Raw genomic sequence first — 144179 nt, forward strand, 5'->3', positions numbered from 1 at the left:
GGTTGTGGTCAAGACCTGCGACGCAGTGGAGAGTGCTAAGAATCTCTGGGTCTAGATAGCCCGCCATTGGAATCTGAACTTGACTACCTTCAACGCTAGAACGATATCAAGAGAGGCTAGTCTAACTGTGCTATTCGAGGAATTCGATGGTGTTAAATGTGCTGTAATAGGGCTCAGCCCTATTACATCACATTTCGGGTTCGGTTCTCTCTGCTGCCAGTTTCAGAGACAAAAAAATTTGGAGGTCCCACGTACAGTGGAAATTGATGATGTGCGAAGGACGGATGAGAATGGTTGATATGTGACTTTAAAATCAGCATAACATTACGAGGTGGAGGTAAATGACGCCGTACATGACTTCCATGTCATGATTATCATGTTTGAATGTGCCGTTTACCTTCGTAATCTATTCACGTCACGTGAGGCCGAATTTTGTATATATGGAGCTAGCGAAATGGCTGCGAGCACGCTATGAGTGTGGGGTCTTGTCATGCTCTTCCATGTCACGATTATAATGCTTGCGCACGCCATATACTTTGGTCATTCATTGACGTCACGTAACACCAAATTTGGTATATGTGGAGCTAGCAAAACGGCCCCGAGCGCATCATGAAGGGCCCAATATGCTCCAATGTAGCGTTCCCGCGCGCGCACGCGGGGCACAGCGACGCTACGTTAGCAAAACGCGAGCACTCCATAGTCTGTCGCATGACGCGATCAGCGTCCGTCGGCGCGGCCCGACGGCAAGCGGCGTGAAACGCGACATGTTGCATTTTGCGCCCATGCGTTACCCAGACCAACGCCTCCTCTAGACAGATGCCTGGGGAATGGCTGCGCGCTCCCAGCGGAGTTGGCCTGCCTTCAGTTTTAAAAAAGCTCCGCGCAGTAGCGCTCGCGACCGCCACTATCATCACTGCTACGGGCGATGATACCACCTAAGTGTTTTTCATCTGCGGCCTATAGGGGCGCGTTAGTCGGGAGTTGTTGGAGACCTGCAACTGTGCACCACTGTTTCGGAGGCTATGCAAATTGTTGCGTTGTTGCACCGTTCGCCACAAATGACGCTAGCGACCGAGAACATTTTTAAATTGAAGGAGGGAAAGAACGTGGCAGCTGTTCTTTTTTTCTCATGCGGCAGGCATCTTCGTAGAGGAGGCGTTGCCCAGACACACCGTGCCCAGGCAACACTGCGTCTCCCTCTTTTCGTGACGGAGGGAAGCCGGACGCGATGAAACGCGCATGCGTCAAAGCAACGCAGCGCGGCGCACCCCTGCGACTATATACAGGACCGGCGCCTGGCGCGGCAAAGCCGGCGTGACGCGATGAAATGAACGCCGGCGAGCACACGCACCGCGTCACGTCGAAATGTATTGGCGCCTTGACTGTGGCATGTACTCATGTTCTCACATGACACGCACCTCATGATTATCGTGTTTGCACCAGTCACACACCTTCGTCATCCATTGACGTCACGTAATACCCAGTTTGCTGCATGTGAAGCTAGCGAAACGGCCGCCAGCGCATCATGAGCGTAGTCATGTAATCACACGACATGACACGCATGTCGTGATTATCATGTTTATATTTGTCATTTACCCATGTCGTCCGTTCGTGTCACGTAATGCTGAGTTTGGTACATGTGAAGCCATCGAAACGGCCGCGAGCACATCATGAGCGTAGCATGTAGTCATGTTGCTACATGACACGCATCTCATGCTTATCATGTTTGCACCAGTATCATACCTTTGTCATCCATTCACGTACCGTAATACAAAATTTGGTATAAGTGAAACTAGCGAAACGGCCGCCAGTGCATCATGAGCGTGGCATGTAGTCATGTTGTTACATGACACGAATCTCATGATTATCATGTTTGCACCCGTCACATACCTTCGTCATCCATTCACGTACCATTACATCAAAGTTGGTATATGAGACGCTAGCGAAACGCCCGCGAGCGCATCATGAGCTTGGCATGTAGTCATGTTGTTATATGACACGCATGTCATGATTTTCATGTTAGGGTCCGTCGCTTGTGTTCGCCACGCAATCACGTCACACCATACCAGTTTTGCAACATGCCATGTGAACGAAACCATCGCAAGAGCTGCAGGACCATGAAATGTAAAACATGACATTCATAACATCCATGTCATGATTCTTGTGTTATGACTAGTCAAATATGTTCTCCATGCAGTCATGTTATGCCATACCAAGTTTGGTATTGATACTATAATCGAAACGGCCAGGAGAGCTAAACGTCGTAAGCAGCTAGGTAGATAGATACGCGCAAAATCGCCGAAGTTCGCTAAAAAATGCTTCGCATTTAAAAGCGCATCATCTGGTTCCCGGCACACGTTTGACCAACTCGTACATGGCGCACTCCCGGGTGCGAGATCTAACATATTCCACGTCAGTGAAAACCACGGAGAGGCTGAGGACGCGCTTCGGTATTACCGAGATTCCCTCTTAACCTTTCGTGAAATTTTCAAGCACTATCAATTGGAACGGCGAGGGTTCTCATCCCGCATCCAACCCTAAAATGAGCTCACTTTATTACGTTACGCCAACTACATACAGACTTAGGCATACGCTTCTCCCTTTAAATGCTCTAAAAAATGCTGTCCTCGCTGTGGTAACCCACGTTGCACTCTAAAACACATGCTGTGCATGCATGTCTTCCTCAACGCAGGGGGACTTCACAAGCAACGAGAAGGAAGACATCTACGAGCTAGAGAGCCCATGACATGGCCGAGGAGATGCATCTCCCCGTTCCGTCATGGGTGTGGCCCCTTGATGTTAACCCTCAAAAAGGAAAGTGAGCGTCGTCCCCGGATCAAAATAAAGTATTTTGTCTGGATGCCTGTCTACGAAGACGTAGAGTCAGCAGTTAACAAAGTAACGACAGAGTACACTGACCAATTGCTCCAGGACAAACATCCCCGCAGGTGGTCTCATGACAAAGGATCGCTGTGTCTGCATGTTTTTACATTTACAATAATTGTTCAAGTCTACGTCACACATAGGCGTGCACACGAGGAAGGCAGGGGGGAGGGAGGCGCCGCAATCAACCTTCGCCCCCCCCCCTCCCCCCCCGAAGGCGAACACCGTGCGCACGCTTAATGGCGCCACGTTATTATCAGGGGATACCCTTTTCCGAACACATATCTACCTTCCAAGGAAGACCCCCACCCCAAACAAAAAAGTTGTTTGATCCGCCCTTTCCCTACGCCTCAGACAAGCACTCATCCATATCCCCTCCCATTTGTCCTTTCATTTTCTTTCTTTCTTTCTTTCTTTCTTTCTTTCTTTTCTTTCTTTCTTTCTTTCTTTCTTTCTTTCTTTTCGTTTTGTTTGCCATGCACTTCAATTCAGGAGTGCATTCTTTGTGATGTGTCTCCGTCCCGACTCGGACGCATGTCAACACGTGTTGGCGTGTCACGATGTAGGTGCTGTCAACTTGACGCATATGACGGCATATGACGCGAAGTGCACGCAAGTCAGCCCCACGTCAACAGGTGTTCGGCGACGTCAAGGGGTATTTGAACTCCTTCACGCTTTATGCCAGAATACCTACACTTTTTTATTTCGGTCCCATACTAACCTCTTGAGTCTTGGCACTCTGCAACTCTCTCTCCCCCGCCGTGGTGGTCTAGTAGCTACTTGCGTGCTGACCCGCGGGTCGCGTGATCGAATCCCGGTTGCGGCGGCTGAATTTCCGATGGACGCGGAAATGTTGTAGGCCCATGGGCTCAGATTTGGGTGCACGTTAAAGAAACCCTAGGGGGTTGAAATTTCCGGAGCCCTCCATTACGGCGTCTCTCATAATCAAACGGTGGTTTTATGACGTTAAACCCCACATATCAATCAATCAACAACTCTCTCTCCTTTTCGAATTTTTTGTTTCCCTGCAGTACACGTCACGGGGAAACGCTAGGCACGGAACGTTTCCCTAGCTAGGTAGAATCTGTTCAGTGAGTCTGGCAACGCTGCGCCAGCCGAAATTGTGCGGTTTTCTCTCGGCTCCCGTGGTCGTCGCATCGTATGTGTGTGTTGTGGTGGTGGTGTTGTGACATGCCGTAGAAACAGCCGCTACACGGGTGACTCGCATTTCGCGGTACCGTATCGTACACCGTTCGCGGCCCGTGCCCAGTCTGCTTTTTTCCGATACACGAACTGTGCGAAACGCTTGTGCTGACACTTTGTGTGATGCCAGCCGTACTCTTGCTCCGGGATTGCTCGCCGTGAGGCATCCGCCGATCGTCCGGTAAACGGCAGCACTTGCACGATAACGAGGGCAGCTCCGATCAACAGCGTTCGACGCGAAGCTGGCTGACATGGAGAACTGCAACGCAGAAGGTGAGATACGACGGAGCATGCTCGTGGAGCTTCCCGATGTGTCGTCCGGACTTGTCGCGCCCGCATGACAGCCCGCATGGTCCGCATTCATAGCGCGTCCTGCGTCGTTTCGAAGCTCGTGTTTCCGCGCTTTCTGGGCGTCTCCGTATGTGAGGTCTCGCGCATCCTCGCGGCTTCTCTGTATTCGTTATTTTGGAGATCACAAAAGGGCAGCAAGGTCTAGTCTCTTCGATCGTCCAACGTTCGAATGCGGAAATAGAGCTGCCCGCGCGAGCGGTATTTTCGCGCCCGTTGACATTTCCAGTTTCCTTGAGATCTCGCGATACGCGGTGCTTTATGGAGGCACCAGTTAAAGGTAGGTTTTGCTTTCGCGATTCGAGCATTGCAGCGGTTGCAGTAAACTATGCGGTGATGGTCCTATGAAACGTGCACGTTTTAATATCGTGGTTTTTTTACGTTGCTGGTTGTTTGTTCGAAGGCGTGTCGCTCTGCTCCCGATTTGAAGGCGCGTTTGCTTTTGGCGCAGTGCTCCAGAGCAAGTTGCGAGCGCTATAATCACTAACAAGTTTTTTGCTTCAATACCATTGTAAAGTTGTGTTTAGCCTGCTCCCTCAGGGTTGCATCGTTGCTGCAGGTAAATGTAGTCTTTTCTTTTTATGACATATAGTTCGGCCAGTTAGGCTGCGATGTTGAGAAATCGGTAACGGACACTTCGTTCGCGATATGCTAGTTCCGACATCGGTACATGGCCTGACAGCCCTCGTCACTTAGGAAACCGTCAGCGGTCTTAATAAGGTTGTTTACTACTACTACAGCGCCATACGATTGCCTGTACACTTTTTTTATATATTTCACGGTATTCTTGTGCAGACGTTCGCTTACAAAAACTTTTTTTTTTTGTGGACGCAGCCATTTCACACCATTTTATCGTCGAATTGTCCTGTGTACATGTTTGGGACACGTAGTTCATAAGCAAGGAACTATACTTTATACAAATTCGTCGTTGATGATCATGTATTGTCCCAGTGGCAATTTATGGTCTCGGTATTTGTATACGACGTACTCATATCTCAGTGTCTCCATCCCAGCCCATGCAGGACTGTTTTGAGAATGTTGTCATTAGTCATTAAAGGCTTGATCATTTGTACATACACTAAAAAAAAAAAAGGCGCGCTGAAATACCTTGTTCTTTTTCCTGGCTATCTCAACCTGCCAGAAATAGGTGATGGAGTAGGTAGAGTGCCTAAACAGCAAAAAAAAAAAATGGTATAAAGATCGATCAAATGGTATAAACTGGAGTATTTGTGCAGCCGATGCCCATCTGTGTGAAAGCGCGGACTTTTTGCAAGCGTGCGATGCTTTCGGCAATAAAAGGGGTGTGGTCTGATTCACTGCTCCGACGAAAAGGCTTGCTCTTTCCTCTAAATACGTTTCTCTCATGCATAAAATTGTATATTCCTTAATACTTCATTGACGCGCGAAAAAAAAAAAAAATGTCTTGGCTTAGCGACCGCTGGCCGGCAACGAGGCGGCGCACGCGGCGGCTCGAGCACTAACGAACCGAGCCGTTGCGAACGCCGACGCCGCCTCGGACGAAGTTCCACGCGGGGGGGAGTGGGAGTGGGGGGACCGCATGACTAGTTACCACGAAATAACGCAGCACTATAAGCTAGAAAGGCGAAAGTACCCTCCGCCACACAACAGGTTAAATAAAAAACAGGCAGTTGCGTGGCGACAACTGCAAACATATACTTATCCGAATCCAGTTCTCTTTAGTCTCTGTTACCCTGATCTGTATTTAACAGAAAAATGCAAGGTTTGCGATGAAAGGGCGACACTTTCACATATACTATGGGAATGCTCGAGTTTAGATGAAAGCAACGATGAAAACCACGAAGAGGCAGTTTCGGACCGCAGGACACGCTGGGAGGGGGCTCTGCTCAGCTCCTCATTCGAACAACAACTGTGGGCCGTCCAGCGAGCCGAGGAAGCCGCCCGAGCCCAAGGGCTCGTGGCCGACGCCTAGGCCCGCCCCAAATCAACTTCGCTGGACTTCATAAATAAAGTTATTCTTCTTCTTCTTGGCTTAGCGAATTATTGTGCCCGCAGAGTATCTGTAAATCGCGGTTTTCTTTTTATCAACGATGAATTTCAGCTCCTCTTACGAAGTGTGGAACGTGCTATATTGATTTAGTTTATTCGTTTTCATTTCTGTACGTTACACTGAAATTTTGTTTCTTTCATGCGATTTGACTTGCAAAGAATACAAAACCTCTGAGATTTGGTAGCAGCGCAGAAGGTATGATCGTTTCTATGAAAATCAATAAAAAAAAAAAAAAAACGTGTCCCGTATTTTTTTTTCGCAGGTGAAACCTTAAGATGTGCTGATTTGGAAAATACTTATTTAATAATAAAATTGCGGAGGCGTGCGAAATGCCATTTCTCTTTCTCCCGCATCAATTACACGAGCAGTTTTACGAGAGGTCCGCAACGCGGTGTCACACGGCACATCTGCTTCCCAACTTTTTTCTCCTAACTTTGTATAAGTCTTGTCGGTGTCGCCGACGTTTCGTATTATATATAACTACGGAGTCATCACGCTCTTACAACACCGTGTCTGCTCCAGACGTATTGCGCCATCGAACCATACTCGCGCCGAGCTGCTCTAGAATGCAAGCTGTGTTGCGGCGCTTGAAGAGAGGTTTACACAACGCGTCCCCGTGTTTACGGCTGTTGAGCATCTCGCAGGATCGGCGAAAGCGCATTCAACTTTTTCGGGCTTGGCGCCAGGGCCGAAGGTTCAGACATGGACGCGAGCGATGGTGGCTGGGGCCAGGCATAGAGTTTCTCACAATACTTACTAGAGGGAACTCTGGCGCTAGCGTCTATGGAAGCTGCAACACACGGCGCTTCAGCGAGCATGGGAATGATGGGTAGTGCACACATTTGTCTAATTTTCGTACTTCTGACCTGCTTCTGGCTCCGTGTGTGTTCGTGTGGCTTGAAGCTGTTTTTTTTTTCATGAAAACATAAATGAGCAAATGTTCACCGTTTGCGCTTCACAACCTTATTCTTTTAGGCTTCCCATTCTGAATCAAGTCGCTAAGTTCAAAAGGGTTCATTCTTTCAAAACAAAACCGCAACCAGCAATGAACGAAGCCGCAAGTACGATTCGCCGCCCCCAAGTACGAAGACTAGGCAAATGTGTGTACTACCCATCATTCCCATGGTCGCTGAACGATCGCCGCGCCAGAGTGCCCTCTAGTTAATTTTGGGAAACTCTATGGGGCCAGGGACCGATGCGTGAAGTCCGCGCTTTGAGCGGGAAATGCGGCAGAACGCCTCTATAACGAAACTACCTGTATATGACGAAGAATTGCGGCTACACTCGGCCAGCTAGGTTGCATTGCAAGCGTTATACGGCGCGCGAGACATTTATAGCGAAGTATTTTGGAGGTCACGAGCACTTTCGCACTGTACGAGAAACGGATCTGGTGCCGTAGCCAATGAAACAAAAATGTGGCGTTACAAACACCTCCAATCGTCTTTCAATTTCTTTCGGTCTCTTATCTTTCGGCCACTTGGCAACCAACCATTTTTTTTTCGAGTTCCTAAAGTTATACTTCCTGCATAACAGTATTGGTGCATTGCTGTTCATTGCGAAGAGTCGATACAAATATTTTGATTGTATAATTACTTAATGCCGCAGTGTCGTCGATTGCGCCCGCCTAAATAAACCCAGCCACTGTCAGCGTATTTGGCGTACAGCTGTAGAATTCTGCTGCGCTTGTCGTCTGTCATATATTCGGAGTTGATGGAGACCATGCGGCGCGGCCTATGCGGAGCTCCGTGTGTGTGGCCCGTGTTGCCTTAGTAAATGCACCCTGCTTCCACGATCACTGATGATTTCTAATGGCATCATCATTTGGTAGGTCTTTGGCAGCCGCCGTCATAATGCGTAAGAGAGAGGCAGGTTTATTTGCAGAAAGGTCGGCCTGATCGATAGTCTGCTACTGTACACCCGGGGAAGGGAAAAGGGAGGAAAAAGAGTAATGGATGATGATGGGGAGATAGAGAGTTGGGTATATACAGTCCTTTCCAGCTGAGAAAAATGTTTAAGCCGTGCATACAGTCCAGTTGTTTTTAACAAGGCTATAACCGCTCTTATGGCCACAGTTGCACTGCTGGTGTCAGGCCAAGGGCCCAACGCGGCCTCATCAGTTAATGAGTGACTGCGAAATCGTTTAGTAGAAGAAATAAGGGTTGTCGTTCACGTGCGTATGCTGGACAATCACATAATGTGTGATCAAGTGTTTCTGGCTCATCACAGCGTTCACAATTGGGACTGGTGTCACTGCGGCCGATGTTGTGTACGCCACGCCAAGACGAATGTGGTGGATCGTACTCGCGATGTGCCGCTTCAATTTGGGGGGACATGCGGAACCTCATTTCCGGGTCCCATTTGTGAATTCGCCGGTGTCGCCGTTCCGGTTTGGTCCAGTGCTCAAGTGTATGGCTGAGCGTCACGCAGCGAAGCAGGGCGTTCTTGTCACCTCGTGAAAACGCAACGCGTCTTATACTTCAGGGACACTGTTTGAGGCATTTTTTAGCAGCAGCGTCTGCCTCTTCGTTTTCAATCACGCCGCAGTGTGCGGGAATCCACTGGAAAGTGATAAGATGGCTATTTATTAAAGCAACCTGATAAGTTCTGCAATTTACATAGCCAAGATGTAATACGGACCTTGCCTCATGGTGCAATTAAAAACGTTTCACAAAGCGGGTTTGGCACCACAGAAAATCATCCAGACTCGAGGTTGCTCTTCAGAAATAAATCTCATTGCCTCCCGCATAGCGACAAGCTCTGCGGCAGTTGATGTGATTTTATGGTCTACCGTGAATAGTTGAGCGATATCCATGTCTGGGATGACAAAGGCTGCCGTGGAGGTGTGCAGTGTAGTATACCCGTCGGTGTACGCGTGCAGAGAATCGCCGTACGTTGTATAAATGTGATGCACAGGCTTAGTTGTCCGAGGCCAATAGAAGAAACGAGGGACTTCGTAATTCTAGGAATCGTAAAACTGAACAGGTGGTTTAGGCAGGACCCATGGAGGCACTGCAGGAACACTCGGCGGGGAAAACCTTGCTGGTAGAATATTCTCATGCCGCGACATCGTTCTTGAGAGACTGCTGTCTGCGTGTGTGGCGGATAGTGCTGATATAGTGAGTGCTGCTTCTGCCTGTGTCGGCTCAGCAGTCGAAGGTGAACTCGTAAGTGGCTTGCAGGGCGTGCATGCACCGATGGGACAAGCCGCGAGCTTCCACGATGGTTCTATTTGTTGAAGTAGAGTGCAGTAGATCTAAGCATTTTCGCAAGCCCTGAGCTTTAACACTCTTTAGCGTCTTCACACAACTAGGTCTTAAATTGGAGAGCACCATGCTGTATTGTAGGTATCCTGCAGATAGGGCATTATACAATTGAAGTAGCGACTATTCTGATGGGCTCCATCTTGCTTCTGCCGCGTGGCGGAGTACAAAGCTATTCAATTTAGATTTGAGTATTGCGACGTGTCTCGTCCACAATAGATATCTGTCTATGACTGCCCCAAGAAATTTCTGGTGCGTTACAGCAGCTATCGCTGTTCCATTAATAAATATCGGGTATTGCGACATACGCTTGCGCGTGAACGCCAGCACTGCGCATTTGTCGATTGAAAGAGTGGACCCATGACGACGTAGATATTTGGCTGTGATCGTCACTGCACACTGTAGTCGAGCTCGCAGTTGCGGACGAGTAGTTCCGGATGCCCATATGCATATATCACGCACTGATCTCCACCGTGCTGGGAAGTTCTGCTGCTAGGCCGATCATTGTGACGTTGAGTAGAATCCAGGGAGCCTACGTGACCGCGGGCTAGGAACTCCCTCTTGGGGCACACCACGATAAACTTTATATAGATTGGTGTCTCCGTTACTTGTCGTCATGTAGATGGTGCGGTCGCTAAGGTAACCAAAGATCCAATCATGTATACAGTCGTCCACCGATGTCTAAATCTTCCAGTGCCTCAAGGATCGCATAATGTAGCACATTATCGTAGGTGCCCTTTATGTCTGTGGGAAGACCGCCGCCACTAGTCTGCGTCGACTTCTTTCCTCGTCAACGCTGGCGATCAAGTCGACCACACCGTCAATGGCAGATCGGTCTCTTCTGAAGCCGTTCATAAATGCAGGAAATGAGTTGTTGCTTTATATAGCAGCCACTCTAATCTTGACAGTACCATTCTTTCCATTACTTTCCCGATGCACCTGGCTGAGGCGATTGGTCTGTAGGAGGAAAGTTCATATAGAGGACACTTCCCCGGTTTGAGCAACGCAATGATGCGACTGCATTTCCAATTAGCTGGGACTTCTCCTGACTCTCACGAGGTGTTATAGTGAGACAACAGGATATGTCGTGCTTCTGTACCAAGATGGTGGAGTGCAACATACGTGATTCCGTCAGGTGCCGATGAGCGTCGTGAGGCATGGAATCGCAGCGTCAAGCCCATGCGTTGTGAAACGCACATCCAGGCGCCCGTCAGGCGACGGAGGCGCAATGGTAGTGAGATGCTCATTGGTGGTGTCCACGATGAGGCTACAGTGTAGTCACCGGCTACTTCAACTTCTGTCCGACGTTGATTTGATTGATATTTGGGGTTTAACGTCCCAAAACCACTATATGATTATGAGAGACGCCGTAGTGGAGGGCTCCGGAAATTTAGACCACCTGGGGTTCTTTAACGTGTACCCAAATTTGAGCACATGGTCTGTCCGACGTTGATGTAGAGCTTGAAACGGTAGTTGTCTGCAGACTTCGTACCCTCTGCCAGATCTTAGCTGTAATAGTAGGAACAAAGTTGGATCTGTGTTTATGTACGCGAATAACACCTTAATTAAGCGCGCACGCACACACACACACACACACATATATATATATATATATATATATATATATATATATATATATATATATATATATATATATATATATATTTATATATATATATATATATATATATATATCGACCTTCCAATTTGGATGATTCGAAGGTCGATAGTTAAGTATATCCCCATTCCGTTGCACATGGATTCTCGCTTGCAGCTGGCACTTAGTGTCGCTGATTTAAAAAAGAGAGAGAGAAGTCAGTGTATGATAGTTGTTGTACGTGAGTGAGTCAAATGGTGTACCTGTTCTGTAGTGGACTTCGCTTGCGTAGTTGATTGCGCGCTCGCGTGTAGAGCGTCCATCGCGCTCTGGACATTGTCCCTTATACTATGATCTTGTCTTTCTTATCTTTCGGCTTCATTGTCATGGAGTGTTCACGAAGGAAGGAAGGAAAGGACGAATACAAAAGTGAGAAGGCAAGGAGGTTAACCAGACAGTGGTCCGGAAGCGCTCATGAGTCGTAAATGAACGAACCAGCATCACTCTCACTTAATTAAAAAGATCTGGAGTTTTACACAGACAGAAATAACACGATCTCATCACGAAGTGCGCCCCGGTAGGTGGGGGAAGGGGGGGGGGGGTGAGGCTCCTGGTTTGTGTTGACCAGCTTGGTTTTTTGTGATAACGTTCTTGCAACTGCATTGACATATGCGGTTATTCAGCCCACGAAATCGCGCTTATCAGTGCAACGTGCCAGTATACATATACTTTGTTGTTGCTTTATACTCAGAAATGATGGAATTCCTCCCGAGGTTATTTGTCCCTGAACCTTTCAACACGACTAAAGAGGAGTAATATATTGACTTATTAAGAGTGGTATAGGTTAATTAGTACTTCCTGTTTTCTTCATTCCAGCTTTGCTCTCTATGTATACGCGAAAGTTACCTTAATCAATCATGAAGCCAACAGATATCTTCATTGCATGTTGGATTGATGTGATTGAGAAAATCAGAAGATCGAGGCCTCGGCTAAGTATTGATAGTGCTAATGGACAAGTTTTTATTGACGTAATCAATCTCGTCGTATGTTTCTATCATATCAATTCTTTTTTCTTCAGCACGAGTTCGCGAGTTAGGATAATGGTAATGGCGAGGTAGGAGTTGTAACTCGACACTTCATAGCTGTCCGTTAGACGTTACAGACTGTTTCTTATACTGAACTGTATACATAAATATGTCCTAGAGGTCGTAGAGATAATCGGTGACCAGTCGTGGGTTCATAGGTATACAGCATTTTTCAATTTATCCTCGTTTTCGGTTTTTCGTTCTTTTCTTTTTCACCGTTGATCGTTTCTGAATAGATGAAGTCATCCTCCGATCGCAGCATACAGGATCGACCTGTTTTGAAATCCGGTTTCGTACATACAGCAATCCAGAGTGACTTCGTAAGTTGTATAGGATATATGATCTTTGCGTACGGACTCCAAGCGTGCATCGAAAAAAAAAATTTGCATATGGCAAATCAATTAATCAATATGATATATAACAGTGCGCACACGCTGTCACTATTTCTTACCGCGTACACTGCTCTTTTTTTTTTTTACTCTGTGGAACTGCATCTCACTGACCGGCCTTTCGAAGTAGTGCATGGACAGAGCGCCGCGTTGTAAAGATAAAAAACCTAGATAAATATCTGCCGCAACCCTTAGGTGCCCAGACGACGGCGCCTGTTTTTAACGGAGTACATGAGGGCGTTCCATATACACGATGCCGACTCGGTGATAAAAATCTGCGCCCTGCGGAAAGCGCCCCGCGGGGGGGTAGATAAGGCGTGGTTTAACTGGAGCGAACTTGGAGCTTAGCAGCTGGCTTAGCGCGGTCGATGTATAGTATATGCGAAACGTCGAGGAGTAAAAGCTCCGTTGCACGTGAAGGCGGAAACGGTCTCCGAGCTATATGGGACTGTAATATCATCCGGCCGACGAGCGCTCCTCGGTGGCAAATAATTACACGCCTGTCTATTATACGTTAAGCCGTGAAAACATAGAACGACGCGACGCTTGATTTGCATGGGTGATCGACGCGCGGCATCAATCGTGTAGTCTCTTATAGCTGCCGGGTTGCAGTAGGAAAACTTGGTCGCCGTTCGCTGTTTCCGAGTCTTCGGACCGCGACGTTAGCTGCGTCACGAGGACGTATAGATTACGTGTAACGAGCTAATTGTAAAGGGGAAAAAAAAAACTGCGATGCATCGGCGTTTGTCGTGTTTACGTCTGCGTGCGAGTATAAACCTCCCCTCATCGGAGGTATAATTTGCGCAGAGAAGTATCCGCGATTAGCCCAGAACACCGCGACATTTCTCGATGATTCGGGCATGCACACAGATCGAAATCTGCATGCGCGACTTCCTATATGCCCCAGTCTACGCGTAGACGCGGACAATCAGCGAGAACATTTAGCTGTCGTATTCGTCTTCACCAGAAGCAACCCGTCTACATGGAAGTCCATATATGTAGCTATACCCTCTTGGGTATAGATATCTATATTTTCACCCACGCACCCTTCTAAAAAAAAAGCAGCAGGAAACAAACGTAAACATAACTGCAGTGCATTCGTTCGAGGCTATTTTTATTGATTGCAGGGTGGTCCGCTGCGCTGGATCACTGGCTGTGGTGCTCGGCTGCTGAATTGAAGGTCGTGGGTTTGATTCTAGCTGCGGCGGTCTTATTTCGAAACGCTAGGGGCCTGTTTACTCTGTGATGTCATTGACGTTAAATAGCACCAAATGGTCAAAATTTCCCGAGCCCTCCACTATATATGGTGTTTGTCTTAATTACATGTGGTGTTGGGACGTTACACCTTATATATTATAATATTATTAGTGGGTTCTTAGCGACAAGAAAAGCCGCAGCGAGCTAGTCCGTATGATGAAATGGATAAATCCGCCGGAAGAAAATGGAACCAGCTCGCCCGGGATCGGGTATAAATTGAAGATCGTTGGGAGATGCCTTCGTCATACAGGGTACACATACCGAGCCGATGATCATGACGGCCCTTAATTTACCTCTGGTTAGTGCCGGGCTGGCATAGCAGGTGTTGCCGACGATTGCAGTTTCATCGGAAATCAGTGGGTTCAATTAAACACAGGCCGTGTAACTTCGAACTTCACATCTTTATTCTCTCTCTGCCGAAATCTTTTTGTCCCCTTCCCCATCCCCATACGGAGTAGCATGCCAGCGATATATAGACGTGGGCAAAGAACTGTTTTCCTAATGAAGAATCTATCTATCTATCTATCTATCTATCTATCTATCTATCTATCTATCCATCCATCCATCCATCCATCCATCCATCCATCCATCCATCCATCCATCCATCCATCCATCCATCCATCCATCCATCCATCCATCCATCCATCCATCCATCCATCCATCCATCCATCCATCCATCCATCCATCCATCCATCCATCCATCCATCCATCCATCCATCCATCCATCCATCCATCCATCCATCCATCCATCCATCCATCCATCCATCCATCCATCCATCCATCCATCCATCCATCCATCCATCCATCCATCCATCCATCCATCCATCCATCCATCCATCCATCCATCCATCCATCCATCCATCCATCCATCCATCCATCCATCCATCCATCCATCCATCCATCCATCCATCCATCCATCCATCCATCCATCCATCCATCCATCCATCCATCCATCCATCCATCCATCCATCCATCCATCCATCCATCCATCCATCCATCCATCCATCCATCCATCCATCCATCCATCCATCCATCCATCCATCCATCCATCCATCCATCCATCCATCCATCCATCCATCCATCCATCCATCCATCCATCCATCCATCCATCCATCCATCCATCCATCCATCCATCCATCCATCCATCCATCCATCCATCCATCCATCCATCCATCCATCCATCCATCCATCCATCCATCCATCCATCCATCCATCCATCCATCCATCCATCCATCCATCCATCCATCCATCCATCCATCCATCCATCCATCCATCCATCCATCCATCCATCCATCCATCCATCCATCCATCCATCCATCCATCCATCCATCCATCCATCCATCCATCCATCCATCCATCCATCCATCCATCCATCCATCCATCCATCCATCCATCCATCCATCCATCCATCCATCCATCCATCCATCCATCCATCCATCTATCTATCTATCTATCTATCTATCTATCTATCTATCTATCTATCTATCTATCTATCTATCTATCTATCTATCTATCTATCAGTGAACTCGGCTCATTAGTGACACGTGTATATACATACACATGCTTTAAATGGAGCACGAATACGGGCTCCGTGCAAGGCTCAATGTGCACGCAACCATCCTCGATGCCTACGATAAATCTATCATTGTGATCGATAAGAGCACTAAAGTGGCGGGTGACAGGCCGAACGCGGTTCACACTCTTCTATGTATCAACGTCGTACCGCTCTCTCCTTTCGAAGCCGACACAATCTCGGCACGAGCCAACCGGCTTCGGCACGATATATTGCAATTCTGTTGTCCGTTGCTCGTCGCGTGCTTGTTGTATACGAGGCAACGCCGCCATGTGCGAGATCAATGGCGCGGTGAGGGGAGCTCCAGAATCACTTTCACAATCCAGTTTCTTCGTCACTAGCGCGCTTGCACTCGACCTCCGCGAGTGCCTTCCCTTTCACTGTCTTGGACAATATCTTCAAAGAGCAGCTCTCAACTCGAGGCTATATGGCGAATTAAGCCATTGTTTCTCGGCCCGGATGTGCAGCTGTTCTCTTCTATATATGCGGCCGCGTTGTCCTTGCTGCAATCAGGCGCCCTTTCGGAGGCGATTCGCTCGTTGTATAAAGCGAACCACATGTGCCGCCGTCGGCACGCGTCGCTGTATAATAATAATAAGCAAGGAAACGAGCTTATTATTTGCGCTGCTCCGGTGAATGTCGCGTGGCTGTGCTTGGCGTGACTTTGGCCGCGGCTTCGTCTTGAGTCTGGTAGATGGTTGGCATGGCTTGTGGGGGCTTTATAACGTCCGGGTGACTTAATCGGCTACCTGGGGTTCCTTATCGCGCTGTGACTCGACGAAGTACACTGGCGCGGGACGTATTTCTGTGGGGCAAGAGACGCGTTTCGCGGCTGCATGGAATCGAACCCGCGTCCTTTGGTTCAGCAATCGACCACCGTCGGGGAAGGGGGGTGTACACAGCACGTTCAGTTGAATTAAAACCACTGATGCATACAGCACATTTGTCGATAATATACCTATTAGGAGGAATAACTTCGAAGGCATAGCGATGGAAAGTCCAGAAACGATCGCTTGTTGAGAGTCTAATGCGCTGTTTTTAGTGCAGGGCTGGCTGCTGGGGCTTGTTGATCTTTCATTGTCACAATGTTGATTTCAAAGCTGTTGAGTGCAAACTTGGCGAACACAGGAAAAAAAAAAAAACAACGCACTCGCGCCTCGTGTCTTATTCTGCCAATATTTTGTTGTGTTCTTTTACTCTGCTTCAAATCAACGTAGTAATTGTACCTTTCCTCCACTCGTATACGTTTCGTTAATGTGGAGCACTGTTTGGCCTAATTGCGGTACTAGTTAAATAACTCAGGAAGCAAAAGGTACGATTGATTGTTGACGCTATCAGTTATACGCTTTCTCGACTGCAGCCGTGAATGTATACTGTGCGTGCAGGTGTGTCTACTCATAAACTATATATACATGTACTTGAAGTTAAACATTACACAGAAGTCTAATGTTTGTAACAGCAACTCTAATGTCTGATGTTAACTCGCACCCTACACATTGGTTGGCGTGGGATAACTGTTAGTTGTTACATTAGCTTCATTCAGTCTCAGTCCTCCGATTGCCAGTGCTACCCAATTTCTTTTAATGATTGCAAACACACTTAAGTGCATCATACACTATTTTGAATGGATGGGTTTCATTGCCGCCGTGTTGAGCTGTTACAACCTTGGGCGTTTCGTATCTTCAACAACTAAACAAACTCGGTGTTTAGCACGCGCACGGAAACGGTCAGGTTGGCGCACTTCATGACCTGACTCATTCTCGTCGCGATATAACAACGTAAGAAGCACAACGTGGAGGAGGCGCCCGTAGGACGGCGCGGTGGTAAGTGCGTGTTTACCGCTGCTGCTGCTGCGGCCATCTCCTTCACTTCTCTGTGCGCGACTTCAGAATCACAGGGCACTAATCGATAGTGCGCGAGGAGCGTTCACTTCTTGGCCTTCAGCACGCCGGAGATGTGTCGCCAAGTGAGCACCCACCCCAAATAACGCGGCGCGTGACGTAGAAGAAAAATGCGGGCAGATAGCGACGATTGCCTCATCGTCGGAAAATGTTCGCCGAATGCGTTCGCGTCAACGTGTGCGAGGCTTGCTGCAGTCATCTAAACGCAGTGTGCGTAGTTTCGCGAGTGAAAAAAAAAAGTAAGACAGAAAAAGGGGTCCCCGGTCAAGTGCTTGCTGAAACAACGAGCTGGTATGCGAAAAAAAAAAAAACCTTTGTTCGGGGCAAGAAAGCAAAGAGGGATTCAACAGTTGATTGGGTGGTGCCCTTGGTGTAGGCCTCCCTTGCTTTCGCCGCTCGGAGCTCCTGATCCAGGAGCTCGAATATCGCTTGCGTATATGCAAGCTCACGCGGATACGATAGCATATAGGTCACGTCGATGTGAAATTGGTCTCGGGTATACGGTAAGTTTGCGACTGCAGTAGTTAGACAAGGTCAGTAACTTCAGTACAGCGCGTTTGGTTTCAAAACTTAATCAAATAGTGCTGTGGTCAATCCAATATTAGAAACATCAGTCCTGTAGTATTCAGCGCAGGGGTGTGATGTTTAGTACAAAATCCCGAGGTTTGCATTGCGTACTATAGTATTCAAAACATTTTTTTGACACATTGAATGCTTGAACGGCCATATGCTGAAGTCTTTTTTTTTTGATGAAGAGGTGTGTAAATATCAAAAGCGCATCTAGTCTCCGGAATTTGCTATCAATAGTTACTCGTACTGAGCACTCACGGGATTTAATTTTACGATTGCAATATATTCAGCTAACGATGGTGGGTACTTTTGCTGAAATAAGCAAGTTTGTTGCTGGCTGTCGCACTTTTTTTTTCTCCCAACGAACGTGCAAAAGCAGTACACTATCTACGTGTTGTCGCACGGGCTTGCATGCGGCCGCATAGGTCGCGGAGTGAGGTGTTAATTGGTGAAAACTTCATTGAATGCCCTGCAGTTGGATGGCGGTATTTTGAAGTCCTGTTAAAAGTCAATACATTGTATACAACGATAAAAGAAGGCCACCTTTTTTTAAACTCTCTTAGCATAAATAAAGGTAATCTTTTGATAAAAAAATGCATTTACATTCCACTCAGATAAATCATATCTCAACTACAAAAACATTCCATATCGTTGTGTTTTTTTTTATGTTCTCATTTAATTTTTTTTCGTAACTTGACAGATGGAGCGCATTCGTTCCTATACTTTTTGGCGTCTTCTTACGAAACCGCTTGTTTGTAGATACGGGCTCTACATTCGATAATAGAAGGCGCTGCCCTCGCTATTCCATCCCTCACCAATCCCGGGGTCGCCCGTCAACTTCGGGCGACGCGTGATCCGTAAAACTGCGATTCGGTGACGCGACCACCGCTGGGCTTCCGCGTGGCCGTGCCATGTTGGCTTGGCTTGTCTCGACTGGTGGTGGCACCGTAACGTTGGTGGCACCCACATCTGTCATCTGCAAGTCGCGTGCTCATGCCTCATCGGGTCCGTTTGGAGCCCTGCCGCGGTTGACGGGGCGGGGCAGTTCGATCCAGCGCTCTAGTCCGAAAAGCAAAACCCGCGTAGATGCGGTTCTAGGGTCGTAACTTGGGGCCGTGTGTGACGTCTACTTTTCCTGGGCGAGGGGCATGTAACTGGAGCCAGGGGCACGCTGCATTTGTCCCCGACGATCCCCCCCCCCCCACCTTTCCCGCTTAATGTACCGTTAGGTGAGCGATTTCCTTCCGTGCTGATGCCGACCGAGCGAGAAAGTTGAGAAATTGGTGGCAGATTATGCTAATTATTTATAGGCCGCCTATCGTATATTATAGGTATACATATAGTGCTTGAGAATATTTTTCTATTTTATTCTTTCAATCGTTCTAGCACGGTCTTGCACGAGCAATAGAGTACTCTGATTATATAGTATTCCTTGTCTTTGTGTGTTCCTTCAGCTCAGCTATCGTGTTCACGGTACAGCCGGCTCTAATATACCCAGTCTTCCCACGTTTTCTTTTTTTTTATGTATCAATAAGAACATTAAAAAAAATGACGAGGTGAAAGGGGGCATGTTTAGGTCGACGGGTCGTGTGTTTCGATTTCACTTATTTGCGTAAGTGTTCACCTTGTCGGAAAGCCGCGCCTTTGTCGACCGTTACAACAATTTTACAGAGCGCCTCCGTCGAGCCGTCAGTTTTACGTGCCTCGCTTGAAAATTATGCGAGAGGAAGTAGGGATCGATTTCGAATTATTTTCCGCTCTAGAGGCACAATATTCTGACGACAAACTGGGTTTTTGCTCCTTTTTTTGTTTTATTAAAAAAAGAACGTGGATTCTCTCGCGAGTGGCGCACTGTAAAGAAATAAAAGACGAAAGAAACAAACAAACAGAGACTCCTGACTTTTCGTGTATTTTGCAACATCGTTTCTTCCTGTTCCCTTTCTCTTACAAGAGCGCGCACGAAAAAATAAGTAAAATAATAAAATAAAAAAGAAGAAATACAAATAAAAAAATGCTTGTTCATTCTGGCGAGCTATTTGTGTACTGCTGCCCCCTCCACACCCCGTTTTTTTTTTAATCTGAGGCGTCTTCGACGCATATTTATACCCGTGCCACACGGGCACAAGAAATTACATGCAATAGTTAAGGTATTGCATTCCTAAATTATATTTGTTTTGGCGGAGCTGTATAGATAGCAGTGGCATTTGAAATGAGCAATTTTATACAACCCTAACCTGCAGCGTTAAAGATGGTGAAATTTAGAAGCAAGCATACCATGGTTGTACCATTATAGTGTCAGTTTGTCCGTGTATTTTACGATGTTTTACCCGACAGCAACTTCGGCCATTGCGCGCTAAATACGAACACTAGAATCCGACATGGCGCCTGTACTGTCGAAAGCGTTGCTATTTTTCTGAAGTGAATTTCGCTATTGTTCGACTTGGAAACAAAATGCCTTTCGCTGAAAGCTGTGCGTGAAACATTTTTGACTCGAGAGATTCCAAGTCAAATGCTTTATGTGCACCGCTCCGAAAAAGCTTTGTTCTCGAGGGTATATCCATTTCTAAGTCTAATGAGTCGTTATGTGACGAATGGCATCGAAGCGAATGCCATCGGAATCGCGCGTGTGGCACCATGCAGGCATGCAAGTGTAGGTAAACCTTTATGTTAATGTAAGTTCATGTGCCCGTGTGGCACGGGCATTGTCCTCACAGATGTCAAATATCGGTTCCTTGCGTCCATAACGCGCATGCTGCCCCTATAGAGATCGATGCGTATGTTCAGTTCCAGTGACGTCGAAAGTATGCCTGAAATTGTTTGTATGTACCCACATTTTTGCTACCTAAAGTCGATTCTCGCATTGCAATCGAATGCGGTAATACTTAATAATGCGGTAATACTAATAATCTTTACTATTTTTTCATCCTGGACGTAATGAGAGGTCACGCCTCGCGTTATAACCGTGGTTACGTTACAGTCGAGTAAATACGGTACATAACAGCAGCAAGAGGTGGAGCTACACGTTCAGCCAAAGCAGTGTCGCGTTATATGCATAAGTACATGTTATGGTGCATTCAGATGACGGACCGAATCCGGATTTGTCGTGGACGCGGACAGCTAATCCGCGGATGGTCCGCCTGCAGGCGCATCCACACGACGGACGGTGTCCTAGGGGAAAACAGCCGGATTACCCTCGACAGCAGATTCGGCGCTCACCTGCGCCCGCTGGCAGCAGACCGGTTTGAGAGTATTCAACATGGATGCCCGCAAGAAGCGAAGCTTGGCTGCGATGTCTGTCGTGTTGTGACAAATGAACGAGTAGTGTTATTCTTTCAGGAGAAAAGAGAGTTGCTAGCAGGATATTCTTTCAACTACATTATTCCCCACTTGTAGAACTTCTAAACGTGTCTCCCGCCTTTTTTTTTCTTTTTTTTTAGAAGCGGCACGTCGCCGGTTGCAGAAGTTGGAATATTTCACCACCATGACAGCTAAGAATCTCGCGTGTTAAGCGACGGCGGCGACATCTCCCGAACCACCAAAAGTTATTTCTGCATATTTAATCACCTGAGAACAAAGTCTCCGGAAACTAAGTAAACAATGCCCAAGCGTAGATGATGCCGACCAGTCATGCAGCTGTCCGCGAGCCATGGAGGACATGCCGCGAGCAGACGAAAAGTGTACTGGTTGCCACCGACCCCAAGCTATTCCGCTGAAGTACCGGCTCTCCCCCGCCAGAATCCCGATGTGAGAAACAGGTTGGGTTCATCCGTCCGCGAGCCGCGTGGACGAGTCGTGGACGAGGGGAATCGCTGATGTGAGGTCACGTGACGCGCCGTCCGTCCCGCCACATCGGGATTCGATCCGTCGTCTGAATGCACCATTAACAGAGTTACGTTACCGTCAAGGAGGCTCCGCAACACTTCTTCAAGTAGCCATGGAATGTATTTACTAAAAGAGCTCATTGCTTCACGAATTTACCGCCGAAAAAAAATTTCAGAATCCGTCCTGTACGAGCGGAGTTGCAAAGATTTTTTTCCCACGCTGCAATCGCATTCACTCTTCTCTCGTCCCGATGAAAGCACTGGAAGCTAAGCAGGAAGGGATGACACGGGCAAAGAAAATACGTCACGCGCACCTGGTGGCCTGCAGAACTCATGTTTTTTTGTTTTTTTTTCGAATACGTGGATATTTCAGGGCGATCGCGTGCGCACGCGTGCACAAGTCGCGGCCTCCAGCGGCGATCCCTGTAACGACAGAACGCGCCATGCTCAAATCAGGCAATGGCTGATAGAACGGCTGCGACGAGTGATTTTTGAGCTTCTCCCGTCATCTGTCCAGAGAAGAGAAAGCAGTTTTAGCTGACTTTGAGAATTTATTGCGAATTCCTTGCCGCGCGCTGCGCTAATAATAGTTGGCTCGCGTGTTCTCGGGAGCCTTTACAACCCATCGGCAGCGTCTTCTGACCTTGCTCAAAAAGTTTGGCAGGGCCCCCTATACAGTGGGCATATTATTGGCATATAGTATTATGTGTAAAGACAAGCGTATGTGGTAACTCTAGACCTAACCTTTCCGACCCCGATATTATTTCGGCGTGGGCGGGCCCTCGCGTCGTCCTGATTCGCTTGGCGAACTCGACTTTCGACCGTTATGGTGGCGCATAACTCGGTGTACACCGAGGGATCTATCGAGCGTGGCGGGAGGAACGCCTTCTCGTTATCGCGCAGGTGCGTTTGTATGTATAGCATACCTAATTGAGGCGGACATACTAATTAAGGCGGACATACTTTATACCTGCAGTGCTCAGCATCCAGCCCACGATGACGATTTAATTAGATTTAGGCGAGCAAACATACAAAACACGTTATTAATGACCTATGCCACTGTTAGTATGTTTATCCCGGCAAAATGAAATAGTGCATTCGACCATTACAGTGAATAAAGGTATCCCGTGCGCGCTATATGGTTTAACTGATGCATCGTCACGTGATGTTGCCGGAAGCACTGCCCTTCGTGTTTACGCGTCTTCTTACATGCCTTCGTGCATCTATACAATCTGGCCACTATACATCAACGCCAGCATTTCTCTTTTAAGCTTTCTTTTCTTTTACCGGATACAACCAACTTTGTACAGTAGCGGCTGCTGGCAAGCTCCCTAGCAAGTTTGCATTGTTTTTAGTTTGTATTAATGTAGTAAACATTTGTAATCATTAACAGCAAGTGTTCCAAGTGCTCGGCTGCTTACCCAAAGGTCGCGGGTTGGATCGCGACGGTCGCGTTTCGGTGCATGGTGCGATGTCATAGTGCGCGTTGAAGAGTACCAGGTGGTCGAAATTTTCGGAGCTGTTCCTTATACGGCGACCATCGTAATGATATCGTGGTTATTATTATTATTATTATTAATATTATTATTATTATTATTATTATTATATTTTTCAGCATGGTTAGGAAATAATGTTCGTCACAAGGTATGTGGGACAAAATTGAAGCACCGCTTTCTGTGAGGTGTTTCCCCTTCTTCCTTTCTCGTGCTGTTTTTTTTTTCTCGGAATAAAGATTGAAAGCATGTGCTGCTGTTTACAGACATTAATAAGCACTCGAAGCCGGTGTGGTTTCGCTGCTCAATTGCGAGGTAATATTTCGTTCCCAATTTTTAACCTTCATATCTGATCATGTTACTCCCGTTCTTTGTGCACTATATAACAGATGGTGCTTGTATGTAGTCCATTCCCCATAGTGACGCTTCACTGCGTACATTCCCCGTTTAATGATTATAATCGCCCAACCAACGCTTTCTTATCTTTTCTCTTCATCGCCATAATAATACATAATGGGGTTTGACTACGCTGTTATCTCATTTGATCATAAGTTAATGCGAGAGCGGCCAGTTGAGCACACACACACACACACACACACACACACACACACATATATATATATATATATATATATATATATATATATATATATATATATATATATATGCGCATTTCTAATGCGTATATATATATATATATGCAAAATAGATGCTGCGGCCGTTATGGGAACTGCCGTGTGTCCTCGTGATGCACGGTTTCTCGTCAAATGGTGGCACATGCACACCTGTCTTTCTTGTTTTTCCTTCTTTGAGCTCACTTTCAACATCACTTTTTTTTTTGCCTTCATTGAGTGTATAGACCCAATGCAAGCGTATACAGTTTGTTGGGCTATCGTTACCTGGGCAACACGCCACTGATTGATAGTCGCTTTTTGGCGATTTTTGTAGAAGCATAGCAGCAGTTGATGTCAACACAATTTCAGCTTTTGATTGTACTTATTATAGTCATTTTCGTTTATTTATCTGTTATTCTTTATTGCAGATAAGACAGGCAGAGCATTAAATGAGTGTGAGACAAGATATCAGCGTATACAAAGATCGTAACTTAAGTGGGACTAACCCCCGTATTCTAGAACCTCCCCTTCACTCAACGCTTCGTCTTCACTTGAGAAAGCCGACGGGAGCGCCATCTCTAGGTACGGCAAGTCACTGAATATCAGCGATAGTCTGTTGAGATTCCTGACTAGCGCAGCGTCATTTTCAGCCGAGTGGTGGCGCAGTGTTCAACTCTGTCAAGTGAAGGGTGAAAGTCGAGTCGAGGAGCATTTGTGAATGCGGGGGTAAGGCATGCATGGTCCTGTTGAACATGCGCCGTCTGTGTTCATATATATACGTTTAAACTGCGGCGAAACTGTAGCCGCTCCTTTAATACAGCGCTCGTGTGCATAGGTGCGACGCCGTGCATCAGTGTTATGATTACACGTATATATGTCAGTGTGTGGTCGTAATTTTTTAGTCTATGCGCAAATTTATCAAATTTACACGCAGCTCTGAAACGTGCGCTGCGGTATCGGGATTTGGAAGCCCTTTCTTGAGCGCATAAAGGAATGTTTATCAATTCTTTCTGGAAGACCCGAGCAGTTATACTCGTGCTAACCTTCATAAATGGAGCTATAGCTGTATAGATGAATAACCACAAGCAGGACACCTTTCGCGCGTCACTCATCGCACCTCTACGTGTGCGTATATAGTGGGCCATGAGCAATAAAAAAAAAAAATAAGGGCACCGAACAGGCTTTATGTCAGGCCGAGGCCTGCGCAGGCCGACTTACCTGACGTCATCAAACTAGCTGCGCTGTTGGCTTTCTCCGCATATTAAGTCCAATATGTAGGTCATTTCAGTTTCGGTCTTCGAACGAAGTCGTCCTTGACTATATGTTGCGAGCGCATTTGCTTTTTGCTGTTGCGTTCCCCCTCTCCTTCCCCCATTTTTTTCTTGATGTTTTCTTACAGCAAGTAAGCGCGGCTTTGCGGCAGCCATATTGGTCCTTGAAAGTATAGAGTCCGCAATCATAGGCCGCGTGCACAACACTTCAACGTGTATGAGCACTTCAAAATTGGATATATATACGACGCAAAGGCGCCGGCGTTGTCAACAACCATGGTTGGGTTTTCTTTGAACGTTCACATCGTACATGGGCGCACGCGCAAGTTGTTTACGTATACGTACGTACACTCGGTCGGAACATGCAGCTGTTGCGTGATCTTTTTTCTTTTTTGCACTACGGCCCGTCGATCGTCACACATGTGTGTCGAAGGCGATAGACGCGTCTTTGCTGCGACTTGCGTGTGACGGATTGCCGCCAAATCCCCGGCCCTGTCTATACGCTTTCGTCGTCAGCGTCTTCGACGGGGCGCGTCGCCTCGAAAACGTCCACGAAGGTCGGCCAGACGCGGAAGCGCTGTGGACTTCGTTCCTGTAACGAAGGGACCGCAATTTTAGAGAGAAGCGACCCGTCCTCGTCGTCGACAACGTCGACGTTCGCCGCCACAGTTGCGTTGTTTTCTTCTTGTGATGGGTGTGCCAGCGCGGTTATTATAAAAGTCTGAGTGTGTTTGAGGGACAAATGCGTGTTTTGAAATGTTGTGGGATTTGCTCGTTACAGTCTACATAACTGTGAGTGTTCTCGAGGAGATTGACTGCAATAGTTTCATTAGATACGCGACTCGATTATCCCGCGAGGAACCGTCCGTTCTTTCAAGGACTTCCCAGCTGTGTTTTGTTGTTTTTCGTCAGTTGTTTGACGAGAAAGGTATACGAAGAGCTAGTAATAGGGTAGGGAAAGGGGGCCATTTCATACCCCCTCCCACCCAAAACAAAAAACGTAATAGTATGTATGTGTATATTATTTAGGTTCGTTGCATTAGCGGATGCATATATTAACTTCAGTTTTATCTGATAAGTTTTCGTGTTGATACCTCGTGGGTATTGTTCGACGTCGATGCGTTTAGGATATACGAATGATGGACCTGATAAGTTGGTTTTCATGGAGCGTGGAAGGAAGTGATGGACGGACAGAACTTCATAAAGAGCTCCCCCAAAACAGCGCTTGTGTTGTCCCGTTTACACCGTCTCAGTGTGAGTGTGCGATATTTCACTTACGTTACGTTAGTGAAAAACAAACGTAGCATACCAAGGCTTTGGCCCGGTCGCTAATTTTTCCGTGCGTGATGCAAGCTTCCAAAAACGATTACGTAAAAGCCCGCGACATTTACCGCGTCGATGCACCTTTGCGGGGACATTTAAATCTGCTTGGTGATGATAATGATGAAAACGTTATTCAGGTCCAAAGAACACACACGGGAGGCTTATTCTAAATATTCCTAAACGGATGGCGTACATTGGCGTCCGCTGTGAGACCACAAAGATTGTGCACACCCTGTATAGCAGAAACAATACACAGTAAACAGCACTGGAAACGTTCGTGCAAAATATAAGGAACTTCCATTTTTCAGCGGAGTGACTAAGCAGGAGGCTACGGACTAAGTATATATTGATTTCCCGCCAGGAGGGGACTCATTAGTCTTGCGTGGTATATATATATATTCACGCGTTAATTTTTTTATCGAGTGTTCCCTTTCGTGACTGTCCTCACCTCGCGGGCGCTCATGTGATATACCATGCGTAGCCGCATTCGTCTAATGGCCGTGACGCAGCGGTGGTGGCACGCGGCCCTAGCTCCTGGCCCGCCCCCTCGGCTTCTGTGTCCGTGGCTGACAAGCACATTGCCGGGAGGGGGGATTGTCTGGTGGGGTTCGCGGAAGGAGGAGAGAGGTGACAGGGGGGGCATCATTGCTCTCGGTGGGAGCCCCGTCTATTTGTGGCTCTGTCGGCAGGGTCGGTCGACGACCCGTTGTTGCCCTTATATGGAGTTCAAGAAGAGAAGAGGAGGGGATAAAGAATGGGAGGAAATTGAAGACCCCGACGCGAGGCGTTTCCCCCTACGTCAGGTCTCCCCCCCCCCCCCCCCGTCCCCTAACGACCGAACCTTGTGTCCAGCCAGTAACGTGGGAGTCCGGCTTATGTCTGCTGACGCTGAACTTAGAAGACATGTGTTCTGTGCTTCCCGTGTGTGCCTCTTGCATCCACACGAGAGTCAACACCGTGCAGGCCACATCAGACTCTAAATAATGGGTTTCCAAAAAAAGGCTGCCATCGGGGCCGCTCCGGTGTGCCTTAGGACGCGCGTTATTCGGGGATAAATGGTCGCTGTTTTTGTGGGCAAAACCAGGAAAGTCCCATCAAAAGCGAGCCTATACGAGCGCACTGCACCGAGCAACTTTCCGTAACGCGAGACGCCGAGCGTGCACAACGTCCTTGACCCGATAAAGCAGCGCGGCGAAGTGGACTGGATCGGGCTGTTCTGGGAAGCGAGAGTTCTGTCGTCAATTAACCGAGTTGTCGACGGACACGCGAGAGCAGCGACTCACTCGAAAAAGGTTAGCGTACGCCGCGAAGTCTTCACGCTCTTGAAATTCAAGCAGTAACCTTTTTGGTACGAACATATATGCTTGTACTTGCGCATACTATACTTGTAGTTTCCGTACAGCCTCCACCCTCCCCCATTTTCGCTCTTATCGAACACAGAGCACAGTACAGAGAAGAGAGATATTCATTACAGGGCTTTTATTTTATATTAATCTCGTCTCTGACGGAATGAAATCACGTTTTTGGGGGGCAGAGGTTGGGTTGCGTGACACAGTCTCAGGACCGCTGCCAGTAACTTTTTTTTTCTTTCGGAAAGGGGCGGGGGGGGGGGGGGGTGGCCAATAGTTGAAGAGTTTGAATTACTTATAAAAAACACTTATTTTCATTATTCTCAGTAAAGACCCCCCCCCCCAATCAATATTGCGGAAGAGAGAGGGGAAGGGGGAGGACACCCGTTTTTCCTGACTATGGGCTCGCGCAGGCTTAATTGGTATACTGCATTTCAGTACGGGTATACGCCGTCCTGAAGAGCGCTAATGGTTATACCATCCTCGCCTTCGTTTTCCAAATGTCTATTTCGTGTCGTACTCAACTAACGAAGCTCGAGATTGTTTCGTTTTCATCAGATCTCTATTTCGTGTCGTACTCAACTAACGAAGCTTGAGATTGTTTGGTTTTCATCAGATTGTGTATCATACGAAAAACGAGCCCCTACCACGGCCCCTGGATAAAACAAAAAAAAAACAAGTTTTTTTTTATTCAGCGGCCGTGCCCCTACTTTAAAAAAGTGCATTTTGGAACTCATGAAGCCGTCTCGTTTGTGACCTCTTTTAGGGGCGAAGCGCCTCATGCATCTCAGTTTGCCGGCGTGTCACGTCGTCGTCACGGTCTATCACAAACGAGCTGTGCTCCACCAGAAAAATGGATAGATCCCACTACTCGCTACCCAGTCGATACTATGCATATTGTGGGCATTCATGCACACGTATACAACATTGTGAGGTAAAGGGTTCGTCGTTACTGCCTAAAACATCCTGTTTGACTGAACAGCGGTGTCAGATTTATACCGAGGCGCTCGTGTTTCTCATTTAAAACAGGAGACGCAAGCGTGTATCTCTGCGGTGAAGTCATCTATTTGTAACGCCATCTCTTGAAGCATGTATAATGGTGTTATACGAGGGCAACACTGACAAAGTGCGAAGTGCACCTCCTGATCCAGTTGCTGGTGCTAGTGCTTACCACGTTGTGAACTCGTTCAAGTCATAATTTTGTCAATTCGGCCTCATCAAGTGCGGGGACGGCTTTATGCTTTCCCGTAGTATAAGTACCCAGTACTCTAAATAGTTAACCACTCTTTCTAAACACACAGTCTAACAAGTATAGCTGACCCGTTTTCAGACTTGCAATCTCGCTCGAAACGACGTGGAGAATCACCTCAGCGAGGACTCTCTGGTTCTGTATCTCACGGCCCACCGGAAGCGACGTTGCTGTGGCAGACACCGTAGTACACTATTCTTCGCCACTCCCCTGTTTACTATATGACAGCGCCAAGAAATCCTCGACTTTTTGTCCCTCGTTTCTATAGTGATTTCCGCGTATTGTTCCCATGCATGTATTGCGATTACACTCGGCGACAACTTTTCTGGGTATACTTAAGGGAAAGCTATGGAGAGCTAGCATCTGCACGTGTAGCACTACGTGAAGCATCTGCACGTGTAGCACTATACGTGAAGTATATATCTGATTCGGCGCGCGTAACGCAGTGGCAAGTAACGGACGCGCGCCGTCAGCGCGTCATGTAGACGTGGACGTCGCTTAGCGGTTTTGAGGTACGCGTAAAAATGGCGGGGCTTGCCCGCGCGTTCGTAAACGTCAAGTCACAACGAATAAGTTGAAGGAAATACGAATATCTTACTGGTACGTGAGCTGTGTCCTGTCTCAAATAGCTCCACGTAGAAAGTAGAGGACGAACTTTTATATTTTACGTTGAGTATATACGGACGCTGTTGTGCAACTACATACACTGGCGGTAGGATGCACGCGATTTGGCTTTTGTAGCCTTCGCTCCAATGTCAAGAAACGTCGCCGACTATAGAAAAAAATTGTAGACGATGCACATTATTCAATGATTTCGAGTACTCAACTGTGGGAAAACAGTCAGCCGTCCATATGCGCATGACAGAGAAAACTAACCGACACCTCTGTGTTGAAAAAAAAAAAAACTGTTCAATGACTTTAAAGTGAAAAACTTATTCACAGGCAGTGGACATGAAATACCTTTGTACAGTACATTTCAACAGAACGAAACAGTTACAAAAAGACTTCTATGCATATGTGTTTAGAAAAAAAGTGGTTAACGATTTTGAGTGTATACTTGGTACTCTGCTATGGGAGAGCATAAAGCCGCCTCGTGGGCCTCACACTTGATGAGGCCGTGTCGACAAAAATCACTGCGCGAATGAGTTCACGCAGCATTGTGATTCCGGCATCACCAACTTTTCTGCACCGATGTACTAAACATTGTTTTCGGACACACACGTCTTCAGAGAAATTTATTCTCACGAACAGTTGACATCAATTATAATCCAACAGAACATCGCCCCGGAACAGAACGTAGGGTAAACGAAAAACACAAATAAAACGTAAATATGTATATGTTACGTATTTATATGGTATTTACATGGTATTTCTAGGTGTAACCTTAAGAGAGAAGAGAGCAGAGTGGATTAAGGGACAAACGGGAGTTAAGAATATCATAGTTGAAATAAAGAAGAGGAAATGGACATGGGCCGGGCATGTAGCGCGTAGACAGGATAACCGCTGGTCATTAAGGGTAACTAACTGGATTCCCAGAGAAGGGAAGCGGGTTAGGGGGAGACAGAAGGTTAGGTGGGCAGATGAGATTAAGAAGTTTGCGGGTATACATTGGCAGCAGCAAGCACAAGACCGGGTTAACTGGCGGAACATGGGAGAGGCCTTTGTCCTGCAGTGGACGTAGTCAGGCTGATGATGATGATGATGATGATGATGCCAGTACTAAACAAACAACAGCCTACCACAACCAGACAGGCTTTAAAAAAAAGCTTCACACGTCTCTTACATACGAACACAAAAGGCAGGACCAGTGTCCGAGAAAAAAAGAGTTCCTCCGACAGAACAGATAGCACCTAATGTGTACATCGCTCCAAGATCGGGAAGAGAGCATGCGATGGCGACAGCCTGCTGCAACCGCCTCGCATCCATTGCGCTAAAGACAGTGAGCACCAACGACAATGAGAAGACAGGCGAAGCGGACTCGAGAACAACGCCCAGAAGAAACGAAGGGATTTACTCCGAGGCCACGAAATGCAGCATGCACGCCCCTATAGTGCTATAGAGCGGGGGCGGTGGGCTGGTGGAACTAGCGGGAGCAGCAAAGCGGCTGTTGTGTCAACGATATGATTGTCCAACACATACCCCAGGACAAGTCGACTGGATGCGGCGTAAAATGTGACAGCTGTTGCATATAAAACGAAGGAAGTGTGTTTAGGACAAGGAGGTGTAAAAAAAAGTTGCTGGAGATTTGTGCAAGTTCTGCAATCAAAGGGTGGATCTCAATCATATACTGTGGGCTTGCCCCTCAATGACAGGGCAATATAAAGAAATACAGCAATGGAGAGCTGTGGGAGACCGCACTGCTAAGCGCAGACCCAGAAGTGCAACTCGACGTCCTTCGTCCGAGGATGCCGCCAGAGCGCAAGGACTCATGGCCGCCACCTAGGGGAAGGAGGCGATTGTTCCACATCTTGCCGTTTTTTTCTTTCTTTAATAAGGTTATTTTCTCCTGGAGTGGAAGTTATTGCCTAGGAGTGAAACCGTGCCTATGGCAAGATGGCCGCTGCAGCGGCCATCTTACTAGGGGCATGATAACGTATCACCGTTCAGCGATTAAGATCGGAGCGTTTCCCCCGCACGCCCAACGAGTTTAATGTGGAAACTTTTTTGGGTCACATAGTGCTCAAAGTGCGTCTTAGTCTTACTAGTTTTCCTTAGTAAGCCTCTAATTGGAGGCAAAGTTCATTGGAGATTCAGTCACCCATACTCGTTTCGGTGTGTTATTTCGTCGGGAACAACTATATTTTAATATAGAACTAACGTAGCATTTACATTAACATATCAAATCCACGTGATAAAAATAAACAGAAAAGAGCGTGTTTCCGACATTTTGGCAAGGCAAAAAGCTGGCTTCACTATTGCTGGCAAGGCATTGCGGGAGCTTTCACTCCAGCAATTTTTTAAAACCTCCTTGGTTTAGGAAAAGTGTTTAACGGTTTCGAGTACTTCGTATTCAACTATGGGAGAGCACTGAGCCGGCCCTTTACATGTCTATTCAATGGCTTCACGCGCTAACAATTTCAATCTTGGCATGCCGCCAAAGAAGCTACGCACACGGCCTTGCCCTTGCTGACGTACGTAATCCTCGAAAGCCCTCATCAGTGCTCAAACCAGGCTGCAGATCACCTCTGCATGTCTTCTAAAGTGTTCGGACGACATTAATATAAATAACTATGAATAAAGTCGTTCAACCTTATACTGTATGCCCTTTAATGTTGTCATCGTTGAAAGCGAAGTAAAGAAGTTTGGAGTATGCTTCGGGCTCCGTTCGCATCGCCTTGTCCATTACCTCGTTTCTGAGTGAACACCTCAACCGCGCCGTGGGAAAGCCTGCGTGCGTAAGTCGAGCGTATACGCAACAGCTTTGCGGACGCAGAGCTGCTGCTGGAAAATGTACCAGGGAAGTAGCGGCATATTTGCATGGTTGAGTGGCAAGATTCTATTGCGGGACGCCAATGTATAGTTGGCCGCTGCCCGAGCGTGCCTCACCAAGGAGTCGAGGAGGGTGGCGATTTGGGCTTGTTGGTATGGTAGCATGATAATATACGGTAGCGCAGACAAAGGACATGGACAATGAATGTGCCTTCTCTTGTCCGTGTCCTTTGTCTGCGCCACCACATGTTATCATGTCACCAAGGAGCGTTGAGCATCCAAGGTGGAGCAGCCGAGCAGGCCCTCCTCCCAAGCCTCTCTCTAGTTGGATGGGGGAAAGGGGATGAAAAAGGAAAGGGGTTGGCGGGGCACGAAGCGACCACGTTGCGGACGCCCAAACAAAATCTATTTGCCGTCGTAAAGTGCAGTTGAGTTGAGTTTATTTACCACGTACAGTTGTTCAGTAACTAATTTAACGAAGGAACGGGTTGCGGCGAGAAACAAAAATGAGAAAAAAATGTATATTTAGCGTTTTGTGCCTAAGCCGCTCGTATACAGCAGACATCGTATATGTGCGTATACCTGTACATTTCCTCTTCGGCGCTGTAGTTATGGCCGCACCGTCCGGGTCCTGGCAGTTTGACACGGACGGTTTGACGCGACCAGTGGAGCGTGACTCGGCGTTTCGTGAGAGGGCCCCGACTGCTTCGGTGCGGGTCTTTTCTTTCACAACCCGCCCGGTAGACCGATCACATCGCGCTGGAACTTGTAAAAGAAAAAAAAATACCCGACTTTGTCGTGCGTCGTCACGCTATTTTATAAACTTTTAACGGTGGAGCTGTTTAAGCATGCAGTAATTACGTGGGCGACCACCGACAACTCGGTGGGTATGTGCCACAGAAAGTTGGTTTGTGTAGCAAGTATAGTATAATGTGTAGGCATAGCATACCGTCTTAGTATGTAAAGCAGTGCAAGGGCAGAGAAAGGAAATTGAAGAAGAGGCGGAAAGGTTGAGGGGAAAGCAGCATACTACATATAGGGGAAAACATTAGGGGACTAGAGAGTTGAACGTTCTGTTTCTGGTAAGTATTTCAAACACTTAGTGCATGAAACCTTTCAGAATTTGCTATGCACCCACTACGTGGCTTCAAAAGAATAGGCTCAGTAGCACGTGCCTTTTGTAGTGGGGTACCAGCTTTAGACCACGGAGCCCTTGTGATAATCACATATTTCGACGCCCGTTGGCAATGGACGCTTGTAGCACGCGTTATTACTCCGATATTTCATGTTGCAAAGTGGTTCTAAGAGAGAAAGGAAGATAAAAGTGAGCCCCGTAACTGTCAGCATCACGGTGCGACACCTCAACAGTAGCTCACAAGGGATGAGGGTGAGGAGGGATCAAAAGAATAGGATTAAAGGTATATATATATATATATATATATATATATATATATATATATATATATATATATATATATATATATATATATATGATGCGCTAAGTCAGTAAGCGAGGACATATCGAGGGGATAGGAGATATAGGAAAGATGGAAACACGGTCACAGGAGTCCGAGGACGGGGCACCACTTGCGAGAGCTCTTGTCGGCGTCAGGAGATGGCCTAGGGCAAGTCCAGTAGATCAGAGCTACACTGTCGTCGGAGGTCGGCGTCAGGAGATGACGTAGGGCCAGCCCAGTCGGCCAGAGCTACGCTGACGTCGGAGATCGCGAGGGCACAACCGGTCGGCACGGAATCCAGTGAGTGGGCTATATTAGTATAGTAGTATAGTAGATGTTTAGTAGCAGTACAGGAAGGGATGTGCAAGATAATTGGTGGTAAGGAGGAGCGACGCGAGGTGCCAGAGCTGAGATAGCAATATAGAAAGAGATAAATTAAGAATGAAAGAAAGAACTCGGTCAGCGTTCGTCAGGTCTGCGTTCGTCGGTACGTGTCAAATGCGTGCTGTCTAAAAGGGTATTCTGAATATGCACGGTATATGCGTGCAGTCTCCACGGATGCTGACTACGACACGCTTCACAGCTGAGTTCAATGCGTTATGTGCCGCGACGAAGATCACGGTGGGCACTGTAAAAGGCTCTTCTCGAAATGAGCGCCCGTGTTGATGACCAGACTGCTTGCGCGCTTCCTCGACTCGTCTCGGGTCTCGCTCGGCTGCCGCCTCGTCGAGTCGTGTCGCTGGCAGCCACAGTGTCTCTCTCGTCGCTTGACCCTGCGCGTTCTCTGACGGCTCTCGTTCGTTTTCACGGAACACTTGTCCCCGTGGGCCGACCTTGCATGCACAGGTGGCCGCGATCATTAGAACCCACCCGAAACTCCTCTCGGCTGGCCCTTCCTGACGCGGCTGCAGTGTAGTTCGGTCGATGTCAAGCGTGCACCAGGCGTGAAGTTACTCGCGCGCCTCGGACGCGACCCTCCTTCTGCTGCTTACTCCCTCACTCTTTTATTTCTCTTGTCACGCTCGTGCAGCAGCATTCGGACACTCGCGAGACCGCTCGCCTCTTCCGTTTACTTCCTTCCTTGCTTGCTTTTTTAACGCTCGTGAGAAAGCTTTTACGGGCCGACTCGTGGGAGGGCTTCTTCGTATCACCCGACGAGCTGCTTCGTCTTCTTCGTCCACTGAATGTTTTCTTGCACGCAGGCCGTAGTGTGTCGGCTGTCACTCCGGGTGTCGAGCCCGGTAGTGCGACGCGATTGCTCGTCGAGGTGACTTGTGTTTCGGGGTTTTCCTGGAAGTAGAAGAAGACTCTTCAAAAAGACGACCGGAACGACGAAGTAGAAAAAGCAAAAGAGGGGGAGAAAGACCGAGTACTTTATTTTTCTTTTGTACGGGCACTGCAGCGTTAACTTCAAACCATGATTCCATGGTTCAGCACAGAACGGCTGCAACCGGAAGGGTTTTGTTCGCATAGCGATGTTCTCTGCAGTTCCGGCAGTTCCCCGCACACCCTCTTTGCATCTTGGGACGATCGGAACGCTGACCAGTACGCGCTCGCTGGACAGACCGCACCAAAGGGAGGCGAACAGCAGTCGGTGCCACGGATATGAAAGACGACAGTGTGTGTCCGAGGTGATTGTCGTGGAAAAAAAAAGTCCCAAACATCGACAAGAAGTGAAGCGAGCACGCGCTTGTGCACTCAGCCGTGATAGTCATCAGGCATTCCTGACACTGAGTCTAACGATAGTTATATCGCGAGAACAGAACGACGACACAGAGACAAGAAGGACACCAAGGATACAAGCGCCTCTTCGTGTCCTTCTGGTCTCTGTGTCGTCTTTCTGTTCTCGCGCTATAACTATCGTCATGTCATACCAACTAGCCCAAGCTGCCACACTACTTAGTCTCGGGGTGGTTCGCCGAATATACATAAGGCCCGTTTACATTGACCCGACGAGAGCGCGTTGAGTCAAAATAAACAGGTTTTCTGGACTCGCCCTTTCCATGTATAAGCGGACGCGTCAGGGCGGAGAGTCGTCGCGGCGAGTCCCGTCGACCCGGAGACAGGGGGTAGGTTCACCGAACTCGCCGCGCTCAGAAAGGAAATGTATAACCGGTCGCGCTGAGTTGAGGGCTCGTGACCTCTCCCGCCCGTCGCCGTCTCCGCTTCCCCTGTCCCCATCACTCCGACGTTGCTCTTTCTCTGTCGGCCGGTACGCGCGGTACGCGCGGAGGACATCGTTCTGTTATGCGGTAAATGCAGATCACTTTTACGTTTAAATCTTGCTTGGCACGTCCTACGAGAGCTTGTTGGGTATCGTTCTCACGACGGGTGATTTTGCTCTGCCCGTAGCAGGAAATCGGCTTGTGCGCCAGAAATCTCAAATACGTGCACATGAACGCTTTAATAAAGTTTCTGGTCACCTCGCCATCAGAATACATTTGCATAAATTCACATAATTTCCTACTAATGCGCAGCATTCCAACTCCGCTTGCATTTATTTTGCGTTCTTCACAGCGAGGATCGACTATGAAAAGGCAAATACTTTCGGGTATTTTATTCTTTGTAAGTTTTGTTTTGGCTTTTTTTGCAAGTGGTGTAAATTGACTTTACCACAAAAATTAAGTGCCTTTACCAATACATGTAATTTCCCCCTGAGGAAAAGCGTAGTCGAGGGTTGGTTTCGCTCTTTTTAATTCGTGTTTCATGAATCCCTGAATGGACTTAGGCATTTCGAACGTTTTTTCGAGTTTTGGAGGAGATGAGGGTCGTTCCACGCCAAATATCCCAGACAGTACGCTAGACCATATACGATTACACTCTAAAAAGTAATGGTTAGTCACTTTACTACACTATTCATTTTTGGAACCAATTTTCTAAAGAAAATTTTAATTTCTTAAATATGGTGGCAGTTGGGTTGCGACGAAACTTCGAAAAAGTGAAATATTATACGCAGCACGGTGAAACGATTCTAGTCGGTAGGAAAAGAACTGAATTTCCTTGTTAAAACGCATTCACCACTAGTGTATGTTAATGTGCTTTGCGGGGAAGCAGTGCAGTGTTCTTGACCAAAGTCAGAAATTTTTACAGCTTTTCAACTTTTTTAGAGACAACGCAGCTGCATAGCTTGCTTGCATTGTTGACGGTAAGTGGGGGAAAAACACGAGTCGCGAAGACAGTAGTTTGGAAGCGCTGGCACATGAACTTTGAAAAATTTGCAATATTGTTCATGCTCAGGCACTTATCGGTCTGTGTGGTGCTCCATATAAAAAATATACACTTTGGATCATTTCAAAGGGTGCAGAAACGATATTTATTTCTGTAAGTTTAATACGAATCTTTGCTTTACGCGAGAAAATATTATTTATATTCGGTACGGCGAATTCCTGGAGAGACCAGCCAGGGGTGAACAGGGGACGGTGCGTCAGGCTGCGGATACGCCTGCGGCGAGCGCTGTGCCGCAACAGAACCACTGCTGCCATCGCGTTGTGCAGTGTTAGCCAAGACACCAACACAACCATGAAGTACAGCTGGTGCAAACTGAGAAAAAATACCAAGACAGCCATCGCGGTGGCGGAGCGACAACTGCGTAAACAACCGCAGCCCACAGCGGCGAGAGCGCAGGCTTGGAGGAGCGGAAACCGGTACCGGAAGACGGGCTTTCGGCTCGCCTCGACACAAAGCGTCGCTGCGATCACCGCTCACCCCAACTCGTCCGTGCGTGTTCATATAAACTCGGGCGCGTCGAGGTAAGCTGAACCCGCCACTCAACTCAGCCCGCCCCCGTCGCGTCCATGTACACGGGCCTATACTCATAACAGGGTTGCAGTACAGAGACGGGGCGATCCCTGCCGCTTCTGCCGCGCCGACCCGCTGGCGTATCCGCGAATAATGGCTTGCATCACCGTCTCTGAAACCGCCATGTTAGATCACCAGCACGAGGGGACGCGAAGTTCACTGTGCCTCATTAATGTTATCCAAGCATTAGTTCTTGAGTTATAGTTCTTCGCGCACAAAGGCTTTCCTGCCACGTCGTTGCCACTCTGAAGTGGATTAACCGCAACCCGTTTGTCATCAAAGTCGCCATCGTGGAGTACCGCTACATTCGGAACCTGCGTCCATGAAGTCACGTGTGTCCCCTTCTACTATCGATCTGTGAGACCAATATGAGTCTAGATTTCTTTCTTTTTTTAAGCAGGTAAAATGTACAGCGTTGTTAATGACCGAACTATACGTGACGCGTATCCAGAATAGGCATATAGTTCAACATAAATTGTGCAATCAATTTGGGTAGTTTATTCAGTTAGACAGTCCATTTGAAACATGCGGTGCCTTGCTTGACCAGGGTATAATCATCCAAGATTTACTCTTCAATATGTTTGATGATCACTTTGACCGATCGTGTACCATACATATTTCGGTGAGCAATACGTCTATATTGTGACACGGCCGTCTTCAGACCAGCTGTTTTGTTTTGCCAGTCGCGCCAAACGATATGCGTTCCCACTTGCATATTTATTCATTTGGCGTGTTTGCCAGTCGCTGTCGTCCAAAGCACCTCGAGTCTTCGCCGCGCCCGGGCTAAAGATCAGTGTTAAGACCTCAAAGGATTAAAGTACTGACTGATCTGCGACACCACGATCCCATGACCTCGTCTTTCATGACGATAGTTATAGCGCGAGAACAGAACGACGACTAAGAGACAAGAAGAAGGACCGTGTCCTTCTTGTCTGTTTGTCGCCGTTCTGTTCTCGCGCCGTGACTGTCGTCATGTCATACAAACTAGCCCCAACTGCCACACTCGTCTTGCAGTTAGATGCGCTATCCTTCAGTCCAAGTCAGTCATGCAGTAGTATATTCTACGTTTTGTACGGCTCCTCCGAAGCGCGTGTGACGACCTTGGAGTAATAACAGCGACGTTTCGTTCCAGGTTATTGCCCAGCGGTGCGGTTTTCTTGTCGTCATTAGAGCCCATCCCCGTCTGCAGCAAAACGATAGCACCGGCGGTTGTGTGTTACCGTCGCGCAAGGACTGCATGCACGTGGTCCGGTACCTCCTGAAAGCCATGTGCGCGCGCACGGGATCTCATTACTCACTTTAGTTGCAGCTGCAACGGTCTCACATTCCTTTCGTGAAGCTCTTACAAACTTTACTCCGCATTCTATACGTCTCGACATTTTATCTGTGGATCTAATAAACTTTAGCCGTACGCAAAGTTCTCCATAGGGAAGGAGGGAGGAGGGGGAGCGGAGAAGGGCAAAGTATTCCTCCGTGCACCCTGCCGGTGGAGTTAGAAATGAAAGAAGCTTCTCAATGAACGCAAGAACGAAAGCGGTGACGTGCTTCTCGACAACGGCCTGTCATTGGTTACTTCTTTCCTGAAATGAAGTTAGGAAGTAAACAGTTTTCGGGAATGCGACATCAGGGCTCCGATGCCGTCATTTTCGTCCGGGACATGCATGGCCGTAACCCACCGGGCAACTCCAACTAAGTTTAATACCCGTGCCACACGGGCATAGAAAATGACATTTGGAGGCGAAGGCCTTCAGTTCCCGAATGACATTTGTTTCGCCGGCGCTGCTACACGTCCAAAGCGAATGACATTTGACTTGATGATGTCGATCACAGCACCTTCCAAGTGAGCATTAAGTGAATAGCAATAAAAAAATTAAGAAGCATTTACAAGCTTCATACACATCAGATAATCATCAAAAGTAGAAATAAGCGTATTACGCTGTCCTAAGTTTTAGTTTTTTGCTTTGTTTTACAACGTTGCAGCCGACCGTAGCAACCTAAGCCAACACTAGTCAGATCCACAGCGTAAATAGAAAATGGCGCCTGTCGCATCGCACCAGGCTGTCGCATCTCTCAGAAGAAGATGTTCGCACAGTTCGTTTTTTCACGGCAGCACTTGTGTGTTTCCGTGCAAAGCATCGTGCTCAAGAGCGAATAATTTTGGAGCAGAGACGAGAAAAAGCAGAGAAAGCCACGGAGAAAGTGAACTCGATGGCGATGGTGATGAAAATACCAGTGTTGCATGCTTGTTTGCCAAAGTTTCGCTAAAATTGACGAGCGTTTCATTATCAATACTTTGTTTTCTTCGTATAACGTTCAAAGCATCTATTTAAGACTTTAGTGCAAATAAAAGACGGGAAATTTTATTTTTAGCTCAATATGATTTGTTTTATATACTTTCAGGTAAATCGCACTTCGCGAGCTGTGTCTTCGAGAGTAGGCATTTCTCAGTCAACTGAGTTCTGGCGAAGGCAGTTGGTGGCGAATGGCATTCGAATGGCATTCGGATGAATGCCATTTTGTTCGCCCGTGTGGCGCCGCGCGAATGGCAATAAATCTGAAGGCATTCGGGGGTAAATGCCATTTTTTCTGCCCGTGTGGCACGGGTATAAGACGTACGGGGTGAACTTGTCCTCTCTGTGATCACGCCCGTTTACAGTCCCAACCGCTAAACGAGGCTCGACCAAGATTATTCTAGCAGCGTCGGTCTCGACTGCTTCCAATTTTTTTTTCTTTCGGCTCTGTTGTTATTGAAGGGCGTTCCATCCGAAGCAAAAAGAAGAGAAGAACGACGGTGCCAGGGCTCTTGTGTTACCGTCACGCAAAGACTGCATGCACGTGGTCCGGTGACTCCTGGAAGTCACGTGCGCGGGGTGTTGTATGGCTCTTGCAAGTGCGTCTGCAATAGTTCTCGTTTTCGCTTCCTGCTGGAGCTTCTACAAAGGGGAGCTCGCGTAGAGAAAGGCGCGGCCGTCTGTATGCCTCGTGCGCGTTCTGACATTCTATCTCTTCTCGAAGCAAAATGTAAAAGGGCGTGCGTTTTTCACGGCGCCTGGAGGCGCCGCACGAGTTGTGACGTCACGCGAGCGCTTTTGTATGGTGGTGATAGTTTAAGGTTGCGGTTGGTTTCCGCAACAAAGGACCGTCAGAAAAGGGAGGCAAGGTTGGTTGCAAGGCGCGCATGTAAGATACAATTGTTTTCATGAAAACATTGATTTAGTACTAGTAGTACAAAAATGAACCTAAAATCCGCATAACGGTAGACATGTGGACAAAACGATTCGATAGCAAGCAGACATTCCCTGATACCTTCACAGAGAGTATACACTGACGCAAGAATTGAACAGCATGCTATATATATATATATATATATATATATATATATATATATATATATATATATATATATATATATATATATATATATATATATTATTGATATATATATATATATATATATATATACAGCGAAGTTGTATTTGGCTAGGACGGTCAAAAGCCTGGTAGTCCTTGGGTCCGTGAGCGCGCAGAAATTTCGACCCCCTGGGGTTCTTTAACGTGCACCCAAATCAGTGCACACGGGCCTGCAACATTTCCGCCTTCATCGAAAATGCAGCCGCCGCAGCCGGGATTCGATCCCACGACCTTCGGGTTTGCAGTCACCACACAAGACCGTGCACCGCAGCCGGGCGCTCAAATTGAAATGGAAGAGGATACGAGTCTTCTTTCCTTGCACTATATCAGCATTGCACAATATCAGCATACATGTAGCTGTAGGAACAGTAATACCCGCCGTATAGCGTGACTCACTAGCCCATGAAATACTTCCCGTGCCCTTGATGTTATTTAGGCTGACGTCACCGAGCGCGAAATTCAAAGGAGGAGTCTCTTAAATTTGGTTATTGAGGAATCAAAAGCCACAACAGGAGACCGGTGCATCTTGAACTCGCGACGAGCACTGGGGCCGCACGTTTTGCAGCTTCACTCGTATGTGCGTACGGATCGCCGAGCTTCTGTGTATAGTTAGTAAATTCAGTTTATTAGTCGATTTGTATCTGATGCCAGTGTCTTCGTGGTTGCGATTCCCGATTGTAGGGCGCTACGCGATAACCAAAGCCTTTGTTTCGCTTTATCGTAAACACTAAGTCATCGTAGCGCGAACAATCAAGATATCTTTACAGTCCTCCTTTTTTGTTTGTCTAGCTTCTTACTAGTTTGCATCCACGAAGCCTTGTGCGCTGTTGAACGGCCGTTCGTTCGTTCGTTCGTTTTCTTTCATCCTCGTTCGTGACTTCTGATTTGTTTGCTTAACGAGCGCCGTTGTTGTTTTCTATTTTGTCACTTGTGCATTGAACGTGTACGCACATGTTTTCCTGTGAATTTGATGTTTCTGCTGCCCTGTTTTTTGTTTGTTTTTGTTTTTTTTATCCATTGGGCCTCGTGCACTTCAACCACCCGTGTATAGCTTTTCGCTCTCGAGGCCCATTTTGTGTATTTCGCAGGAAATAAACATTCATTCATTCAGTGGCGACCAGTGGAAGAGGCGTGCTGTATACCTGTAGTGGATATAAAATGACTATTGTCACTGTTTTTAGTTCTCGTTGGTGATGATAAAGAACAGTGACGTCACGTGGACGAATTGAGGACGAGGCGTTCTCCTCCGGTGCTGGTACACGTTATTTTACAACGTATTCTGTAGCGTGTCATTCATGACCGTTATTATGAACCTATTTTTATACGCACTGCACAGGCCTGTGCCACCGATCTCTAAAAGGTCCTCTTCGCCACTTAACTCCTCAGTGGCCTCCAATTCGACGTACACCATTTACGGGTTGGTTCCGCTTGTAAGGAGAAACCTCCCAAAGTCCGTTGGCGTGCGCCGTATAGCCGTGATGATGATGATGATGATGATGATCACGGACGACAACGATTGGCTTGCAAGCGCAGCAGAAGACGTCTCGGTTATGCTCTGCGATGCATTTCGTATGAATGGAAACAGCCAATAAACACCAGGGAAACGGGCACAGACCTCATCTTTGCCAACTTCATCCGATGCCACAAAGCAGTCACAATGGAGGCAAAGGCAAAACGAAACTCGCAACTCAACGCAGCATACCATTCACGACCAATAAACCTTGTATATACAACTGTACACCGGTTTGTCACTCATTTAAGTCATGGTTGATTCACGGTATAGTGCTGAACTGCTTCGCCCACACATCATCATTCAATTCGTAAGTATCCCGTTTGTTTTGTTTTTGTCCCTGTGAACCTATTAATTTCGTCACTTTTTCCAACTCTCTGCCGTCGTCGGCCGCGTTTCCCATTCCTTGGTAACCGTTTTGTTTCTCTATATAACCCAACACACGCCGATAGTTATAGCGCGAGAACAAGATAACGACACAGAGACAAGAAGGACGTTGTTTTGTTCTCGCGCTATAACTATTGTCATGTCGTACCAACTGGCCCAAGCTGCCGCACATCAACACGCGCGTTGTCTTTCGTATACGCATTACGTGGCCATCCCACGGGGTGCATTCATTTCGCTTAATGGCAACAAGAAATCAGCTGACCCTGTTTCGGTTCCGGGCTGCTGCTATTGGACGTCAATCACTTTTCGCTCTATCGCACGCTGTGTGGTCCTTCCAAGTTTGAGCACCGTATACCTTATAGCTGCAGTATGCAATGATTGTATGCTTTTCGCATTCTATAGCGCTGCGGCTGGTTGCATGTAGCTATGTGGGATGCGTTTTGATAGAATACAGTATTCTTAAGGTTCGGTCCATTTCCTCTTGATGAGCGGCGTCCTTTATTAGTAAATGACAGTTATGATTTATTTTGTACGGACTGCAAGGGTCGGATGCCAACCGGTAACTTTGCAACCTGGTCACAACAATCGAGCGCAGGGTTGAACATTAAGACCCCCCCCCCCCCCCCCGCCTTATTTACATTTATTGATTTTGGAAAAAAAAAAACAAGAGCTTCGCAGTGGATGCGAAAATTGAAATTAAGAATGAAGTGACGACGTGTTATCGACGATGGCCTGCACCCGTGGTCCCTGAATTTTTGGGGGTAGAAATGGGAAGCTCAATCGGAACACGTCATCAGTGCTCCTCGGTTGCCACTACCCCAGAAAGGCTCCATGGTCATAATCTAACTCGCACTTCAAACAGTCGCGCTACAGCTCCGTCTGAGTAAACGTTGCCGCTTTCACTGTAAAACGACTTCTATACTATTATGACGCATAGCCTGCTCCTCAGTTCGGGCCTCCTACGTACGTGCCGGTCGTTTCTGAATCTCCGCGTGTGCCTGTAGTGAAGGGAAAGCGTATATATAGCATATCACGCATACGGGGGCCCTGGCAAGTCAGCATCCGCACCCCACGCGGTAGCAGCCGAGCGTGTCGGCATGGATGACTCGCCGTCGACGTCAGCAGTAGCCGTCGAATTAAGACGGAAAGATTGGACCAAGTCGGTGCAGAGTGCTCATGCTCGCGTCTCGTTCGGCGCCCGGAAATGCGCGACCGTATTGTGTTGTATTATGCAGTTCTATACCAATTTCGAGGTGCAACCGACATGCGACCTTGTTCCGCGCTGTAAAATGAGTGCGCACGCAATCTTCGTTTCTTGGAACCCGGGTACTGCCGCTTTCAAGAGGCCCCCCTGGTTGGTCCATTATTGTATACAACGAAAAGTTGAATGCGGATACATTTCGGCACAAGAGAGAGAGAGAGAGAGAGAGAGAGAGAGAGAGAGAGAGAGAGAGAGACGGACAGGCGGATTCTTTGGGATGGAAAGAGTGGCGCCGTCTCCCCCACTTTTTTTGCGGGATCGAGCGCGGCTCAGTGCCGTGCAATCAGCGGCTCATGCAAGCTCGAGATGTTTATTTGTTGTACGCGGAAAGAGAACATATAGGGCATGAACCGGCTGCGCGCTCTTCGGTAGTTTCCTGTGTGCGAACAAGCATACAATCGGGAAGATAGGAAAGGACCCCTACTAAGAAAACAATAACAACGAGCGTTATCTACTGGATTGCTGTATGTCGTAATGTATATATTGATCAGCCTTGTTCTTGCTGTTGTTTCTCTTTAGCGTATGCGTCTTCCCTATACAGACTATGTAGCTGCTCTCTCATACAGAGGCCTCTAGAGACACACCGAATAAATAAACAAATAATCTCGAAGCTAAATCAGTGGATGATAGGCCACATACGTCTGCTTGTTTATTTTTATTTTATTCTTTTTTTCTTGGCAAGCGAAATAAACGTCGTTATTTCATCGTTATTTCAAATAAATCAATGCACGCCGAGGCCTCGGCACGCAGGAGAACGCTCTGCAGCACGACGTCATCTAATTGGAGAATCATTTTTTTCCGGTGTGGTGTGTTTTCATGTCACGAAGTGTTCGTTGGACTGTTGCGAAGGCCGCGTAACAACACCCTGACAGATGGCACCAAATGTGCCTGCTAGTCGTAATGTGTGACGCAACCTTAGTGAAAACAAGTGGCATCGAATCCCGGCGGTTCTCGGCGTCGTCAGATCCGGCCACGTCGAACGGCCATATATGTGTGTGCGTGCGTGGATCATCACAGAGCGCGGACCGGCTGACGCCATCTGTCTCCCTTTCCCCGCCAATAACGGTACACACGACGCGTCGTACCGTGTCCGTAGAGCTGCTATACCAGCACGCCTGAACCGCAAGGTGAACGCGAGAAAGTTTTCGTCACGTTGCGGTCGTGTGTCATTGCTAATCATCCTTCGCATCCTCCTGTCTCAGTCAACCAAACAATCCAATGGCATAGCAGGGAAGTAAAGTTCCGCTCCCGTCCCGTAATTCTCTAATTCTGCATATGTACACGCACATATACAAATATGAATGAAATAGACGGAGATGCATGGATAAACCACCTTTTATTGGTGTAGATTATAGATAGGAGGTTATTACCCCCTCCCCGCCATTTCATTTTAGTTATAGTACTCGACTGCTGACGCAAAGGTCGAGTGATTGAACCCTGCTGCGGCCGCATTTCTGGTGGAGGCCAAAAATGCTTGGGGTCGTTGCACTTAAGGCGGCGGTCTCACTCCGGCGGCACGAGCACATCGTTTTTGTCACTTTTCCAACTGACGTGGCGGCTGTTCTTCTTGTCTTATATAGTTGGTTTATGTGTCATTGAAAAGCTTAATTTTTGTACATTTTAAACATAGCTATTAAAAATAAGTAAGCTTTTAGCATTTGGGTAGGGAGAGCCAAGAATAAGCGCTAGTTACATGGTTTGGTCTGACTGTGTGTCAGCAGTGACCATTTTCTGAAAAATCTGCTGCAGTTACAGCACTGTTCTTTGCGCAGAACATTTAAGACATATTTATCTATTTCCTCAACGTAGCAAATTATTCTAGCACTTTTACTGTATTGCTGATTAGCTTTTGAAAAGAGCCAAATTTAGTAAATGTCGATGCGAACTATCCGGCACCTATTCGCCAGAGAAAATTCATTTTCTGGGTGTATATAGAGGATGTCATTTTCCGTTTGAGTGCTCAATTTTATTTATGTACGCCCGCTCACTTTTTAATTATATTGATCTAAATTGGGCAATATTCTCATTAGATAGACCTACCGTGGCCATTTTTGCGGAGAACTACTGAAGTTCGTTTGCTGAATTTGCACGTAGATAAACTAGAACCCCTGATCTATTTCCTCAACGTAGCGTTTTTCAATAAAGTAAGCAGAAATGCGAAACAAAGCTCGCGAATTGTCTTAATTTATCGTGCCGTAAACATCAACAAAGTCATTGTTATCTTGAAATAGCAATGAAATCTAAGCATGCATAGCCTAAACTATAACAGTTACGGTCTCCTGGTATACTTATGCACACGAATCGCACACAACAGCTGCAGGAATATTGAGAAATCTACATTATTCCTATCACTACAACGAAAATCTTTCCCTAGCGCCACCTAAACAAAAATAAGGAAAGCGCTGAATTTGAAGGTTCCCTGTCTCCCCGAACGCGGCGTGCAAAAACATTTTGCCTCAGGAGGAAACGTCTTTTCTAACTTCAAACCATGCACCGTCATCTGTAAGCCTTCCTCCCCTCAGAGTCTCATAAGGCTGCGCGGTACCGCGGGAGAGCGTGAAAACAGGTCGGCAGTATCCTCCGAGAGGGTGGGGTGAGCGTCTTCACGGGAAAAGAAAGGCCGAATTCATGGAAAGTCCCTCTTTTATGTGTGCACGTCTTTGTCGCCCTCCTCACCCCCCACGGATTAAAGCGAAAAGCGAGGGCTGTGCGACGACAGTCAGAAGAAAGCAGAAAAACGAACGACAAACGAGCGATACGAGCGAACTGAGCAGACGTGCGTGAGTAAGGTATTTGTGAATATCTTTTTTTTTTACCGTGAAATATACGGAGCTTCAGACGTGCTGCGCTTGTTCGTATGAACCCATTACAACAAACAGCACAAACACGAAACGAGGCACACCTACAGGAATGAGATGAAGTCTGTTTTGTACTTTCTGCGTGTTTATTTCATTTATTTACTTTGGGGAAAACTACGGTGCGGCAGGAGTTGAGGACGCGTGTTCGCTTTCCGCCTTTATATACGACAAGCGCACATTTCCATAGCGCCGAAATGCGCGAACACCAATGTTCTGGAGTACCCCATGACGGCGTTCCTCATAATCACTGCAAACTCGCTCTAAGGGGACGCGGGCGCTTGCAATCTCTTCTCTCGAAGTCAGCTGTGAATATCCGTCATCGGTTTCAATAAACCACAAAACCGAGCAATATTTATTCCGTTGCTCACTGCATAAACTGGCTAAAATCATGCTACTGCCTGAAAATCTTGCAGATTTTTCAGCCAGTAACAACGAAGCGAAGTGGCATGAAATTTGCTGAATGCACGGCGTGGTGTAAGAAAGTACTTCGGTGCGGGGACAGCAATGAGGCACCAGGGCTCTTGTTTTTTTCTGCTTTGAAGCACCCGCGACAAGTGAGGTCCTTCAGGGAGGCAGAAAGGCGGATAACTTTTGACTATGCTCCCACTGAGCAGGTCTGGTGGGGGAGCGGCAGTGGTGAAGCCCATCTACATTTTCTATGCACTGAAAACTTGTTGGTTTTCTTCGGTGCCAGTGTACAACACCATGCGACAAGGCACCCTGCCGACGCTTTCGCCTGAAGGAGAGAGAGAGAGAGAAAGGCAAAGGAAAGGCTTATATGATACCCTACACGGGGAGGGGGAAGGGGAGAAAAAGAATAGAGAAAAATGTCAAGGACATGCGGCACCTGCTGACAATTCGTCATTAGGAAGTCTGCTGTGCGGAGAACTGTCAATGCGTCAAGATAGCAGCTCCTTGACTCGTTAGCGTGAGTCATAAGGCTGACGAGTAGAAATAGCCGATCTTGGACTTACGCCTAGTAGCTCGAAAAGAACAGAAACGTTTCTGAAAGGGATAAGTTTATAAGAAAGTGTGGTGACATCGGTGTGCATAAAACACGTTTACATGAGTGCGAAACATGCGCTTCGCATTCATGTAAGCAATGGAAGGCGCATTGCACTAATGCGTAGGAAATGGGCAGTTTTGCGAGTGCCGGTCGATTCACGGGCCGTAAATCACGATGAGGGGAATGGTGGCCCCCCGTTGTGCGAACTTCGTGCGTCCCTCTTTCGCTATAAGGAATTTATTAATATTAGCTCAAGAAAACAAAAAACGTACGTTCGAGAAAGAAGTGGGACGAAGCAGAAATGTCGGGAGCTGAGATATTCCTGCCTCCTGCCACTCCTTTCTCAAGTCATTGTTATTTTTCTCGCGCTAATATGTACCTATTTATATAGTGGTTGATGACGCAGAAAATTGTGCGAATTTCTGTTTCCCGTGCTCGAGGCACGACTAAGCTAATGAGTTATTTTTTTTTATTTCTTTTACATAAACCAACTCGCCCAGCTACAAGTCGCTGTAATCTGATACTCGCTCGCTGTAATCAGACACCACATGGTAGCTGCGGCGTACAGAAGACGAGAGGTCCTGCAAACGGCGTCGCATCACCTTTCCGAAACGCGCTTGCAAAGTCGATGGGCTACTCTGGAATTCGTGTAAAATTGATTACAGCCTGACAGCTCGAAGCAACTGCCAGTCAGTTGGCTGCCAGCTGGGGCGACTAACTTCATTCAACAAGAAGCCGGCACGCCGTCTCCACGGTTGTTGGGAGTGGGGTCCAGTTCCTCTTTCCTCGATAACAAAGCACGTTTGCGTATAGCCGGGCGTCGACAGTTTGCCGTAAGCCGGCACGACAACTGGCGCATCACGACCATGTAAACGGGGGTAATGCGCTAGAAAGACGTATCCCACAAATGCGCCAGGCAGGTCTGGATTTCGAGGGGTAAGTCGACCCAGAGTACTTTTCACGACAAAGGAACGCCGACCACTCGTCGTGTTGGCCTTGTGTGCACTTCTCGCACACTACAAGACATCTGCGAGAACAGAAAGCAAGAGCTTCTCGGGACTAAAGTCCACTAAATTTTTCTCTTTTACCTAAGTAACGACAACTGCCTCCTCTCCCGACCCTCTCTCACACACAGCCGGTGGCTGCCACCATGTGCTTCCTAACTAGGAAGACTTCCAAAGCCACGTACGTATAAGTAAATTAGCCACGCGCCTATCAGTGAACATTGTGCGAACGCGACGCGCCTTTCCCCTCCAGCTAGTCCCCCGTCAATAGTGAGCGAGGAACGCGTTTTACCAGGTACCAAGAAGGGGTGCCCAAGGCGACACCACTAACACCTGAATAGTCTAGATGGCCTCGCACGAGGGCAGGAGATGTGGAATAACAGCCACTATGCTAGCCTGAAGGTGCGAGGCAGCATGACGAGGGGGGAGGCGGACTGAGTGAGGATAAGGACGGACATAAAAATGCGTGCTCAGCACGGAAGGCGACAGTGCTGTAGTAGCGTGAGACACTAGAGATAGAACGCATTTCTGCCGCATCCTCTGGTGTCCACTGCTCGCGTAGAGGGCTTCTTTAGAGTTTGCTTAGCGTGCGCTGCGAGTGCGTGTGGGAGTACCTGCAGCACAAGTGCCTTGCCGGGCTTCACATGAGTCATGACAAATCATAAGGATAGAGCTTCACGGAAGAGGAAGAGAGCCGCCATCGCGGCATGTCGAGCACGGGCAGCAGCTGCATTTTCACACCATTCAAGGTAAGACCATTTCGATTACTGTGGTTTCTTTTGATAATAAAAGCGCGCAGCTACAGCAGCAAAAAGAAAAAAAAAACATTATAGAAGCCTATTCTTAATACGGTGGCGAGCTCGTTTTGTACCCCAGACGCAATGTGGGCTCCGTAAAGGAAGGAAGGAAGCAGAAGGCAAATTGTCACGTTGTGGGCGACATTCTTTCTATGATCAGCTTTACGTTGCCAGCTACACTGCTATACTTTACTCTATTTTATGTTGGCATGTTAGTTTTGGCGGCTATATATGTACAAAGACAAATTCGTTAGAACTTCTGTTTTACGGCTTCAGGTGAACAAAACTGTCCAATGCTATATCCTGTACTTTGTCGCTGCAGCGCCTATAGGTGCGTGTACAGGACGCTGGACACGCAGTCACTACTAGATAATGCGCGCCCGTGAGAAGAAAGTGCTAAGATCTGCGGACGTGTGGTGTCTATAAAAAACCTTGTTTCTTTGTGTATCTGAAATGTCGCTGCCGTGTATCAAAAGGCTAAGGGTAGGTGCTTCTTAGCGCTGTGACGAGAGGTCTGGGCGAATCAGGACCTACAGCACGCTGTGTGTACGTCACAACGCTCCTGCTTGCGTGTTTATCTGCTTGGGCGCCTTTTATTTGTCGTGACCTTGTGCTCCGTCTATCTTTCTGACCTGCACTTGTCCGATCGAACAGCATATTTGCGGGCGGAACATTGAGCAGTGGTGGCAAAGCCCGGCATTTTTGTCTGATGCTGCTTTTTTCGCAAGCACGCGGCGTGCTTGAGAGCTGAGCACTGTAACTGAGAAAGTGTTCTATAAAAGCTAGACTGTGCTCAAAGTAAAAAAAAAGATGCGAGATGCACCCAATCAAATGATTCTGTACACACGAGCGCTTATCCCACAGCGCATGGACACGCGCGCACACAGCGTGTCACATGCCCTATCCGCCCAACCATCCTCTCAAAACGCTATGACGCACTTGTCAATCCGTAATGGTTCATATTTTATCCCGGCCACCCTTTTCTACCGTAAATATGCTTTTTTGGAAACAAAACTATTTAATTTATATATTGATATATTGATTGATTGATTGATTGATTAGGTTCAAGGAAGGCAGCCCAAACACCTGTATCATCTATCTTGCCTTTTATCGACATTCAAGCAACCCATAGTAGACGACTGTCGGAAGAAATTCTTTTCAGTAATTATCCCGACTGAGAAAAGGACTCGCCCTTTTATTTTGAGTTTTGCATCGGTCCCTCACCACACCAGCTTATTATTCATGCCAGCTTTGGAAGTGTAGTTGCTACGATCCCTGTGCATCTGGTGCTAGCTCACTAACCACATGATGTACTTTCCTGTAAAATTTTCAGGAAGGCGAATTCGCCGGAGAGCAACAGAGAGCAACGCCAAAGCGCCGCCTGTACGCCATGCTTGGACGACAGTGGTTTTGCCAGAGAGGATGACGCAACGTCTGAATACTGGGACAATTTCGGCATCGTCGAGGAGTCGCTGCCGGGCCTGAGTCTGGAGACAAGCGTCACAACTCAGCCAGAGGAGCCGATCATCACCGGAAGACGAGTTGTGTCGCTGGCCCATTTCGTGAACGCTGTTCGTAGTCTCGACGACCACAGCTGTCCTAAGCTGACTGGACGTTTTGCACTCGTGAAAGAACGGAGAGTGGGGCTCTGGTCGGAGCTCACTTTTACCTGCAGTGAATGTCAGGAAATCAGAAAGTTGACGACTGACCCCGTCACAGAACCAACGTCCCTCACTGACAAAGCAAACGTAGGAGTCAATGATGCTGCTGTTTGGGCATTCATGAGTATCGGATCGGGCCACTCGCAGTTCGAGGAAGCAATGGCAGTCATGGAAATTCCTGCTATGAGCAAAGGGGCTTTTCTACGCCGGGAGGAGTCCCTGGGAAAGGTAAATAAGCTGATAAATATTTATTTTCTCTTTCTGAAGACGATGAAGGATGTGCTTTATTTTTAGTAAAATTCACGTGAAGTGACAGTGGCACGTGCATGGCAAGCGTTTTGAACAGGAGTACGGCACGATGAGAATTTCTCTGCAACATTTCGTCGTATACAATGAAACGATTGATCGTGAGATGTCAGGATTACAAGTGAGCCAGTAATCGTCCTGTCTAGGAGCTCACTCCCGCATTGACGCAATTACAAAGTGCGGCATCGCTATTGTGAAAACAATTTCGACGTTGTAATCTGCTATAATTTTTGTTTTGTTGCAGTGCTGGAAAACCGTCCTTTTTGACCAAATGATAAAAGCCGGAAAAGAAGAAAAAAAACTCGCGGAAGAAGCTGGGGCTTTCTGTGAGGATGGCATAACCCCCTATATTACAGTGATTGTCGATGGTGGGTGGTCACACCGCAGTCATGGACACCGGTATTCCGCCAACTCTGGTGTCGCTGTGATTATAGGAGAACGCACGAAGAAGCTCCTCTACCTAGGAGTACGAAACAAGCTGTGCAGTACCTGTGAGCACTATTCTAGGACGGGAAAGGGCAAGAAAGACCATGTGTGCTACAAGAATTGGAACCAAAGCTCAGGGGCAATGGAGTCGGATATTATCGTTGAAGGCTTCCAGAGAAGCGTGGAAATGCATGGTGTGGAATACCGGACATTCATAGGAGACGGGGATTCGTCCGTTTTACATCAGATACTCACGAAAGTGGAGTACGGGCGCTTTGTAAAAAAGAGGGAATGTGCAAACCATGTTGTGAAATGTTACACCACTCGGCTCTATGGCATAGCCAAAGAAACAAAGGGCAGTTCAGCTTTCCTAAGTGGCCCTAGGATTAAGCGGTTAAAGAATGGTGCACGGAAGGCCATAAAGCACTACGCAAACATTCTTAGAGATGTACAGGGTACTGCACAAAAGCAGCGTGCCCAGAAAGCCGACCTTACGCGCCAGCTTGCGGGTGACCTAATAAATGGCCCAAAACATGTTTTTGGTTGCCACGACAGTTGCAAAGACTACTTCTGTGATGGCACCAAAGGTGACAACATTTATGATGCCATGCCTAAGGTGCTACAAATGAAAATAGTTACCGCTGCCAATATAATTGCCGAAAAAGCTGACCGTCTTGTGACAGATGATACAAGTAATCTTGCCGAGGCAGTCATGGCACTGGTAGCCAAACTATCTGGTGGTAAACAGATCAACAGATGTCAAAAGGGCTCTTATGAACACCGCTGTTATGGAGCTGGGCTCAGCTTTCAGCTGGGGCCACAGTGGCACTGCACCACATCCAAGGCTGTAACCTGCAAGAGCCCCGCAGCCGTCTTGAAGCGCTACGCAAGCAAGAAGACGGCTCAGAAAGCAAACAAAGAGTCTCTCAGAAGAAAACTGTTTGAAGAAAATGGCCACCAGCAGCATAAGCGCAAGGAGTCTACGGTGAACGACTCAATGATTCATTATGGTCCGAATTGCCAGCAGCCAGACATGCCACCAGAGCAATATGCCGAGAAAGAACGGGCTGTTTTAGCAAGCCTGCAGGTGAATGAGAAACAGCAGATGGAAATTGAGAAGGCTACTCGAGGACAGGCTGATAATCCTACATGGCATTTTGAAAGAAACATGCGCCTAACGGCGTCGAATTTCTATGCAGTATGCCGAAGGAGGGAGTGGACACCGTGTGACACGCTCGTGAAGACCCTGCTCTATAAAAAAAAATTTCACCAGTGCCGCTCTTGAGCATGGAAGACAACAGGAGCGTGTTGCACTCCGGTTATACGAGCAAGAAATGGAAACTGCTGTGCAACCTTGCGGATAATTTGTTTACCCAGAGCGACGGTATCGTGGAGGTGAAGTGCCCATTCACTTCGAAGGACATGGAGCCATCCGAGGCAGCTAAAAAGTACAATCAAAGGAGCCAAGTACACGAACCACCCAAATTGAGCGGCTCTCATAACTATTTCTACCAAGTGCAAGGCCAGCTGCATATCACTAAAAGAAGTTTCTGCCACTTCGTCGTCTGCACGTCGAAGGGCATCCACGTACAGCGGATCGAAAGAGATAATGACTTTTGGAAATTCAGAATGCTTCCACAACTAATCAGATTTTACAGAGACTGCATGTTACCTGAAATTGTAGATCCCCGTACTACGCGCAGCATGCCCATACGCAGACCACAGTGGAATGTGAAAGCAATTGAGTCACACCAGCAGTCTAAACGAGCTTCGATGAAGAACAAGGAGGCAAAGCAGAGTGGCGACTCGGACATTTTCCACAGCCTTGAGTCGTAGGACTGCTGGGCGCGTGCACTGTCAAGAAATTCACCAATTGTGACGATGCTATCTAATGGTGATTTTGAGCGCACTTTCGTGTTGGGGCAACGCCAAGTGCGTCTGTAGTTTCGGCCATCTGCAGTTGTAGCTATTTACATATTTCCACGCAAATTGCCAGTGCTCGAGCGTTACGCATACCACTTTGTGCATTGCAGGCGCCGCGAACCAAGCGAAATGCCGAGAGCCCCGTTACGACAAGCGAAGCCAGCCGCAGTGCACGTGCCAGCCCTGCACGCGCGCGAGCTGCTACCGGGGGGGGGGGGGGGCAGCAAGCGTGACGGAGGAAGAAGGCGAGGTTAGAGGCCAGTGGCGAGTGACATCAGCAGACTCCGCGTTCGCTCTCTTTCGTCCTTGTTCGCTCTACTGGTTACGCCGACGACGCCAACAGGCGCCGCCGCTCAACGCAGCAGTATGTGCGTAAGAGCTTCGCTCTAAAGAACTGCACATTAGGAGAACGACCTTGTATATATCGAATGGCAGATGCAGGCTCAGATTTGACAATAGCAAAGACTCTTTCTCGAACAAGCTATGAGGTAGCAATTCACTTCTTTGTGTCGGGTGTGTCATCAGCCATTCACGTGCGTTCTGCAGCAGCAATGACCGAGAGACATGACCACAGAAGCGCCAATAAACTTTTGTAAAAAGTTCGTGTGTGATATAGGATAACGGAAAATAATAATAAAACATACACCTTCATTCTCTGCTGTCACAAGTTCGCATCCGAAAATCGTGATTATATGTACTTTTGCTTTGTGCAATTTCACATTTCTCTGAATGTATGCGTTGTAGTTCTGCGGGCTTTTTTGTGTGTGTGATGTTCAGGTGTCTTCGTGGCTGTAACCAAGTGCTGCCGACGCTCGTTTCGTACTAAATAAATTGTCACAACAACGTGTATTGACTCAATCTTGCTTACTGCATGACAGCCCTTCATTGCATAGCATATACACAACACTAAGACTCGTTGCTTGAAGATATGTTAGCCGACACAGTTATTTGAATTGACCAATCATGCATCCAAAAGCCTTATCCAGTGCGACAAGACCTTTTCTTCAACTCCTTTGCAACTATTGTATTTGTGTACTCATGTTTTTGCCTTGCATGCGCTTTACGAACTCGAAATGGGTACGACATAGAAGTAATACAAGCAGCGGCTGTGTAGAAAGATGCATGGGAGATGCACTGTACCATAAGTCTTCCCCTCCCTTGTTGCACTCCTGGGAGGTTTGTGTGAATCCGCCCCAGTTTTTATCATGAGATGTTTATAGAGCTTGAGGTAACGGCCTCGAATCTACGAGCTTGCAGTCAATAACTGATTTGGGCGAAACGATCACTCTTCATGTTATTGCCACGACCTTTACAGGAAAAAAAAAAGATGTTGAAATAGCGTACGCGAATAGAGAAGTCGTTCCTTGGACAAGGGAATAACGCACCTGGACCATTCAGGCCACGCATGTGCGAGTCTCGCTCATATGACACACAAGAGGTAATTGCTTCATTTTCGTCATAAACATAGTTTGTCGACTAGTCCGATGGTTTGCGTACGGCAACGTGATAAATAAACGCTGCATCAACCAAAACATGAATTCATACTAGCCTGCTGAAGTTTCAATTCTAATGAAATAAATTACGCTACGTATAGTGGGGAAAACTAATGATTATGCAGTCGGCACGTGTTGGGCACCGTGAGTCACAGCGGCCGCACTTCTTAGCACGCGATTTGCCTAACTACCCGTTTTTTTGTTTTTTTTTTGAAAATTTGGAAGCTTAGGTCATACTGGGAAGGAAGTATACATAGTCAAATATAATTTGCCTTCTCCTGTCCCACCGAACCGCATCACGCTCCAGCAACCCCAATTATTTGTAGAACGAACTGTTCCGTTGAACCTCGCATGAATACTCATAGTCCAAGTTTTGATCTCCATTGTATACATTGTTGTGACCTCCGCGATAGAGTTTTTCACTCAACCCCGCATTCCGGCACTGTATGGAACGTAGAGCAGCTGGCCAAGCAGGCTAGGCAGCCTACATGAGGGATCTCTTGAAAAGCAGCGACCGCAGGGGTCAGGGGCTAGTGAGCATGGAGAGAGATGGAGGTGTCGGTGAAGGGGAGAAAAAAAAGCCCCTGCTCAGTGCCTCATTTCTTCGAACCGTGTCAGCGCGATTTGCACCCCCTCGTCATGCAGTGTGGCGCGCCGGCACACGTGTGGCAGTTCACCTCCGAAATGTTGGCTTTCCAGTCCTGACTTGGTGGCGCCGTCTGGTATTTTTTCCAGAACTACTCGCAATATGGCGACAGTAGAACCGCCACCTTAAGGTGGTCGTCATTTTCGGAACCCTTCACCACGGCGTTCCTCGTAATCACATCGGTATACGCAACGTGAAATTCCCCCCCCTCCCAAATCTGGCTGAGCCCCTGAATCAACCAATCAATCAATCAATCAATCAATCAATCAATCAATGCTATATTGTGGAATGCTCGGAAGGAAAGTCGTACACAATTATTTTCACTATATAGCACGAGGAAAGAAATCCCGGCGCTTATGTATACATTTCCCTTTCCGCCCGCTTCGCGTTGTACCTGGAAGTGTCGGTATAGCGGAACAGGAAATGGGCATGGCGCGTGTGGCAATGCAGGCGTGACTCGTTCACAGACGATTACCTTTGCGCGTATGTGGAGCACACTTAGCGCGCCTTGTCGTATAATACAGCCGTGTATTTCGAGCCTAACTGGGCAAGCTATACTCAGTTTTTTTTTTTTCTGGTTCCGGTTTTATTCCATGATACTATGCGGCGCATGATGGGCGCTTTGTGTGGCTCAAGAATAGCAGCGAGAAATAACATTTTAATTTCGTAAATTTACAAAACGACGGCAGACGCCGCTATTTTATTCCTAACTTGGAAGCTTTACTTATGCACGTATACGTCTAAGTACATTAGCCACGCATCTTTCAAAGGACGCGACGCGCCTTTCTCTTCTGGTCAGGGCCCGTCGTTAGTGAGCAGGGGACTCGCTTCACAAGCTGCTGGCAAAATGTTAGGAAGAGCATGGCTGCCGAAAACGAGCGTCTGACGATGAGATTCGTCGATGGCGCTTGAGTGGTTGTCGGCACTTAAGAAAACAGGGGAAAATCTAGGGACTTTAGAATTCACGCCCCAGAACCACCGTAGGATTATGAGGTATACGCCCTTTCTTATATGTTCAGATTTTAAAATGTCTATGCGTCTCGTTTGCTTCATTTATTAGAATCCGTAACTACTATACACACAGATTTCGCAGAAGGGTACCTTGAAGGGCCAGTTGGTACATGATGCTAAGGGGAACAGCGCAAAAAACTGGACCGAGAAAGAATGAGCGCATGACACAAGCGCTGACGAACAACTTTTCCACGTACAAATTTATTACACATAAAAATATATAGCTGAAAACTAAATGAAACAACCAAGTGCCCATAAGGTTAAAATCAAAAACGAATCTGCCACGAGTCGAGATGTCCTCTTTAATGATTGCAAGATATTCTCACGATATCGCACGATATCGTGCGAAATCAACGAGGCTTTCCATATCAAGACGAAAGGAAACATGTGCGTCAGTGAACTCTCACTCGCCATCTTGAAAAAAAAAAGAGATAGTGTTTTTGAGTGATTAACTCTGACATTTCGACTCGTGGCAGATTCGTTTTTGCTTTTCATCCTTATGGGTACTTGGTGGTTTTATTTCGTTTTCAGCTATATATTTTTTTTTATAAATTTAGACACAGTTGTTCGTCAGCGCTTGTGTCGTGTGCTCATTCTTTCGCGGTCCCATTTTTCGCGCTGTTCCCCGGCTCAGTTCATCGCTTCGCGTACATCGCGTTCATCGGACATCGCTTCGCGTACATCGCTTCGCGGACTTCGCGTTCATCGCTTCGCGTACTCGTGAAGGTATACAACGCGGCAGCCTCGTACGTGCTCGAGAACACCTCCTATACATATACATATTTGTTATGGCGAGACGTGATTCGCGAGACGCCACTCCGCTTGTCCAAATCTTCCCCATAGGGTCAGAGCTCCCCGGTTTGTTTTCGCTCTGAAGGGAGTGACGTGAGGCCATACAGCGATGGATACGGTACGTGTGACACGTCGCGTATTGCCTCACTGCGCGCCTACACTGCGGGGTATGCGACGACGATCAAAAGTCGACGGCTACATCCGTTCCCGCTCCGAAGATCCCCCCCCCCCCCCCCCCTCCTGGGCCCGTCCCTTCCGGCCATTGTTTCGCTTGACGGATTGGGCGCCTGCGACCGATGTCTTCTCTGTTTGCGTTCTCGTCCCGCGGGATCAGTGTCGTTCTCCAGGAGAAATCGAGCACGTCCCTCGTTGTCCCGTGATGCGCGAACAGTGACCCGCGCAGGGCTCTCACGTGTCGTGTCACGCTGTGTGCACGCCATATGTGGGGGTCACTTGTTTCAGTCGCAACGTGTGACCCGTATATCACTATTACGCGCAAGCTGCTGGCTATCCTGCAGCTTGCGTGCCGTCGCCGCGATTGTGTGTACACAGATTGTTTATGCTTCCCCTGTATACTTCTTTCTGGCCGAGAAGTCCGGCAGAACCAAATGAATCCAGCAGGTCACAGGGGACTTTAATTGTTGCTTGTAACGGCGGCGTAGCAATTACGACCTGAAGTGTTCGAAAATCGACCTTTTCCGTCAGTGTGATCCGAACCCACAACTTTCGAATTACGCGTCCGATGCTCTTTACCTGAGGTCGGGTGCTGCTGACCCGCAGGTCGCGGGATCGAATCCCGGCTGCGGCGGCTGCATTTCCGATGGAAGCTGAAATGTTGAAGGCCCGTGTGCTCAGATTTGGATGCACGTTAAAGAACCCCAGGCGGTCGAAATTTCCGGAGCCCACCACTACGGCGTCTCTCATAATCATAGGGTGGTTTTGGGACGTTAAACCCCACATATCAATCAATCAACCTGGGGTCGGGTACTCGTTCAGGCGGAGGCCCGATCGAGTTTCGTGAAGACGACACAGAGGGGGCCGCACGGAAAAAAAAAGGGGGGGGGGGGGGGCTTGGAGGATGGACTTGCAGTTAAATAGAAAAAACAAAATTTGGTGAATGAACAATACTTGTCAACGAAACTGCGAACTTTTCAGACACAGCGAAGTAACAACTGAGACCCGTTTCGTGCGTCATTTGTGCGTGAGCAACGCGGGGCACGTTTCGACCTGCTTGCCATTCTTCGCGTGACATTCCAATCTGTTGCTATCGCATTCATGGCTTCGCATTTGCGGCAAAGCTGTGACTTTCTTTTGCACATTTCCTCGCTCACCAAGCGTCATCTCGCGGTAGGGGCGGTGCTTTCGGTATTGTGAAAGGGTAAGAGAAAAAACAGCTTTTTCTATTCAGTGTCACGTTAATGTGGAATGTTTCTGAGGAGTTCTCTCGACTGGGTAGCCAGCGTTCTTGTGCAGCTGCATTTGTCCGGAAACTAATTGTCCCGGCCTCGTTAAGGAGAGAGCCTCGTTAGCGTGTCGTGCAGCGTGAAGGATAATGGCGCGGAATGGATATTTTCCCGTACTTTTATTTTTTTTTTCCGTCGTCGTTTGAGCCGCACTCAGGACTATCGAAGTTGGCACTTCTTTTATGATGTTTGTTGCCATCAAAACCTATAAAGGAGAGTACCTTTAATGGATAAGTGGTCGTTTATGGTGGCACGCTTCCGCGAGTCTCGTTCCTATTTCGCGCAGCGTGCAGTTTTTGCAAGATTACAGCTAAACCATGTATAAATTACTGCTTGTGCCACTTGAACACTCTTTTCGAGTATATATCATATAAGGGATCTGAAACTTGTGCTATTGTGTTCCTATAAAGTGCCAATTATAGCAGAGCACATTGAGAAGCTAACGCACAATCTGGGTGTCAGGACCTCAAGAAAGACTCCAGCCAAAATTCTGTTATTTGGTTAGAGTTGCTTTCCAAGTCCTAATCAACTTTATAAACCACACGGACAGTTTTTCCAGAAATGCTAATTTCGGGACTGCCATGTAGAGAGCAAAAAAAAAAAAAGTGTAGCCAACCTCTCGCACATATCATGGTTCTCATACTGTATCACATGTGTGCGACCTGATAATTTTTGCTTCCCCTTCAAAAAATTAGCATTTGATTTCACTAGAAACCAACAGTTCAAAGCGTATATACTAAAACGGTTAATTTAGTGTGCTGCTGAAAACACAGCAGGTACATCGATCGGTGCTCATTGTGAATGTAGCGATCAGTCGATACGGGGCGTCGTATCCAATAACCAGAATTGTTTTCTGGAGAGGGGAGCGTTGTAGTTCAACTGCGTTTGTATGTGTGCGGGCAATGCACATCCAAAATTTCAGGAGGTGGACAGTGAGTTGAGCCCCCTCCTCGCCCATTCCTAGACACACCGTGCACTGGGCGCGAATGTGGTAATATGCTAAACAATAACTGCAAGATTTATATGTGAATAATGACCTATTTTGTTTATCAAACGCAACGCACTACAAACACAAAACGGATAAGGAAACCGCGAAATAAGGTCTAGGTTGGTTCACGAATAACGGGGCTGATTCTGGGCGCGTTCAGCCGCAGGTGCAGTGATGGAAGTATTGTACCATCATTTCTGCTTTTTAAGCTGCAGATATATTTTACCTGTAGTTTATGAACTTCAACAAGTCAACAAGTCGGGCTTTGTATAATATATATATATATATATATATATATATATATATATTGAAAGACGCAGGCAGACTAGGTACGGCGAGCAGGCAGGGCGAGCAGAAGCGTTTATTCTGCGATGTCTGGCTCGGCTCAGAACCACACCAAGAGAGAGGACGATGATGATGGGTATGTGCAAGTGAGAACGATGATGATGGGTATGTGCAAGTGAGAACGATCAAATGCTTGGAATGTGCTTACAATTTCCCCCCCCCTCTGCGAAGCGGCCAACCTGGCCGCCAGTCAGAGATCGGCCGAACGAGTAACAAAAGGCTTCATGCGTGAGACGTGAACTATTTCCGTGCTGCGCAGACGGCGGTCAGTGACAGACTGAAGCGGGGTGACGAGGTAGTTAACTGGAGATGTCTGTCGTACAACGGTGTATGGGCCAACATACCGGTGAAGAAATTTCTCGCAAAGGCCCGACGCTCGAACCGGGGTCCATAGTAAAACCTTATCGCCAGCATTAAAGGCCACGTCGCGTCGTTTTTTATCACAGCGATGTTTTCTCTCCTTTTGGGTTGCTTCCGTGTTTTTGCGAGCAATTTCACGGCATTGTGTGACTCGGGCTGCGAACTCTTCTGGGAGCGAGGTACTGCTTGGAGCCGGTGCAAAGAAAAATGCCGTGTCGAAGACCGAGGAGGCAGATCGGCCGTACACGAGAAAAAACGGGCTGTAGCCAGTTGATCGTTGTACCGCAGTATTGTATGCGAAGGTGACAAACGGTAAAATGTTATCCCAATTTTTGTGGTCAGGATGCAAGTACATCGATATCATGTCAGAGAGTGTTCGGTGGAAGCGCTCGGTAAGGCCATTCGTTTGCGGATGGTATGTAGAAGTGGTTTTATGCACTGTATTGCACGCCTGCAGGACTTCATCCAGGACCTTGGAAAGGAAGGCTTTGCCACGGTCACTCAAAAGGACGCGAGGGGCTCCGTGGCGCAAGACGATGGAGTTCAAGAAAAAATTGGCGATTTCTGTGGCGGTAGCAGAATGAAGAGGTGAAGTCTCGGCGTATCTTGTTTGATGGTCGACTGCAGTGACGATCCAACGGTGACCGGAAGGTGTCAACGGCAAAGGACCATACAAGTCTATTCCGACAAATTCGAATGGTGTGGTGGGACAGGGAAGAGGCTGAAGGAAACCAGCAGGCGGGGATGTGGATCGCTTGCGGTGCTGACACAACGCGCACGAGCCCACGTATTTGGCCACCGTTGTGGACAAGCCAGGCCAGAAGCAGCGCGTCTTGATGCGATCGTAGGTCTTGTGGAAGCCTAGATGACCGGCAGCAATATCATCGTGGAATGCTTCCAAAACTCGAAGACGAAGGCAGCGGGGAAGAACTGGTACCCACTTGTTACCGGTGGGATGGTAAATGTAGCGCTTAAGCACACCGTCCTGAAGGCGAAATTGTCGAAGCTGGCGTCGCAAGCGGCTGTTGGGTGGTTTAGTGACACCGCGAAGGCGATCAATGAAAGACCGACAGTAGGAATCTGCCAGCTGAAGTGAACGTAAATCGGAGTTCGAAGATAGCTGCATTGGATCCAGCGATGCGAGCGATACGTGTTGTGAGGCAAGCTGGGTGTCAGAGTCATTCGAACGCGATGCGGTGGACGTATTGTCACGAGAGAGCGAAAGTGGGCACCGGGACAGCGCGTCGGCATCATGATGACATTTGCCAGACTTGTACGTAACTGTAAAGTCGTACTCTTGTAAGCGCAGTATCCAGCGCGCAAGACGTCCTGACATATTCTTCATTGATGAAAGCCAACAGAGTGCGTGGTGGTCGGTGATGATGGTGAAGTGCCGACCGTAGAGATACGGGCGGAATTTCTGTATCGACCATACGATAGCCAAGCACTCCTGCTCCGTGATGGTGTAATTCCGCTCAGCTGTTGACAGAGTCCGGCTAGCGTAGGCCACAACCTGCTCTTTAGAGGTGGAATCACGCTGCAGAAGGACTGCTCCAATGCCTTGTGCGCTTGCGTCAGTATGGAGTATGGTAGGCGCTCTCTCATCGAAGTGGCGCAGCACTGGTCCGGAAGTCAGGCGTTCTTTCAAAATTTCAAATGCAGATTCGCAGTCGTTGGACCATGAGAAAGGAGCACCAGTGGCCAATAACTTATTTAGCGGAGCCGCTAAGGTAGCAAAGTTGCGTATAAAGCGACGAAAATAGGACGCGAGACCAAGAAAGCTGCGCAACGTCTTTTGGTTGGACGGTCGAGGGAACTGTAGCACAGTTGCGATCTTCTCGGGATCTGGTTGGATTCCGTCTTTGGAAACGACGTGACCGAGGACTTTGATGCTTTTGCTGGCAAATGTACACTTCTTTGTATTTATCTGAAGGCCAGCCTTGGAGAGACATTGTAGCACCTCGTCTAATCGTTGAAGATGTTGGGCAAAGGTACTTGAAAAAACAACGATATCATCTAAGTAACAGAGGCAGGTCTTCCATTTTAGGCCACGAAGAACAGTATCAATCATTCGCTCAAACGTGGCTGGAGCGTTGCACAAGCCGAATGGCATTACATTAAATTCATAAAGGCCGTCCGGTGTGGCAAATGCAGTTTTTTCTTTGTCAGCCTCGTTCATGGGGATTTGCCAGTAACCTGATCGTAAGTCAAGGCTCGAAAAATAGTTCGCCCCTTGCAGTGTGTCTAAAGCGTCATCAATTCTAGGCATAGGATATACGTCCTTGCGTGTGATCTTATTTAACGCGCGGTAGTCAATGCAAAAACGAACAGAGCCATCCTTCTTTTTAACTAAAACGACTGGAGATGCCCAGGAACTCGAAGAAGGTCGTATTATATTTCGCGATAGCATCTCGTTCACTTCTTTTTCAATTATTTCTCTCTCTGATTGCGAAACCCGATATGGGCGACGGCGTATCACACGAGAACCGTCGGTTTCAATGCGATGTACAGCCGCGGAAGTCTGACTCAGTGTTGTGGTACAGCTATCAAAGCAGGCTTTGTGCTTAGCCAAAAGGGCCAATAGTGCTTCAGACTGTTTTGGTGTGAGGTCTGAACCAATGACAGGTCGAAAAGGGAAAGAACGTGAACCTGGAGCTGGTACTGGTGACGAAGACGGGCAGAGTGTCGCGATGGAGGTCAATGGAGAGAAGTCAATCTTTGCCACTGTCATTCCCTTGGGCAGCAGCACAGATTCTGCAGTTGTGTTAGAAACGGGCAGAAAAGCGCAGCCAGAGGAAAACCGGAGGAGGCAAGAGGCGACGAGAATTCCACGGGAGGTGCAGCGAAACGAAGGAGCCACAAGTGCATCACCGTCGGTTACTTGGGTAGATGCGACAGCTATCACGTGTTCGTGACCAGGGTGCAGGACGCAGTCTTCAACAATGACCAAGTTGGAGATCGAGGGTGATGAAACTGGAATGGGCGCATCCGTTGTATCCGTTATGTGAATGACGTTCTCTTTAAAGGATATAACAGCGGAAGCAGAATGCAGAAAGTCCCAACCAAGGATAAGTTCATGAATGCACGTGGGCAACACAATCATCTCGATGTGGTGACGTATACCATCAATAGAAACACGAGCCGTACACTGTCCGTCAGGTTGAATCAGCACGTTATTTGCCCCACGCAACACAGGTCCCACATAGGGCGTTCTGACTTTACGGAGGCGCGAGCACAAGTCACTACGCAAAACAGAAGTGGTTGCACCGGTGTCAACGAGAGCTTGCACAGGAATACCTTCAATAGTCACTGACAACATATTAGCTGGGCGAACAGGAGGTATTTTTGTTGGTCGACGGGACGCAGTTTTCCCTCCAAAAACTGCAATCCTTAGTTTTCCGAAGATTGGTCAACAGGACGGGAGATGATTGGACGAAGTGGCGATGCGGAGCGGCGATAGGGCGATGGAGAGCGTCGTCTGGAGGAGCGGTATTCCTGATGTTGACGAGGGGACACTGGAGGAGACGGAGACCGGTACTGCGCGGACGGGTAGGTGTCTGGAGCATAAAGATCTGGTCTTCGGAACCGGTCTCGTTCGAACTCAGCATAGCCTCGTCGTTCCTCTTGCTGGCGGCGACGGCAGTAACGAGAAATGTGGCCTCGTATACCGCAGTAAAAGCAAACAGGACGGGATTGACGCCACTGAGGATACAAGGGTGCAGCAGTCATTCCACCTCGCATAGCAGCCAAATGGCTACTAGCAGTATCCGTAGAGCTAGATGCCCCGGGAGCAGGCGGAATCGCAGCGATCTCCGCATATGTGGGCATTACCGTTTGAACAACCGGTGCTGCCGGTGTCGACCTGGGCGTCACATCGGCGTATGTGGGCATCGGGCGTGCTGGCGGAGCGACCGGGGATGTCGGTGTCGCCATTGCCGCTAACTCCTGCTTAACAAGATTCCGCAGGTCGAATGGTGGAGACGGAGCGGAGGCGACAGTGGACCGCTGCTGTTCAAGGTCTCGAAGTTCTTCCCGGATAATTGTGCGGATAAGGGTTTTTAATTCAGAGGGAGGCATCAGGCGTGGATCACTGTCTTGTTGAAGCCGAAGGGACTGCAACTGGTCAAGGCGTTGGCATGTCGAAATGACGTCGTTAACCGTAGCGGGATTGCCAACAGCCAAGGCGTTGAATGCGATTGGGCCGATTCCTTTAAGGATGTGGCGAACGCGCTCATCTTCCGTCATGTCTTTATTCGCACGGCGACAGAGGGCCAAAACATCCTCGATATACGAAGTGTACGACTCATGTGCCAGTTGTAGACGCACAGCCAGCTTCTGTTTCGCGGCTTCGGAACGACCCGATGAGCATCCGAATATTTGTCGCAGTTTGTTGGCAAAGGTCGACCAATCAACGAAGTCAGTTTCGTGATTAAAATACCAGGTTTTGGCTACGCTGGTCAAATAGAAAGGAAGGTAGCTCAGTTTCTCTGCTTCGGTCCATCGATTGGCTGAACCCACACGGTTGTAAAGGTCAAGCCATTCCTCGACGTCGTCACCGCGAAGACCCGCGAACACGGGCGGTTCGCGCTGAGGGCTGGTGACAGTAGATGAAGAGCGGGCAGCCGCCGGCGTAGGGGCTGTAGCGTTAGGGCTAGGCGTTAGGTCCGATGTCTGCATACCTGTGTGGGTGGCTGGGTGCAATCGGCGACCAGATCGGAGCTCCAGGTGGGAAATGAACGTAGGAGGACGTCGGGATCTTACCCCGGCACTTCCACCACTCTGAAAGACGCAGGCAGACTAGGTACGGCGAGCAGGCAGGGCGAGCAGAAGCGTTTATTCTGCGATGTCTGGCTCGGCTCAGAACCACACCAAGAGAGAGGACGATGATGATGGGTATGTGCAAGTGAGAACGATGATGATGGGTATGTGCAAGTGAGAACGATCAAATGCTTGGAATGTGCTTACAATATATATATATATATATATATATATATATATATATATATATATATATATATATATATATATAATTAGTTGGTTTGTTAGTTGAAACTGCTCGGCACTTCGCGTTGTGGAGTGAGACGTACATGTTTTCTTCCTTACCCGTGCTTTGCGCAGAGGAGCATATCGTGATGACACCCCGCAAGAAGGTGGAGGGTCAGACGAACATCAAGATGGAGCGGGTGGCCCGGCAAGCGCTCGACAAGGGTAACGTGATGCACGAGGCTGGCGGTGACCACCGGGGCATCGTCATCAACCGGCTGGCCAGCAGGGGTACGCTGATCTGTCAATTTTAAATGCGAAGCATTTCTTTGCTTTCCGTAAGCACGTGGAACGTGTACCTACCTACCTACCTACCTACCAGCCTACCTACCTACCTACCTACCTACCTACCTACCTACCTACCTACCTACCTACCTACCTACCTACCTACCTACCTACCTGTCTGTCTGTCTGTCTGTCTGTCTGTCTGTCTGTCTGTCTGTCTGTCTGTCGGTCGGTCGGTCGGTCGGTCGGTCGGTCGGTCGGTCGGTCGGTCGGTCGGTCAGTCGGTCCGTCCGTCCGTCCGTCCGTCTATTTATCTAATCTAATCTAATGTGCCTATATCTCGGTGTTCAGCGTGTGGTAAATGAAAATTAGCATGGGAGGTTAAAATGATTTGAGGAATACCAATCGCTGGTCATGCCATTAATAATGTCACAATCCTGTCGCGTGTGTCGCCAAACACTTTCCAATAAACAGTGGCACATACCCGGGGGTATGTGCCACTGATATGCGGGTATGTGCCACAGGTGATTGACTGTATGTCTACCCAGGAACGACGAGAACACACATGGATAATTTTAATGCTTGATTGTTAAAGCGGACATCAGCATCGTTGACCGGATGAATGCAAGGAATAAATGTCATTGTCCCATCAGGAATCGAACCCAGCACTCTGCTGGCCGATCAAGTATTCTACCGCAGTGCCACGCCAGGTCTCGGAACCACCTTTTAAATGGACCCTGATGTGGTCGCAGTGCTGACTTCCCTATTTCATAAATATTACATATGTTCTCCTACGATACAGCCGTCACGTCAGGATTGTAGTCAGGTGTCATCCGCTTGAGTTTATCCGCGAGCATGTAGTGCTTTATATGGGCTTACTGCTTCTGGTGTTGCTAATGTCCATGTCGCTGTTGGCATCATTATGCTTTATATCGGCTTACTGCTTCTGGTGTTGCTAATGTCCATGTCGCTGTTGGCATCATTACGCAACTGTAATCGACTGGCGGTACAAAACATATATGTGGCTGTTTAACTTATGTCTGTGCATGCATTTGTACATATATTTAGCACAACTTCGTAACGTTTCGACCAATAAAAAAATTACAAGGCCGTCAGCTTGCATGTGCATTCCTCGCATATTGTCGATTCCTAAGGCACGTGGGATCTGCCTCATTTTTTTCTTTAAATCTCCCAGTTTTCTGTATAAACTGTATAGCGCTGGAATGGGATCAGAGCATTGGAAGTCAGGGCCCTGGATTTTCGCTTTATAGCTGTGCGATCTCAAACTGCGCTCTGTATAAACTGCACAAATGAATGATAAGGAAGACTTAGGAGGAATTCATGTAACTCAGCATTTTAAATAAGCGTGAACATTACAGAAAATGGTTTGAACCTTGATGTATTTACTCCAAGAGGGGGTACACACATTCCTGTTTGGACGTTGCTATATAAACACTCACACACAGTCATGTTTTTTTTTTAAGTTATCTTCGCCTCAACACAGAGCGCTGTGTGGTGAAGCATATTAAAAGTAAAAAGGTGACACGGTCATAGAGCCTGGAACATGTAATTTAATTGTTTACGCTTGCAAGCACCGCCTCCCGTTTCAGTACGAGTACCGAGGTGTATTGTAAGTATTTTGGCAAGGCTTCAGCGTTCGCAGCCGTCTTGATGTGGGCCTTGCACGTCTAAGTGTAATCCTGGATGGAGGTTGTTGCTGAGCATGCACAGTTGTTGAAGGCAGCGATGATGATGGCATACGTTGATTGTTCATTTTTGAAACGAATACAGTGCATGTACGAACACAGTGCACGGACTCTGCACAATGACAAACATGAATGCCCATATTTAACAATTACGCTCATTGGAATACTTGCTGCTTGTGTTAATATGTGCATTCTTTTGTTCTTATGCCGTGTTCGGGCTACAACTTACTTGAGGCTGTGTTTTACATTTGTTTTATGAAATGGCATTGGAAATAATTGGCTTTAATTATTATCACATCACTTTATTTTTCTTAACCCCTCGAGAGGTAGATTAAGAAATAAAAATTCTTTTATTGCCACGAGTTTTTATTGTGAAAAATAAGGGGGCAGTTTATTCAAAAATGTTGATGGGCAGGAAACAGCGTCTTCATGAGGAAGGTTATTCGAGTCCTTTGCAGTCTGTATAAAGAAAGACATAGAAAAAGTGGTCATTTTAATACATAGCATTTTAATACTAGTGTGGTGAGATATACGGGCTGGTGGAATAATTTAGGGATGATGGAGCAAGCGCTGAAAAAAATTTTTGAAAAAGGCAGAGGCTGGGAATGCATTGGCAGATGCCAAGATTTAATAGAACTGATTCTTTTTTGAGGGATGATGTACAGGTATATGAATATGAAAAGTGAATTAACCTAATAATACGGCTTTGAACTGCCTCAAGTGAGTCGATTAGGAAAGCTAAAGACATATCATCGTGGATAGCTAGGATATGTTTTTATGTGTTTTAATTCATTCTAGTATTATTTAAAGTAAACATTTAGCATTGCCAATGTCCAGAACCTGCTGCAATGTCAGGGTGTTATGCAACTGTAGAAACTATTTTGAACTCGAATGTTTTAGTGCCGTGATGCTCGATTTTCTTTTGTTTATAGATGACGATGATGATGATTCACCGGAGATCTCACTGGAATTTCGTGTTTTCCTCACCAATGTGGTAACTGAAGTCCATACACGAGTAAGTACTGTCGGTTTTTCCTTAGTCTTTCATATTTTAAATTTATTTTACCACATTGAGCACGGCAACACTTAGCTTACACTAATAGAAAGAGAAGTGTCTGCTAGCAATATATGTGTGCACCCCTGAATGTAGAGATCTTGCTTGACTTGAACTCTACTTCTGCCAATCCCAAGACAGCTTGACCACTCAGCATGATCCTGCTGGACCTTGTGGACAACTTGGTCTGGTTGAAGTTCGTTTAAATATTAAGTGTATTCTGTGGCTAAATTAAAACGAACTTTGCACAATATTCCAATATGGCCACCCTCGTTGGCAGTGCATTTTCTTCTGTGAAATTCTTTGAGAATACTGTATTGACCTAATAGGTAATGAATTCTATTGAGACGAAAACTAGTAGCAGTGGCCCTGGGGATACTGCCACTGCCCTACGTTTTCCTGACCTTTATCGTTACAAAATGTGCTACCCTGTCTATCAATTGTCAAGTAGGCTGCTTGACATGCATGCAAAAACATCTCTTTAGGACACACGACCATGTACTTTTGCACAATGCAGCATACGTTGCTTTGATATTTCAGCTAGAAATCCCTATAGTTTTGTTGGCATCGACATCTGGAACACAATAGCCAACTTTCCAAGCCAGAAAACGGGAAGCCTTCATTTACGGACAGCAAAGCTTTCACATGATGGCAATTGAATCCCTGAGCACAATGGTGCATTCTGTGCACGTTGATTGGAATGCTGGCTCCGTTCGCTGCAGCACCGCAAGCCGATTGAAATCTCAATGATTTTGCTTAGAGAAAAACTGAAATAGCAGCAGATGAACCAGCCCTTCTCTAGCTTCTCTGTCGCTAATTATGCAAATACACAACCCAAAACAATAGAATTTAAAGAAAAGTGCCGCTCTTGGGAGGCCACTGAAACCTGAGGGCAACGGACACTTTCCACATGCAACTTGCAGCAGTGGTGGGCATCACAGGCCATTCGCCCCTGTCAGCCAAATTACCAGATTATGTTTGTAGCACTTTGCACTGATAGATATTTTGAAATGTGCACCCTTTTTTTTGCTGTACTTTACTACTACACTAAAAACTTTATTATTAACCTCTATACCACACCAGCAACGTGCTTTTGCATTGACGGTTAATCTTAGCCCGACGAAGTGTTTATGAATCGCAAAAACCGCCTTGCGTGTTTCGAAGTCTCCTTCTTGTTTCTGGCCAATTATTTTGGGACAAGTCAAACCATTATCCAAATAATATTTCTGAACTCGGAAGTTAATTAAAAGATTGGCTTACTTTTGCAGCTAGCCAACCTTTTTCTACGCTTTATTGGTGCGATATGGTAGCCCAAGAATTGCCATAAGTTAACTTTATAAATGTGTAGAACAATCCAGAACATGAGCCTTGGTAATTTTTTTCTGCAGAGAAAGAAAGCTTATAAAACAGTTGACATGAAATTTTTGCATTAACATTGCTGTATTGTATAGTAAAATATTTTATTGATTAGAGAGCCAGAATTGTTTTTAGACAGCTTAAGATCAAGCACACAGTACGCTTTGAGCTGGAATATCTGTGATACTTTTTCTCTTTGATTTCAATCAGGTTTCAAAAGTTTTATAGAAAAATGGAAAACATAGACACACTTTTTCTTTTCACTACAGGAAAGCAGGGAGCTCAAATTCTGGTTCAAGCCAGGAGTGACCAAGAATGACCAGCGCCACTCGGCCCAGGAATTTTTCAAGGAACTGGTCAGCCCCAGCGACTTTCCCAGAGGTGAGGCTACATATAAGGAAGGCTGGCCTGAAACAATAATCAATACTTCAACCTAGAACCTGCTGCATTTTGACCTCGTCTATTCGGCCGTGGGACAGCAAGTCTTGCAGCTCAGTTGTTTGACACATGCTTCACTCAATCTCTGCACATTTTCTCTTCACCATTTCCTCACATTTTGTTTAGGCATGCTTCTAAGACCAAAAGCATTTCATGACCTTGATTTCTCAGAACATCCTTATGAAAGGTATCCAAGGAAGCTTATATCATTGCAAAAGTTTTGGAGTTACATCATTAATTTGATAACATCATGCATCATCATCATTATTAAAACACGCACACTGTTTTCTTAGCTGCCAAGTTGTTGCAGTGCAAGGTGTGATGGAGCAAGTTTAGATCATGGCCATGGCGGCTGCTGTTCATGAGGCAAAATGCAAAAACACTCGCACACTTAAAGAAGCCCAGTTCGCCAAAGTTATTTGAAGTCTGGAGTCTCCCACTACATGTAAACTTTATGATCACATCATAAATTTTGCCTGTGAAACCAAAGAACTTAATTTTAATGAATTGGTAATCATTTAGAGCATGGAGTTCATATTGCTTTTAAGCATTTTACAATTTACAGTAACTGTGTGTTCTCCACATAACTTTCATAAGTAATCTAATTTCCTGTTCTCTCTACAATCTCCCTTTTTTAAAGGGCCACTCACCAGGCCCCATACCGAATTTTAGTTAGACAGTGGAAGTTGTTGGGTGTCAGATGAGGAACGTTTTGCCACAAAAATTTTTCGAATCGGTTTATTACGAGCGGAGAAAACAGGTTTTTTTGAAGCGGCGCGAAACGAAGGAGAGGAGGTGAGTTCGAAACCATTGCCGCTACTCCGCGTAGCCTTCGCAAGCCAAATCTTTTCCCCACCCTCTCCGGCATCCGACCAAGAGGTGACGTGCGCATGACGTGCCCAAACAAGCCTAGCCCCCATGCACGCGAGCGGTGTTGCTTTGTTGACCAGCGTTATTTTGTGGTCTTCTGCTCATTTCTGCGGGATGGTTTGGAAATGCTGGCTTAGACGCGGTAGAGTAGATGAGCACAATGAGTGCGCGAATCCGTAGGAGCGTTCCACGGCGGTCGTCTGCTCAATGCGCTGACCGCAGGCACCCGAACGCATGCGAAACGCTGGCACATTAGAACCGCATCTCGTAGCATTTCACGGGTTTTTCCATGGGTGCGTGTTTTTTTGCCAATGCAAAAGAAACACGCACAATTTTTTATTGCGTCTCATTATTTACTTCAAGTTTTGTTCATTTCTTAAAGCAACAAATACATAAACTACGCATGTTGTGTTAAATAATTTTTGCCATGTCACGTGGTATACTGTTGACAACGTCAGAGCAGAGACGTCTATGTAGAGGACCAACGTCACTGCATTGCCGTGTACGTAGGGCCATTCCAATGCCCACGTCATGCCCTCATTCTCTACGCGTGCGCCGGCAGAGGTGAGGGGGAGCAGCTTTCATCTTGAAGTTTGACCCATTTCCGCGGCGCGTAGCGTTGCAAATTTTGGCAGACGTGATCATGAACGCCTCGTCTAGGCATTGCGCTTGTCAGCTCAAAATTGTCAAACCTGGTGAGTGGCCCTTTAATTTAACATGCACATTTTGTGCATCATTAAAATATCAGTCTGATATTAATGCCATGTTTCTAGTACTAGTATGTTGAGCATAACAGTTAATTCTCACTGTTGTGCTAATGGTTGTACACATGTGCATTAATGCTTCATCTCCACAACTTTGTCTATATCATAAAATCTCTGGCACCACATCCTCTCAAAAAGTATTAATGGGTGCCATTCTCAGAAGCACTACAAGAAGTGCAGTATTACCTAAATGAATGAACGCACATTATACTGTAGTGATATGCTAACCTTGCGTAACCATCGAGATATTTACGCCCAGTCGTCTGATTTGGAACAAGTTGACTCGCCGATTTCAGTGGCCCTTGGAATGGTGCATAAATTGGTGCTATTAAATGCACTGTCTTCTCTGATGGATGGAAGGAGCATTTTTCTTTTTTACATATCCTTCCCTTCACGGATGGGCTTCTTGTGATATTATATAACTTTTTGCACTGAATGAAGACTGCCAAAACAGTTAAATGTGTACAAGTGGATGACTTCACGAATTTCTTTGGAATTTGTCAATTACAGATTACGTGGGCTTCATAAAAAAGATCATGAAGCTGATGCAGATAAAGTATGTCAACATGCGCAAGGTGGAGATTGAAATGCGTCAGCTGGAGAACATTACCGAGCCTCCCCGACGGCCCAGTAAGGTTCTTTCATTGTATTGCGCCCTTTGTATAGGTGAATATACTAAAGCGATGGTGCCAGTACTGAAGCTACATTTAATCACATAGTTTTAGTGAATTCTCTGCATGTTCATATTTATTTACCGTGTGCACAATGTTTAAACTATATAGTGAAAGTAGTTTTTCTGAGGAGGCGGTATTACTTGTTGCTGCGTGTTGAGAGTTCGTGTTGATTTTGATGTTGATGTTGACAGCATTGTCTGCAGGGAGTCTCTGTTTCAAACGAAAATTGTGTTATTTCATATGTGCTTTTACTGTTAACCTAAAATATTTAATAATTGATTCAGAGGACTGCAGCTGATCTGGCTACACACAGTAGCTCAGACTTATTTACCAGGTGTCAAAAGTGGGCATATTGCTACCAAGGTCAAGGAAGCATCTTGAAGAATTCGGGCGCATTTGCCAAAGACTCCGACGAGGTTTATGCGAATTAATGCTGTGCAATTACACCTAATTGTGCCAGCTGAGTCACTGGCAGCCCGACTTGCAGACCCTTGGCTTTCCCTGACTTTGGGGCGAGACTCTGAGCTTCCGGACAGCATTTCTTCCCTGACGGAAGGAACAGTCAACTTCAGTCCTGACCAAGTTCATCTTTTGCATCGAGAAGGTGGCGACCATACTTAGTATATCTGCATCTTGGGGATGCTGCTTGACCGTCCCTCAGCATGTTTGCATTCGAGAACCACCTTGGCTCCACTGGCATGCCAACGTCGTTACACTTTACTATGAACAGCCTGCAAATTGAGTGTCATACTAAACCTTAATTGGAAAAATGGTGGTATGTTCTTGTTCTAAGAATGAAAGTGACATTGTTTATGGCAGTAGATAACTGTATGACTAGTGGTATTCTCTGTGCCTTCTGCTGACACTACAGAAGGTACTGCGTGCCATGGTTCTGAGCACACTCCATCTGCACATCACTGAGGCTGTGCAGCTACAGCAATCGTGAAATGATGATTCGTAAACTTGCAGTGATTGACACATTAAAACAACGCAGCATTTATGCACCTCGTGGTTGTTCCAAATCAAAGAGAAAAGTGCAGCAGTAGGTAGCAAATGTGCAAGTAGGAATGGGAAGCAGTTGTCTTGACAACAGTCTAGGCTCAAGGCTTATTTTAAGCTTGTCTTATACCAACCCATGTGAATTTTACAACCAATATGAAAGGCAGTTGTGTCCACACACCACAAACTGATACAGGTCAACAGGCATGATGGCTGCATTTAGAGAGTAGCAAATGTGACAGAGCTGTAAACTTTTTCTGAATTGCTCTTTTACTCTGCAAAATCGAAGAGCGTCCTGCAGGTAGCATGTGCTGCAATGTTTAAAAAAAATTAATACAGTGCTCTTTGACCTAGTGCAAAAAGTGCAGATTAATCAAAGACCCTTCACTTTTCCAAGCATATAAAGCAAACATCTTGATTCATGGCACTCTCAGTGAACAGTCCCAAACAATAATGTGAGAAATCACCAGGAAAAAGCACCAAGAGCCTGGAAATTGATACTGTTGAATATTTTGTAGAAGACGACGAGTGACATTATCATCAAGTTAAGATCAGATCAAAACAAGGAATAAAGAAAAGGTGGACGGTGGGCTTTGTCATGAGGACGGCGGCTTTTCCTTTTCTCCACACATGCCAAACCTTGATTGGAAAAATGATGCTATGCTCTTGTTCAAACAGGGAAGAACTTCTCAGCATGTGTTCTTGTGTTATTCCCAGATGGAAAAATTCCAACTGGTTTTAGCTAGTTTCAGCTGGAACCACTTGAACTAGGTTGTGGAACAATTCCTAGCTGGAACGAGTTGCCAGCGGGTCCCTGATAAAACCAGTTGTAAACTGGCCCCAGCTGGAATCGGTTGCCATCTGGTCTCGGCTGCCATTTTATCCCAGCCGGAGCTGTTGACTTGGTCCCAAGTTGGACCTGTGCCAACAAATGCCAATGACGCAAATAATGGCACTGCATAAGCGTGAGCCAAATATTTTTACAACCATATGAATATGACGGTTTGAGGACACATGCAATGCAGTTGTTAAGGCATACAGTGTGATGTGCATATGATGTCGGCAAAACTGAAAATCTTTTACTTGTATTCACATCTATTGTAATAAGCAAGTATTATTTATGACAGCATTCAGATATTTAACCATAGGGTAAAGAACCTTCGTTCTAACTGACTGACTGTAAACCTTAAATTTATTTCTTCTGTAAAGGTTATGGTTTTTAAAATTTGGTTACATATCTTGTGCTACAATACGAAACAGACAAGCATTCTCAAGAACCACGTGCAATAGCTAGTACTTGTGGTTGAACCACATGCATTTTTTATTTAGTCTTGGGTACAATTAACCTGGGTTGCTAGTTCTACACAATCAAAACGATTCCTGCTAGATCAACTAGTACATGCATTCTGGCTCCACATCACTCGATTTAATTTATTTCCAGACTGACTGGTTCCCCTTTGATCCACTTTCAAACCACCTAGTTCCAGTTGATTTCATTTCCAGAATAGAGTGGTTCCTGTTGTAGACCAACTGGAATCAGCTGGTAGCTAGTTGGCTTCCAGCTGGTCACTACTGGTGCCGGCTAAAACCAGCGAAAAAAAGAATATTTTCACCTGGGTTATTATCAGATCTGATGCATTAGTTCAAAATGTTTTCTCGTGTGCTTAAGGTGTCTTACACTGGGGATACACTATTAGATGGTGTATGGACAGTAAAACTTGTGCAGCAGTGTTTACTTAATGTCTGTCTCGTGTGCAAGCTTCCAGGGAACTCTAATGTAATTGGGACTTGTCACTTGTGCAGCTGAAATTTTGCGTTTCAAGAGAAACCATGCAATCATGCTATGATGAATAAACTGCTTAGTATAGTGTAGTGCCATGAGCAAAATATTGCAAAAGTGAAAGTGCAAAGCTGTCATCTATGCAGAGTGAGAAGGAACAGAAAAAAAAAGAATGATAGAAAGAAGAACCAGTTTTAATTTCATGAAAGTTCTTCATTTTTGCTGCTTTCTACAGAACTGCTCTGCTAGTATAATAAGACCAGCACTCATGTCAGTCACTGTATTATTTTTCACTTGAAGATCTAGTCCCATAAGACTTAACAGCTGTATGCCAAACTACTATATCACGTTGTAATCCTAATAGTACTTGATCCAGTGGCAGTTCAGTGACTATTGCTGAGGCTGATGTTAGTTCAATTCCTAGCAATGGCAGTAACATTCTGGTGCAAGCAGAGCGCAAGTGCAATGCAAGAACACTTGTATACTTGGAATAGAATAGAATGGATGTTTATTTCGTGAGTAATAGATACCATGAGGAGTGAGAAAAAAAGATGCTTTTAGGCAGCTTTACAGTGTGCTCATCTCCTGTATGTTCAAGTGCTCTTGAAAGAACCCTAGAAGACTGAAACTATTTTAGGGTTCCTCTGGTACAACGCGGGCAGCTGTAATGTTGCTTTTGGATGTTTACTCACATAACTTGTGTGAACTTGTTGCTTAATTACTATTCTAAAAAGTCAACAGCAGTTTTATTTCTCTGCACTAGCTTGTAAGTGGCAGTATGCACTTGAACTCAAAACCAGGCTTACTTACCTCAAGCAAGCTCCTGCAGTTACATTGTTATATATTTAGGAGAGTATTCATTGTTCAGTTTTAATAATTAAAATGAGGTGTAATGTTGTGTGTCGTTCTGTTATGAATTTAATATTTACAACCAGCATTGCCTGTATTTAAAGCATTATACTGTTTACAACTGTACAGTCAACAACACTGCTTTTTCAAACTACAAACAAACTACTAACTTTTGTTAAATTCTAGAACATGTTCGTCTACTCTTGTATGAGGGATGTGCTTTTTTTTTTATCTATGAACCACTAACCTCGTTTGGTGGCCTTTTAGAAATTGGCACTTATGAACTGTATGAAAGTAGTCAGAGTAATAGAGTAACAGACTTAGTGCTTGAAATTGTCTTTCTAGATCTCGGTTTCGTACACGGTTGCCTACTGGTGCTTGCTATGTTTGTATCAATAAGTGCTGCTTGATAGTTGCAAAGCCACTGACAATTTTATGCTGCCATTACTTAAACAAGAACATACTGGGTTATGCTTGACTCACACAAATGTTAATGTCGTTTGTACCTGCTTTTTCTAACATTTGCATCGGCCTAACAGCACTGGCTATTATTGCAGTGATTGCAATGTCTGAAAATATGGTGTTCACGTAGGCTGCAATGGTGCAGTTTTTATGGGTTCAGCTCTAAAACATGTTACTGGTTATGAATTTATATTTTGTACTGGCTTTTGATACAGTTACATGTTCTTAGATGTTACATAGTGCAATATCAGACTTCATTGGTCAGAAATTATGACATATCATAGAATGCCAAACAGGTGCCCCCCTCCCCTCCCCGAGCAAGTGCCCGGGCCTTTTTTTTTTTTTTCGGGAAATCTGAGATAAGCACCAGCTAAGCCCCAATGACCGGTTCGGAACTATGCAAGGGCCACCCCTCCCCCCCTCTTCCAAATCTGGACAAATTATCCGTCACCGTAAGGGGGCATTTGCTTGGCATTTTACGATAGATCGGTTACTTGTATAATTGCATGCATTATATTGGCACTGTCTCCCAAATTAAAGTTTGTTCTGGATAACTTTAAGCCAATAGCTTTCTTCTAATTTTAATTTAGGTATTTTAGTGAACTGGGCACTGGGCAGGCATTTCACTACTTAACATAAAATTACAGGTTTGATTGCTGACCACACCAGTTGCATCTTAGTGAGGCCACAATGTGAATTTACTTGTGGTCTGACATTGCAGTGGTCACTGACAAGATTGAAATGGTTGATAATAATCTATAGCCACGAGCTAAGGCATTGCATTCAACTCAAAAGTAATTTTGGGGTATAAATTGTATTGGTCAATGAAATTGAAAGCGGCATCTTTGTCGTTTGCACAAGTGTCAATTCTCATTTCATGCTCTCATTTCGTGCTCAGTTAAAATGTTCATCAACCCCTAAAGCCAGTTGTCACTGAAGTCTTTTTATAGCATTTTGGTGCTCTGATGCTGAGAAAGTTAGTAGGTCACAGAGCCACCTTTATTTTCAAAATCAAGCAGACAGCCATGATAATAAGCAGAATTCAGTGTTTTATAGTCTCAATTTCAATTTATTCTTTCTCTTTCTGCCATGGAAAGTGCCTAAAGTATGTTTGGCAGTGGCTAGTACTGGTAAATATATGCAATTAAACATCACAGAAACAGTTTGAACATAAATTGTTACAATAAAAAAAATGCAATAACAGTCAACATAGATTACACGTACTTGCAACAATACAAGAGCAGTGGGCTGTGCTTTTTGCAACATCTGCAGTGCATTCTGGTAGGCTCCACAACCGAACAGGAATCAGCTCTGTTGTGAAGCGGGGGGTGTTTCACTTACAGTGTCTCTGGATGACAGTACACTTGAGGCCAAGATGGAGCTCACTCAAGAGAAAGTCCTGGAAATTATAGAGTCAGCTTATCCCAACCCTGTGTCCATCGCTGATCTCTCCAAGTGAGTACCCTTACCTTGCACGCAACTCAAGCTGCCGGGATTGTTCTGAAGCATGCCAGTCACACTGCAGTTTGTAACCGTTTGATGAAAATATGTGGCATTTAAAAGCGTTCTAGTTCAACCTAAGCTTCTACTGGCTGCTAAATTGGAAAAAAAAATCTAATTTCCTATTTATACAACATTTATTAATACCTTTATCGGCAATTGAATAATAAGTGCTGACAAGTTTGCATTGGCGCCTCATTTGTTTCATAACACTTTCTATGAGTTTCTTGCTGAAACTTTCGGAGCACACATGCCGTGTGTGCAGTAAGTTGATATTTATTGAGAATTGAAAGGAAAATGTGGAGCCCCATAGGCAACCATTTATTTATGCAGTTCATTAAATCAGTGCTCTTGTTAAACTGACATTGGACCTTAACCAAGCTAACCACCTGCTCATTTTTTTTTCTTTTTTTGCCATATCTCTTAAACCGATGCATGGTGGCAGTGTGCACGACATTGAAAACGGTGTGCATGGAGGGAACACTGTTATCGCAGCAACACTGGGAGCCCCCCTTGTTGCTAAAACAACAACAACTTCGTGTAGGAACACCAGCCGTGCCCCTGAAGAAGTTCACTTGCACCTGCGTGAGCTACTGTCGAAGAACCTCATCAAAGAGATGGAGTCCGGGAGCTTCACTCGTGTGGTCCAGAATGACACTGGCAAGTTGCCTTTCATGTGTAGCGGGTTGCAATCGTCCCTGGTGCTGCAAACTTGCCATCCTGGAATCCCTTTTGATACTGTAATTCTTTTGTTTGTCTTGCAAGCTTGGAACATAATGGTAGTGAAGCTGTGTATATATTATAATATAAAATTAGATTGAAATGTCCTTCTTCCCATAAATATCGCTTCGCTTTTATCCTGTTAGTACAGCAAGCATGCACGTGAATGCCAGTGTGTTGAGATGTTCTGGGAAGTGTTGCGAAATCGGCGCTTCCATTCCAATTCCATTCCAGGGAATCGCAACTTGCCACAATATTATTCCTTTAAATTCCTTGGAATTGAAAAGGTTAGCCCATTCCCACTTCGGGAATGGTCGGGCAGGTCAATTCTATTCCTACAGTTCCTCCACATAGGAAAGGCATATCTTGATGGCTTTGTCCAGCTAAGAATGATTGTAACAACACTAAGCTAATGTCATCAGATGCATTAAGAATAGCAAAATTATTCAAAACACGTTACCACGGTCGAGGGAGTAGCGTAGTGACTTATCTCGTGTTGTACAACTACACTACTGGTTCCCATATTGTTCTCCTGCTACCTATAGTATTTTCATGGTCAACACAATCTTAGGAAAAAAGTAAGTAAACAGTTGGAAGCACATGTATTTGCTTGTTTCAAGCGTGTTTTGCTACTTTCACAACATCTCTTTACTATAGCCAGCAGCTAGGAAACCTTGAAACTTTTGCCATCACAAACCAGGAATGCTTTCTTGGTCTATTTAACTAGGTAACTACTAAGCCACATACATTGCTAGATCTCTTGTAAACACCACCATATATCTAGTTGTAGTTGTGACACACTAGAAAAATTTAGACCAACCTTAATTTGCCGATTACTTCGGAATAGAAATTTCGTGCTTAGTGATGGCACACATATATGCAAATAGAAAAGCAGACAATGATGTATACAAAACGGCCATTATTTTTCTAAACTCTACCGCTTCTAACCAGTACAGAGCGTATAATTTCAAAGTAGGAGCATAAATAGCCTTCAAACGGCTGCTACAGTAGGTACCGGCTAAGTCTTGATATTATATAAATGCGTTTGTGCATATGTCCTCCTGTGTGATTTGTTCACACCTCTATGTATGTTGCTGTGATCGTGTATTTGCCGGGTAATTATAAAAGGTAATTAGTGACCACAAATTAATCTACATGTACGATGACACTCCACTTATTATCCTATATATAATTCCGTAATAGAATTATCTTGATGAGACAATGCACATGCGCATATAGGCACAGGTTAACAAAAAATTTAGTAATATTATTAATTATTTGAGTCAACACTAATCACAAACTACTTAGCAAACTAGCAAGTTTAACTTATCTGTATTTTACTACCTTCACTTATCAGGAGGCAACAGAATTGGCAACTCCACTGTGTAGTGTACAATTGTGGCAATGCACCAATGGCATGGAATCCAAAATGCTGTCTAGTGCGGACGTGCGTTTACTTGCTTTCGTTGCAATGCAGAGGTGAAGATGGTTCGCCTTGGGGGGGCACATCTTTTTTAGCTAACGAAAATCAGCACGTCTACAAACCTGGACTTTATTTCCGGAAAAAGACATAATTCTATTCCCATGCGATTCCATGCAAAATGTGCTTAATTTCATTCCCATTCCATCCCTCCAAGCTTTGTCGCCATTCCATCCCGGGGTCGTGTGGAGTGATTGCGGATTCATTTCGATTCCAGAGTGGGAACTCCACAACACTGGTTCTGGGCATGAAAGACATGAAAGAAGGCCTCAGCAGGAAAGGTTACTGAGAGCTGAGCTTATGTGTCACCTTGACCAAAATAACAAACAGGATGGGACAGTCATATACATCCATTTTTAGAATGGAAATTAGCCTATATGTTCACTTTCATGAATTGAAAAGACGAGACGTATATGATTACCAGTGGCGTAGTCATGAGTAGCTAGTTCGGTGGGGTTCAACCCTCCTCCTACCTCAAACTTTCAAATTTGTATGTGTATATATGTGGACACAAAAACCACTCACACATTCATAAAGATGTGCCCCCCCCCCCCCATTCCATAAAAACATTTCTGGCTATGCCACTGGCCACTACATAATTTTACTATGGAATAAGAACAGAATTGGCAACTCCACTGTGTAGTGTATAATTGTGGCAATGCACCAAGGGCATGGAAACCAAAATGCTCACTAGTGTGGACGTGCGTTTACTTGCTTTCGTTGCAATGCAGAGGTGAAGATGGTTCGCCAAATGCCCACGGTACATGGCTCCCAGCAGCCGACCATTGCCATCATCACGGCCCAGTACTGTGAGAAGCTGGCTGTTGATGTCATGATTGAGAACAAGAACACCTTTGTGCGCTACAAGACTGAAGGTATTGGACACCTGATGTTTTTTGTTTGTTGAATTTTTTTTGTGATGATGGAGCTTGCTCATGTTTCTGGCTGTTTTGCGTTGAAGTGGAACAATCGTGCTTGTTTTATGCTTTTATTTTCATTAACAAAGGAACAGTATCCTCAATGAAAACCTTTCACAGTTCAGTGATTTGTCTGAAATGGTCAAAGAGTGATGGGACGAAAAAGAGCATGATCGTGCAAGGTGTCCGGCAGCATTTCATGTCTTGTTACTTTCTGACTGCATGAACTGCATGAAGCTTATTTCGGATGCAGGCTTAGTGATGTGTCACTTAAAAGCACCAGCATCAGTCAGGCACACTGGCAGGTGCAACAGCGAAAGCACACTGGTTCGTCCGAGCACACAATGCATCGTGCATTGTGCGCAGTGGCCTTGACTCTGAGCTCTTGTGTCTCTACTCTTTTCTCGTGCAGGCGAGTCCAACGTGTACACCCTGGGCAACATTGGTGCTCACCGAGTGGTCTCCACAAAGCTACCGGCGGTTGGCCATTCCCGGGCAGCGATCATAGCTGCCGGCAACACGACCACACGTCTTCTGGGTATGGCCACCATCTCTTCGCTCTGCCAAAATCACAACACTGAGCGCAAGAGGGGGATCGATTGATGGCATGATTCTTTGTTAGACATAACCATGTGGTTTAACACTGAGCATAGTCATGTTGGCACGTAACACATACCTTTTTGTGACTTAGTACTACTCTCTTCAAGGGGAGATGCATTTAAAAAAGAAAGAGCGAGAGAAAGAGAGCCTCGATCTGAAGGAGTTAACTGACAGGCCTACTTCATCAAATGCTTTGTTGGGCACGTTGGTTCATTCTGAAATAGGTTTGAGCACAAACGGACAACAAACAAGAAGAGTGAATGACTGTAAGAGCACTCACGTATTACCAACTGGTTTTAATCAGCAGGCACACCTGTGTTGTACTGAAATTTATATTCCCATGTGTTTCCCGAATAAAATCAGTTGGTAGTGAGCGCTCGTATACTATCTCTCTTCTTGTATGTTGTCGCCCCGCCGTGGTGGTCTAGTGGCTAAGGCACTCGGCTGCTGACCCGCAGGTAGTGGATTCGTAACCCGGCTGCGGCGGCTGCCTTTCCGATGGAGGCGGAAATGTTGTAGGCCCGTGTGCCCAGATTTTGGTGCACGTTAAAAAACTCCAGGTGGTCGAAATTCATGGAGACCTCTACTATGGTGTCTCTCATAATCATATGGTGGTTTTGGGACGTTAAACCCCACATATCAATTCATCATTCTTGTGTGTTGTCCATTTGCATTCAAATTTATTGTAGCCTTACTTCGTGTGACATTATGATTTGTTTTAATGAATTTATTGCCTCACCATTGCAGTGAAACTGTGATCCTTTTTTTTTTGCGTGAAATCGCGTAACCACTTAACTGTTAACATGAGTGTTGATGAACTGAAGATAAATTGACACCCAGTCACCCAGATATCGCATCTCATCGTCGAAAGAGGCAAGGTATGATGCATCTACTGAAGAAAGCTGTTGCATGAGATATTCTTCAATGTAATCTAATATTTTTAAGTGAACAGTTTAATGTTACTACTTCTATAAAGCAGTGTGTCTCAAAAAGGATCCATAAATATTTCGGGGTGAAGTCTCGACGCCACATTTAAAGACACCCTGAACCTCTTTCCCATGTAACTATCGAATGACCTCACAGTCCTCACTATCAGAGTTTATTGCCTCACGAAGTGATTGCCACGAAAATTGCTCAATTTTGCCTAGAACGACTGGAGATACCTGGCGTGTGCCTTGAGTGCTTTTCCCTTCACTCGTCCCGATGAGTGCCCTGGAAGCTACGCGGGGAGAGGTGGCATGGGAGAGGTGGCATGGTGGCAGGTCAGCACGCGTTTTGAAATGTGTTCGCTCTGTCTATACTCTCATGCTCTTGCATTGCAGGAACGTTTCAGAAAGTCGACTATGTCTTCCTGGTTGGTGTTGGAGGCGGAGTACCTCACTATACCGACCACACCCAGCACGTGCGCCTGGGTGACGTGGTAGTGTCAGCACCGAAGCGAGCGCCCACTGCCACCAATGGCAACACCAATGGTGGCACCAATGCCACGGCAGGCCAGCACGTGTACCTGTTTGCCGAACAACAGCATCGCTCTCCCGACAATCCGCCTGGCAGTCGTGAGCCCTCGCCAACAGAGCTCGCCTACAGCGTCAAAACATGGTGCCCGCCTGAGCTCAGGTAGCCTATGTCTGCATCAATTAAGCAAGGTTTTGCTTTACAGCCTAAGTTGATGTGGGCTTCTTCCAACGGCTAGCTGATCTTGGTGGTGATGTTGTCCACCATCATTGTCAGTGTCTGTTACAGCTGTCACACATAATGAGAAAAACTGTCGGGCCTCCGCAGTACATGCAGCGCAGCCACAGCGACAGCTGGAGGAGGAGCCTTACTAGAGCACATTATAAACTCTCTTGGGGCACCTGCTACTAGTACACTTGTAAGGTACCCACTACGCCATTAATATAATCATAACTTTTGTGAAACGAAGCATCCACTATGCTGTTAGTCATCATTCTGCGGAGAAGCGAGGTATGCGCTGTAAAGGGTTATGTGCACTTTATTGATGCTGTGGTTAATGACAATGAATTATGGCTGAGCTTTTTGTAATGGGTCGGAAGCTGTACCACACCCATACGCAATTCGCAGTATGGCATGTCTGATTGTCCTTTTATTCTTCTACCACGCTACATCGTATCTGCTACCCCGATTCCTTGCCCAACATGAAGCTCGTGCAGGGTCTTCTTGCAATGAAGTTTGAAACACCAGCGGGGCTCGAATCCAGCTTCATCCTGGTTATTAACTGCAAAGCACTTCTCTGGTGACCAAAGGCATTTTGACCATTTCTATCTGTCTTGGTGTCTACATCTGAGTGCTCTCATAGTCATCTCCTTAACAATATATAAAAGCTGAATCAGCATAGGAGGATGTGAGTGTATGACAAACCAGTGCTTCCTTTATTTTTTCAATGCCAGCCAGATGCACCCGATCCTGCCATTCACCACCCTCTCCTCTAGCCCTTTCCTGCTTGCACTCATCTACTAGCCTTCGTGCGTGCTTTGCGGTCATGGGGGAGAGAACCCATCATGTGGTGCCTCACAGCGTAAATTATACCAAGTAATTTTTTCTTCAGTTATGTACAGATGCGTGGGGCTGCATCTTGCATTCCTCGTGTTAACACTGTTGGTGGGCACAATGTCTCTGTAAGAGATAGGGTGTTTTGAGATAGCATATCGCTGTTTGCGTCGCAATTCAGGCAACCAATGGGGACGTGACTGCAGCGCTGCTGCATGCGGCGGCGTTCATAGCACTGTGACGCGAAGGCAGCATTGCTTCGAGCCACAAAGAAGGAGCATGAAGGAACAAATCTGACAGACTTATGATATTGGAGAGGGTTGATATCATCGCGTCTCCGTGGGAAAGCGCTCAAATGTACGGGTGACGTAAGCAGCCCTACCCTACATGTGGTGTTGCATCACGACCACTCCTCGATCTAAGGTGGACCGATGGCTCCTGTTCAGGAGCGCACGTTTGCACTGGCATTGAAAGAAATGAGGGAGACGTTGGACAAACATGATTAACAGGCTGTAAAATGAATTTTGTTCATGCTTACTGCATACATCGTGAAGCTCTTTCCTTGTGTCACATGGGGCACATACTTGAGCCACACAGCCCATGGATTTGGAGTACGTGTGCACATGATTTACAGTCTTTATATTAGATAATTGTTGAGGTTTATTGTCTCAAAACCACAACATGATCAGGAGGGCTGTGCTATAGGGCTCCAGAAATTTCGACCACACGGGGTTCTTTAATGTACACCTAAACTTAAATATGTGAGCTTCTAATATTTTTGCCTCCACTGAAAATGAGGTGAACCAGCAACAGTGAAAATAGACCTAGGAAATTTTCACATGGTGGCAAATACATAGTTATTGCTCCGTGTGTCGTGCCATGTGAATTGCTCAGCAAACGGCTGCATTAAAGCCGGCCACCGATTACAAAAGGCTCAGCTGTAATTTTATTTTTTATTTGTAAAATTCTCAGGGTACATTTGTACATGATAGAGGGGAGGCACGGAAATACAGATGAACAACAAAATAACTACAGGATTATGTACACACATTTAACATGAAGATAAATATTAAGATGAACTTTTGCATGCAAGGAGTACACTTTATTAAAAGACAATGAACTAGAACCACAAAGAGTACACTAAACAGTCAATAACACTTATGCCGATTAGTACAGTTCACAATTCTGAGTTTATTAGTGCATTCTTAAATCGAGTGGGGTCGGTGATGCTTACTAATGATGCAGGTAGGTTATTCCAATCTATTGACGTCTTAGGGAGGAATGATTGTGAACATGCTAAGGTTTTGTGACGAGGTACGCTGACCTTGTACACGTGATCATGGCGAGCAGATTGGTACGATGCCGGGTGAATCCAAAGTGAGCGAAGGAAAGGATTGTGGTGATAGATTTTATGAAATAATGAGATGCATGAGTTCTTTCTGCGAATAGAGAGTAATGGAATATGGAGTGTACTCTTCATTAATGAAACACTAACAGAGCATTGATAATTACCTAGGATGAAACGAACAGCGCGATTTTGTACCAATTCAATTTCGTTAATTAATGTGACTTGATGTGGATCCCAGATGGATAAAACATATTCCAATTTGGGGCGGACAAAGCTTATATATAGCAGTCATTTTAATTGTACAAGTGCAAACGAAAAATTTCTTTTCGAATATCCTAATGAGCGGTTAGCTTTTGATGTTATGTAATTTATGTGCTACTTCCAAGAGAGGTCATTTGTAATATGAATGCCAAGATGACGGTAGGTGCTAAGAGATTGAAGGGGGCAGTTATTTAGTGCATAGGCAGTTAGTAGTTAATTAATTGTTAGTAGCAACAGTATTGCCAGCATAATCAACTATGTAGGTGGACAGATTGCTTTGCACTTGTATAATAAAGTACCAGCTTTCATGTCGTGTGAGTTGTGCAATTGGTGGGTATTTTAAAGCTATCCACCTATTGCAAGGGGCTAAGCCACAAATGCTTCTCAGCAGTGGCAACAAAGTTTTGTGTATTTGCATAGTATAACTCCATGTGATTTGCTTGCTGAGTGGTTAAAGATGCTGTATGATACAAATGTCTGTGTCACAATTCATCTTCAATGGCTTGGCCGTAGCATCCTCTATAGACGGTTTTATGCAGGCTCTTTGTTAGGCTCAACAGCAGTGCACAGTTTGTCGTGACTTTTGCTTGTTAAGGTCTTGTTGCGACTCAATGCTTCTGAGCAATGAAGTTCCATTTTCAGCAGCAGCATCAACAGTAGAAATACCAGTTTATTGCAGGATGAAAAAAAGGGAAAAAAGAGAAAGAGACAGAGGAAAGGCAGTGATGTTAAGCAGTTTAGCATAACTATTATACTACCCTGCAGAGAGGAAAGGGATGGGGGGAATCGATAGATGAGTAAAGAAAGAGGGGGAGTGCACACGCACGTGACGTCACAAAGCAGAGCGGTGTTCTTGTGGTGTTCTTGGTATCATTATGATACAAGTGTTCCCTTTGCACCCCCTGGCTGATTAATGCACTTGCGTACCTTCACTCATTACTTCAGCAGTACTTCAACTTGTTCCATGCAACATCCAGTCACAGTTTACGACCTCTGCAATCTATGTTCTTCTGCTGTGCAGGCTGCAGGAGCTGGCTGAAAAGATGTGGCAGCAGGGCTCAGCAGACCCCGAGCTGCGACCCTGGGAACATTACATTGAAGACGGCCTGCGGGCTCTGGCAGACCAGGAGTCAGATTTTGCACGACCCCCAGAGTCCTCAGACCGCTTGTACATGTCCATCGGAGCGAAGGACCTCATCGAAGTGGCTCACCCAGCTCCTCCACCAGGAGCATCCGACCACAGGTGAGTGCATGTGAATGTTTAAGAAAACACTCGTGTAAATGTTGTATCACTTTATAAGAGATATGCACTGGGTAGGAATTCTCGTCCTTTGTACGAAGCGTCTCAAGCAGGGTACCACGTTTGCATTTTCATATCAACCTTGTTTTCTAGGTATGAGGGACACCCACTGGTGTCTTTTATGCCCATTTGTTCTTTACATTGGTGTCTCTTATGAAGGTTTTCAACCGTACTTGGTACTGCACTAGTCATAGGACTGTTCAATCAAGAAATGCTGTCCTTGAGTCAGCGTGAGACGGCTGGTGTACACACCTGCCTATGGGGGCTTGAGAAAAAAGTGACACGGATGAAATACAGTTTCATCTCAGCTTTTCTCCCACTGCTGAATGTGTTCTTGAAACACTTAAGCAGTATAGAGGTAGGAAGTAACATCAAGAGTAAGGGGGGAGCTTGAAGTGAACAATACAAAATTATCTGCAGAAATTGAGAGATATGAACCTTATACCATGAACCTTAACTGATTGTCACTACTACCTTTGTGAATTAGACATTTAAAACTCTAGAACTCCAGAGTGCTCACTCACTGCAGTTGTTTTTTATTATCAAAGGCATGAAATAACACGCGACTGCATCAGTCACACACTACCAATGTTATCTACTGTCTCAGTGAATTCACTCAGAGGACGTTTGGTGGGTTTCTGCGGCAGACTTCCAGGGCGGCCAGTGGTGCACTTTGGCAGCGTGGCCTCGGGGCTGGGCATCGTAGTGCGAGACGACACCCGTCGGCACGCGCTGGCTGAGGAGTACGGCGTGCGAGCGTTTGATACAGGCTTCGACACCGTTGTCGAGTCTATCTACGGCAACCGCAAGGACCACTATGCCTTCATTCGTGGCATCGCCGACTACAAGGACGGCAGCAAGGGCCGCGAGTGGCAGCCATACGCAGCGCTTGCGGCGGCCGCTTTCATGAAGGCCGTTGTCTGTGCCCTTGATCCCTCCGAGGAGGACTGAGTGCTGCCCTCTTCACGGTGCATATTCTCCTTGATTTTTAAAGGTTTCTCTGATCGCATTCTCACACTGCAACTGTTTTGTGACAATAAGTGAAGCAACTTGCCGCTTTGCACCCTAACATTGTTGGAGCGCTCTTGCTAGAGGGAAGTACACGAAAAAAGAGGGAATTTGGGCTCTTTTCACAGTTTAAATTTCAATAGCATGTCTTGGTGTGAAACATTGGCTATTTGTGAATTGGCAAAGTACAGCTCAGTAGTTATATCTATTCCCTCCACTAGATGGATTGAGCAGTTCGTGAGCAGCACACTTATGTGTATTAAGCTTTTGTTGTAGAACAGGATTTCATTGCACTATAGAACTTTTAAAATGTTGCAGTCAAGTGTGTACATCTACATTAGACCTTACACCAAACACTATATGACCCTTTGTATTAAATATTTTACATAGACTGCCCCTGATATGTAATGTGAATACAAAAGAAAAGTAAGATGTTCCATTTTACTTGCTAAAAATCTGTTACCATTGGGCGTACATGCATGGCAGTAGCACATACCAGATCTCGGCCATTCGGTTGCACATCTTATATATGGCACTTTGTAAGTGCAGGTTTGACGCAGAGCAGACGCACACTCTCTGTGATTGACTACCGTGCAGTGTGCCTATATTCCTTGCACTGTCGCTCCTCTATGTCGTTTGCCAACATAACCGGTGGCGCACAAAACTTCATGAGTAGACTCATACGTGCGAGTCAAATGCCCTCTGCAAGATGGAATATCTCATGTGGGAAGAAGGGAGTAAACTACTCTGACACTCTGAGAACAGAGTGAAGGTTTCGTGCAATCGAATGCACTGCCTGCTTTTGTACAAAGGCAACCACCACGATTTTAATAAAGTGTCAGCATTTTAGCTACCTGACGAGGAGACCTTCTTGGGAAGTTTTTGAGCACATCTGTTGGCAACATGTAGTGACGGTCCTAGCAAATAGTATACTTCATTTCGTAACACAATACCTAACAGACAGCATACAGTGGTTAACCAGTGTGTAGGGGTACAAGGCACTAGCCTATATTGATCATCTAAAGCTAAGATACTTTTTCAGGTTGAATGCCTCACGTAGCTGAGTATAGTAAAGGCAGTTGTTCACTTTTGGCTTGACATTGTCCAACGTTATTGCAGCCTATATTTTTTACTATGTATGTATACAGAATTTTGGTGGGAAAGCAAAAAAGTTTTGCTTCATTGCTCTAAAATTTGTAGTACTTGACGAAGTGATCTCACTTGAGGCATTGTGTGCAAGAGGCCAGATTAATTTGTAGTAGCTGCTCCGAAATGTAGCCAATAGTTTCTTAGCAATTCCCTAAATCACTGACCCTTGGTAACTCTTGGACACCACAAGCGTTTTATTGCACCATGCACACATGACGTAAACATTCGTGTTGTTTCAAATCATATCGTTCAACAAACTTTATAACTCAAGGTCATGTTTAGTTTTGTAGGCTAAATGTGTTTCGTAGTGTTCACAAATCATTACAGCAGTCCTTCTCTGCTTGTAGCATTCATTGTACACCACTTGTAGCGTATGCAAATGCTAAGTGAGCATACAACTTGCTCATTGGAAGATTAAGCAAGGGCTTTGACATTTTATGTACGGCTGCAGTATCAAACAAAAACTTCATAGGCATTTTGTCAGTTTTGAAGACTACGGCACAATTTCAGTCTCTTAGGGAAGCTTTAGCACTAGCATGCACTTTACCTATATGTCTCGAGATGGTTGCAGTGTATGAATGCAAACTTGTGAATAACTCTCCAAAACAGACTCAACCTAGAGGGGAAAAAAGTCATTTGAAGCACTGAGGTGTCTCTGAGCTGTATTTTACTTCTGAATTCTGTTCATTTTGCATGGGACCTGTTTGGAGATAGGCAGCATGCCATGTGGACAGGCACTAGTCTGCTATGCATCTGCGTGATTATTTTGGTGAATATGCTGCTTGCATGCTTTTCTTTGTGTGTGTTTGTGGTCTAGATCTCTGTTTATGAAGCTTCAAGCCAAATAATGCTCTTTGTGGGCTCAGCCTGAAGGTCACCATGGCAGATGGAATCAGCATAGATAATGCATTAAGGCAAACTACAGTTTGCTTGGGCTCAAGCTACTGAGTTGGTCTGACATTGTCTGATTGCTAAGTTTTACTTGTCTTGCCATCATCGCGCAAGGAAGAAACTCGCAGGGTCCTTTCTTTTTTTGTAAATTCAACTTTATTTATAACGAAGTCACATGTGACGAATAGTAACTTTGTTACATGTCCAGTCTTTCTTATTGGTGAATATTCGCTGCAGGTAAATTTTGGATTTACTTCGTGGCATTTGGTAATGTTTGTTATTTTGATGCTCAGCTACCGACGATTCTGAAAGTATCGTTTCATGGAAAAGCGCTTGGAAAAATGGGTTATTTTTGTCTCTTCTTACCTTAGTGCCAGGAGCTCAGTGAACGCACGATTTACCGACGGGCAACCCATGTGCTGCAGGAAATTATGGTGCAGTTGGTACCTGATACAACAGGAGACAAGCTGTTTGAACAGTATCATCAGACAAATGCACACAAACTCTTAAAAGAGCATGTTCATGCAACTTCAGCCTATTACATTATTACCTCATGATAAAACCTGCTTGAATTGACGTCAACAAGTGGTTACTGTATCTACTCAACTCCAATGAGCACCCTTTATTTTCTCCAGGCATATTTTAAGAAATAACTTGTGTACATGTTGTATTCAAGTATAAATAGGGGGTTATAATATTGTGACAGGCTACAGTCAATCACAGGCAATCTAATGTACAAGCCATTTCACAGTGTTATTCTTAAACCTGTCGAACTTGCTGTGTTGTTACGTTCACGGTCTTATTGCCTCTCATCAACCCACAGAGCAGCCATGCCTCTTCAGGTTGGCTCTAAATGTCAATGTCACAGTATTCAACAGTATTGTGGAATTTCGAGATGTCCTCACTCTGAACCTAGAACTATGCGTAACGCACAGCCTGGCGAGCCGTGGTGATGAAATCGGCAGTACATAATGAGCATCTTTGGTCATGACATCTCCCATTTCTTTTCATTAGGCAAAAGCGTCGGTGATCTTCAAACACCCAAGTTTGTATATGGCTCATTCTGATGACGAAAGTGATTGGAAGTGCCAGCATTACTGAGCTTCAACTTGGTAAATCTTGAAGCTGAACGGAATGAATACTGAGGCTTTGATCTTTGTCATTTTGAATATTGTCTCTCTTTTTCTCTTTTTTGTGCTTTTAGCAGGCAGTGTCTGCGGTGCAGGGGTTAAAAATGACAGCTTATACAGCGTGTCACCAATAAAAGCCGTGTAACTTCACACTTCCTTCGCAATTATGCTGGTTCACTCTGCAATGTGTTTAAAAGAAATGAAGTTTTTGAAATATTCTGAAAGGGGCCAACGAGAGAATAGTTTCTTGGGCCATCAATACTCGTAAATGGGCATGTGACAGCAAAAGTGAGTGATGCCCAGTCCCATGGTGGCTAGGATGCAATAATGTTTCTTTTTTTTCCTATCCAGTCGGAGCAAATAACTTTCCCTGGCATTTAAAAAAGAAATTACTGATTTGTGAAATGTCAGAAGCATTCTGTTTATCAGTTATTGAAGTTTGAAAATTGAATGCACATAGCACTGCAGTTGAAGCATTGAGTATGCACAGTGATCCGGACGTTAATAGAATTCTCGCTTGACATTCGCTGCTTTTGGCACTTTTAAGTGGTACCCCTCGCATGTCTCTGCTGTCTTCATTTTCAAGGTGTTAGAGGATCAGCTTGGATATATGTTGAACAGTCAATGCAAACAACTTTTAGCGAAGCCGATATCAACATACAGAGCATCTTATTTATAGAGTGTAACTGAGCACTTTACATACAGGTTGGAGCTGAGCTGCAGTTAGCTGGGTCATGAAAGTTAAGAGCGAAGAACAAAGGGGCACCGTTGTTCTTGTTGTACCTGCAGAGCAATATATGACATTTACGTGTTGTGCATTCAGGGCAGGGAATGTGGAATCCACGCTTGTATGCTTGAGCTTCGATATAAGTACTATCATGCTCTCTCGCTAAACTAGCAGTTTGGTTTGCCACTGGCACTGGTTTGCTCTGTCCTCGCATTGAGAAAGCATCATCGTGCGAGATTTCTGCAGTTGCAGTAGCCATCTTTATAGCAACGACACCTTTGGCCGCAGCAACTGTGAAAGTGTGTCCATGTCTCAATGTACATACAAACTGTAGTTGCTGCACTTTTCAAGTTCACAACCGCAGATGACTTGGTTTGCTTTGTAACCGCTAGAGGAGCATTGTTGCAGGAGTGTATAGACTTTTATTTGCAGGATTCATTTCTGTTTTTTTTTTACTCTGCTGTGCTACTGTCGTCTTCTCTTGTTTGGGACCACTCTCTCACCTCGTCATGTTAAGTGGAACTGTTTTGTGTTGGTCAAATATCTATTCTCAAGGTTATGTTCCCATGTGTGTCACAAAAAGAGTATCTAATGCGAAAATCAGGCTGTAAGGGTATTCATCATTGCAATCTTTAACTAGGGGACATTAGAGTTGAAGCACTAAACTTGCTTAAAATACGGAATGCGGTCTTAAAAACCTTTTTTGTACTTCGGTAGCAAAGGAGAAAGTTGATTATGAAAAGAGGAAATGCTGTCGCACTGTCTCAGTGGAGTGTCAATAGTTTCATTGTATCCTCACCTCATAAACACAGGAAAGACGTTTGGAAGCTACTCAGGCTTATTGTTACCTACATTTGAATGCAGCACAAAATATTTATGCTGTCGTAATTGTTAACCAATCATACAGTGACACTTTTGACGTCCACATCACCACAAAGAGACTGTAGTCAGTCGCCACCTTATAATGCATTGGCTAGTACAACTTACAGAGAATTTGAATGGCCATGTCAGGCTCTTCTGTTTTTCTGGCCTCAAGCTGTAAGTACACTCATTTCAACTAGAGCATTTCTTGACCAGTTTGCACCAAGTCTTTAATTAAATGGTTATTGATTATTGCTAAAGACTATCAAGGTGGCATTGTCGTACATTATTTTTTTTTTCTTGACATACTTCCGGACTTATTTCGCTTGAAATAGCAGTATCTGACATAACCTAATGTTTTCTTTCAGTCTTTCTCTGAAGAGCTTTAGTCAAGGTGCACTGCATTTACTCTGTAGATAAAGATAGATTAGTTCTTTGCAGTGAAAATTGTCTTTACGGCTTGGTTACAATGTCAGCACGAGCATTGGTGGTTTTGTAAACGTGTGTTCCTGCGCCCTGCACTTTATGGTCAATATACATGCACAAAATTCGGTCTTTAAGGACTGAATTATTAGATCATGCAGAGAGAAATAATGTGCAGCCTTATATTTCTAATACCAGTGTATTTTAACTCACCAGTACCCAGTTTTTTTTTTCTGTGTTGTGATTTTAAAGGAAGGTTAGGCAAAGTTACAGCGTAAAGGTAATGCACTGCCTCCAACTTGTATTTCTGGGCACCCGGTTTGACGAAGGGGGCAACATTCACATCGATGATTGACAAAAGTCCCGTAACCGGTATTCAAGGAGTGACTAGCAATAACCGATGCTCGCAACAGGATGAGCAACCTGCCTGTAACCGCAACTAAATACCTTACGACCAGTGTTGTTCACATACGCTCAGCTCATGCCATTATGGTTGCATAAACAAGATCGGCATATTCTTCCGCCATGCTCCAGCATCTGCTGCTGATTAGTTGGGGGGTTTTATCACTAAAAGAGAGGCTTTATCAAATATGAAATTAAAAAGAAAAGCAAAGAGTTGCTTTGCTATCAGGAATGACCACCACTTACATCCAGTTTGGTCATGTGAGCTCTGTGACTCATTGATGCAGATGTTGCCCGAAATAGGCAGACTGTTCTTTAACACGAGCTGCCAACAGTAGTTTTTTTTTTAGGTTCTGATGCCAGTTTTCTTTTTTCTGAATTTATTCGTGAGTACAAAATGTGCTTGTTCCCCCTGTCTACTGTATGGGTAGTGCTGAATTGATAACACACTGATGCACTTGGCATGGTATCTAAGGGAAGGCTCTGATTTTATTTTGCCTTCACGTGTGAGAGCGACGCGTCAGCATGTGCGTTAGCTGTGGTCTTACTGAGATTGATGACTCCCTTGCAATATGTAAATACGACTGGTCTCACTGTGCCAAAGGTGTAGATTTCGAGATTATATGTCTGCGTTGAAACACACGTTTCAGATGTGTAGTAGGCTGTACATGGTCTGCTAATCCCTGAACAATGATGAGCCTACAGCTGTGTTTGCCTGAGCTAGTTCTTAACATAAATGCTTTAGCAATGATGCAGCAAAAAACCAACTGGCAGCTAATGGCATGTATTTTTGCTGCATACATGACCTTGCTAATGCTTGTGGATTACTCATATATGCCAGGAATGCTTGATGCACTGTTGCATGGCCGGCATAGAATACGTAAATTGTGGTGCTTTGAGAAGAAGGTGAGATAGTTATTGCTTGCATGGTGCTCTTATCAGGAACTGTGAAGTTCGATGTGAAAATCGAAACCAAGCTCGAAAGTTGAGTTATGTGCTGTGCTAGAGAAAAAGGGTCTTTACTGACAGCTAATGCAAAAAGATTACCATCTTTTAATTGCAGCATTTATTTGTGTTGAAGAAATTTCAGTTTAAGTAGAATATGGTTATCATTGGCAGCTGATGAAAGCCATCTGCGCACTCTTGCCTAACTTGTGCTTTTGAGATGTAGTGTCATTGCAGTGGACAGAATGTCCGAATTGCCATTGGAGCATTCCTAGACTAAAAGACGGGCAAGTTTATTTATATAAAGGAAGAATTATGTGATTAGGTATGACATTCTTGTATAGTTGAGAGCACATACTAATTGTCTTTAATGTCTAGCAACTGTACCATTGTGCAGACCCATAAATTTTCTTCTCAACTCTCACCTACTGGGACATAGATTGGCAGCTTTATGCTTCTCTTACAGCATGTGTCAAGACTTATATTGTGACAAAGGCAAACAGAAAAATGTTTTGGCACACTTTGCATTGTTTGTTCAGTTCTGTGAAATTCTGTTCTTGATATCTTTGTATACTGTCTTTTTACTTGAGTTGCAATTGTAGTCAACTGCACATATCTTCTTTGTGATCTATAAAGAATAGAAAGGAAACATGACTCGAACAGACACAGTGACATTATGGTGATTGAGTTTTTATGCAATTTCTTGCCTTCAATATTTAATTGCGGGAAGTACTCTTCATGCTCTCTGCATTTGTGTCTTGTCTTGCCTTTGAGAGCACTCACTAGAGCTCTGTATTGACTGCTGTTTATGCAGACTCCGAGGAAGACCAGCACCACAGTTGGTTATGTTGCGCACTGTGTTTTAAGCCATCGCTCTTAGTCAAACCAGAACTTTTGCTTGCCTTCACTTTGTAAACACAGTAGTGTGTGAAACATTCCTTACGTGTTAGTGGGAGTTCACACGGAAATACGAAGGTGTCCAGAATGTATATTAAACGAGCCATTGTATGACGTTGTAGGGTTGTTGTAGGATATACGCCTGTATATGTCCGACAGTTGTATCACGCAGGAATGTTCTTGTAGTGTAAGTTTTCCTCAGTCGTTAGAAGGGAAATTCTCACAGCAGAACTTCAATGTTGTTTTGAGACTGCTATAAACCCACCCTTGCTGCAGGCATTGAAAGATGCGTTTTTCACTAGCTGGAATAGGTAGCATATTCCGTAAATGTGCCCAGAACAAACATCACGTAGGCTTGATTGACAGTGTCTTCTCATGTCCGAGGAAAACTTGGAACCGAAGGAAGGAAAGCTTAACTGCAATTTAAATGCTCATCTGCTCGTTAAGCCAAAAAAATAGAGTACATATAGGTAATAAAGATATATATATATTACTGCTATAGTGTGCGAGATGTGCTGGCATATGTGTAAGGCTGGCAAATCTCATTTGTTTTGGGAATGCATGGTTTTCTTCATGTGTGCTCTACGAACAAACTGACATATGACCACTCAATCTTATTTTTGTAAAAGTTGCTTGTTTTACTCGGGTTTTGTTGTGCGAACAAGACTCGAGTTGTGGCACTGCACGTGTCACAATTTTCGTTTACCTTTCCTGCCTCCTGTACTGCAAGTGCTCCTATAGAGATAGAATAAAGACGTTAATATATTCCCCGCGCAAATGACTCTCTCTGCTTTGTTCCTTCGTGTAGTTTGCTATGTCAGCCACGTTTGAAATGTTTGAATTGTGGGTTAGTCTAGTGAATGACAAGTCAATGCTGTAGCCAATGACAAGTCAAGAGGAATTACAGGGTATCTCCCAGGGTAGCTGAAGTCGGGTAGCGTGGTGCACCTACCACTTATAAGGGGCACTTCAAAATACGTTTCCCCCCCAAATGTCATTTGAACGAGAAGGAGGACCCCAAGCTATTCAGAAACAATGAGCACGTCATGGTTAGATACTTCACGTACTCGATATCAATTAAAGTGTGAGGATGAAGAAAACAGCTTTCTGCAAAAATGGGTAGTTTGAAAATGTCATCATGGTTACACTGACACCATGCAGAAAGTATACCTCCTCCTCGAGATCTCCACTTATTGTGTAAGTATGTGCCTCTTTCAAGATGTATTAGGACATGTAGGCAGAGCTGAATGAATCGCGAAATTTTGGGTGCAAAGTGAATTTGCATATTGAAGAGCGAGATTGAACCGAATATTTTTTTAGTATTTCTAGAATATTATTTGAATATTTTGAAGCGAAATTGCTGAAAGAAAGGTTGGAGAAGATTCCAAAGTGTATTCTTATGAGATAGCAACATGAACGTGTTTTGGTCAGGTTGATGAAGCGCTGGCAGGGTGGGGTTTCATGTCTGTCTTATCAGGAATGAGTAAATGCAGAAACTGAATTGTATTTATGTACATGATTTAGTGTAACTACTAAAGTGCTGCCAACAGCACTTTACACATGAATGGCAAAAATGCTATTTACTCAGCCTCTTCTCCTAATTCAATTTCTGTGGAAACCCAACTGATGGGGCGGACAAGTGTGTGCTCCCTTCCAGTATGAAATTTCAAATGTGCCTCATAGACAGCAACATGTAAGAACATCTGAAAATTTGGATGCTAAAAATCTTAGGTGTCTGATTTTTCGGACTTCTTGGCCAACTTTCAGGTCCAACAGACAGACAGAAGAAAAAACTTTATTAGCAAGTGTGTTTGGACCCCCCGCGGTCCCTGGGCCACCGGGCAGTCCCACACCATGCCTACACGGCCATGCCTCTCGCCACGATGACATTGGCTGCCCGAGTCATCACAGCAAGCTGCAACGCCGGGTCCCCAGACGAGATCAGGACCTCTCAGTCCTCCCAGCTTGAGATGGCAGGCTGTCCCTGCCCTGCATTAACTGATTCATTATAATAGGACTGGGTGTGCAAACATGGACACATGAAGGGAGTTAAGACAATACAAACACCTACTAACAACTTAAGGTGCACCCTACGGCGGAAAAGAAAGAAGACACAAAAGATTATCTACGCATGGCCACGCTATATATGTACATACCTATCTGGCACACGTGGAATATGTTTCCTTTTACACTTGAGATTAATCCATAATGTTTCTTTTTAGGATAGGCTTCTGTCCTTTTATTGCTCTAGTTATTCTCTGTGAACCTTATAGCACGTATCTACAGTCGTGCTCAATATATTGAGTTGAAACACGGAAGCGCGTGGCCTCACGAGCACAAAGAATGTGTATGGCTTCAACTAAGCCTCATTTCTACTAAATTATTTTTGTAATGCTATGTGGGAGGGTTTACGAGTCAGGGAACAGCGTTTACTTAACAAGATAAGGGCTTGTGGAAGCCATATTCGTGACCTTGGAGCCCATGAGGCCACTAGCTCCCGTGTCGCATGTCCTAGGGCGTCCACAGAACTTTCTGTAGGCGGTGCGTCTGCAGGGGTGGGGAGTGGAGGCTGTGGCATGGTAGGCAAACAGCACCGACAGTCTTTATATAACTGCCGTATTGTGACCAGCAAGATTAGTGAGTTGTGTGTAATGTACAAAGCTGTCTGGCAAACCTGAAGGCCGTTGAAGGCTGGCAATCCTGAATCTTGAAGGCGCTAATCGAGCTCTGTAGCTCATAGCTACTGCATAGAAAAATATAATTTCCAGGGGGTGGGAGAAGCATCTGCTTCTCCCTTGCCCGTGTGCATGAGCGCGAAAGTACTTTATATGCTACACCTAGCCTGCCAAAGTGTGTCAAAATGGTTCCTCAGTCCCAGGTTGACATCAATGCCCCACGGGCCTGCGCTTCATCAAGCGTATGCATACAAGTGCGGCAGTGGCTTAGCCTGAAATTATTCTCTTCGTGTGTGTGTGTGGGGGGGGGGGTACACCTTCACGACCCCCTCTCCTGGCTACGGCCGTGATTCATGGTCACAGGGGGATGACCAAATCTCCTGACCCTGAGGTGTGCACATGCAGTCCCAGCGTACTTAACGTGAAAGTTTTTTCCTTCTTTCATTATGTTACTGCCTCTGTATAGTGTATTGTCTTGCTAGAAGGCTATTTGGCACGCCAATAATATGTTTTGTTATTTTTACTGAACATAATAATAATCACTGTAGTGATGATAATCACCGGCCCAAAACAATGCCATCCCTTTTGAAGTAAACCTGGATCCTCGAACCGATGATGTGACGTAGTCGTAAACCGTACAAATAATTAAAAAAAAGAAGACGTTTCAGATACGGAAAGAGCGGTCGTGCAACTCGACAAGCTGGTCGGGAACGAAGGTTGTTTTAACGCTCTCTCCCAAAAGAGAAGTGGGCAACCGTCGGTTGTGTGCTGGCGGCTTTTCTTTCTTTGTTGATTGCCCTCCCACGCCGAGCCCGCTGTAGACAGAGAGGGAGAGAGATGGCGCACGCGAGAGCTTCGTCTTGTTCGCCGAACTGGAAGCACGGCGTGCCGCGTTTTGAAGCGTCCGAAATTGCTTTCTTTGTCCGGGTGATAGCTGGTTGGAAGGGCGAGGCGTCGTTTTTGGCCGCGTGACACGAATGTTCCCTCTTCAGGCGAGACGTTACAAAGGGTCGCACGGAAAGGCCAAACGCATTTGGGTGGAAACAACAAGACGGGGGCAGCGTGATTTGCACTTCGTGAGTCTATGTGGCCAGGGGCGGCGCCTGATTTTTTTTTTTTTTTTTTTTTGCTACGGGGGCACCCACGGCAAGTGAGTTCCTTCGGGCGGGGGGTGTAAATTTGGGGGTAGGTGGTCTTTAGCCCCCCCCCCCCCCTTCCCAATACTCCACGCTGGCTCTGCCCCTGTTTGTGGCATGCATGTCGTGACCATATTCCGAAATCGCCTATGGGAGACTTAAACGTGTGCTTCCCCCCTATAGGAGTATTAACTACAACTAACAAACAATGATGCCAAGGAAGGTGTGGGGGATGTTGTTTATAATAATTGTAATGCAAGTTTGCAGAAAGAAAAGTGGACGAAAATATAACTTGTCCCTGGCATGGCTGAACCAGCGACCGTCGACCTCGGTTGATAGAGCACCGTGCGCGTTATTCGAAGGTCACAAGTGCGGTCCCTGCCCACGACAAGTTGTCCCTTTCATCCCATTTTCTTTCTTCACAATTACATTACAATGACTTCTCAAAACATACCCTATACTTGGCATCTATGTCTGTTACTATTCTCATTAATATTGTGTCTAACAAAGGAAACAAGCACCTACATTTCCCCTTCTTTCGTTCTTCTATTCGTTAATTCTACACGTCCGTCGCAATTGATCACGCTGAATGCGATACATACCAATAATGTTATGTTATGTTACTCTACGAGAATATCGCGTATACATGCTCTGAAGAAAGTTTCATTGGACAACAATACCGCAGACAAGCACAAGAACGGTGCATTTCTTTTACACTAATGCTGTCAATGAGCTTTACCAGCAAGTGCTAATAGTAACCATTGCAGTAGAGATAGCAGTATAGCAATAGGAGTAACTATAGGCATATTACCAGTAGTTCGTTCGGGAAATAAAGGACAACGCTGTTATTGTGATTGTCGCAACTGTCCTGCCGTCGTGGACAAAAACTAAAATGAGGTATTAAAGCAGGTGGAGTGTGCAAAGAATAAAACAAATAAAACTACAAATGAAATAACGTTTGCACCAATTCATTCGTAGCGTACATGTGATGTCCTCGGCATGCAGTTGTTCGTATAAGTGCAATGTATACGCGTTACAGATGTTACGCCCTACATGCCGCCCGATCTGCATAACAAATCAATCCGCCCTCTTACGTCAATCTCCTCGAAGCGCTTGTTACTGTCATTTCTACATTACAGAGTAAACAGCGAGTCTCGATCCAGCTGTCTCTCGAAGTCTTACTGTGCTATTTCTGCGGCGTACTTCCTTTCATCTGGATGGCGCTGTGGACGGACAGATCGATGAATCGATGTGCGCGACTTCCCTGCCCCGCGTGAAGCGACAGTGTACGTCACCACGTCCCACCCTATGGCCGTGCATCCGAAGCTACCGAAAGCATTCTGAAACATTAATCGTCGCGTTCTGATGCACCAGCTCCCGCCAACATATCAAACATGTTATAGAGGAGTAGCGGTGCGTTGTTTCCGTTTAAGCTTAAGGCAACGGACAGCGAACAAAAAGACGTAAAACTCGGCTGCGGATCCACAGGTCGCGGGATCGAATCCCGGCTGCGGAGGCTGCATTTTCGGTGGAGGCGAAAATGCTGTATACGCCCGTGTGTTCAGATTTGGGTGCACGTTAAAGAACCCCGGGTGGTCGAAACTTTCGGAGCCCTCTACTACGGCGCCTCTCATAATCATGTGGTGGTTTTGGGACGTTAAACCCCACGTATCAATCAATCAGAAGACGAGGAAAGCTTGACTGTACGATTAACTAATGTTACGATTAAATGGACGATTATGTTCATAGCACTGGCTAAGAAAAAAAGATTAATGTGCGAGTGACAAGTAAATACTGATTAGGGACCTTACCCATGCGACATCCACGTCCGTTGGAGGCTGCTGCGGCTGGTTCTTTATAGCGTCGTCACAAACGTAAATAAATCTCCTCTCCCTCTTCCTGTAGGAACAGCTCATTGCCACTCAGCAGCTGACACTTAATTTTGTTTATCTATGTATGTACTTATGATTTCATTCTTTATTCGTTAACCCGGTGTAAGAAATTCATTGACACGATTGCGCCAATTACGATTTTCATTTTTCTTCAGTTCATTATTACGTAAAGCGCGAACGGCCGCCACGAACCTCTGAAGGACGCAGGGCGAACGCTTTTACTGACAGCGGGAGTGTTTTCCACTTCAAACTCACATGCAAATAAAGATGTCACTACACGAGCAAACAATAATAAAAAAAAATTCTCAATCGTCGCTTAGCGCCCGTCCTTTTGTTCTTCAATCGTCCTTTTCCCCTTCCGCTTCGCGTAATGTCGAACTTGACAACTTGTCCGGTTATAGTTCGTCACTTTGCTGTTCATCTGTCGACTGTACCGTGGGTATTTGTCTGCTTGGTTGTATTTATTTATTCACTTAAAGCTTCAAGAGCACGATTGTTGAGCATTTGCATACCCCCAACGAAGTACAGCCGTTCCCCAGCATCTCCCCGTTGCAAGAATAGGTCACTAGAAAAGCGTGACCAGTAGATTAATATTGCAGTGCTCGACGTTCAACTGAATGGAAGCGTCGCGGATGGGCTATGGTTGTGCACCAATGCACCATCGTGTTGGAGAACATGTATCTACGAGTATATGTGCTCAGTGCAAAGACTAGTGTGCACATTTGTATATATAGTTCTAACGAAGACAAGCTTCAAGTGCAGTTCGCTCGAGATATTTGTCGTACGTGCGATGTGCAACGTAAATTACGGAAGCGTCGTAGATGGTAATTAAGCGGCGTATATAGGATGTAAGTCTTTTCCATGCACGAACGCTGTCATGATTAGACAGATAGATTGTGGTAGATAGTATACATTAGTGCTAAAGCTGTCATTAAATAGGAGTATCGAGCTTATTCATGACAGTAAGTCACGTCGAAACGACAAAACGGTCACTTACTGTGAACTCCGCCTAAGGGGACACTAAAGGGAAACAATGACTTTGTTTAGATTGAAAAACTGCACTCAAAGAACTCCAGTGACATAAGTTTCACTGCCATACGTTCAGTATTAGCGAGGGAAATCAAGGTTTAACTTTCATTTCTAAATTTCGCGCCTAAATCTCAACGTGTGACGTAACATATTTTAAATTTTATTTTTTGATATTTTCGCGACATTGGCTCGATGAAATTTTCTGCGACCGCTTGTGAAAGAACTGTGCGAGACCGTGCTGTGTAGTCTCGAGGTGACTATTCATACTTGTCTTTCTTACTCCTCTTCTTTTCTATCTCTTTCCGTTCTATTATTCTCCTTTTCATCCACCCCGAGTGTAGGGTAGCCAACCGAGCCAAGCTTGGTTAACCTCCCTGCCTTTCCTCTCTATTTATCTCTCTCTCTCTCTCTGAGACTTGGTATGCTAGGTCTACGGCATCCGCAGATGACAATGTGCTTCAGTTTTGTAGATCAGAAGCGTCGTAGGACCCACAGTAGACGCCTTCAAAGTTTACGACGTGTTTGGTTCGGAAATCTCGAGGTGGCGCTTCCGTCTGCATTTTATTTTCGCGCGTTTTTCTCTCTAACCAATTAAGCGTCGTGTCGCGGCGGTAAGAGCGTTGCTTGCGGGCTTGGGAAATTGTACTCTACTAATACGCGAAAAATTGTCTTGCTCTTTGTGTCCCTTCAATGTCCGCAAACTAGCAGCCCTCGACATTACAGATTTATAGACGACATGTAGCCTGCTATGGATTATATGGACCAGCGGATTATCGGTAGCGAGTGGTTGTGTACGTTGTGCTATAAAGCAATACGATCGTTCAATCTTGCCAGTGCTTTTCGGGTCGGAATGCGAGAAAACGTTTATGCAGTCAGTGGTGTCATGCGCTGAAGTACCGTGACGCTGAATGCATAAGCTGGGAACTTCATTGATTGATTGATTCATTGATTGATTGATTGATTCATTCATTCATTAAAAAGTGATACTATTGGTCGATTTACTATGCCCTCGGAGCCACGTATATACAACATGTATGAACACTTCCCACTTGTAAATATCATATTCGATTATAAGACACAAGTCTCTTTTTAAAAGACAAATTCAACAACATGAAATGCATTTCACAACATACTACACTACCGCGCACTATGTGTTGAACTCGTGGAAAAAAAAAAGAATTTCGCGCTCTTATGTATTGTCATTTTGAAAGAGCACTTGCTTTTGCGAAAACTGCAGTAAGGCAGCAAGTGATGAAGGAGAAAAGAAGCAACGCCTGGAAAGGCGCGTGTACTTCTAACTGATTTATATCTAGAACACACAGATGAGATAAATCAATCGGCAGCGTGTTTCTGCACGGTGCTTCGATCTTCCCTCTCATTCACAATTTCGGTAAAATATTGACCTACAAGGAACCTAGCACTGCGTATTTTTCAAGTGACAGTTTAGCGGTCTGAATTAATTTATAGCGCGGTTTATCGGTAAGTTCATTTAGAGCTGGTTTGCTGCATAAGAATAAGTATATGGGCGCCGTGTACATCTGTGCCTCTCCAATATAGGGATAATATATGTTTAGAATGAATTGTGAATGCTTTAGATCAGCGCACTCTATCTGTCCCGACGATAGTTATAGCGCGAGAACAAAGCGACGACACAGAGACAAGAAGGACACGGAAGACACGTGCGCTTCTTCTTCTGTTCTTCTTGTCTCTGTGTCGTCGTTTTGTTCTCGCGCTATAACTATCGTCATGCCATACCAACTAGCCCAAGCTGCCACGCTTCTATCTGTCCCCTCGTGCAAACACCTTTCGTGTATTTCAGGTCAATGATGTTCCCGTAAGGCCTCATGTCAGTGCCACGTGTTTTTGGTCAAAAACTTAATCTTTTTGTCAAATTTGAGCAAATATTTCATCATCGCTAACTTATGGCGTCATTCATCGGCGAATTCGGAGTGAACCACGAACTCTGCGCCGGAGTCTCTGGCGGAGGGCAACAGAAGGGAATCTGTACCAACAGAACACGCGCGTTCCATCTTCTGGATGGATGGATGGAAAAACTTTATTTCGTCAGAAAGCAACTGAGGATGATTCCGTGTTAGATGGCCATCAACCCAAGGTTGGCGGCGACCTGTGTTGCCCACTCCACGACCCTTAACTGGACGACTGGGTCTGAGCTGGTCAACACGGCCTCTGTTATGCCAGCGAGTCCTCGTCAAACGACCGTGCCTCTGAAAAAGGCAATCTGGGTCAAGGCCAGCCCGCAGTCTGCCTGGCGCGATCACCTCGACGGCGTGAACACGCGCGGCGCTCCTCTGGCCCACGTGCAGTGAGTCAGTTGCGCACGTGACAGCGAGCCGGCGTTCTCGTGCCTGGTGGTCTGACGCATGGCGCGGCGACCCCCATTGGCGGAATCTGCCCGGACGACCAGCGGCGCTTCTGATTGGACACTTTGGTTGGACCCGGTGTAAATAAAAGAAGCCCTGCGGCGCGTCGCGATCGGCGGTCCTATGTGAGAGGCGTCCCCGTGTCGGAGTGCCGACATGTGTGTGAGTCAGCGGTCTTAGGCGAAAGGCTGAACTATGTGTTAGAGAGAAGAGCTCGGCTCTTCGAGTCTCTGTCGGCCCCAGTGCCGAAATTGTAACGCCTCTGTATATATGCTGTACATAAACCTTGTTTAACTCACCGTCGTCTCGTCCGCTCGTCTTATCAGCTCTGCGCAGAAGCAGTCGCGAGCTGATAAACTTACGCTACCAAACGGCTGGTGACCTTCCCGGCGGAGTTGAAAGCAGTGGCGCCTCCGGGGCCGTGTTGGCGTCGCCGTCTTTCGCAACAGTGGTGGCTTCGGCGGGATAGGCCCGTCGTTTCTCAACAGTGGTTGGCAGCTGCGGGATCGGCCGGCGTCAGCGACATCGATGCGGTGAGTGCCTGATGTTTTCCCCTCAGTTCACCAGACTACTCTAGCTCAGGTTGTAGTAGTTTAGAGAAGGGCTGTGTGAAGCATTGAAGTGAGCTTTGATCGTTTCAAGCCAAGTCGAAGCGCTTTGAAACCAAAGTTAATGCGGAGGGGGTAAACACGGGAGTGTGAAAAATTGCTTGCGCGTCTTGCTAGTAGGCTTATAGTGGGTACGGCAAGTAGATTCTTAACAGGGGAAACAGCAAGAGGCTAGTGTGAACGATGGAAAACCTTAAAGTGAAGGAACTCATCGAAATTTGTGAGGAACTCGGCATTACTTTGGGCCGTGCGAAACGAAAGCAAGCGATCCTTGAGATCATGAAGGATGAGGGAGTGTCGGCTGAGGAAGTCGATGAGGCCTGGGTGGATATCAAAGCACGCCGTGAGGAGGCTGAAAGGCGAGAAGTAGAAGCTCGCGAACGTGAGGAGGCTGAAAGGCGCGAAGCTCGCGAACGTGAAGAAAGGCGAGAAGCTCGCGAGCGCGAGGAGGCCGAGAGACAAGAGCGCCTAGAGTTGAAACGACTAGAATTGGCAATCCTACAGTGTTCGCAGGCGCCTAGCGTAGCTTCTCCGACGATTCAGGTCAGCGGTTTCAGAATTCGGGACCAACTGCCACCGTTCGTAGTAGGCGAGGACATGGCGAAGTATCTCGTCAAGTTTGAACACGTCTGTGAGCGAAATGCTTTGGAGCGGTGTCTTTGGGCGCGGAACCTGCTAGCTCTTCTTCCCGGCGAAGTGTCCGACGCGATAACTTGCTTGTCTAGGGAAGCGTTTGAGAGCTATGACGAGGTTAAGGAAGTGCTCTTGAGACGTTATAAGTTGTCACCCGAGGCTTTCAGACAAAGGTTCCGGTATGCTGAAAAGGGGAATGAGTCACACGTTGACTTCGCGTTTCGTCTTAAAGCCGATTTAATTGAATGGCTCAAGGGCGAAGGTGTTTATGACGACCGCGATAAAGTGGTGGAATGCGTTGCATTGGAGCAATTCTACCGCTGCATCGAGGAGGATGTCAAACTTTGGCTGCAGGACAGACTTGGGGACGTACAGTTAGACAAGGCAGCTGAGTTAGCTGAGGAGTATTATACTCGCCGAAAGTTGCATAGCAGGGCAGCGCGCGTTGAAAAGGATGAAAGGAAAGAGGGCTTTTCAAGGAAACCTGATCAACGGAAACCCGCTCCGCACCGTAATTTCAAGAAGGACCCGTCTCTTACGAAGGACAGTGTAGGGGAAGGGCAAACAGAAGCGGAGAAATCGAGTGAGGTTTCTACCACACAGGCATTAGAACCGGAAAACAAACGGAAGCCGCTAATCTGCTACAACTGTAAAAAGGAAGGGCACATCGCGAGAAACTGTCAGGAAAAATTTGCCTTCGCAACGATCCGAGAATCAGAAAAAAACATGCGGTTGTTGGAGCCGTATCTCCAAGAAATTAGGGTCAATGAGAAAACGTGCCGAGCACTTAGAGACTCAGCGGCAACCATGGACGTTGTCCATCCTTCATTGGTGTCTCCGGATGACTTCACAGGAGAATGCGCGTGGATCAGGCAAGTCGCCGAGGAGCAGAGTGTTCGCTTACCAATCGCCGCCGTTGTCATTGAAGGCCCGTTCGGTAAGCTTTGCACCGAAGCGGCTGTGTCTGCCGCGCTGAATGGTCGTTTTTCTTATCTTTTCTCCAACAACTCGGAGCAGCTTCTCAAAGAGCAGGGCAAATCGTTCTTCCCCAACTTAGCGTGCATGGCTCCCACGCGATCGCAAGCGCGAAAGCTTTCGCGGAAGCTTGACTTGGTTCCATGCGGTGAACTCTCAAGTGACCTTGTCGGCGGGTCGACGGAACCCCAGAAAGGAAATTTTCCGCATGAGTCATGTGAGCAGTCACGCGAGCGGCCCGTCGCGGGAGCGGCGGGCGCGGTATGCGCTGGGGGAGACGACGTGGCGCCATTGAGTCAGAGCGAGAGGGTTGCAACGCTCTCGCCTGTAGCGGAAAGTTGGAGCGAGCTGCCGAGAGTTGATCGAGAGACGCTCATTCGAGGGCAGCGTGAGGATCTCTCGATTGAAGCGCTAGTGGAAAGCCAAATTGAAGCGCTAGTGGAAAGCCAAATTGAAGCGCTCGTGGAAAGCCAGAAAAACACGGCAAAAGTGCTGTCGAAGGAGCACTACGAGAAATCGGGGAAGAAGCGCGCTTTTGAAGTTGATAATCAGGTAATGCGGCTGCAGCCATCCAAAAGGAACAAGCTTGAGGTTGATTGGGAAGGGCCCGCCAAAGTATTATCGAAGCCTTGCGATACAAATTATGAAGTGAAATTAGGAAGGCGGCCGGACAAAATTTACAACTTGATGAAACCATACGTTCAACCTCAAGCGGTCGTAAATCTGTTGTTGAATGCTTCAAAGGAAGAGGAAGCAGAAATTTTGAGTTCTAGTGAGGTAATTGAAGGGGGATCGAAAGTAATCCGGGAGCAGATAAACCTAGAGCCTAGCGTAAGTGAAGGAGGACCTGAGAAAGAGGACCTGAGAAAGATTGTTTCCGAGTTTGAAGACGTGTTTTCGGACTGCCCCGGAAACATGAGGGTGATCGAACACGATATCGAGCTAAGCGGTGAGGAGTCAATCCGTAGCAAGCCGTATCGTTGTTCTCCTGTGGAACGTCGCAAGTGTGAGCCGCTCTCGGTGCCGCATAGGTATCGTCGCCTAAAAGTGGCCGGTTACTGAGGTGGAGCATGTTGCTCCACAGCGCAACTTTGACGTTCGCTACAAAAAAAGGAAGGCTAAACGTTAATGCAGGTGCATTGAGCAGTGCGTTTAGTTAGTACCTTCTCAACCTTTCGGTTTCTGGCTGGCGATTCGGGGCCAAAATTTTGACCTCATCACGACCTGGCCTGAGCGCTCTCGTTCAGAGTGATCTCAAGGGGCCAACTTTATGTGGTATTCTAATTCGTTGCGGGGTTGTAATTGTGAAAAATTCAAGTTCTTACTTTAGGAGTCTTTTGTCCCACATGTGCCTCTTGATGTAGAGGGAACGAAATTCCGATAGACACGTAGATAGGTATTTGTTGTTCTATACTTTGTCTGGTGTTCTGTTGGGTGACCGAGGGCACTTGCTTGTGTCGTGTGTTGTCTGTTGTCGAACCGTTCTTAGCAAGTTGCAGAACCATCGACAAGTGCTGAAACCGAAGATGGTCGGAAGAGACGAGCGAAGTTGGCCAGCAAGTTGTGGCGACCAGCCCGTGGAGCTGGGATCCGTCGTCAAAATGGGATGTGTTCCCGGAACAGTCTGGAGCTGTAGTCTCCCCATGGCCCTGGAGGCGAACCTGGAGGGACCTGGCGAACGAGCGCACCTGACATCCGAGCCCCGTGGAAGCAGCTCGTCTTTCCGGTGCATTGTCTGGCGGCGGGGGTGCTGTTATGCCAGCGAGTCCTCGTCAAACGACCGTGCCTCTGAAAAAGGCAATCTGGGTCAAGGCCAGCCCGCAGTCTGCCTGGCGCGATCACCTCGACGGCGTGAACACGCGCGGCGCTCCTCTGGCCCACGTGCAGTGAGTCAGTTGCGCACGTGACAGCGAGCCGGCGTTCTCGTGCCTGGTGGTCTGACGCATGGCGCGGCGACCCCCATTGGCGGAATCTGCCCGGACGACCAGCGGCGCTTCTGATTGGACACTTTGGTTGGACCCGGTGTAAATAAAAGAAGCCCTGCGGCGCGTCGCGATCGGCGGTCCTATGTGAGAGGCGTCCCCGTGTCGGAGTGCCGACATGTGTGTGAGTCAGCGGTCTTAGGCGAAAGGCTGAACTATGTGTTAGAGAGAAGAGCTCGGCTCTTCGAGTCTCTGTCGGCCCCAGTGCCGAAATTGTAACGCCTCTGTATATATGCTGTACATAAACCTTGTTTAACTCACCGTCGTCTCGTCCGCTCGTCTTATCAGCTCTGCGCAGAAGCAGTCGCGAGCTGATAAACTTACGCTACCAAACGGCTGGTGACCTTCCCGGCGGAGTTGAAAGCAGTGGCGCCTCCGGGGCCGTGTTGGCGTCGCCGTCTTTCGCAACAGTGGTGGCTTCGGCGGGATAGGCCCGTCGTTTCTCAACACCTCCCAGAGCAAATGGCAGGGTCACAATATTGGAACACGATGCGCGCGTGGGAACACGGGGCATAACGACGCCACGTTAGCAAAACGTGAGCTCCGACGCGAGGCGCAACTGACGCGACCGGCGTCCGTCCAAAGTTGGCACCGTTTCAAGGCACGGGATGCCTGCGACGTCCGGTCGAATCCGCCGATTTTCGCGTAGTAGAAAAAAGATGTTCCGCGGAGTGGATTTCTTGACGGAGCTGCTCCAGATCTGCAAATGAAACATACAGGGAGCGGCTCTCAATCTGCCGATGGAATATACTTGCTTTGCATGGAGCATAAGGAAGTAGCACCGGAAGTGCTCCGAATCTGCCAATGGATGACACCATCAGCCAAACGTAATATTTAAAGCGGGTACTACGAAATTTCTACTTTAAATTCTTAATATGCGTAGCAGTTGCGATTGCAGAAAAAAAATACGCATGCTTAGTACAGAAACCACTTGGAAAGACTCTTTTGAAGTGACGGATAGCGGCGCGCTGTTGGGGTGGACATTTTACACATTCTTTTGTAACCGACTTCAGCGCTTTCCTTCAGTGTGTGTTAAGTGGTTGAGCGAACGCAATCATGCGCACTTTCGCAAACAACTGCAGACGTACTGCAAAAAAAGCAGTCGTATAGCACGGAGGGAGTCGTACTGATCAAGCCGTGAGTTTGAAGGGGCCATCTCTGCCGATCACGCGTCAATCTCAGTTTCGTAATCATCCGTCACCGCTTCCGTGGAACGGCTGGGCCGCCTTTTCCGGCCAGTCGTCACCCGACGCGAACTGATTATACGCGGAACGCAATCGTCCCTTCTCTGTTAAAATAAATAAATAAATAAATAAATAAATAAAATAAAAATCTTGCACGTGACTTTTCCGCACGGATCCGTTCGCCGGTAATGCACGTAAAAAAATGACGATGAGGTGAATACGCGTTTCGATCGTGGCGCAGAAGTCGTGAAATGTAACTGTCGCGACATCGTTCCTCGCGTCAAAGCGGGAACATATAGGTGACACGTGCGCGCCGCGTTGCTGAAACGAAACGTTAATATATTGCGCGACGCACAAGAAGCTGATTACATCTGTCAGCATCGTCCGAGCCTTCATAACCTACTTTCGAGAGTGAGCTTCCCAACGCTGTATCGATCGCCAAGTTCACGGCAACGAGCTCATTTTTTTTCTTCCTTCTTTCTCTCTCTCTCTCTCTCTCTCTCTCTCTCTCTCTGTCTTCCTTTTTTTTTTTACAAGTTTAGTATTCCACCAACTTTGTGCTGTGCAACGAAGGCTACAACATTGAATGTCATTTAGACCAAAGGTCGGCAACGTGTGGCCCGCGGAGCAGTATATTGTGCGGCCCCTTGGCACGTACGTCCGAGTCACCCTCTCTTCTTCGTCACTTCCTACCTGAAGGCCGACATGGCAGTTCTGGCCTCAAATTGGGTTGGATAGAAACAAAGATCGCTTTCAATGGGCATTGTCGCCCGTCGCCACACTGAGCCGGATAACATCTTCACTTTATTTGCACAGGTTCAAAAAAGTTAAAGATTAGATGTTTGCGAGTTGGCTAAGAATGCCCAGTACCAAAGGCTGCGTATTGATTGGTCTTCTTCTTTTAATGTAGTCATGTTTGGAAATCGCGGCCTTGTGACACGTGTGCTGAATATAAACAGGATATCTATTCCAGTTTTGTACATTAAGGACAATTGGCCGAATAGTTTCTTTACCGACCCTCTCCCTACCATTCTCATATACGCCTCCCGGCCCCCGGCTGTGCCGGCTTCGTGCAACTTTTGGCCCTCCGCCTCAATAAGTTGCCGACCGGTTATCTAGAAAATAACGAGAGCTGGCTTCGAGACCACCTTACATCAGCAGCCCGTGGTCCACACGTAACTGACTTTGTCCCCCACATTTCCTTTTTATGTTCTTCATAATTACATCAGTTAACTACACAGACTTGACGGCGTGTCTCGAACATTTTTTTTTTCTTTTTTTTTTCGCTAGGTGCCTCATGAGGCCGCCAACTGCGGAACAGAAACTGCGTGTTTCATAATGGATCTCGTTACTGCACCGATTTTCCATTCCCATATTAGTTCCGACGCCCTTGCTAAAAAAATTAAATAGAGAGAGAAACAATGTAGTTATCAATAGCCTGCGTGCGATGCTCGGATCTGTGACTTTCACTGCTGTGCTTCCTGCCTGTTTAAAACAGCGTGCGCTCGACGCCAAGGACGTCCTGAGCGGGCTTATATAGTTCATGTTTGTCGGCCCTCCTTTATCAGCAAGGCCGATACTAAAGCGTGCACGTCTACACCGTACAGTTCCGTGCAGCTAGGACAAGACTGCGAGTACAATTAATAAAAAAAAAAAGCACAGTAACTGCAGGACGACCAGAGAAAGGAGAACCAAAAAGAGATAGAAAAAGAACAAATGTGTTCGGATAGACGTAGATGTGCTTGTCCCTTTGTTTTGTCCGGGCGCCCGTAGTTTCAGCTTCGCTGCACGTAACTACCGATGCAGCGCATGTAATGGTTGGTCTGATTAGCGCTGTGGCAAACTTGACAATACGCCGCACGTGACACCATTGCTGACACGATCGCTTCGTGTTGATAAACGACCGGTCCTATAGCATGAAACTTTGTGCGTTGTTCGAGCTGTAAAAGATTGCATGATATAGAGCACATGATCTATGCGTTTCTTTTATTCATTTCTTTTTTTCTTAAATTTCAACGTGCGTTCTGAAATCTGGTGCTCGTAAACCACATCCAGAAAGCACTCTCAAGAGTCCATGAAGTGCTTGGCTGTTTTTTATGCGCAATGCATATACGTGAAGGTTTCATAACAAACAGTCGTGGTTATCCAGGAGGAGCGTACGCAATTTGCAGTGAAAACTTTACTACGGCGTGAATGGGTCGACGCCGACGTTGGCGTGACTACAGACACCTGCACACAACTCTGGGCGAGGTAAGCGGCATGCTACAATTGCGTCATGTCCGTTGCAAAGCCAAAATAAATTGAATGCATGCTCGGTGTAAGTACTGGCTGCAGACATGCCGATCTTAGCCTCATACACACACAGTGTCGCCAACGGTCGAACAAGGTGAAGTTCGTAGCCAAAGTGCTCTGCAAGTTGTTGAAATATAGGAGACGCAGCCACGCGAAACTCGTACGTAATTAAGTGCGAAAGTGCTGTAGTTATGAACAACTGAAGCAAACACGTTCACATTGCCCTTGTTCGCATGAAAATCCTATAGATTGTCGTTACAGTCCACACGAAGGTACGTCAGCATATAGTTCGCAGCCATAAATTACACACTAGCCCTGTTATTCTCTCACAGGATCGCGGAAATTGGAGATCGTCGGGCCTTTCGTTCTCGAGTGTACGTAGAATGGGATGATCATGATGATGACGTCATTGCGTTTTCATACACGTGCACCTGGCGCCATTCAGCCGTATAGGCTTCCTCCTGACGACAGCAGCGTCGGAGCGGTTTCGTGACGTCGCTATAAAGTAAAGTGCGGGCATGACGTTATGTAGCCAGCCTTTGCGAAGCCGAGCCTCAGCAAAGCCGTCAAACGCTTTAAACAGTCGGCCCATGCACGCGCTCGCCGTGATCGGCATATCGTATGGGCTTGGAATTCACTCGATGCCCGAACATTGTTCAAAGGGGCTTTGCCAACTGCCCCGTGTCTTTTTTTTCTTCTTCCCGGTACACGCTTGTGATAAACTTAAGAAACTTCAGTGTCTCATCGTGAAGCATCAGGGACGTAGGCAGAAATGTTTTGTCGGGATAGGGGGGTGGTAGGGGGTGACAGGGCGTTCAACCGTGCTTTATGAATGTTCGTGCGTGTATATATACGCAGGGAGGTTAACATCCCCCCCCCCCTTTCGCTACGTCAATGTGACATCCATATGTGTCAGCTAGAGTTACTGCATACGCTATACCTTTCTAAAGGAAGCATATACAGTAACTCTCTATATATAGTTGCAGCGTCGGACTACACTTCCGCCGAGCGAATACACACGTGATGCTATCGCTCATGCATGCACGTCAGATCGCCCGCTCTAAACTGTTGGCTTTACAAGCAGCCCAGAAGGCTCTCTGTGACAGCAAGCATGTCGACGTTGACTTCTCACCCGGGTTCTTCTCTGGTGCCCAGTTCATCGTGTTGGATTGTCGGAGAAGTCGTCTCGGTATGCAAGAGATCTCATCGTATCACACGACGGGTAACGTAAGTTACCTATGAGGCCGTTCCAGTCTCCGAGACTAACCTGTCTGCAAACAGCCTCAGTGACGTATGCAGTCCACGTCAGTATAGGCTGAAACCATACCGCCCTCCTTCTGTAACCTGTCTGCAAAAACCACCAATGACGTAATCCATGTCAGTAGGCTGAAACTAAACCACCCTCGATCCTGTTGTAACCTGTCTGCAAACACCCCAATAGTGGCGTATGCATGCAGTCCACGTCAGTAGGCTGAAACTATACCGCCCTCCTTCTGTAACCTGTCTGCAAAAACCACCAATGACGTAATCCATGTCAGTAGGCTGAAACTATACCGCCCTCGATCCTGTTGTAACCTGTCTGCAAACACCCCTATAGTGACGTATGCATGCAGTCCACGTCAGTAGGCTGAAACTATACCGCCCTCCTTCTGTAACCTGTCTGCAAAAACCACCAATGACGTAATCCATGTCAGTAGGCTGAAACTATACCGCCCTCGATCCTGTTGTAACCTGTCTGCAAACACCCCTATAGTGACGTATGCATGCAGTCCACGTCAGTAGGCTGAAACTATACCGCCCTCTTTCTGTAACCTGTCTGCAAAAACCACCAATGACGTAATCCATGTCAGTAGGCTGAAACTATACCGCCCTCGATCCTGTTGTAACCTGTCTGCAAACACCCCTATAGTGACGTATGCATGCAGTCCACGTCAGTAGGCTGAAACTATACCGCCCTCCTTCTGTAACCTGTCTGCAAAAACCACCAATGACGTAATCCATGTCAGTAGGCTGAAACTATACCGCCCTCGATCCTGTTGTAACCTGTCTGCAAACACCCCTATAGTGACGTATGCATGCAGTCCACGTCAGTAGGCTGAAACTATACCGCCCTCCTTCTGTAACCTGTCTGCAAAAACCACCAATGACGTAATCCATGTCAGTAGGCTGAAACTATACCGCCCTCGATCCTGTTGTAACCTGTCTGCAAACACCCCAATAGTGGCGTATGCATGCAGTCCACGTCAGTAGGCTGAAACTATACCGCCCTCCTTCTGTAACCTGTCTGCAAAAACCACCAATGACGTAATCCATGTCAGTAGGCTGAAACTATACCGCCCTCGATCCTGTTGTAACCTGTCTGCAAACACCCCAATAGTGGCGTATGCATGCAGTCCACGTCAGTAGGCTGAAACCATACCGCCCTCCTTCTGTAACCTGTCTGCAAAAACCACCAATGACGTAATCCATGTCAGTAGGCTGAAACTATACCGCCCTCGATCCTGTTGTAACCTGTCTGCAAACACCCCAATAGTGGCGTATGCATGCAGTCCACGTCAGTAGGCTGAAACTATACCGCCCTCCTTCTGTAACCTGTCTGCAAAAACCACCAATGACGTAATTCATGTCAGTAGGCTGAAACTATACCGCCCTCGATCCTGTTGTAACCTGTCTGCAAACACCCCTATAGTGACGTATGCATGCAGTCCACGTCAGTAGGCTGAAACTATACCGCCCTCCTTCTGTAACCTGTCTGCAAAAACCACCAATGACGTAATCCATGTCAGTAGGCTGAAACTATACCGCCCTCAATCCTGTTGTAACCTGTCTGCAAACACCCCAATAGTGGCGTATGCATGCAGTCCACGTCAGTAGGCTGAAACTATACCGCCCTCCTTCTGTAACCTGTCTGCAAAAACCACCAATGACGTAATCCATGTCAGTAGGCTGAAACTATACCGCCCTCGATCCTGTTGTAACCTGTCTGCAAACACCCCTATAGTGACGTATGCATGCAGTCCACGTCAGTAGGCTGAAACTATACCGCCCTCCTTCTGTAACCTGTCTGCAAAAACCACCAATGACGTAATCCATGTCAGTAGGCTGAAACTATACCGCCCTCGATCCTGTTGTAACCTGTCTGCAAACACCCCTATAGTGACGTATGCATGCAGTCCACGTCAGTAGGCTGAAACTATACCGCCCTCCTTCTGTAACCTGTCTGCAAAAACCACCAATGACGTAATCCATGTCAGTAGGCTGAAACTATACCGCCCTCGATCCTGTTGTAACCTGTCTGCAAACAGCCTCAGTGACGTATGCAGTCCACGTCAGTATAGGCTGAAACTATACCGCCCTCCTTCTGTAACCTGTCTGCAAAAACCACCAATGACGTAATCCATGTCAGTAGGCTGAAACTATACCGCCCTCGATCCTGTTGTAACCTGTCTGCAAACACCCCTATAGTGACGTATGCATGCAGTCCACGTCAGTAGGCTGAAACTATACCGCCCTCCTTCTGTAACCTGTCTGCAAAAACCACCAATGACGTAATCCACGTCAGTAGGCTGAAACTATACCGCCCTCGATCCTGTTGTAACCTGTCTGCAAACACCCCTATAGTGACGTATGCATGCAGTCCACGTCAGTAGGCTGAAACTATACCGCCCTCCTTCTGTAACCTGTCTGCAAAAACCACCAATGACGTAATCCATGTCAGTAGGCTGAAACTATACCGCCCTCGATCCTGTTGTAACCTGTCTGCAAACACCCCTATAGTGACGTATGCATGCAGTCCACGTCAGTAGGCTGAAACTATACCGCCCTCCTTCTGTAACCTGTCTGCAAAAACCACCAATGACGTAATCCATGTCAGTAGGCTGAAACTATACCGCCCTCGATCCTGTTGTAACCTGTCTGCAAACAGCCTCAGTGACGTATGCAGTCCACGTCAGTATAGGCGGAAACTATACCGCCCTCCTTCTGTAACCTGTCTGCAAAAACCACCAATGACGTAATCCATGTCAGTAGGCTGAAACTATACCGCCCTCGATCCTGTTGTAACCTGTCTGCAAACAGCCTCAGTGACGTATGCAGTCCACGTCAGTATAGGCTGAAACTATACCGCCCTCCTTCTGTAACCTGTCTGCAAAAACCACCAATGACGTAATCCATGTCAGTAGGCTGAAACTATACCACCCTCGATCCTGTTGTAACCTGTCTGCAAACACCCCTATAGTGATGTATGCATGCAGTCCACGTCAGTAGGCTGAAACTATACCGCCCTCCTTCTGTAACCTGTCTGCAAAAACCACCAATGACGTAATCCATGTCAGTAGGCTGAAACTATACCGCCCTCGATCCTGTTGTAACCTGTCTGCAAACAGCCTCAGTGACGTATGCAGTCCACGTCAGTATAGGCTGAAACTATACCGCCCTCCTTCTGTAACCTGTCTGCAAAAACCACCAATGACGTAATCCATGTCAGTAGGCTGAAACTATACCGCCCTCGATCCTGTTGTAACCTGTCTGCAAACACCCCTATAGTGACGTATGCATGCAGTCCACGTCAGTAGGCTGAAACTATACCGCCCTCCTTCTGTAACCTGTCTGCAAAAACCACCAATGACGTAATCCACGTCAGTAGGCTGAAACTATACCGCCCTCGATCCTGTTGTAACCTGTCTGCAAACACCCCTATAGTGACGTATGCATGCAGTCCACGTCAGTAGGCTGAAACTATACCGCCCTCCTTCTGTAACCTGTCTGCAAAAACCACCAATGACGTAATCCATGTCAGTAGGCTGAAACTATACCGCCCTCGATCCTGTTGTAACCTGTCTGCAAACACCCCTATAGTGACGTATGCATGCAGTCCACGTCAGTAGGCTGAAACTATACCGCCCTCCTTCTGTAACCTGTCTGCAAAAACCACCAATGACGTAATCCATGTCAGTAGGCTGAAACTATACCGCCCTCGATCCTGTTGTAACCTGTCTGCAAACACCCCAATAGTGGCGTATGCATGCAGTCCACGTCAGTAGGCTGAAACTATACCGCCCTCCTTCTGTAACCTGTCTGCAAAAACCACCAATGACGTAATCCATGTCAGTAGGCTGAAACTATACCGCCCTCGATCCTGTTGTAACCTGTCTGCAAACACCCCTATAGTGACGTATGCATGCAGTCCACGTCAGTAGGCTGAAACTATACCGCCCTCCTTCTGTAACCTGTCTGCAAAAACCACCAATGACGTAATCCATGTCAGTAGGCTGAAACTATACCACCCTCGATCCTGTTGTAACCTGTCTGCAAACACCCCTATAGTGACGTATGCATGCAGTCCACGTCAGTAGGCTGAAACTATACCGCCCTCCTCCTGAAGACCCCGTATAAAGTGCACCGAGAGGGCGCTTTTACAGCCGGGGGTAATGCTACGCAGCTAGCGCATGAAGGGTGAACCGTTCTGCGTACAGAACACGACGAAGAGGTCTGGCTTGCCAGCTGTGCGTGCTGTTCTCCGTCTTGGTCGGGGTCAATACACTCACTAACAGTCACATCTCGTCTAACTTTACGTAACAATATCGTTGCCTAAGTTGGGGCTAAAAACTATATTAAAATAAGCCCTATCTTCATTATGTTACCCACAAAATTTACCTCCTCCTACACACACAGAGAGAGAGATTTTTGTGAAAACAGGCTTAATAATAACAACAACAACATTAGTCACCCTGCATTGGTATCACCGTCCTCGTATACCCTACGGTACCACTTAATTAACGAGAGTGTCGTTTCCAAGAAAGCCTTAGCAGAATTATAGTACACTTATGTCCGCCAGGCTTCGAACGGCTACGCCGAACAAAGCGTAAATTTCGTCGACACGGCCTCATCAAGCGTGAGGCCCGCGGGACGGCTTTATGATCTCCCATAGCACAGAGTACCAAGTACTCAAAATCGTTAACCACCTTTTCTAAACACAGTGTCGGCGTTTCCAGGTGCGAGCCGTATTTGGAGACAGGTATACCTGTCAGGGCTCTCTGCTGCGCGCTCCCCCCTCGACGGCGATCTATTGCTGCACCGGCGCTTTCGTTTCGCCGACGCCGAGTTTAACGGCGTGTCGCTTTAACGGGCGGTGCCGGAAGTCTTTGCGAACAGCGAGAAAGGTGTGTGTTGCTGTTGGCATGCGGAGAGCTTCTGCGCAGCGCACCGAACTATATACTGGCCGAGTCCAAGCGCCCCTGCAATCTCGCGAACCATCTTTCGCAATAATAATAATAATAATAATAATAATAATAATAATAATAATAATAATAATAATAATAATAATAATAATAATAATAATAATAATAATAATAATAATAATAATAATAATAATAATAATAATAATAATAATAATAATAATAATAATAATAATAATAATAATAATATAATAATAATAATAATAATAATATTAATCGCGCACGCTCATGTGCACAGATATTTTTAACATACAGGTTTACATACATGTTCTTCATAAAAATAAAGGAAAAAGACATTTCTCTATAGGTAATAGTGGTGTTGCGATTTTCTTTTTTTGCAACGCACTATACTGGAATTTGCAATTTTGTCTTATGCTCGCTGATCAAATAAATCACGTGTACGATATAATAAAAGCAATTGTGAGTGCGTTGTGAACTTGTTCGTAATGATTAACACTGAAATCTTTAGGGACTAAACTTATGACCATGCAGATGAAAAGTCTCGGTTCACAGCAGAGAGTTTGTGGAACTGGCTCGAACAATAGTACACGGTTATTTGTGTTTATATTTTCGTCCCGTCACCGTGGAAGTAATGCAGCCCCACCGGCACTCGGTTCCTAGACCTTGTATTTTGATGAGCTTTGAGCAGTCTAAAGACGTGTTTTGTGTGCCTGAATCCCTTCGTTCCGGTCAGACGCGAATCCATTGCTCTGGCTTGTGAAACATGCACGTCGCGTAAGCCTAACATGGCGTCCTTTAGGGGAAAGATGCTATACGCAGCCTTTTAATTATCACCGCCATTGCAGCATGTAGTCCGCTTCGGTGGATCAGTGGATAAGGTGCTCGGTTGCGGTTTGCTGTCGCGAAGGTCGCGGGTTCTATGCCAGCCACGGTGGTCGCATTTCGGTAGTGGCAAAATAGTAGCCCGTGTACGATGCGATGCCAGTACATGTTGAAGAACACCAGCTAGTTTCCGGAGCCTTCCACTATACGGCGTCTTTTATGATCATATCGCAGCAGAGGTCAGCAGCAGAGCACCGTGACCACAGTTCCACCGTGGCGTAGAGCACTCGTTCTAGCACACCATGCATGGCCTCCTTGAAAATCAAAGTATACTGAGACAACGGAGGAGGGAAGAGCGTAGATAGTAATTCCTTATACAGGGTCTTGGCGTGAAACTGTACACAAATATTCCATTGAAAAGCAGTCTTTACGAAACCGAACTGCAAAGCAAACTTCACGTATAATTTTCCACCAACACGGGTGCGCGGAGAAGTTTGAAGAAACAAGAAAGTCAGGTGAGGAATTAACGCAGCCACACTTCTGCTTGAAATTACAGTGAAAAACACTTTCAACTGCGGAGCATTTCTTAGTCGCACGATGTCGCGCTTCGGCGTCGGTGCCTTCCACACCCCCCACTGCGCATGCTCGCGTCTCGTGCTGGCCCAGTAAGACACCCGCAAAACCAAGGTTGGGCAAAACTGTCGCTCCCCTCCCCCTCTCTCGCCTCGCAAGGCCGACGCAGGCGGAGTCCGCTAGTAAAAAAACACAATCGTTCACTGGTCCCTTCGTATATGTAAGCACTGGATCGCGCATTCGGTCTTTACTTGGCTTTCGCTTGACGTTGAAGGCAACGCTTATTAGTAATTCAATGAATAAGAATAAAAAAGACGAAATAACAGTTAAACAATCAGAAACCATACCCAATAACGCAACATTCAAGTGGTACCCCACCCCCCTCTGCGACGCATTTACTCGAGCATCTTCCCCCGTGGGAAGATGCAAGTGGCATTTTTCATGCTGTACAAACACACGAGTCGTGGGTACAGGCCTCGCAATACAACAGGTAATATCACAATTTTACGCGGTACAAGCGCATGTTGTCGTCGGGTATCGTGACAGAGAGAGAGATAAAATGCAAGGAAAGGCAGGGAGGTTAACCAGACGCACATCCGGTTTGCTACCCTGCACTGGGGAAGGGATAAAGGGGAGAAAAGAGGTTGCAGAAAGATGAGAAGGTACACACAATCACGAGCACACTCGGGGAGGACACACAGTCTACAGGCGGTCGCTCAGGTTTGTTGACTTAAGGTAAAGTAGCAGTGCTTTAGTTGCTTTCTGCACAACTGAGTCGGGTATCGTAATGCCTGATTATCGTAGCGGCTTCGTGCATGGTTTATAGCCGGCCACTTAGTACAAGAGCACGCACGTTGCTGCGCGTATTTCCTGAAGACCACGTCGTGGATGCATATATAGCATGTCCGAAAATACTTCACACACATGATTACACAGAATGCAGCCATACGTGCAAGCTTACCTCCAATTTCTGCTATCGCATTCGTATTTCAACGTCCGAATGCGGTATCTACGCCATTAAGAGCGAGGACATTCCCTCTGAAAGTTTAGCTGTCTTGCAGTGCTCTATATCACAAAAGATTTAGGGTGATAGAACAATTGAATTAAAAGAACATTGGTCAGGTAAATAAGCATGACATCAAAGAGAAGGAAGAGCTTCTTATTACGCCTGCATCGCGAAGAGGACGTTTCAGCTAATAATCACTCCTCGCCCAACACTTTTGGTTTAATGAAATGACTATGAGATAGTCTACTGGACGACTTCATGCTATTCCATAGTATACGGTACGAAGAACTCTAAATCATCTCTATCCAAGTGCCTCACCAAGCATGAGGTCCACGGGACGGCTTTATGCTCTTTAATAGTGGAGCACCTATAGTATATACTGTTATGCCAGCGAGTCCTCGTCAAACGTCCGTGCCTCTGAAAAAGGCAATCTGGGTCAAGGCCAGCCCGCAGTCTGCCTGACGCGAACATCTCAACGGCGTGAACACGCGCGGCGCCTCTCTCGCCCACGTGCATTGAGTCAGCGGCGCACGTGACAGCGAGCCGGCGTTCTCGTGTCTGGTGGTCTGACGCATGGCGCGGCAACCCCATTGGAAGAATCTGCGCTGACGACCAGCGGCGCTTCTGATTGGACATTTTGGTTGGACCCGGTGTAAATAAAAGAAGCCCTGCGGCGCGTCGCGATCGGCAGTCCTACGAGAGAGGAGTCCCCGTGTCGGAGAGCCGACATGTGTGTGAGTCAGCGGTCTTAGGCGAAAGGCTGACCTATGTGTTAGAGAAGAGCTCGGCTCTTCGAGTCTCTGTCGGCCCCAGTGCCGAAATTGTAACGCCTCTGTAAATATGCTGTACATAAACCTTGTTTAACTCACCGTCGTCTCGTCCGCTCGTCTTATCAGCTCCGCGCAGAAGCAGTCGCGAGCTGATAAACATACGCTACCAAACGGCTGGTGACCCTCCCGGCGGAGTTGAAAGCAGTGGCGCCTACAGGACCGTGTTGGCGTCCCGCCCTTCGCAACAGTGGAGGTCAGCGGCGGGATTTCGGAGGTGGCTTCGCAACAGTGGTGGCTTCGGTGGCATCGCCGTCTTTCGCAACAATACTCTAAATCGTTAACCATGCACTTTTAAGTGCGAAGCATTTCTTAACGAACTTCAGCGACTTTGAGCGTATCTATCTATCTATCTATCTATCTATCAATCTATCTATCTATCTATCTATCTATCTATCTATCTATCTATCTATCTATCTATCTATCTATCTATCTATCTATCTATCTATCTATCTATCTATCTATCTATCTATCTATCTATCTATCTAGCCGCCTACGACATTTAGCTCTCCTGGCCCTTTAGATATTGGTATCAATACCAGACATGGTATGGCATAACATGACTATATGACGAGCATATTTAATGAGTCATAACATGAAAATCATGACATGTATATATGTAATGATTTACATGTGATGATCTTGCTGCTCTTGCGGTGGTTTCATTCACATGACATGTTGCAAAACTGGTATGATATGACATGATTGCATGGCGAACACAAGCGAATAATCCTAACATGAAAATCATGACATACGTGTCATGTAAACATGAATACACGCCACGCTCATGATGCGCTCGCGGCCGTTTCGCTAACTTCACGTGTACCGAATTCGGTATTACGTGACGCCAATGGATGACGAAGGCATGTGACTGGTGCAAACATGATTTATTTATTTATTTATTTATTTATTTATTTATTTATTTATTTATTTATTTATTTATTTATTGTACCCTCAGGGCCAGAGGCATTGAAGAGGGGAGTGGATTTACAAAAAATGGATTCAGAAGGTGAGTAAAGGGGAGTACAGGATTCAACGTTTACTGAATAATCAATTTTAGCTGATAACAAAGTTAGGACACAAAAGTAGAACAAAAGAGATCTGGTGTACATATTTTAAATAATCCTAGTATACAATTCTAGCTACAAAACACATCAGAACACGCAAGAACATAAAAAAAACGAAAAAGGCACACGTAATAAGTAACCTCAGTTTACAATGTTTGTTAGTGCAGCGCGAAACAGCTGATAATCAGTAATCGCAGCAGTCGCTCCAGGAAGCTGGTTCCAGTCTTTGCTGGTGCGTGGGACAAAAGATTCTGAACACGTAATTGTTTGGCATATAGGTATACCAACTTTGTGCGCATGATCGATGCGAGAGGACACGTAGGACGGTGAAAGAAAAAGATTAGCACGAAGGTGGGGGCTATTATGGAAGATTTTATGAAAAAGGCACAGGCGAAAAAACTTACGACGAGAAGAAAGGGAAGTCAGCTGGAACGAGTTTTTCATAGCTGTAACGCTTGCTGTTCGATCGTAATCGTGTAGGATAAACCGGGCAGAGTTATTTTGGACCAGTTCGAGGGCTTTGATCAGATAAACCATGCTGGGATCCCAAACTGAAGCAGCATATTCTAATTTACTTCTAACCAAGTTCTTATACATCAGTAGTTTTAGAGAGGCAGGTGAAGAAGAAAAATTGCGACGAAGATAGCCTAACATACGGTTTGCATTGTTAATAATGTTGCTTATGTGAACGGACCAGGTCAGGCAAGAAGTAATGTGCACACCTAAGTACCAGTAGGATGAAACACAATGGAGTAGAACATTATTAAGATGGTACGAGGCGGGAGTGGTTGAAGTTCGACATACTCGTAAAACTTTACACTTTTTAATATTAAGGTTCATTAGCCAAAGACTGCACCAGTTTGAAATAGCGTTAAGGTCGTTTTGTATAATACTAACATCGCTTGTGTCGTTAATTTCACGAAATATCACACAATCGTCAGCGAACAGGTGTATGTTGACACGCATCATGAGATGCGTGTCATTTGAGAACATGACTACAAGCCGAAGTCGAGAGGCCAATGCGTTTCGACGTGACTCGGTGTGCGTGCTCGCCGGCGTGACACCGGCGTTCATTTCGTCGCGTCACGCCGGCGTTGCTACGCCAGGCATCGGTCCTGCCGTATACTCGCAGGCGCGTGCGGCGCTGCGTTGCTATGACGCATGCGCGTTTCGGCGCGTCCGGTGTCCCTCCGTCGCGTAAAGAGGGAGACTGCTTGTTGTCTGGGTGGTGCATCGGCGCGAAATGCAGCATGCCGCATTTCGCGCCGTTTCCCGTCGGGCCGCGCCAACAGACGCTGGTCGCGCCTGGCGTCAGACTATAAGTGCTCCAGTTTTGCTAACGTATAGCGTCACTTTGCCCAGCGTGCGCGCGCGTCAACGCTACATCGGAATATATTGGCCCCTTCATGATGCGTTCGCGGCCGTTTTGCTAGCTCCACGTATACCAAATTTGGTGTTACGTGACGTCAATGAATGACGAAATTTATGACTGGTGCAAACATGATAATTCTGACACGCGTGTCATGAAAGAACATGAAAACATACCACGCTAATAGCGTGCTTGCGGCCGTTTCGCTAGTTCCACATATACTAAATTTGGTATCACGTGACGTGAATAGACGACGAAGGTAAACGACACATCTAGACATGAGAAGAATGACACGGAAGTCATGTACGGCATCATTTGTTTTTACCTAGTAGCGTTGGGCTGATTTTAAAGTGACATATCGTCCTTTCTTATTCGTGCTTCGCATATAATTGATTCCCACTGTGCGTGGGATCTGCCTTGTTTTTTTCTTAACACAGAACTTGTTCTAAACTAAATTTTGGGTAACCAAACTTGCATATAGAACATACGTGCCTTAGACGCACGAGTTTGCACCAAAAAGCTCCTGCAATGCTTTGCCAGCAGTAGTGAAGCCAGCTTTCGCGCTCCTAAGATCTGAGAAACATGCCCAAATAGGTGTCAAGTGGCTTTGATTTGTTAGTCTAAAGGCTACGTTAAATATAAATTAAAATATAGTTGCTCCTTGGTTTGTACGCGTTTGATTTGAGCAGGGTTTTTTTTTTTTTTTGAAAAGCACGCGATTTGTTGATTTGAGCCATGACAATTTACTACGTGACGTGTCACGTGAACCGTGGCTTCATGTTGCTGTCAATCTTTTCTTCTTCTTTACTTTTGAAATCAAACATATATAGACAGGATACAGTATTCTCGATAATAGGTTGTTTGAAATAACAGCGGCTATCGGAGTGGAACACAATGCCCAAGAATGTGAAGTGCCATGTATATTCATGTACACAAAAGCGAGGTGTATGGATCATATTGCCACCTACTTCTAGTAGTGGGTCGTATGCCAAGGTGAAGGCTCACACTACAGAGAACCCCCCCCCCCCCCTGCTCTGGCAAGCAAGCCCAACCGACGCGCTTGGTTAGAGCCCTGTTGCTCAGACGTCAATAAATCTTGCCGACACCCCCTGGAGCGACGTGACAATGTTATAGTGAAGTAGAATATTCTAGTTCACTATAGATTACATCGTTCCAGATATAGAAGAGCACAGTTTCTTCTGAGCGAAAAATCCCTTCTTTTTAAAGCTGCAACGGAAACGAGACCGGCTAGACGGGCATGTGCAGTTGGCGGCAGCTGCTTCATTGGCGAAAACGGAAGCTCGAAGACAACGCATTCGGGGCGCCGACTCGCATTGGCTCCATTTCGGATCGCGATTTTTCCGGGGCCGCTAGCTGTATAACAACGCGCACACTTTTGAGAGCCAGCCTTCGATTGTATGTGCTCGCGTCTCTCTACTTGGTGTGTTTCACGAAAAAAAAAAAGCATTAAGCAATACAGCTGCGCAAACAAATCATGCCGCCCTCTAAGGAACGTTCCTCTTTCAAGCTCGTGGGCGTTTGCACCAACTCGGGCACCGCCATTACGGTCTTATTATAGTATAGTACAGGGTATATACACCCGAGAACTCGAGGTGGCGAACCACCGGCGCATTCATTCATTCATTCATTCATTCATTCATTCATTCATTCATTCAATCATTCATTCATTCATTCATTCATTCACAAAACTTCGTGTCCCGAAGCCCGGCTTTTTCAGGCCAAGGTGGGCCGCGTCCACGTCGGTACCGTCAGGCCGAGCCTTGTGACGTCATCGTGGACCTTCTGAACTGCCCGCAGTTGGTCTTAATAAGACGCGCTTCGCAGCATCGTCTGCCAGTAGAGCCATTATTCTTCGGGGCCGGCGAGAGTCGCGGGACAGCCCGCCAGCATGTGTCTGATCCCAATGATGCCATCGCACGCGTCACACTTGTCTTGAATTTCACTGTCAGGGAGAATTTTATGTATCTGCAAGCGTACAGAACAGCTGCCTCGACGAGATTTGCCGCTGGGCCCAGCCCAGGTCTTGATTAGAACCGCCGAGTGGCTCGCGAATAAAATAACGCGTTAAAAAAACGAATAAAATGACCTGTCACAGAACAATCGTTAGTTCAACGGAGCAGCTGCAGTTCCGGATCGGGTGTCGTGATCGGCTGGATTCCCACGCTTGAAAGTTGTATTAATTGGATTCGGCGGAGGTGTCTTTGCGTCAACATTCACTTTATAGGGATGGCCTTCCGATCTCCCGCAGTAGAGTACCATGTACTCTTAAGTCGTTAAAAAAAATGTTTAACACAATATGGCGCTACAGCTACTGGGACTCAAGAAGTTTGGGAGGAAAGTCGGACCCGACACTTGTCCACTTCGTAACGTGTCCACTTCGCAATGTCCACTTCGTAATGTGCATACCCCATATAACCTCTTTAGTTCCAGTAAATGTAGCGCCGTTCGTATATATTTTAACCATTCATTGACCCGCGTTCAGTACAAAATTAGGAGATTTGTTTAGACTCAACGCTTGAAACCAATAGATAATTAAGCCAGGTATTACTGGCTCGGGGATATTACATGTTGCTTTTAACTGGAGTGTAATGATTGTCTCCTACATTGAAAGGAATTAAAGTGGTAGAAAAGGCATCCATTTCGTCGGCGGGATCACAATCGAAAAGGTTACGGGTTCGCACCCCACCCTACGAACACGGGACGGCTTTTTTGCAGGTCGATCCGTTTCGCTCACGTGACAATTTCGGTGACGTCACCAAAACGTTACGACAAAGCATTACTAGAATTTTACAACGTTACTAGAAGTTTATTCCAGTAACGTTTCACTACTGCATCGGCATTTTGTTTTTTCGTCCGCATTTTGTTTCAAGTCGAGATAAGCCGGAGCGAGGCGAGAACTGTGGACATTATGGCTGAAAAGATGCGACTATAGTGAACTAGAAGATAGATGCGACGAAGAGTTCTCTGAAAAAGCCTATAGGATACGGCCATTCCTTCCTCCGAGGAACAACAAACAAACGTCAGAAAAAAAGCTTGTTACCTGTCGGATCCGTCATCATTTCGAGGTTTTTCGTGTGATCAGAGGTGTTTACAACTGGTTTGCAATTTTTTTTTTTGCGTTGGTCTTCCGTGCACGCCAACATGCGGAGGTCATTTCGACTGCTAAGTGGTTTGTGCTTCTTGTTTTGCGGACTATCATTGCTATCAGATAAAGAGTGCCGTAAAGGCCCTTGTTGAGACATTTTTCTTCGCAACGTTTACCGTTGGCAAACAATGATATCTGTAGCTTCCAGTTTGAACAGGCTAGTACGTATTAGTACGTAAACACATTTAAATACTCTTTTTTTTCCTGCTGCGGTTAGGGAGTGGACCCGCCTTGATCCAACAGTAGCAAGCATCGAATCACCATCTACTCTTTGTGACGTAAAAAATAAGCCCCATCCATGAAAAGAATAAAAAAAGTTTCATATTTATGCAAATTTTAGTTTTGTATTTTGCAAGACTTCTTTATGTTGAGTAACACTGTATTAAGCTTGATTGTTTTGTTGTAAATACTCATGTTGTATTAGAGAGAAAACAAGTCGTATGAAATGCAATGTACTCTGTAATATGTGTATTCTGTTGCATGCGCATGTTGTAATCAGTATGCCCGCCCGGCTTGGTTGCCAAATTACACCGGCAGTATTGAAGATACGTAAATTACTGCATCAGAAAGTAACGTTCCTTGAATTAACGCATTTCGCTCACTGTGTACAAAATTACCCCACCACTTGAGCATGAGTCATACCGTAACAATATCAAACTGCATTGACAGTGAGCCCATATACGGCTTTGGTGCCTCAGAAAAAAAAAAAACACATTTCACCGACGATTACGTAACTGCCTAATGCAAACAAATACTTAGCGCAGCTGTTTAGGTGTTTTTATTATGCGATAAGTTTAAACACACAATTTCTGACAGACACGTATGTATGTACAGTTACATACCACCATTCCCACAACTCTCTCACGAGGGTATACATGTATGCCTGTATTTTTTTTTTTTTAATGAAGGAATCTCTGTTGTCAGAGATATGTTCAGCTTGCACACCACTGCCAGGTTCACTAGGACGAGGACTTTGCAAGTGTTTTGCCGGGTGATCGCAGCTGTGGAATGATTCACGATGAAGAGGAATGGGATGTTCTCGTGCATAAGTGGCAGGAAGTTCGTCTTTATGTCTGTATTAAAGTCCCCCACTGCTAGCATTGGCGTGGGTTAGATGCCTAGTGAGTGCGAAGCGCAGGAAGTGCACGATTTCTTTGGCAAGCACGGTGGACGAAAAGTATAACAGCCACTACCAACAAGCCGCTGTCCAACTTTGCGGCACAACTGAGGTGCCACCCCGCCGTGGTGGTTTAGTGGCTAAGGTACTCGGCTGCTGACCCGCAAAGTCGTGGGATCGAATCCCGGCTGCGGCAGCTGCATTTTCGATGGAGGCGAAAATGCTGTAGGCCCGTGTGTTGAGATTTGGGTGCACCAAAAGAATCACAGGTGGTCGAAATTGCCGGAGCCCTCCGCTACGGCGTCTCTCATAATCATATGGCAGTTTGGGAACGTTAAACCCCACACATCAATCAATAACCTGTCGTGCACTGTTATATACGGTACAGTAAATACTACGAAGCAAAGAATAAACTGTTGCAGTCGTTAAGCGAACAGGACTCGGGAAAAACGTACACAGGAAACTGTCTCGTTCTGTGTTCGCGATTCAAACAATCCACACGCTCGTATTGTGAAATGGGAAAAGGACCACAGAGGTAACAATGGGAACAAGCATCTGCAGGCTGATCAAGGCACAGGCAAGTTTGCTTATAAAGATGAGAGCTGAACAAGACAACGCACAGTGCATTCGCACTGGCTTTCCAGGTCAACTAATTGAACATGCGCGAATGTTTTGCAGCACCGAACCGACGCAGTGACAAGTCGAAGCATGTAGCTCGTTGCCACATTAAATGACAGGCATGCATACGAACGGCATAGTTCCGCTATTGTACCATTTCGCCACAAAAAAAAAAAAATAAAACCTCCAACATATTTTGCTTACATAAGCAGCACGTAATAGTACGGTACAAACAGGAAGTTGCGTATGCAGCCGTTTGCCAACGGTTAACTCCACAGTGCGTATAAGGAGACTCAACAGGGGACATTACGGCACTGGCAGGCTATCTCACAGCAATGGGAGTTCACAAAACAAGAAACACAAACCACTTTGCCATCGAAATTACCCCCACATGTTTGTTTGTGTGCACGGAAGATTGACGCGAAACGAATTGCAAACATCTCTGAGCACACGAAAACCTCGATTACGACGGATGTAACAGGGAACGAACTTTTTGCCGACGTTCATTTGCTCCAGGTCCGAGGCTTTTTGAGAGAGCTGCTGTTTGGGCCATCTCTCCACCTCCTCCATTCGTGACGTTCACAGTTTACAATTCTCACAATACTTATGTGAGGAACTCTATGCAGTTAATTTACACCCTTGCCCCGGCTTGTCTCGACTTCAAAGAGATTGCAGATGAAAAAAAAAAAAAAAGAAAGCGGCGTGGTAATTATGACGTTGTGGTGACGTCACCTAAATGGGCACGTGGGCGAAACGGATCGACTCTGCAAAAAATTAAAACAAAAAACCATCCTGGAGAACATCGCTGCTCCCGTTCACAAATCTCGGAAGGATGGTGGTAGGAAGGCGGAGGCGGGGGCTGTTACACGAATATCGTCTCGCGTATCAATGTGGGGGCTCGAAAGGCACCTCGCATTGGACGTCTAAAGGCCCGAACGGTCGTAACGTTCGGGGAAAATAAAGCCTCGCTTCCTCGATTATCCGCCAATTGAAGTGTCTCCTTCGATTGACAGGTGCTTCTCACAGCATCCCCTTGGCAGCGAACATTCGCAGAAGCTACACATTACCCATTATAAATCCGCGCAATTAGAGGGGCCGTGGATGCAGCAGCTACGAAAACACATTCGTAGCGCGCACTCCACTCCAACGCCCTCGCGTGTGGCACACTTTCGTTTGCGCTGACGGGCGCTCGACCCGAAGCCGAGCGTGCGGATGTGTGCCGGAGTTGAAGGCGCCTCACTTCGCTCTACTAGATGGCTCCTGCGGTAGGCATGCTGCTTGTTGCGGAGCGTGTGAGTTAGGAGCTTTGGCATCACCGTGCAAGCGCACCTCGAAGACGCCCCGTTTTTCAAGCTTACAAAGGTAACGTGTCTGTAGACAAACGGTTATGTGAAACAGGGTATACACACTTCGAGGCGCAGTAAAATACTTGAAGGACAGGACCAGCGTACTTGAATTCTACCTTTGTACTTTGCATCGACGCTTCCTTCGATTATAGACGGCCTGCAGCCGAGTCCTGCCACTAATATTTCTTTCGCCACTTGCGCAAAACAGGAAGCACAAAATAGACTCGGACGATGCGTGCGAGTTCGTTAGCGTTTTTGTGCGTTCAGCGAAAGTGTATGCATTCTCGAAAAAGAAAAAAAAAACGGAGCCCGCTCATCTCAAGCTCTTCACCTCCGCCGTGTACTGTCTGTCTCAGTGAGCCGCGTTTTTCCTTAATCGTGGTAGCGCCGAGTCCCCATCCAACCGCGAAGACAACGCAGGCCGCTGAGCAAAGGGGGTCGCCCCATCGTAGCCGCTGCAGGCGACCAGCGAGGCTGTTTCTCTGCAGGGGAGCGCAGGAAAAACATCACGTGACCGACCGCCTTTCCGGGCATGCGCCCCCGCCGGCAGAGTCGAGGGGAGAGAAGGAAAGAGAGAAAGAAAGGACAGAAACAGCTCGTGTCTCTCGTGCATGTGCCGCCTCGGCTGGCCGCACGCCTTGCCTGCCATCTCTGCTCGGCTGAGCGCTTACATATGCGGTCCTCTTTTTTTGTTTTTCGTCTTGTATTTCTCTCTCTCTCTCACTATTGTGTGTGTGTGTGTGCAAACACTTTACACGGACAAGTCTCTGCCGCCCATGCGCACATGAGTTAGGTTTACGCGGGGCCTTTTCTTTCTGAGAACATCGGCGCCGCAGAATGTTCTTACGGCGTCGATATCCTGCTTTCTCTCCATCTCTTTCTCTTCCCAACAAGTGATAAAGGCGAAGCCGATGCGACGTGGGTGCGGTTGAGCAACCTGCACCCACCTTGTGCGTCGCGAAGACGCAAGTTATCGTTGACGGGCCACCGCGTGCGTCGCGAACTTGGGGCCAGAAAATTAGAACGTATCGAGTTTGAAGAACTTCGTCCGCTCTAACGTTTTTGTCCTTGCTTGAGGACGAAAACTCGTGGCGCCGTTGGCTGTTCGCTTAAGGTGGTGGTTCTGTCGCCACCGGCGGCCAGCTGTTCTTTTCGTCAACTTAAATTCATTCTTCGTCTATCTCATAATTACTGCACTACAATTAAACGTCACAAGTAACACCGCCTATGCTTGCCTTGGCCTCATTATTTGGTAGAGCTAGGCGAGAGGGTGATTAACGTGATAACTCGAAGGTATACACGTGAAGGAAGAGCAACGACAGATAACCGTATAAAAGAACGGCACTGCCTTTGCAGGATGCATCGCGTGAAGCAAACGAGGCGGCCGCCGACTGTGCCGTCGGTGGGAGAGATTTTGGCGCACAGCATTAAACACAACAAAGAGACGAACTATCGCGTGCGCTGAGTGACGCTTCCCTGCCGCCCCGCCGCGGTGGTCTAGTGGCTAAGGTACTCGGCTGCTGACCCGCAGGTCGCGGGTTCGAATCCCAACTGCGGCGGCTGCATTTCCGATGGAGGCGGAAGTGTTGTAGGCCCGTGTGCTCAGATTTAGGTGCACGTTAAAGAACCCCAGGTGGTCAAAATTTCCGGAGCCCTCCACTACGGTGTCTCTCATAATCATAACGTGGTTTTGGGACGTGAACCCCACATATCATCACACTTCCCTGCCCCTGCTAGCGACGATCCGGGAACGGCATCTGGAAATCGCGAGCGAAAAAGAAAAGAAAAATGCAGCGGCATTATCAATAGTGCAGTTGTGTAGCCGCCTTCAACCACGCGTAAGCAACGAAATAAAAATACCACTCTATAACGAAGCGACCGTAAGCAGCTTGGTTATCAGTTGAGGCAAGGATTTGCGGATCTCAGTTCCCCATGTTTGTAGCGGCATAGTCATACAAGCACACACACACAAGTCAACAGTTTCATCCACTATCTGCAACAGGAAGTGCTCTCAAATAATTGCGCTGCAGTCTGTAAATTCGCCAAATCGGGACTTTCAATCATTGTCATCCAATCGTGTGTGTGTGCGTGTGTGTGTGTGTGTGTGTGTGTGTGTGAAAAACAACTCTCTGTATTTTGACGGCCCAGCCACTAAGAGACTTGTGCGTTACACACCTTTCTTATTCGTACTTCCCGGATCCGGCGACCCCTCGACTTCGAATGCTTATACGCGAAACTTATATTGAAACGACAAAACGTACACTCGAGCAATATTCTGGTATGCACACGAGTAGATCGCATATAGTGCACGCGTCGATATAGGCGCCCACATCGGGGGCAGTATACAGCGGATACGACCGTTGTCGTGTTTTTCTAGGGGCCCCACTGAGCCTGCATGGGCTCGTATATTCTCTGTCGGGCGTAGACGTACACCTCTCGGTGTGACATATCGGCTACGCGAGCCGACCGACATGTGCAGCAGCATGGTCCGAGGCGGACGTGGCGAGTGAAAGTATACGCTGTGAAGAAAGGTGCACTGTTCATCCTGTATTTAGCACGACACAGTGCAGTGCTCGAATAGTGTATTACAAAACCAACGAAACTAAATTTTACTGAAGATATACGGCGCATTTCGGTGGAGGCCCCGTAACTCTTTAATCGTTTCATTAAGCACTGCGTGTGCAATGATGAGGTAATTAAGTGTACCTCACGTTATGTCAAGTTATGCCATATTTATTTTCTTATAATGCGCGCAAGCTGCGCGGGATGCCGTGCACTTACCTCTGTCGTCATTTACAGGTCAACGCATCGATGGTCAAATTTTGACAAATGTGCCGAAAAATATGCCTAATACCTTATTTAGTTAATCCATGTAGTTTCTCGAAGCATGTCTCTTCAAACACGTCACAACCCCCCCCCCCCCCCCTTAACACACACATTTTTTTTAAATCTTTTTTTTTTTGAAATAAAAATGTCCAATCAATTCACTCGAACACTGAAAAAGCTGCACATTCACGACTTGCGTAGATCCTGCAGCCATTAATCTTTTTTCCCCCATCCGCAGCCTGTAAACAAGCTATCTCAGAGGAAACAATGCTATCAGCGAATAACTTACTGTTTTACCTTTGCCGGGGATTAGCTTTATGCCAGCCTCTTTAGCCCGCTTGCGTACTTGGTGGCAGGTCGTTAACGAAATCCACCACCGTGACAAATAGTAATTGGTTGTACACCATTTTACCACGCATGCACGTAACACACGTATTACGAATAGGATTATATGTGGAAACTACATGCTGCCGCTTAGCAGATGTTCTGGCTAGCTACGTCATTTATACGGAACTATATGCTACAGTACAACGAGCGTTGGGTACAAACGCGACATTCCACAAGGAGAGGTATCTTTTTGGAAAAACCTTCGGGTGATCGCATTTACGGGCATGCATGACCGACGGTTTCCACGTTTTTTTTTTTTCTTACTTCAAAGAAAAGCTACTAAAGCACCATAACTATACTGTTCCGCCGCGGTAGAACTGAGCTTGCTTATGGTGCTCGGCTACTTATTCGAAGGTCGTGGGTTCGACACCGGCCGCTGCGGTCGCACTTCGTTGGAGGCGAAATGGACAGAATTCTGTGTACTACACTTATTCGGCGTCTCTCGTCACGGCTTTTTGGGGCGTAAAATCCCCAGGTATTATATATACAGTCCCCTACTTTTGTTCGCTCGCTAAAGAGTAGTTAAACGCAAGGATGACGACACTTGTTCCAGCTCAAGAGGATGCTTCAAGGTGAGCAAACACCATTTCACTCTCGATCAATGCATTCATGACGTGAGTATTCTGCGTTGTTCGGTTTCCGCAGCATCCGGGAAGGAATGCCATCTGAGCTGTCGTCACTCCCAAGGGATTCCGCGTCCTCAACGGGAAGGATCGTGCTCTCCATGTGCACTCTCCTCGATCCCACCAACCTTTTTCTTCCACCCGATTTCCCTTCCGATCTTATATATACCGATCGCACGACGCTCCCTTCGTAGGATTACCCCAACGTTCTCACCCACGGGAGCTCCCTTCAGAAAATCGGTCGCTGTTTGCCGCCCGAATCTCGTAGCACCGCCCGCCCTCCGATTGTTTCGGGCCTCTTCGTGGAACGTGCGTTAGGTGCACAGTGGCGGCCCTCTCCGCAGTTCCATATCGAAGCACTACCTGGCTCTTGGCGTGTATATACTCCTGTAGGACCACTCCATAGTGCGTTTTTTTTAGTGTGGGGTTGCGATCATTCAGCGAGCATGGGAATTATGGGTGTAGTACATGGATTTGCCTATAGCCTTCGTACTTACGGGACTCGAATCGCACTCGTGGCTTCGTTTACTGTTGTGTTTTGGTTTTGTTTCGAATAAAAGGACCAACAGTTTAGAACTTCATGACCCCATTTGAATTGGTGAGCCTAAAAAATTAAGGTGGTGAAGCGTAACCGATAAACTATTGCCGATTGTCGTTTCATGACAAAGCAATTGCAAGTCACACGAAGCCAGAATGAAGCAAAATCGCGGCCAGGCACGGCGTATACCAATCGTGTTTTCCGCACCCGAAAAAGATCGGAAGACTTTGCCAACGTGTGTGCGATTGATAACAAGAAGCGCAGCTGCGAGAAGAAACATGAGAGGGCCTTTGTTAAGTGTTCCACGGGGGTCGTGTACTCTATACCCTTATCCTGCATAAAAGTGAACATTGACCAAATCGAACGATGTATTAATGACCGTTTAAGGGAACACGCCCAAGAATTAACAAAACGAGATAGATGACAAGTATACGCACCTGGTTGCGCATGTCATCTCGCGTGGTTGTAACGCACGATTCTCTGAGACGAAGATTAGCAAAAGCGCAAGTAAAACTGCACGTGATGTGTTAGAGGCCTTTTTCATTGAAAAAAAAAAAAGATTGCTGTGTAAGCGCCCCTTCGCTATCATTGTTACCGAGCGAATTTCAGTTTATCGCTCTGAGGCAATGACATTGATTAACTGTATGTATCGATAATGTATGCTGTTGGCCTTCTATGGTGTTAGTGCGCACATGAGTCATGTATAGCCTTCGACCTATCAATAAATCAGTTGGAAGTGAGCGATGTGTGTGTTTGATGCCTGAGTGTGTGCGTGTGTGAGTGATCGTGTCGTGTGTTCGCGCTCGAATTAACTTTTAGAAATGTTGTACCAACTAGCCCAACAACAAGTTTTTTTACAAGGTAAAGTACGATGACTATGCAAACCCATGTACAACCCATAATTCCCATGCTCACTGAAGCTTCATGCGTTGCAGCTCCCGTAGACACTAGCGCCCATGCAGAGTTCCCTCTAGTGTACTTATAGGAACTATATGGATTTCAGCGTGTCTGTGTGCGACATTTTCAACTAACTGATGTTCCCTCGATCGTGGGCGTGCCTGACGCGCAGCCTGAACTTCTATAGAGGTGACTTAATTACCACATTTTCTCGTATATGGACGCGTCGCCGTCGTTCTTTCCTGTAGCAAGTGAATTCGTTGCGCTGCTAATCGAGTGAATGATGCGGTCCACTTCCCGCCACAAATGAAGGAAATGGGGAGAATATTGCACAATGCGATAGAAATAAGTTAGCACCTTTGGCGCGCACATGCCAAGCACCCCTTGCCCCCATTTTTTCCCCCAGGGCAGGGTCTCCAGCATTAAAATAAAGCATTGATTGATTGATGTAAGCGGCGATCCCTCGCAATATACAGAACTTTGATAATAGTTTGAGACAAGAAATAGTCATGAACCGGGATGGGGGACAATCGAAAAATTGAACAACAAAAAGTTAAGGTCATGTCAGCGAATGTATTGATAGATGTATAGCAATACAACTCTGACGTGCTGTCACGGTATACACCGCCCTCTGTATATTCCACAGTAGATTTGTCTTTTCTGTTTTCTTATTGATTCATTGACAGATTCCACTTATTGCTTTCACGAAAGTTTCTATGCGCCTTCACCGTGTTGCCGTACGTATACTGTACCACTGTAGAGCATCACTCACCCACTCACTCACTCACTCTCGTGTAGTATTTGCGACGGCCGTATAACTGTGGTGCGTGGTAACAGTGCCTCTTTTTCTTTTCTTTGTTTTATTTTCCGAGAGGCGAAACGGGCTTATCCGGAAGAAGCCGTATCGCTGCCTCAGCAACCCTTGTGAGCCCACTCCTTGTGAGCCGCACCTAGCCATCAGAGTCCCCGACAGCACAGCAACCAACCGGTCGAACGACGAACGTCAGTGCACGTATCATACTCGTGGCGCTCAAAAGCTGGAGGGGGGGGGGGGAATCATACTTATATGCGTATTTAGGAGACGAGTGTCATCGACTCTGTAGCCACACATCCCCCAGCTGGCGAGGTACAGGCAGCGCCATCCACTGGCTCGGCGTTGTGTGTATGCGTGAAAGAGAGAGAAAGAAAGACGGGAAAGGGCTTCATCGATTGGAAACGAGAGGCTGCCAGGCCAGCTATCCTCCTCTTCCCTCTCCACTGCTGTTTCCTCACTCTCTCCCACATAGCAGGAACATCCGCTACGTGAGGAGGACTATCTCCCTTCGTACGCGTGTACTGCGAGAAAGGCTGGCATGCGTGGGGCGGTGGAGGCCGGAGTTGGCCTAGAAGCGTCCGCAGGCAGCGTCGGACGGACACGCAAACTAATATCGCGCCTTCCCGGCACCTTTTTCTTCCAGAACAGCCAATGTCTTCGCGAGCAGCGCTAATTAATGTTCGGCTAATTTCTCGTAAAGGCCAGCACGGCCGAGCACTCTCTCTTGAAGGGCCCACACGTTGCAACGAATAACTTTGAGCGGCGAATGCTGGCAAATTGAGGCTTTAGTCAACGAGAGTCCGTTATGAATCCACAAGACTGCAGCGAACAGCGTCCTTCGTGATTTGCACTTTATATTTGACACGCAGAGACGAACACGCGTAAGCAGAGAAAATAGTGAGAGAGCTAGAGCAGGCTGACCACAGAGGGACACAATTAACGCCCGGTGCCTACCTTTTCGGGACGAGGAAAGATATAGGAGGAGAGAAAGAGGACGATGGGAAAGCAATGAAGAGAAATTGCGAATGCTGTAATACTAAATCGATAAATAAACAAGCGAAAAGAAACAGGAGGCCTAGCTTTGTCTGGAAAACGAGTCAAGCGATGTTCGGTGCATGCGTGCCAGACCTTATTTATTTATTTATTTATTTATTTATTTATTCATTACTCTCCTCTCTCTATTTTTTCCTTTTCTTCTCTCTCTCTATTTTTTCCTCTCTTTTTTCCCTCTCCTTCCTTTATTTCTTCGTTTTCTTTCTTTTTTTTCTCGCATTTCTCCCAGCTTCTCCTTACAGAGATGAAGAGTCTTGAGGCCCTTGTACTTACACCCACAGGTGGCCGAAATTTCCGGAGCCTTCCTCAGCGGCGTCTCTCGTATCGTGCTTTTGGGACGTTAAAACGTACCCCAGATATTATTATTTCTTAACGCGCTGAGAAGTACTCTTTGTGTTCCGTGGAATCGGTGTGAGCAGCGCGAACTGACGTCGGCGATGCAGAGGCGTATTAATTTGAGCAAGCTCGTGGCGACGTTCGCGAAATCACGAGCGAAAACAACAAAACTTTGTGAGCGAACGCAGCCAATCTGTTAGTATAGCCGCAGACAAAGGCGACTATAGTTCGCCTTCTATCGCATTGCGCGGCTGACGTGTACAACCTGCAGCTGCGTCTTGTGCCGCGAACAGGATTTAGTTGACATTCCAAAACATAAGTTTCGGCTGCGATGCGTATCGACCACAGAAAGGCAGTCGATCGACGGCATGAAGCTGGATCTTTAGGAGTTCCTACACCTAACAAAATGTGTAGCGCCCCCTTATGATTTCTTCTTGAACAAATCTTGCCTCTTTTTGTATATACGTGTTTCTCAACATAAAAGCACCGTGGCACGCAGACTTTTGCTCATGCATGGTGCTGTGCTTGTTTCACCGAAGAAAAACAAAGGAATCTAACGTGGAGGAAAGGAGTGGGTGGGGTGGGGGGCTAATTAATGTTCGCCACCCTGAGGTAAAATAAGCACGTTATAGAAGAAAAAGAGAATAAATAATGGTAGTTTCCTGAAGAAAATTTTACAAAAGTACAATTTAAAAATAAGTGCTTTGGGGCAGAGTGGGTCTAAAGGTTGTAAATGTTGAACCTTAGGCTGAATAATAATAATAATAATAATAATAATAATAATAATAATAATAATAATAATAATAATAATAATAATAATAATAATAATAATAATAATAATAATAAGCAAGAATTGTGTATCGCTATCTCTTGGTCCCCACTTATAAGGTCGTGTCTAACAAATTAAGAAATAAGGGACACCTATACGCATAATACCAACGTTATAACCAGCGATAATTATGGTACGCACTGGTAAATATTGCCATACCTGTACTGTTGACTGGGCACGTCGTGTAGGTCCAAAGTATAGGGCTTCTCATACTTTCTGACCTTGGAAAACCGCAAAGGGTTTTTCCAGAGTGTCACGTGGAACTTCGTAACTTCCTCTTGAGCATAAAGACAATCAAGCGCGAGGCGGTGTTAGCGACTCGCCCGCAATACTGTGCTTGCGGGCGTCGAGAGTCGTTATCACCAACGCCTGCCTTCCTCATGATTGTCTTTATGTGGGGTTGCGCATTAGTTGCATTGGTATCAACACATCTGTTGAGAGGTACAACGGGAGTGGGTTGCACTCGTTCTGACCACCCTTAGGAACAAAAATTTAATGTACTTTTATAAACAGGCTAATGTCATTCGACATCACAATCTTTAAACTGTTTAATGTCAGTCTAACGCGCTTTTCTAATGCGTACCTAATGTGAGTCTAGTAGTAATTGGCCACTGTTAGTCTATAGAGTTGTGACATTAGAGTTTCTGATGACTATAGTCTAGCGTAAGTCTATAGAGGCCCGGCATGAGAGTTTCTGATGACAATTGGCTAGCGTTAGTCTATAGAGTCCTGACATCTGAGTTTCTGATGGCCGTTGTCTAGTGAAGTGCTATCGAGCATATGCATTAGGTTGACATCAAACGTCGCGTTGTAGACTAAGGCCCTATACCATCAACAGAACATTTGCTGAAAAGCAGATCAATAAATCGCTTCATTATTAATATGAAAGTGTGCACAAATTGCAGGATTGTAAAGGAAATATCATATATGTCCTTAACGGAACCGAGTTTGAGAACGCGTGTTCTAGAGGTTACCACGCTCGATCGCTGATTCGAAGGTCGTGGGATCGAGTCCCGCGGCCGTGGCGGGCGAATTGCTATGAAAGCGAAATGCCAGAAGCATGTGTGTATCTGAGGTTAAGGTATAAATTTGCGGAGCCCATCTCCTACACCGCATCTATCATTATGATGTCGTGGTTTTAGGACGTAAAAGCATAACAATTATTATTACGTAAAACCCGAACAATTATTATAACTGTTCGCTTAATGTTCACCGCTATTGCCGGTGCCTGACCGCGAACGCTTCGCGCGCACATTTTTCTCCATCTAATGGAGGAACACATCAGACATTTGTGCCCCTTCGATCGCATTTGCGCACCAATTTTCGTTCCTGTTTCGAAGAAACACTAACGAGCGTGACCCGACATTCAACTGTGCTGTATAACGAGGAAAAGCAAGAGTGCGAAGAGCAAGCTCACGCTGCGAAAATTTTGAGAAGCCTTCGACGTAACCTCCCACGATTGTGTGCATACACTGAAGTAGATATCGCAAAATAAATGCGAGATATTCAACAATAACGAAACAACAATACAAGGCAATAGACCTCTACCGGGGTACGTCACAGCGTGACGTCACCGGCGCACATGAAGGCGGTGATTGGCAAAACAGTCCCGCTGGTTTCTGAGCGTGGTACAGTATACCGCGGTGTTTGGGGCTAGTTTTCTTTTCTTTTTCAAAGCTTGAACTCCATGTCACAATGGCAACATTAGCTGTAGTATCTGTATACGGCTGCCATTTGCGACGCGCGAATTTCCACATGTTAACCTAACAGAATTGTGCATCATATGCAGCAACGCTTCCTTTTGAAAGTTGTGATTTTAGAGAACAGCAAACCACAGTATAGTTACTGTCAAAGGAATGCATACACACGCAGCACTGCCATGCAGAAGGATCCCGCTGACGCAATTTTCTCGCCAACCAGCACCTGCTCCGAGGGAAGGAATGGTGGGCGGGGCAGTGACGTCACACCCACCTTACTGTTTATTTCAGTTCAATCATCTCGATGTTCATGGATGTCCTGTCTTCGTTGTACAATTTTTGCATTGTACGTCACTGCATACGCAAGTAAGTTCTTTTCGCTGTACATAACAGCTTGCATTGTATACATATATACGCATTGATCATCACTGTCCATTTTTCTGTGTGCACATAAGCTATGTAAGATATATCCGGAAATAAAATAATCTTAAACTACGCTGTTTGCAAACAGGGAGAGGTCTATTGGGAAGGATTCTTTACTCACTGCACTGGTTTCTTTTCTCATTTGCTTCGAAAGGAACTTTATTTCACTTACCTGATTTCCTGGAGCAGGAAAACGCTTTCGGTGTCTGCTGCTGAAATTTATTTATTTATTTATTTATTTCACGTGCTTTCTAAACGGTATAACTTTTTTTTTTTCACGCCGCATCTCTCTACCTCTTGCGGCCGTTCTCCACAACGGTGCTCTCAAAATGAACGTCCCAGATTCTTCCACGCTGCCATAAAGACAAATAAAAACACATATAGCCAAATAATAACAAGACCGAGCCGCGGAGGCGTTCGAAGCGTCACCGAGCTCGTTTATTTTTGGGACGCGGATCCGGCCGAGTTAGACGAAAGAGCGTGGGACGCAACAACCCAAGACCGAGTCATCGCTGAAGCCTGTCGAGCACGGGAGTCAACAACGTCTCGCATCTGCAAAGCACTGAACACACGTGCGGAGGACGAAAACCCTGCAGGGCGACAGGTTTGCTTTGGAAACGTTCGCTGATATATGTCGGTCGATTATGCTAGAGAATCCACCACATATGAAACTCAGACGAATAGAACAACGTTCGGAAACCATGTTTCCAATTGGAATAGTATTTCAAATAGAAAATGGAACACAATTTGAATTACGCAGATAGACGTTGATTACAAGACCAGTTGAAGGACGGCGTACCTTTCATTCTCCACATTGCTTGCCTCTACACCACGCATTTCATTTGAAATGCGCGTGGCTTGTATATATCATAAAGAGTATATAGATTCGCGGAAACTTCTACCCGGACGGTATATCCCTTGTGTATCCCATATCTTTTGTGAGTAACTGTGAGAGATAGATATCTAAGATAGCGCATACACGTGCGTGCTCGAATGAGTGAGTGAGCGAATTATCAAGTGCGTTGATTGTACGAGTCCGAGTGAAAGGGCGCATAATACGTGCGCGTGTATGTGCTCCTGTAAACATCCGTCTAGTTGTTTCAGTAATGTGCACATTCCTGTATTTCTTACCTATTCATTCTATAATACAGGTGGGCCACGCTTACGCATGACATCATATCCGTTTCCGTTATTCAGATCAGTGCATGCACGCCCTGCACGGAGTACCGGGAGCAACATATTTCTCTGTGCGATTCATCGGCAGCTCGAAATACCCGGTGTTGAATATAAGGTGAGACTGGACAAAAATATAACTCCGACGGGCGGGCAGGCCAGGCATGCGAGTTGATCAACCAAGTGGTTCCTGCAGATGTACATTCTCCTGAAAAAGAAAATGCAGCTGATAAAAAAAAGACACGTAGAAAAAACGTCGTCCTGTTTTCGTACGGAGTACCTTTCATGAAACTTAATTTACCCTAACCTAATATAAGCACAGCTTGAGGCGAAGGTTAGTCGAAGACTGCGAAGCGCTAGAAAACGAAAGGCAAGATGCGAGGCATAACGTAATTATACATTATCACACTAAAACTAGCGGATGTTGATGACTCAATATTAAAACAGAAAACAAACATAAACACATATTGTTTGTGTACTTTGTTTGCGTGCATGCGTGTTAGCCAAATTTGGTTTGATTGTTTACATTATTCGACGATCGAAGAAACGAAATTGCACGCTTCCAATCTTTCGGTGGTATACGCTGTGGACTATACGAATAGTAAATAGTACATATCCTTAGCCAATCAATATGCACACTGTTCTAAGGAGCAAAAAAAAAAAAGTTGGAACCGTAATCAAGCAATATAGCCTACTAATGTGCTTCAGCGTTGAGCGAGAACCTCTTGCTTCTAATCTTATCTTCGTTCCCTCCTTCCCCACGTGGGGAGTAACAAAACGCTCTTCTTTATCTCTCTATCTCTTCGTGGAGACAGTGCGCAAGCTCGGCTGAGGAACGAACAAGCGCTGAGGAA

At 46.3% G+C, this 144179-nt stretch overlaps 2 protein-coding genes across 6 annotated transcripts; both read left to right on the forward strand.

The window, feature by feature from the left end:
• The first annotated feature begins 3993 nt into the window (after positions 1-3993).
• LOC119172305 (uncharacterized) lies at positions 3994-99055 on the forward strand. Of its 5 annotated transcripts, XM_075893561.1 has the most exons (14): positions 3994-4359; positions 66666-66821; positions 69454-69536; positions 71201-71312; positions 73514-73633; positions 74165-74281; positions 79111-79222; positions 79713-79927; positions 82199-82342; positions 82797-82922; positions 84307-84601; positions 88123-88344; positions 89049-89369; positions 98602-99055. In XM_075893561.1, the coding sequence occupies exons 1-13, from the start codon at positions 4338-4340 to the stop codon at positions 89350-89352; spliced, it is 2028 nt and encodes a 675-aa protein (XP_075749676.1). In that variant the 5' UTR covers positions 3994-4337; the 3' UTR covers positions 89353-89369; positions 98602-99055. The 5 variants fall into 5 exon arrangements, with proteins under 5 accessions (XP_075749676.1, XP_075749675.1, XP_075749677.1 ...); XM_075893560.1 differs by lacking the exon at positions 98602-99055 and having other exon boundaries at positions 3995-4359; positions 89049-97612; XM_075893562.1 differs by lacking the exon at positions 98602-99055 and having other exon boundaries at positions 3996-4359; positions 79812-79927; positions 89049-97612.
• On the forward strand, positions 49140-55292 carry LOC119168575 (uncharacterized). The gene is made up of 3 exons (XM_075893559.1): positions 49140-50085; positions 51467-52022; positions 52345-55292. The coding sequence occupies exons 1-3, from the start codon at positions 49988-49990 to the stop codon at positions 53809-53811; spliced, it is 2121 nt and encodes a 706-aa protein (XP_075749674.1). The 5' UTR covers positions 49140-49987; the 3' UTR covers positions 53812-55292.
• Positions 99056-144179: the final 45124 nt, after the last annotated feature.

The sequence above is a fragment of the Rhipicephalus microplus genome, chromosome 4 (assembly GCF_043290135.1).
Source record: "Rhipicephalus microplus isolate Deutch F79 chromosome 4, USDA_Rmic, whole genome shotgun sequence".
Lineage (NCBI taxonomy): Eukaryota > Metazoa > Arthropoda > Arachnida > Ixodida > Ixodidae > Rhipicephalus > Rhipicephalus microplus.

Bases quoted from the DNA above. Each gene is read 5' to 3' on its own strand.
- LOC119172305 (XM_075893561.1), top strand. From the start codon at position 4,338: ATGGAGAACTGCAACGCAGAAG. The intron at 4,360-66,665 runs GTGAGATACGAC...TGCTTTGCGCAG, and splicing joins GGAGAACTGCAACGCAGAAG to AGGAGCATATCGTGATGACA. The intron at 74,282-79,110 runs GTGGCGACCATA...TTTCACTTACAG, and splicing joins TCATCTTTTGCATCGAGAAG to TGTCTCTGGATGACAGTACA.
- LOC119168575 (XM_075893559.1), top strand. From the start codon at position 49,988: ATGACAAATCATAAGGATAGAGCTTCACGGAAGAGGAAGAGAGCCGCC. The intron at 50,086-51,466 runs GTAAGACCATTT...TAAAATTTTCAG, and splicing joins GCATTTTCACACCATTCAAG to GAAGGCGAATTCGCCGGAGA. The intron at 52,023-52,344 runs GTAAATAAGCTG...GTTTTGTTGCAG, and splicing joins GGGAGGAGTCCCTGGGAAAG to TGCTGGAAAACCGTCCTTTT.